The following is a 144179-nucleotide window of genomic DNA, read 5'->3' as shown; positions in this document are numbered from 1 at the left end:
GCTACGGCAGGAAAGCAAAGCGTCTTGTACAAACGACACCAAGACGCTCTGTTTTGGGGAAGTGTTGCCAGCTCTGTCTCCTTTGGCCAAATGCATAGTGATCTGTTGCTGGGGTCGGGTGTGGGGACTCCGGACAGCCCTAGGTGACTCACTTTCGGGCCATTTAGGGCCAGGGGATGCTTTGAGTTATTCAGAATATCTCTAATTGACCCCGAAGTTCTCTTTTGACCAGATTCAGGAAACCTCCTGCCCCACCAAGGAAACACGAGGGTGGCACAGTGCCGGCAGGAAGTGTGTTCAGTGTTAACTCTTCGAGGGTAAAAGCTGCGAGTAAGCTAGTGTGGGAGAGCCCAATCCTATTTCTCTCTCCCTGTTGGAAGAAATTCTCCTGGGGCTCCTGGGTGGCTCAGTCGGTTGAGCGTCCGACTTCGGCTCAGGTCACGATCTCACGGTTCATGGGTTCGAGCCCCGCATTGGGCTCTGTGCTGACAGCTCGGAGCCTGGAGCCTGCTTTGGATTCTGTGTCTCCCTCTCTCTCTGCTCCTCCCCCATTCACACTCTGTCTTTCAAAAATAAATAAACAATAATAAAAAAAAAAAGAAATGTTAATTGGAAACGCGGCTCTGTTAAAATGTCTGGCCCCTGCCAGAAGGCATTGAGTGTAATGGTCGTGCTGGCGGGGCGGGGCAGGCTTGCCCCAGCTCCTCAGGTTTTTCAGTAGATATTTCTGAAGAGGCCATTTTATCTTGTTGTTTATGTTAATAGCATAAGGGTCTAAAATTCTGAACAGGACATACCTCATGCTTCAAAAATCTATAAGCTTGAGGGGTGCCTGGGTGGCTCAGTTGGTTAAGCGTCTGACTTCGGCTCAGGTCATGACCTCACGGTTCGTGGGTTCGAGCCCCACGTGGGGCTCTGTGCTGACAGCTCAGAGCCTGGAACCTGCTTCAGATTTGTGTCTCCCTCTCTGCTCCTACCCTGCTCACACTCTGTCTCTCTCTTTCTCTCTCTCTCTCTCAAAAATAAATAAACATTAAATTTTTTTTAATCTATAAGCTTGAAAATATCTACCTCAGTAAAACAGTAAAATGAGGGGTTTTGTTTTTCCCATTCTTAGGGACAATTTGGGAACAGTGTGACGGGGAGTCCCAAGGGCTCTTTGGCCCGATTTCAGCTTTTATCTGTGAGTAGGGAGGCCCAGGCAGGCAATGCTGTTTTCCAATCACCTCTGGTTCCTGGGGCCTGGCACTTTAAGTGTACCATTAACTTGTGTGTTTGTTACACAGCTTCCTTGAAGTGGACTTTTGAAGTGACGTAGGTGATCGTCCTGTGATGCTGTTCTCACCTAACTTGAATCGGAGAGGTGCCCCCACAGAGGCTGAGGGTCCCTCTTTGGGCAGTACTTTGAGGAATCTAGGGAACACAGAATGTGAAGAAAGCATATAACCACATGTGAGACTTTTCTAGGGTGAGGTTTGAAAAGTCATTAAAAAAACCCAAAACAACAGCCTCCAGAATTCCACAGGCTAGAGGCTATGGGCCAGATCTGACATTTGCAGCCATGTGGCCTTATGTATGTCCTGAGTCTCTGTTTCTCCTTTGTACGGAGTTGTGTCAATGATCAGATTAGACAGAACTTGCAGCAGTGGGGGACACAGAGGAAGCCTTCAAAGATTCACTATTGAGTGAATAAATGATAAAAAAAAAATGAAAGAAATAAGGAATGAATGCAAGAATGACATGATCCCTGGATCCCTTTCACCAAATGGTATTGAAGAGACTGGAACGAGATTATATTTAGTAACTCATGCATCAGTATTGGCTACATAATCGTGGGGCCCAGTACAAAATGAAAATGTGGAGCCCGTGTTCAAAAATTATTAAGAATTTCCAGATGACCACCGGTGAGCATTGAGCCAAGCACGGGGCCCTTGTGAATGCAGGGGTCCTAATATGCACTGCGCCCTGGGTGATGTGTGGGCCACATGCCCGTGAAGAAGCCAGGCCTGCTTACTTTTCCTGCATTTCTATTCATCGGTTCATCCACTCTGTGGATGCTTCCTACACTCCTTTGTAATCTGTATAAAGACCCCCTCCAAAGCAACAGGTATAATTAAAATATTTGAAATGCCTGGTTCTCTGTTTTCATTTTAGATCTCTTTGCCCCAAAAAAGTTGTTTTTTTTTAAATCTCCATCGATGACATGGTTGGAAGAGAAAAAAAAATCCACAGCGTTATGAATTCCTGTGCTTTTCATCTTCCCCATATTATATAGTTTGGAAATCATTTCTGGTTTTCTTACTAAATAGTGCATTACATGCCTCGCAGAGGAGGTAACGGCAGCCTGTGTTTATGGAAGGTGTATCACGCTTATTATAAGTTTCATTAGTCCACAGCCCCTGAACTAAGAGAGCCAAGGATAGCTAATGACACGAAGTTAAATCGGGACAGACACTAACTCTTGGTTCCCCTAATGATCGTTTTCCCAGTGTGAGTCGCTACCGTTTTAAAAAGAACAAGGGCATTATTTTTTCCTGCTTTTCCAGTAGCCCGATCGGTAGCAAGATTATTTCAGCTGGTGAAGGCTGGTGCTAATGAGGCCAAGGTCATGGGCTTGATCCCTATCTGGGGCAGTTAGTTAACCTCAACGGAGAACCCACACTACACCTTCCACCCTGGGCTGCGGGTTCACAGTTCCCGACACGGGGGACATGTCGGGCGTGTAGATGAAGTAAGGAACTCGTCGTGCCCTTGCAGGGAGAGCAGACGTGTGGTTATATACCGCGGCCCTTTCTCTACCGAGCCTTTGGCAGGCATCACTGACTGATTTGGCAGTCCTTCCTCCTGAGTTCAGACAGACCCTCAGAATCTTTCTCCACACGGCGTTCTAGATCAGGGGTCAGCAAATTATGCCCCGTGGGGCGAAATCCGGCCCATCGTCTATTTTTATATGGACAAAGTTTTATTGGAACACAGCCCCGTTCATTAGGCTGTATATTGTCTACGGCTGCTTTTGTGCTTCAAAGGTAAGGTTGAGTGGTTGTGACAGACTGTGTGGCCCACAGAGCCAAAATGCATACTATCCAGGTGTTCACAGAACGCATTTGCTGACCCCTGGCCTAGGTGATCACTGAATCAAGGAGAGTTGGCACATACCTGTTTGTTATCCCTGGATTTGGGAGTGGTTACTCACATTACAAACTGATTCTTCTTCTTTAGTTTTTTTAATTTTTTTTTTCAACGTTTTTTATTTATTTTTGGGACAGAGAGAGACAGAGCATGAACGGGGGAGGGGCAGAGAGAGAGGGAGACACAGAATCGGAAACAGGCTCCAGGCTCCGAGCCATCAGCCCAGAGCCTGACGCGGGGCTCGAACTCACGGACCGCGAGATCGTGACCTGGCTGAAGTCGGACGCTTAACCGACTGCGCCACCCAGGCGCCCCTCTTTAGTTTTTTTAAGTTTATTTTTATTTTTGAGAGAGAGAGAGCAAGTGGGGGAGGGGCAGAGAGAGAGAGAGAGAGAGAGAGAGAGAGAGAGAGAGAGAGAAAGAATCCAAAGCAGGCTCCACACTATCAGCACAGAGCCTGATGTGGGGTGGAACCATGAACCAGGATATCACGATTGGAGCTGAAATCGAGAGTCAGAGGCTATGGGGCGCCTGGGTGGCTCAGACGGTTAAGCCTCCGACTTTGGCTCTGGTCATGATTTCATGGTTCGGGAGTTCGAGCCTCGGGTCGGGCTCTGTGCTGACAGCTCAGAGCCTGGAGCCCGCTTCAGATTCTGTGTCTCTCTCTCTGCCCCTCCCCGCTCACACTGTTCTCTCTCTCTCTCTCAAAAATAAACATTAAACAAAATGCCATGATTTCTAAAAGATATGAAAGGTCTTTGAATTTTGCTGTGAGTTGTACTCATGGTTCACTCGTTCACTGATAATTGGATTAAGGAAGGGGAAAGTCTATTGAAGACAGTATGGTAGTCTGTGTCCTACTGAAGAAAAATTACTTTCTCCATTCTGTGTGAGAAGGACAGCGACTCTGATTTATAGCATTCTTCTTGTGTTCCTTTCCGATGCTCCTCATGAAGCCTACAGTGCTGGGTGCTGGGCATTCGCCATTCGTGCTGTCTTCACTGTGCCTTCCAGAAGTCTTATCGTTGGATCTAACATCGAGTACCTGTATGATTTCCAGTTCCTTGAAACGGCCTCGGAGGGGTTGGTTTAGTTGCCTAAGACAGAGAGGAGAAATCATGTACAAAATTCAGGGTCGTTTTTTTTTTTCTGAAGAAAAGAGGTCCATCTAATGGGGGGCTCTGCGGTTTGATTTTCAGACAGGTGAGAAGCGGGCCGGGTCGCAAGCAGTAAAACGACAGGGAAAGGACAGGAGGCTGGAAAAGTAAGAAAGTTGCTCTCCTTGTCTGTCTCTGGGTAGCCATTTGTTCTTGACCTTGATGGAAGATTTCATTGCCCCCAAACTCTTTTTAATAGACACGATTTTCTTTGGCTATGAAGAACGCGTTTTCTTTTCTTCTGTTGATAGTATCCTGCATTTCCTTTGAGGAAACAGCCCTTCCTCCATTAAAAGGAGCTGTGTTCTTTCGTCCAAGGGTGGATCCGGTGAAGCAGAACTGGCCAGTCAGGGACTCAAGATCCTCTGGCCATAGTGATTGGTCCAGGAGAGACCCATGATCCACGCTGGCCTGTTCAGAGGGTCTCATAGGACTTGTGAGGGAACTACCAGCAATGGAATCTATTTCCTACTGTCCTTCGCCTGGAGTGATGTAAGTCTGGAGCCTCTGGGGACTGCAGTATGTACCCAAGGATGAAACGAGTGCAGTAGAAGGCTGAGCCGAAAGGGAGAGAGACGCCGTCTCCTGATGACATGACGTGGGTCCCTGACACAGCCAGACTCTTCCTTGGGTTCCCCAGTTATGCAATAAACTGTCTTTTTCCCTTGAGCAAGTGGACTGGGGCTTTCACCCCTGACAATTAATAGCAGCGCTGAGTTCTTAAGCAAAGAGGGCTAACTTGGTAGAAGTCATGGTCCTGGAAAGTCATTCCAGGGCCATTCACCTTCGGCTTGCCCTCTCTGCTGGGTTTCCAGAGACTTTTTGTTAAGTTCATCAGTCCTTCGGTGTCCCTTGTGAAGAGATCAAACTGAAAAAGAGGTGGAAATCTAATACAGTAATCAACACTATATAGTATTTTAACTTGCTGGCAATTTTCTGTGGATCATTAAATTCCCCAAATATGAAACTTCTTCATTGATATGTGGATCATGTAAAATAGCCTTGAATACAATTACTATTTCCATGGTACCCAGGTCCCTGAGGCCCCAAGCAGAATTTGTGCTGGTCATAATAATTTTTCTGTTTCTACCTTTGGCTTAACTCTTTAGCATTGGGTGGTCCACTGCATTTAACTAAATGATTTCTATAAAACTATGTGTGTATGCGCATGCAAACACCCAAATACTTTGTGTTCCCCCCCCCCCTTTTTTTTTTTGGTTCCATTTCAGACTGACTTGGTGGCAGTCAGAAAGGGTTCTGTCACCAAGAGCTGTCAGCACCAGAGTCTGCATGGATACTCCACTAGCTTGCTCAAGGAGGTACCTCATTTACAGAAATCACCTCTGTTTGGGGTCTTGGAGAAACCTGAAAAGACAGATGATAAAGACGAATTGCCTTTTTCTTTTGAGGGAGAGAGCGAGAGAGAGCGAGAGAGAGAGAGAGAGAGAGAGAGAGAGTGCGAGGGGCAGAAAGAGAGAAAGGGAGAGAATCTTAAGCAGACTCCATGCTCAGTGTGGAGCCCAACGCCGGGCTCGATCCCACACCCTGGGATCCGGACCTGAGCAGAAACCAAGAGTCGGACGCTCAACTGACTCCTCCACCCAGGCGCCCCAAGGTGAGTCACTTTTGTACCGATTTAGGAAATTTTGTCCTCTTCCGGCACTCAGTGGGCCATAGGGAAGGTGGGTGGGACCACACCCAGCATCGGTCACATAAGCTGTATTTTTCTAGACCAGGAGTTACAGCGCTCGTAAAAGCAACAGCAGCAGCAACAACAACAACAACAACAACACAACCCTGTCCTCCAGCACAAGCCTGCATCCTCTACCATCGTAAGTCCCCTTCACGCACACCACGGTCACATCCGTATTATGTGATCGGAAGCAGCCATCGGTGGAAGACGGAATAAATCCTCTTACCGGCGCGTCTCTGACAGTGTGATGCTGCGGCTCCTTCCAATCCTCTTACGATTTCCTGGTGTCTCGTGAGACCCTGTCCATAAGCACCATGGCCGCTTTCTGATGGTTTCATCTGCCTAGCATTTGTTTTCTCTTGTTTTGACAACAGCATTTTTGTAGACCTCCTCTTCCCACGCCCAGTCCGCACAGTCACTGGATGACCCAGCCCTGCTCATTAGGGGCGGTCACATGCTCAAGTCCTGGCCAGTCAGCATATTTCATTCCCTTGGCCATGGTGATCCGTTCAAGGAGAGACCCAAGGTCACGTTCCACATCAGTCCATTGGAGTAAGTCCAGATGTCTCCGGAAACACACACTGTGATAGGAACATAAGCGCAGAGTTCCTGTGTGTCATTTTGCCATCATCAGAAGACCTGTGACAACTAAGCCAATGCAAAGGAAAGCCGAACTGACAGATGGAGAAACTAGGTCTTCGTGACATTGTTTGTGCCCCTGGGTCTAGCTGTTCCTGAAGCCAGCCCATCACCATAGATTCCTCAGGTAGGCGAGTCAATAAATAGCTTTTTTTTCGGTTTTTTCTTAAACTAGTCTGAATTGAATTTCTGTCACTTGTGGCAAAAAGAGCCTTGAGTTATACAAACAATCAGAGAACCGAGCTTTATTTGCTAGGGTCTCTCACCTGTGTGCAGCATCAGTAAGTCAGGGAACGAAATACTCAGGATTACGTAGGCAGAAACTAGAGGAAACATGAAAAGCAATTTAACCCAAAAGGAGTGGAATAATTCCATGAAGCTGGCTCCATTTAATAGGTAAGGGAATGCCGGCAGAGTGCTGTGAATTGCTTACTTCCAGAGCCACTAGGATTCTATAGAATAACTGGGGAGCTTGGCATATACCCAGATTCTTCCCAAAGACACCCGAATGCAGGGACTTTCATTGCCAATCTGTGTACGTGGATGCTTCACTGGGGGGCTTTCCGATTCCTTCAGAGTAATTGAATGGTTTTGTTGATTGGAAATACATCTCAATTTGTACTCAACTAGCCTCACACGGGGGGCCAGGGTGGGGCCTCCTCTAAGGTCGGGAGTCCACCTTGCTCCGCTTGGCACCAGCTGTATACTCAAGACCCTTCATCAGTGTTTAAGAGCAAGAGCTTGGGAGCTATAAGAACCAAATTCAAGTCCCCCTTTTGTTACTCATGGGCCATAAAACCCTGGGCACGTTACTTAGAGACTCTGAGCCTCAGTTTCCCTCTCTGCCAAATGCAGACGGTATTAAGCACCTACTTTGTGGATCCTGGTGATAATGAAATGAAATGATTTACCCTTTCGCTCATAAGCATGAGGCGTGGAAAGTTCTCAAGCCGTGACTGGCACGGAAGAATGCTTAATAAACGAACAGAAGAACTTTATCTGATGGATTTGGGGATCTCATTTATATCCTCATTTCGAACATCTTCTCCCATTTTGCCTCAGTCTTTTTAGATAATAATAATTATCAATATGAACCTAATAATATGCATCATTATGGGGACGGCTTGTGTTTATTGAATTCCTGCTCTTTCCCAGACACGGCACAATAATTGTAGCTTCTGTCTTGTCAGGTAAATTCGATCAGTGAGGAGGTGGAGGCTCAGAGAGGCAGAAGGTTCGCTCAAGGTCGTGTAAGCAGCGTCGGCAGCGATGGGGTTCAAACCCCCACCTGTCTGATTTCAGAGCCTGTCATTTCCCACGATGTGAGCTTTGTATTCAAAATGTGACCCATCACCTCGGAGATTATTAGGGACATAAAATCTCTCCATCCCAGACCTACTGAATTAGAATTTGCATTTTAACAAGCCCCCCCCCCCCTTCCCTGCACACATTAATTTTGTGAAGCGCTTTGCTACCTGACCTTTCAATTCTGTGTCAAAATGCCTACAAACTGTGGAGTATTTCAGTTTTCTTTTTCACCATGCCATGGGAGTTTGTTGCCAAGTTCCAGTTATTTTCTAATGGCGACAGGACTGCGCTTAAAAACACATTTAAAGACATGGCTGTGATGGTTCATCCTCTGTGGCCAACAGGTCTTGATCCCCAAAAGGCTTCTCTTCTAATTCTTATCACAAATGAGCTGAGTTACTCTGGCAGAGGTGGGTGGCCATTCCTATCCAGTTGATGGAAATGGATTGAAAAGCGAGATTTTTGACTGTTTTGTGGCCGGTCCCGCTCCAACACATAGACAAGGTTTATGGGTCAGAATTCTTGACAGGTTCAGAATTACTTTAATAATGTGAAAATTGAGGCTATTGATTGAATCTAAATCCCCCACAAATTTAAAAACTTGTTGTTCTTGAAACTCCACGCCAATTGGAAATGCTCAGACAAAGGGGGAAAAAAACCCACCGTGATTTATGAGAACTGTTTCTCTTCCCTTACTCTCCTATTATTTTTTACTGTTCTAAGTCTTAAAGAGCATTCATGGCTTAAAGGCTCCTTGCACAGTCTGTCCCTCGAGCTTCCTAGACGAAAAAAGGAAAAAGATAAATAAAAAGTCACCATGAAGTGTTGCATCTTAACAAGATGCTTCCGTCTGTGAAGGACCAAGAGGAGGCAGGGGGTTAGGAGCGAATATCCAGGGTTTGATGCCTCACTCCCTTCTACCGACTGGGCAAGTGTGGACACATGGTTTATCCTTTCCTTGCCTCTGTCTCTTTAAAATTAAAATAGGAGGGGCGCCTGGGTGGCTCAGTCGGTTGGGCATCCCACTTCAGCTCAGGTCATGATCTCATGGTCCGTGGGTTCGAGCCCCACATAGGGCTCTGTGCTGATAGCTGGGAGCCTGGAGCCTGCTTCGGATTCTGTGTCTCCCTCTCTCTGCCCCTCCCCAGCTGGGCTCTCTCTCTCTCAAAAATAAATAAACATTAAAATGGGGGGGAGGGCACCTGAGTGGCTCAGTCAGTTAAGCATCCGGCTCTTGGTTTCGTCTCAGGTCCTGATTTCACGGTTCGTGGGATTGAGCCTCGTATCGGGCTCTGTGCTGACAGTGTAGAGCTTGCTTGGGATTCCCTCTCTCTTCCCCTCTCTCTGTCCTTCCCTTGCTCTCTCTCAAAATAAATAACTAAACTTAAAAAAAATTTTTTTTAAACGAAAATGAGCATAATAATGGCACCTGTCTCTCAGCGTTGATGGGAACGTCACAAGACTTTATGAAACGTGTAAACATTTAGAGATGCACCAGATAAGTAGGAACTCTCAGGAGTCACCTAACTAACACTGATTCGCTGTGCATCAGGCCTCTGGGTCTGTCTGCTCAACTCTCTACCTGTGTTTATGAGTTCCTAAAGGATGACTCCAAGGGGGCAGAAAACCAGTAGCGGCCCCAGGAGCAGCAGTGTGATTACAGAACGGCTACGGACACGTGAGGCCAGAGTGCCAGGATTCAAATGCTGCCACCGCCACGTACCACGTTTTTCCAACTTTTGGGCCTCAACATCTTCATCTGTGTGGGGGAATAACAGCACTTACAGGATAGGCCTGCTGTAAGGATGGTTTGCAAACACCCGTAAAGCACGTGTGACCCTGCCTTGCACGTAGCACAGACCCATTAAATGCCAGCTAGCGCCCTGATTGCTGTTTTTGGTATTAATTACACCCCTTTGTGAAATTTTGATTGCAGCCAGATTCGTGCTCCTTCACTCCATCAATTCTCATTGAATGCAAAGTTAACACAAGTGCCAAAAAAATTTACTGGCAAGGACATAAAGATGATAAATGAAAACAAGGCTTAGGGAACATATCGCATTTTAATATTTTTGTGGATTAGTTTTTAGTTAACGTTGGGGTGGAAAGTGGTGCAGATAGCAATGAAAGAAGAAGCAGAAAATAATAAATGTCCACCAATCAAAAAGAATGCAGTAAAGGGTTCCACAAGGGTGGTGATGCTGTTCACATGCCTTCGTTCTGGCATCTTCTATTAGCTACTTAAACCGTATCAACTGGTAAATGGGAAGATGTCACTTACAAACACAAAACAAATGGAGAAAAAAACACCCCAGTAGCTACAAAATTAAGTCATCTGAAGCCAGTTAACCAGTGTCTTAAACTCTAAAATTTTCGGAAAGAGTTGAACTCAAGACGTATCGCATAGTGTGACATACTGGCAGGCAGTGCTAAGTGCTGTAACTAAATACAAAACAGGGCAGAGGAATAGGAAATGGCCAGGGGAAAAAGCAGTTTGGATAGAGTGGTCAGGAATGGCCTCTATGAAGAAATCATAGAGAAGTGGATGAAGAGGGAAGTGTATAGACCACCGCGGGGGGGGGAATAGCCTTCTGGGCATGAGAACAAGTGCAAAGGCCCTGAGGTAGGATGAAGCTTGGAGCGTCTAGCAGACATTCAAGAGGTCAGGTTAGCAGCAGCAGAGAGAGCGAAGGAGTGAGTGTGGACAGTGGAAAGAGCATGAGTTTGGCAGTGGGACAAGCCTTCTTGGATGCTCGGTAAGTGGGGCAAGTTACAGAATTCCTCAAAACCTCTGTCTTTTCATCAGCCAAATGGGGACAATGTCACCAGCATAATTCTCACAATCAGTCAGCAAGACCATTTGTGGAACATGCCTGGTAAAGTTCCTGCGGGTAGCCGGTGCCTAAAAAAAATGATAGCGGAGAAACAAAACAAAATTGATAAACCACAGATTTAGCATTTAGGTATTTAGGTCGAATGGCCAAATCAATTTCATCATTCAGTCCCTTTGTGTCTGTTCCATATTTAACCGTGTGCAGAGTGCATGTCGCAAACGTAGGCTCGTGGACGCTGTTGTCCTCCAGAAGCGTTCTGTCCAGTGGGGGTGATGGAGGGGCGGGGGGGGGGGGCTTGCCCAGGAAATCGCGATGGAGTCCCACAGGGAAATCTTGCAGATACTGCTGTCGTCAAAGGCAGCTGAAGTTAGGTCCTCACGGGATTTGCATTGGTGGTTTGTTTGATGATTTGATAAATGGCACTTTCCTTTTCCTACCAGCAGAGTGGGGGAGGAGCATCTACCAGGCCTTCCGGTTCCCAGGTTCATCCTGGAATCGGGCAAAAAAGGCAGAGGCATTGTACTAGTCCCCAGTAAATAAACAACGGGATGAGTGAGTGATACCCGGGGAGGGGGCCAGCAAAAGAGGTTCTGCACAGCGGTATTTGGTGTTCAGGAATTTCATCCGGTGACCGGCTGCTGCTCTTGAAACACAGCACATGCTATTGAGGGTAGGAAATACATCCAATTCTTGAAACTAGCGTTGCCCGGGAACACGCCAGAGATGAGAAATGTGCTTTGAAAAGACACACGCTCAGAAGGTTGACGCACCGAAACCGTGTCACTGCCAAGTGTCTTCCGATGTACAGCTGTCTCAGGACTAAGATGGAACTGTGGGGGCAATGTGGCTGCTTGTGAGCAAACATTCCAAAAGTCACACTTGAAAGAAAGTTGTGCCCGTCAGGACAGTCTTGAGAAAATGGAGTATCTACCCTCTGCCTCCCCCGTGGAGCGGGGACTGCGTTCGGAAAATAGATGGGCTCTCGGCTCACGGCGAATTAAACTGTCAGGTGTAAGTGCATTTTCTGAGAGGATAAGGCTGTAAGTTTTCTAAATCATTAAGGATACTTTTAAAATAGCAAGAATCACTAATTTAGAAGCTGAATATTGTCAATGGTGGAGTATTTTTTTTTTTTTCTTTGAAAGTGGATTCGATGTTTGGAAAGATCCGGAAGCCATTTAGGGGTCTGCTGACCTGCATGCCTGGTGGACACGCCCTCTCCCATGTGCAGACGGGGCTGTAGCCCTCCCAGCTGAGTTGCACCTTATCTCCGAAAAGGGGGAGCCCTATCCACCTGGTGGTTAAAGCTCAAAGCTGGAAACAGGTGGATAGAGGTTTTAAGGCTTATGTAACCGGAAGACATTTCATCTCAAAAACTGAGCACAGGTATCTTACTTTTGCAAATATTAACAACAATATGGCCATAGGAACTTTCTGCTAGGACCCTCGCTGAAGCCTTGGGTGGGGTCCTAAGGAACCTGAAGTTTAAGCTCCCTTAAGACAGATCCACCTGTGCCGGGAGTTATCCTGGATTCTCTCTTTTCTACTCCCCACATTCAACATCTCATTCTGCCTTTTTTATTTCAAAAATACCTCTCAAATGCATATACTTCTCTCTATAGCTCCTAGTGGGATTCCCCTCGTTCAAGTTCAGATGGTTTCTTGCCTGGCTGTCTGTAAGAGGTTCCTTCTTGGTGTCCACACACACACTGGCACATTGTTTATTGGTCCACAGAGCAGCCTGAGTGCCTGTTGGAAAATGTAAATCCAGGTTTGTCACTCCCCAGCTTAAAACACTGAAGTCATTTCCCCTTTGCATTTAAGAGATTCCCGGGGCGCCTGGGTGGCTCAGTCGGTTAAGTGTCTGACTTTGGCTCAGGTCAAGATCGGATGGTTCGTGAGTTTTGAGCCCCATGCTGGGCTGTGTGCCGACAGCTCAGAGCCTGGAGCCTGCTTCAGATTCTGTGTCTCCCTCTTTCTCTGCCCCTCCCCTGCTCACACTCTGTCTCCCTCTCTCTCAAAAATAAATAAACATTAAAAACAAAAAAAAAGAGATTCCCATTCACTGTGATCTAATAGGAGCTTCCTCTATAATTATTCTCTACTACTGTGTCCTATTCATTTTCTTTTTTTTTTTTTTTTAATGTTTAATTTTGAGAGTGAGTGAGCAGGGGAGAGGGGCAGAGAGAGACGGAGACAGAGGATCCGAAGCAGGCTCTGCGCTCTCAGCACAGAGCCTGATGTGGGGCTCGAACTCACGAACTTTGAGATCATGACCTGAACGGAAGTCAGACGCTTAACCGACTGAGCCACCCGGGTGCTCCTTATATTCATTTTCTTTATAGCATTTGTCACCATGTAGAATTACAGTACTTCCCCCCACCCCCGCCTCTTAGCTGTGGTTTTTCTTTCCATGGTTTCGGCTATGTGCAGTCAACCGCCATCTGGAAGCAGATGACCCTCCTTCTGATGACGTGTCAGATACATCAGTGGTGGCCTAACGCTCTGTCACAACACCTACATCGTTCACCTCCCTTCACCTCATCACGTAGGCTCCGTATCATCTCCCGGCATCAGAGGAGTGAGTGCAGGGCAATAAAATATTTTGAGAGAAAGAGATCACATTCACATGACTTGTATTACAGTAGATTGTTGTAATTGTTCTAGTTTATTATTCGTTATTTTTGTTCATCCCTTACTGTGCCTAATTTATGAATTAAACTTTGCCATATGTATGTACAGGAAAAGACATAGCATGTGTAGGGTTTGGTATTATCTGCAGTTTTAGGCATCCAGTGGGGGTCTTGGAACATCTCCCCTGTGGATAAGAGAGGACTGCTATATATATTTATTTTATTCACTTGATTCTTATTTAGTGTTTGTCTCTCTACTATTCTGTAAGCGCCAAGATGCTGGGACCTTATCCGTTTTATTTGAATAAATACTCAGTGGAGCTTAGCTCTCCACACCTAGGAAGTGTTCAGTTAAATATTGAGTAAAGAAGGGATTTAACAAACTGCATGTGGCCATATTGGTCAAAAACAGGGGGTCCCTATAACACAATGAGAGGTTTGTCTGGGTGAAAGTTTGAACTGAAGGCAACCCCCCGAGTAAAGTTTCAAGAATGATCTGACAAATGGTTCTGCCATTTGCAGGAAGGGCACAGCCTACCCATGTGACTGCGTGGAAGAAGAAAATAATCCAACAGACAATGCTAGTGGGGAGACCCATTTCCATGTCTCTGTGGAAATCCCAACATTCATCGTTTGATTAATTAAAAAAAATTTTTTTAACATTTATTTATTATTGAGAGACAGAGAGAGCATGAGCAGGGGAGGGGCAGAGAGAGAAGGAGACACAGAATCGGAAGCAGGCTCCAGGCTCCCAGCTGTCAGCACAGAGCCCGATGAACCATGAGATCATGACCTGAGCCAAAGTTAGACGCTCAACCGACCGAGCCACCCAGGCGCCCCTGTTTGATAAATTTTTAAAATGTTTTTTCACTTTTTGAGAGAGAGAGAGAGCGCAAACGGGGAAGGGGCAGAGAGAGAGGGAGACACAGAATCTGAGCTGTCAACACAGAGCCCGGTGCAGGGCTCGAACTCACAAACTGCACTATCGTGGCCTGAGCCGAAGTCGGACGCTTAACCGACTGAGCCACCCAGGTGCCCCTCGATACTCATCGTTTGAAAAGGGATGTAAAACGGGAAACCTGAGATGGGACACGTGTGGTGGAACAGAAGAGGGTCTATGAGGCCTGGTGAACAGCAGCTGCCATGAGGGTAAAACGCTGGCTGTGTGGTGGGCACTGTATTAGGTGCCCTTTCTGATCTTTCCACCACCCCTGGGAAATAAGTAGTTGAGGCTCAGAGACCTTTAGGACTTGGTCTCAAGACCCAGCGCTTGGAAGGGGTGAAGCCAGAATGAGACCGGAAGTCACCAAGGAGACTTCACTTCCTATAAAGACATTTGCACCAGTTAGGTTTCAGAATCTGAACAAATAAAAAGCATGGATTAGGTCAGTTCCTTTCGCTTTTTTGAAAAGTTCAGACAACTCTCTCTCTTCCTGGGGAGGATGTTACATGTGACCGATGAGCCTAATTCCTGAAGTCTGAAATTTTCCTGTTACCTTCTTGGCAACTTCTTCCTAAACAAAAATATCAGGCTCACCAAAATACTGCTGCTCTCTTATTTCCAGTGCTGTTAACAAGAAAAATTGCTGCTATTCTGAGTTTTCTTGTAATATTGTCAAGAACTGCTGCCTTCCTCTTCAATATATAATTTTCTCATTATAAACATCCTTTGCGTTTTCTTTTTCAGATGTTCTTTCTTCTGCTCTTGGAATGACACATCATCGATGCCAACGTAATGATGGCATAAGCAGGTTGTGTCATTGCTTCCAAAAAAGGACAAAAGAAGGCTAAAACTAAAGCAGATATCTCCAGTTCTACATTGGCCCCATTAACTTTGTCAGAGAACAGGGTCATCTTAAGGTTCTCCCAAGTGACCACGTCTGTGTTCATGCCATTGGTCTCAACGATTCTTGGGCTCTGATGCATCTCTTTTAATGTTCTCTTAGATACCTGGTAGCATTATGATTTGGATATAGCTTGATTTCTTATTTGGCCATTTGAACGTAAAAACTCAAATGGCCACAAGAAAAAAAAGATAACAAATGAAAGATCTCTGATTATTCTGAAACTTCCCATTGCTAGAGTTCCCTTATCAAAAGAGAGTGAGTGTATTACTTTTATTTGACTGGAATGAGTCTCATAATCAAGGAAGCCTCACCTCAGTAGGCTGATTGTAGAAAAGGCATGTCAGGTCAGTTAGCACCTCAAGAGGTTCTCTCAAGTCTTGTTTCTGTGTTTGATTTACTGAGGGCTGTGGCTAAATACTGTGTTTCAGGCCATGGGTTGTGTCTAAGGACATACCGTGAGTTCTGTAGTAAGGCTGACCACAACCTTCTTAGTCATACTAAGAATCGCGTTTGTTCTTATTAAACATTGGTTGAGTCTGTTTATGTGGGTCTATTTCTGGGTAGTCTGTTCTGTTGCATTGATCTATGTATCTGTTCTTCCACCAATACCACACTGTCTTGATTACTGTAGCTTTATAGTAAGTCTTGAAACTGGGTAGAGTTTCTTCCAAGTTTGTTCTTCATCTTCAGTAGTGTGATGGTCTTACTTTGATCTTTCCATATAAACTTTAGAATCACTTTGTTTTTATTTATAGAATAGCTTGCTGTGATATTGATTAGAATTACACTGAGTCTATAGATCAGATTGTAGAGAATTAACATCTTAAGAATACTGAATCTTCCAATCCATGAATATGGAATATGTCTCCATTTATGTAGCTTTTCCTTGATTTCTTTCATCAGAGTTTTTGTTCTTTACATATGGATCCTGCTTATATATGGTTACGTTTATCCTCAAGTATTTCACTTATTTTGGGTACTTTTGTAAATGATATTGTTTCATAGTTTTAAATTCCAGTTGCTGTTATATAAGACTGAAAGTGGCCATTGTCTATTAATCTTGTATCCTGAAATCTTTCTTTTTCTATACTTGCTTATTAGTTTCAGTGTCGTTTTTTTGTTTGTTTTGTCAATCCTTTCAGATTTTCTACATAGATACTCCTGTCATTTATGAATAAAGACAGTTTTATTTCTTTCTTTCCATCTATATACCGTTTATTTCCTTTTCTTGTCTTATTGCAAGGACTTGTAGTATGGTGTTGAATGGGAGTAGCAAGAGAGGACAAATTGCTTTATTCTCAGTCTTAGGGGGGAATATCTACTTTTTCATCATTAAGTATGATGTTAGCAGTATATATATATACACTATAGTTATGCTTTAATTTGATTGAGAAATTGAGAAATTTCCTCTCTACCCTTTCTTTGCTGAGAGTTTTTATCGTGAATGGGTGTTGGACTTTGTCAAGTGCTTTATCTATATCAGTTGATATGATTATGTGAGTTTTCTTCTTTAGCTTACTGATGTAGTGAATTACACTGATGGATTTTCAAATATTAACCAGACTTCTGTATCTGGAATAAATCTCACTCAGTTGTGGCATTCTTTTTATATTTGCATTTGATTTGCTAATATTTGTTGAGGATTTTTGCATCTTTGTGCACGAGAGATGTTGGTCTGTAGTTTTCCTTTCCTATAATTTCTTCACCTAGTTTTTGTATTAGGGAAATTCTGTTTTCATGGAATGAGTTAGTGTTCTTTCTGCTTCTCTTTTCTTGAGTAGATTGTGGAAGCTTGGTGTCATTTCTTTCTTCAGTCTTTGGTACAATTCACCAGTGAAACCATCTGGGCTTGGTGCTTTCTTTCTTGGAAGGCTATTAGTTTTTGATTCAGTTAATAGATGTAGGTGTATCCAGTTTATGAATGTCTCCTTCTGAAGTTTACAGTTTCTACCTTTCAAGGATTTGGTCCATTTTATCTCTGTTAGCAAATTGGTGGGCAACTAGTTGTTCATAATAGGAAATCATATTTTTACTATATTTAACTTTATGTTGATGTTCAAACACATTTTCTAGTATACATGCATACCTTTTGTTTTTAAATTTTTAGTTCAATTCGTCATCATGAAAAGGAAGAGAACTTGAAGAATAAATGCTGATCCAGTAGTGGAGGTGAAAGAAACTACTGAGCAAAGAATTCAAAGTCCAAAGTGATGTGAGCTTGCTAAAGGGGCTCTCTATGAGGGTAAAATGCTGTAGTTGGAAATTAGTCTGTTTTTGCCCATAACCTTCTCTGACTCTGTTCTCAATTAGGATAGAAGAGTTTCCCTTCATTTAGAATTTTTTTAACTGTTTTTTTTTTTAATTTATTTTTGAGACAGAGAGGATGAGCAGGGGAGGGGCAGAGAGAGAGGGAGACACAGAATCTGAAGCAGGATCCAGGCTCCAAGCCATCAGCACAGAGCCCAACATGGGCTTGAACACAGGAACTGTGAGATCATGACCTGAGCTGAAGTCCGACGCTTAACTGACTGAGCCACCAAGTGCCCCGAAGAGTTTCCCTTCATTTAGAATATTTTTTAAAGTGCCTGTGCCCTGTTAGTAACCTAGTTGTTCTACAAGCTGGAAATTTAGATTAGGTTAGCTACTGTTCTGTACTAATACAGAATACCAATGAAATATGCAAATAAAGCCAAGTGCAAAAGCAGTGCATTTATTTTCAAATCCATCCAGCTTTTGTTTTTGACATCTTTGTAGCTGCACTTTGAACTCTGTCTTCCCATCTTACATAACCATTTGTGAAGTTTTTATTTTGGCATGAAATAATTGATAGAATTATCTACTCACCAAGAAATAGCTTAGGCCAGAGAGAATTTGGCTTATAGTGTCAAGGCATTTATTCCCCAGTTCTGAGCACACTGTCATCTCCCCTTCATCCAGGCCCATCCCCACTCATGGGTCTACAAAGAAAGTGTTAATTTAGGCATGAGGGAGTTTATAAATAATATCAAGAAGAAATAATAGCTAGTATCTCTTGAATATGCTCCACACGTTGTGATGTTCACTTTATGTGTTGCCTCATTTAGTACTTACAACATTGAGGTAGGGTTTATATTATTATCTATTTTATACCTGAGAAAATAAGGAGCAGGCAGGGTAATTAAATTATTTACAGTCACACAGTTAGCAAGTGGTTAAATAGGAGATAGGCTTTATAGCTGTGATAGGTGATAAGAATGACTCTACAAAAATTCTCCTTTCTGTATTCCTGCCCCTTGAATTTTGACTTTCCAGTCTAAATAAGGGCTTGCTTTGCCCCTTGTTTTGGCTAGTGGAATGTGATGGACGTGACTCTATGACAGTTCAAGCTTAGGTTTCAGGAGGGATTAAATACTTCCAACCCAGTCTCTTGGATCCATGCCTCTGCCATGAGAATAAGCCCAGGCTAGCCTCCTAGAAGATAAATATCAATATAGAAGAGTCCAGTGGTTCCAGTGGAGGTCATCCTTGACTAGAAATGTGTGAGAGAGCCCAACCAAGCAGCACCACCCACTTGATGTTCAGCTGACCTTAGCAGTATGAGTAAGCATGGCAGAGACCAAACTTCTCAGCTGACCCTTAGATGCATGAGCAATAATAAATGCTTGTTCTGTTAAGCTGAGGTTTGGAGTGGTTTGTTACACAGCAGTAGCTAACGGATACAACAATACCAATACCAATAATAATAGTGTTATCAATTAATGGGGACTAAAGGTAAAACAGATCTTGTTTTTTAAGATAATTTCATAAATCATCACAGGTAATGGTGTTATAGTGACCATATCTCTGATTTGTGCTCTGAAAAAATTTTTGACAGTACACAAATCTTGTATTTTTTTAAAGTTTATTTTGTTTATTTTGAGAGAGAGAGAGAGAGCAGAGGAGGGGGAGAGAGGGAAAGAGAGAGAATCCCAAGCAGGCTCTGAATTGTCAGTACAGAGCCTGATGTGGGGCTCAAACTCACGAACCACGAGACCATGACCTGAGCTGAAATCAAGAGTTGGGCATGTAACCAACTGCACCACCCATGTGCCCCTCACATCTTGTATTATATGGTCTTTAGGAAATAAACTGTATGTATGTTATTAGAGCCATGTTTTTGATGAAATAAAGCCCTTAAGTTACTTGAGTTAGTTTTGAGGTTGTCTTAATATTTAGTCAGACTCTTGGTTTCATGTGCCCTTTTCAGTTCCTATCTCATGTTATACCGAACTAACACTAAAAGGACCCTTTAAGAGAACAGTGAATGTACTGTGCTCATATTTGAACTGCATTCCCAAACCGTGAAGTTTGAATTCCTACTATTTCATCCAAATTACTTCCAGCCAATAGGTATAAAATTCTACAGACACTCATAGAATGTTCAGTGGCAAGGAATAGAAACCCAGTGAGGTTAGTTTGTGAAAAAATGAGTATTTTAAAGGCAGGGGATACTTGCGGAAGCCAATTCTAGTCAAGGACTCAGAAAACAGGCAGTGTGTCTGTCTCTCTGATTCTCTCTCTCACTTGAGGATGTGGGCTTCTACCTTTGCTGTGCTCTGCCCAGTTCTTCTGTCTGTGCCAACTTCCTTTAGGCATTTCAAACAGATCCTGTAGTGGCTGAGGTGGTTTGTCACCAAGGTCCCCCTTTCAAGACTGAACCATTTTCTTCTTTAGTCACTGGAAGTGTTGGTGGTGGATGGCTCTCAGTTGAGTTGCTCTCTGGGTTTCCTTTAGCTGAAGAGAGCTTCTTTGTTCCGGGGGGGGGGAAGCCTGTATCCAATGACTGTTGTCAAGGAGGGATAAAGGCTTGGCTCCCTTTTCTCAGGACGGGAAACTGAATGGGCATCATAATTTCAGAGCTTCCAGCTGTGAGTAGGGCCCAGAGCAGAAAAAGGCCCTGCAGAGATCCAGACTTCAGTGTAGTTGTCCCACTGTTTGGGTCAGATGATCTGACAGCCCATATGGCAATGGAAGTATTTGCTGTGAGGAAGGATGCAAAATGGAGTTTATGGAAAACTCCAGTAGGAAAATAATAATGCAGGGCCCTAGGTTTCTGGAGGACAGCCAGGCTATCTTCAGCAGAGCATTATTAACCATTTAAAAAATAGCTCCTGGCATGCTACTGACCTTGGTAGAGATGAGGTTCCTGATCCTGGGATATGAAGGGACCATGTGGCCAAGGCTACCCATAATGATCTAAGATCTATAAGGCTCAGCAGAAATGCACTGTAAGATTATGCATCGAATATCTGGGATTGGGGAGGAGCAAGGCCAGAGGCAAAGCAATTAAACTCCATGAGTAGGTGGCCCAGTCCCCCGTGTCATTCGCCAGGGTTATACCGTTGCTCATCCATCAGCTCACACCTGTGGCTACTTGGAGGTTCTCCTATGACCAGCTGATAAAGAACAAAAGGGAACAGATTTGTTTCATGGATGAGTTGGCCCATTTTTGGGGAGCAAGCTGTTGCATGCTTTGGGATGTTCCAGAAAACAGTAGTGAAGAGAAATCCTCCTAATGGCAGAGCTTTGGACAGTGCACTCCATTATGCACTTTGTGTTGAAAGGATATAATAGAGACTCTTGGACTGTGAAGATTGGTTTGGATGGTTTGGATGGTTGGTTGGGGGACTGGAAGGAGAAAGATTAGAACAATGGGATTGAGATGATTTGGGAAAATGGCATGTGGATCAATTATGGGAGTAGGTGCAAAGTATAAAAATCCTTGTATTGCATGTTAATGCCCATCAAGGAGCAGCCACCAGGGAGGAGCACTAAATAATCAAGGAGACAGAATGACTCGGCTAGTTGATGTCAGCCAGTATCTGTCACTGGCCTTCCGTGCTGGCACAAGTGTGTGATGAAGAAGCTATGGTGGCGGGGATGGAAAGTATGCATGGGCCCAACAACCAGGACTCTTTGATCGACAAGGCTGAACCAGCTCTTGCTACCACTGGATGTCATATCTTCCAGCATCAGTGCACGCTGAGCCCCTGATAGAGTACCATACCATGAGGAGTCCAATCAGCCACGTGGTGGTAAAATGATTACATTAGTCCCCTTACTACACGGAAGGCACAACATTTCATCTCGACTGGCTTCAATATCTACTTCAGGATAGCTTTCTTGTCTTTGCTCACAGGGTCTCTGCCAGAAGCATGTCCCGAGGCTTTACAGTATTTGATCCATGAGCACAGAATCTTGCATGACGTGGTGGTGGACCGCTTTCCAGTAATAGAGGTGTGACTGTGGACACATTGCTTTCTGCAGCCACCAAAGCTGCCAGACTGATCGAGGAAAGAATGGACTTTTGAAGATGCAACTGAAGGATCTGCTCGGGATGATAACCTGAGAGGATGGGATGCCATCATCCAGGGTCCAACATACACCCTAAATCAGATCTACTATTTGATGTTGTGTCCCCAGTGGGCAGAAAACATAGGTTTTGAAAGCCAAGGGTAGAAGGATGGGTGACCCCATTTGCCGCGATTCCCGGTGACACACGTAGGAGATCCCACCTCCATCCCAGCTCTTCTGGGTTCTTCCTGAGACAGCGCCATATTGGATTTTGTATCCTAGGCACCTTGTTTTCCTCATCCCACCCCCAGCCCTCATTTAGGTAATCACCCAGGTCATATTTTTACTGTTAGTGAAAAGTAACAGTATGTTACTATGAAAACATACTCTGTTTTCAAGTTCTAATTCCCAAGACAGTAGACCTGAGCTGTCGTGGAACCTGGATTCGTGGAACCTGGTTCCAGTCTCAGCTTTCCCCCATGCAGACCATCCCATCTTGGACTTGTTACTTAGCCCTCTGGACTGTAGCTCACATTCTCGAAAATGACAGTAATTATCATTCTAATCTTATAGGTTTACTAAGAGGGGAGCGGGTTACATGAGGTCATGTAGGTAGCAAGCTTATCACCGTGCCAGGCACAGTAATACTCAGAAACTGGCAGGTATAATTTCTGATTTTACCACTACAACAATTATTATTACTACTACTGGTACAAGTACTGTTACTTCTCAGGGTGACTGGGACGATTTGATAAGATTATGTAGGCCTGGTATTCAGTGCATGCTTGGTAAATGGTAGTTACTAAATAAAACATAAAGGCCACCAGAAAGGGCAGCACATTAGGCTTATTGACCACACTATTTTACAACGTTGCTGCGTACAAGACCTCCACACCCAGATCCACTGCTGTTCCTCTGTCACTATTGTCATGATAGTTGACATTCTTTGACATATATAATGTGTGTCAAGCTTCACGTGTGTGTTCCCTCATTAAATCCTCTGCCAATTCTAAAGGTAGGTACTCTGATTTATCTCCGTTTTGCAGATGAGGAAACTGAGGTCAAGGTTAACACAAAAGCGGTCTTCCTCCTTGCCTATGCACTTGACCATTGTGTTATGCTGTCTGTGATGTCCCCATTATCATTTATTAGGCATTTGCCTCAGACAAAGAGAACAGAGGACCCCTTAGCGTCGCTAAGGCAATCTGGAAAAAGGATGGATTTTAAACTAGTTCTAGAGGATGACTATGATTTATCTAAATTCTGAATCTTAACAACAGGCAATTAGCTTAGCATTGCATACAAGACCCTTGCCAAGTTTAAATTCATTATAACCTTTTCAGCCTCAATGTAGACCCCCCATCATTCTACCCTTTATACAATTTATTTAACAGCTCGGCCAAACGAACCCTTGTGCACTTTTGGGTGGTGTATTTTGTTCTGAAAGAAAAGTGTGCGATACTAAAGCCATGAAAGTTATTACCCCAAAGTAATAAGAAGTAAAAGGTAATTATAAATTGATATTAAATCTCTCTGATCCATATTTTATTAGTTGTCAGGTCGCATAAATCAGAGGGGAAGTGATTACCAGGAGTGTCTCTGCCATTTTGAGGCCCAACATTTTAACTTACAGTCTGAAAAGCTTTCCAGTCCTGGAAAAATATAAACGGTCACCCCTGTGAATTGTTTCAGGGGTCAAAGATGGGTTGTATAGATAGTATGTGCCTTAATGAAGTGGCAGAAATGTGCTCTGATAGAGTTTTAGAGCATATTCGGGTTTTGAGCCGTGAATTCAACATTTAGGCCGTTTTTTGAGATACTTTAGGGAAAGTCATTCTGGTGACAAAATGGTGTTAAGTAATGTCTAGAACTTTCTACCAAGTGCCACGTGTCTATAATTCCAACACAGTGCGGAAGCTTCAAGGGACCCACAGACTTTGTAGGTGAAGGAATCAAGGCTTAGAAATGTGCATTGATTTTCTGAAGTCACGTAGTCACAGAATCTTATTTTTTAAAAATTTTTAATATAATTTATTGTCAAATTGGCTTACATACAACACCCAGTGCTCATCCTAACAAGTGCCCTCCTTAATGCCCATCACCCACTTTCCCCTTCCCCCCCCCACCCCCCCCCCCCCACCCATCAACCCTCAGTTTGTTCTCTGTATTTAAGAGTCTCTTATGGTTTGCCTCCTTCCCTCTCTGTTTGTAACTATTTTTTCCCCCTTCCCTTCCCACTTGGTCTTCTGTTAAGTTTCTCAAGATCCACATATGAGTGAAAACATATGATATGTGTCTTTCTCTGATTGACTTATTTCACTCAGCATAATACCCTCCAGTTCCATCCACGTTGCTGCAAATGGCATGATTTCACTCTTTCTCACTGCCAAGTAGTATTCCATTGTATATATAAACCGAATCTTCTTTATCCATTCATCAGTTGATGGACATTTAGACTCTTTCCATAATATAGCTATTGTTGAAAGTGCTGCTGTAAACATTGGGGTACAAGTGCCCCTATGCATCAGCACTCCTGTATCCCTTGGGTAAATTCCTAGCAGTGCTATTGCTGGGTCAGAGGGTAGATCTATTTTTAATTTTCTGAGGAACCTCCACACTGTTTTCCAGAGTGGCCGCACCAGTTTGCCTTCCCACCAGCAGTGCAAGAGGGTTCCCGTTTCCCCACATCCTCGCCAGCATCTATAGTTTCTTGATGTGTTCATTTTAGCCACTCCGAGCAGTGTGAGGTGGTATCTCAGTGTGGTTTTGATTTGTATTTCCAGGATGATGAGTGACGTTGAGCATCTTTTCATGTGTCTGTTGGCCATCTGGATATCTTCTTTGAAAAAGTGTCTATTCATATCTTCTGCCCATTTCTTTACTGTATTATTTGTTTTTCGAGTGTGGAGTTTGGTGAGTTCTTTATAGATTTTAGATACTAGCCCTTTATCTGATATGTCATTTGCAAATATATTTTCCCATTCCATTGGTTGCCTTTCAGTTTTGTTGATTGTTTCCTTTGCAGTGCAGAATTTTTATCTTGATAAAGTCCCAATAGTTCATTTTTGCTTTTAATTCCCTTTCCAGTTGCTGTGACCGAGGTCAAAGAGGTTGTTGCCTGCTTTCTCTTCAGGGGTTTTGATGGCTTCCTGTCTCACATTTAGGTCTTTCATCCATTTTGAGTTTATTTTTGTGTCTGGTGTAAGAAAGTGGTCCAGTTTCATTCTTCTGCATGTTGCTGTCCAGTTCTCCCATCACCATTTGCTAAAGAGACTGTCCTTTTTCCATTGGATACTCTTTCCTGCTTTGTTAAAGATTAGTTGGTCATACATTTGTGGGTCCAATTCTGGGTTCTGTATTCAATTCTATTGGTCTATGTGTCTGTTTTTGTGCCAATACCGTACTGTCTTGATGATTACAGCTTTGTAGTAGAGGCTAAAGTCCATAATTGTGATGCCTCCCACTTTGGTTTCCTTTTTCAACATTACTTTGGCTACTGGGGGTCTTTTGTGGTTCCATACAAATTTTAGGATTGTTTGTTCTAGCTTTGAGAAGAATGCTGGTGAAATTTTGATTGGGATTGCATTGAATGTGTAGATTGCTTTAGGTAATACTGACATTTTAACAATATTTATTCTTCCAGTCCATGAGCATGGAATGTTTTTCCATTTCTTTGTGACTTCTTCAATTTAACTTCATAAGCTTTCTATAGTTTTCAGAATACAGATCCTTTACATCTTTGGTTAGGTTTATTGCCAGTGTTTTGTGGTTCTTGGTGCAATTGTAAATGGGATCAGTTTCTTTAATTCTCTTTCCGTTGCTTCATTATTGTCGTATAAAAATGCAACCTATTGTTGTACATTGATTTTGTACCCTGCGACTTTGCTGAATTCATGTATCAGTTCTGGCAGGCTTTTGGTGGAGTCTTTCGGGTTTTCCATGTAGAGTATCATGTCATCACAGAATCTTATTGATTGACTGATTGATTGATTCAGTTATTCGTTCATTAACTCACAGGTACTATTGTCTACTCTGTACCAGGCACTTGTAGTAGACCTCAGGGATCAATATGGAATAAGATGGACCAGACCCTTGACTTCATGGAAATTGTTGAATAGCAGGGGAAATTGAAGATAAACAAATAATCATGCTAACAACATATGGAATTTCTAGGGCACCTGGATGGCTCAGTCAGTTAAGCGTCTGGCTTCAGCTCAGGTCATGATCTCATTGTTTGTGGGTTCAAGCTCTGTGTCAAGCTTTGCACTTATAGCTCAGAGCCTGGAGCCTGCTTCGGATTCTGCGTCTCCCTCCCTCTCTGCCCTTCCCCCATGTGTGCTCTGTCTCTCCCTCTCTCAAAAAATGAATAAACATTAAAAAAAAAAAAATATATATATATATATATATATATATATACATATATATACATACACATATAAACGTATGGAATTTCCGTGGTAAATCCTATGGATAAAAAGCACAGAGTTAACAACGTATACCTTCCTAAAATTGGAGGGTGAGGAAAGGCAATTTGAACTGAATTCTAGAGCTGCAGTGTCCGGCCACTAGCCAGACACATGTGGCCATTTACATTTAAATTAATTAAAATGAAATAAAATTTAAAATTCAGTTCCTCCATTGCATTACACATATTTCAAGAGCTAATGGCTACCGGTTGCTGTCAGCTGCCATATTGGACATTGCAGATCTAGAACATTCCCATTATCACAGAACATTTTGTTGGACAGCGGTGCTTCGAAATGAATGTGATTTAGACAAGTGAACTTTCGTGTGTGGTTCCAGAGGTGAGGAGTGTGGTCCACCTGGGGACCTGAAGGAAGGCTGTGGTATTTCAGCACAAGGATGGAAGGCGGGTGATGGAATCTGCAAAACTTTGCCATAGTGGGGTCGAGGCTTGATCTTTCTTATTCTAAACATGGGAATATTTGGTTTTTTAAACAATCACTTTGTGTGCAGCAAAGAGAATGGATTGGAGGGAGCAAGAGTGTGCAGCAGGAATGGTACCTGATAGCTGAGAGTAAATTATAGGGTGAATGTTGACTGTCATTGAATGAAAAGCTGATCTAAAATGAATTATGTCATACCCAAACCATTCACAGTGCTGTTTTAATCAGCACTATCAATCAGATTTAATTATGATCAGTATTAATTACAACAATTAGGTAATTATGATCAGAATAATCAGTCGAATTCAATTACTGAATCCCAGAACTCACTGTTTTCTCTCAGTACTTTGTCCAGAAACATTAGGAGCAACCAACCAATGCCATTATACTCCTTAGTTTTCCGGGAATGTTAGAAAGTGCCAGGGGTGCCTAGGTGACTCAGTCAGGTTGAGTGGCTGACTCTTGATTTCTGCTCAAGTCATGATCCCAGTGTCGTGGGTTTGAGCCCCTTGTTGGGCTTTGTGCTGAGTGTGGAGCCTGCTTGAGATTCTCTCCCTTTGCCCCCTTCCCCACTTGCATGCATGGTCTCTCTCTTTAAAAAAAAAAAAAAAGTGTCATATACAGAATCACTTAGCCCCTTGCTTCCTCTGTGGGAGATGATTGAGCATATTCAGGGCAGATATTTTGCATGTCTCTATAAACAGTTCATGCCACGGTCTGTCTTTCTCTCCTTGCTATTGGAGATAGAGTATTTAGATCTAATCATAATAGAAAGCCAATTCCAGAAACCCTGACACCAACTCAGAAAACTCATCTTTTTTTTTTTAACTAACTTATTTTTAATTTATTTTAATTTATTTTTGAGAGAGTGCATGAGTGAGTGGTGGCGGGGGGGGGGGGGTGTGGGGAGAGAGAGAGACAGAGAGAGAGAGACAGAGAGAGAGAGAGACAGTCCCACAAGGTGCAGAGAGAGAATTCAGAGCCTGGAGTGGGGCTCTAGCTCACCCGATGTGGGGCTTGAACCCACGAACCATGAGATCGTGACCTGAGCTGAAGTTGGATGCCGAGCCAAGTGCGCCACCCAGGCAGCCCAGGAAACTCATCTTTAAAATTCCATTCCTCTAGAACAACTCCTGGTGTGAAAAGCTCTTCTAGTCCGTGTTCTCCTGAGAAACCAAATCAATAGGAATAATGTTTTACCAGCTATCTGGGCATCCCAAAGCCCAGTCAAGTTGACACATGAAGTTAACCCCACAGTGCTCTAAAATGGAAGAGATGGGGATTTCACTTCCCGCGAGTCAAACACGATGCTCCTCCTTGTGATCGGGAGGAAAAGCAGATGGGAGCAGGATGGCCTCAGAGCTCTCCGCCAGCTGGAACACCCAAGGGGTGGCTCTGACCTGAGCGAGCGTGTGCTGAGCTCAATGAACAGGTGCATGCAGGCTGCTCTTGGTCTTTGGAGGAGGAGAGATGAAGGAATCAAGAAAATCACAGGGAATGATGTGGTTCCAGCCAGATGTGGGTGGATGCGCCCCCAACGCCTGCATGGCCTCAAAGCATGTTTTGGGGATTAAGTGAACACTGCCCCAGTCTGAATCCTCTTCATTGCTGGATTCAGTTCTGAATCGTTGATCGCAAGCTCTTTTCCATTCTCCGCGGGACTCAATGCGCCATCCGTTCTCCCTAAGCATCTCTGACCTCGGGTTGGAGTTCTGCCCTGTGGTCCTTCTGCTATGACCTGGATTGCCTTTGCCAAGGTCGAGTCTGCTGTCTAACTCCAGTGGGCTTCTTCTTGTCTTGATGTGGCTTCTGGAATCTTTTACTCTCGGCTCCTAAGTCCATCTGCAAAGATAACTTATGCTCCTTGTTTATTCCTGTGCCCGCTATTCCCTGCCTTCATCTTGAGGGCAGAGGTCTGGACAGTCTTTACGTTGGGACTTAACAGATGTGTTTTGGGCAAGTAGAGGTCAGGCTGTGGGTCCTTTATTGTCAGGCACACTGTGCTATACAACACGGCAGGCTGAAACTGAGCCGTAATCCCTTAAGGGTTTTATGGCACAGGTGCCAGTTTTCAGAATCGATTAATTCACCCATTCACTTAACAAAAACTTACTGAATTCCAACTGTGCACTAGGCACCACGTGGGGTGTAGGAATTAATGATTCGGAACAAGACAGAGGTGACAGGTCTTGTAGAGTTTATAAACTATCAGAAAAGAAAACATACTGACTAATGGGAATTGTGACAATCAGCAAGAAAACCCACCCGGGTGGTTATAGGAGGTGAGGGTGTCCGAGACGGGAGTGGGGCTCCACGAGGGGGTAGCATTTAGGCAGCCTTGAGAAAAGGCAGGAGTGACTCAGTAAAAGGGCAGAGGCACGGGGAGAATCGTCTCAGGCAGAGGGACCTGCGCGCATGTAGGAGACAGGAGGGGTCAAAGTAGGCTGTGAAGGGCCACGCTCAACTTCCGTGGCTGCCCTTGGAGGGTGGAGAGCAGAGTCGAGAGAATGTGCCGAGGCAGGTGGGGGTCAGCGGACGTGGTGGGAGAGGTGAGGACTTGGGTTTTATCTGCAGGTAATGGGAAACTGATGGAACATTTTTGTCAGGGGAAAGATACGGTCAGAGTTGAGTTTTTAAAATCCCTCTGGCCTCAGTGAGAATGGAAGATGAGAATCTCCCTGGGATCAGGGTGCCCAGTTGGAAAGCCCTTCATGCCTCAGGTAGGAGATGGTGGTGGCAAACGTCAAGTAATGATGGGGACAGTGCAGTGGGAGTGGAGGCCCATCTTCCAGAAGAAGTTCTAGGGGACCGTTAGAGAAGTGCCCATTCCCACTTCCGAGCACCTGATCTCGGTTCCTGCTGACTCTTCATCTAAGAATTATAGAACAATAATAACCGACGCCTTATTTATTCTCAAGAAAGTTACAATTTCAGAACTTTCTGACTGGAAGAGACCTAGGGAAAAGGGGGCTGCAAGCACTTGAGAAGGAGGGGGCATTACGCAAGGTAGTGAAGCGCGTACTGAAAACCGGGGAAGGGAACGAGGAGGGGCGTCTGCAAGAGTGAGGGACGCTTCGTGACCCTTTTCTCGTCCACGTTTCATCCGTCGAGCAGGACCCCCTCGACACCTGACCGAAGCAAAATGACTTCTGTCGATCCCCTTTGTGAAGGTGTCGTCAACCATTCCCTTTTGAAAAAAAAGTTGCATAAATCTGCAGTCCAGGGGCCGAGTGTATGCGGGCTTTTTCTAGAATATACGTGGTACGTGTGTGTCGCCGCGTGTGCACGCATGCGCACACGCACGCTCACACACGCAGACTCAAGAGTTCGTACAGAACTTGAGAATAACTCCTGTGTGTGGTGTGTGTGTGTGTGTGTGTGTGTTCTGTCTGGCATGATGGTGTTTCCATAGCAATGTGAACTGAGAGTTGTCGAGAGGCTGTTCTGATGGAGCTTTGGCAAACCACGTAAAATCATTAATTGCTCTTTTTTGGCAGCAGCTTGTTATTAAGGAAGCTCCAGAGAGACTGGACATCTTTAGGTCCCACGTCCATCTGTGAGGGAAACAACACTCATCTTTTCCTTCGCTGTGTGGCGTCCACGGAATGCTATATGCCTGTCCGTGGCAGGCCACGGGACGACTGGAGGCACACACGGCAGGTATTGGCTTCTTTAGTCCGAGATCTGAGAAGCAAAGGTTCTTGCTGGACCTGTTACTGATTACGTTTCATCATGTTAATTGTCCTTCTTAAGGACATTCCCCTCTTCCCCCCACCGGCTCACTGGGGCTGAAGTCCTCACTTTATGACCCTCAAAAGCTCCCCTGGAACCACACACTCCTGTCTTGTCACTGCATCCAGACTGGCTTCTTTAGTAACACTTTTCTTATAAACTTAATCACACCAGCTTCTTGGTTGGAGCTAAGAATACGAAAACGCTAGTAGGCAGATGTTCATTTCATGGTAATTTATTTGCCCCTCTATCCTTTTGCTGTTTCCTATTGAAAGCAAACTACAACCCTGTTACTCCAGGGATTTGGGTTGCCGGGAGCAGAAACCCAACTTGACCCACTTGAAATATTAATGGGATGTGGAGCAAGTGGCATCTGTTCCCTGTCACCAGGGGGAGAAGCGCCCTGCACCTTACGATCAGAGTGGCTAAGGAAAACCAGAGTGCAGTCAAGGACTGGATGGAGCACGCTTTCCTTGCATAGAGAAGAGACAGCAAGATCAGCTTCAGGCAGGTCCCTGCCAGAGGGCGACACAGGGCTTTTGGCCTGTGCACAGCCCTCTTGTGTTCAGCAGAAGGACCCTGTCCTCTCCCTGCAGGGGACAGAGCAGTGGGGTGGGCCACACGCCATGTGACGCACACCAGCAGAACAAAGGATGCTCACTGAGTCTGAAACAGGAAGGTATTCCTGCTCAAGGAGATGAGCCCAGCACGGGCTGTGAGGACTCTTGTGTCTTGGGAAGGAGGTGTTTTGGACCCTTGGCTGGTCCTTGTGAGGTTGAGAGGTCCAAAGGCTGCACTAATGAGACCGTGCCTTTTGCAACGGTCTCCCTTTGGCCACGTCCTCGTGTATGAGTGGTATGGAGGGGCTCAGTGGGCAGAGACGTCATAAGAACGTTATCTCCATCTCTCTGTTTCTTGTCCAAGCTTCCTCATCTTGGCATCATGCTCTAACCCTGCTGTGAAAGAAAGCTGCCACTAGTTGGCCATGACTCCTGGCCGCCCAGGTGCCCAACTCTGGAGGCAAAGGCAGGGTCCCTTCTCTTCTCCTTCCACATATAAAATGCTCACGGGGTAACTCTGCTTGGTTGTGCTTGGGTGACGTGGTCATCTCTGGGTCAGGCACGCTGGCCAAGAGCATGGGGTAGGATGATGGGCTAGGCCAGGGTCACAGATCCATTCCCGGGAACATTCCTGGCAACGATCAGCATTGCCCCTGTCAATTGCAGCATTGACGTGGAGCGGGAGCAGATTTCCCATGGAAGGACATCTGCTTGCATGTAAAAATAAGATGCCCACCATGCTGAGTGACCTCAATTGAATCCAGGTTACCTCCCCCATCTTCAGAATTGAAAGATATCTGCACCAGGTGAATTTAACATTAAACATTAAAATCATTACACATTAATCACTAATTGTCACATTAAAATTGCCAAGGAAGTTTTAAAATATAGATTTCCAGGACCCCATCCTTAGAGTATTTGATACAGTGGGTCTAGACTTACCCTTTGAATCTGTAACATTTTTTAAAAGATTTTATTTTTAAGTAATCTCTACACCCAACATGGGGCTCGAACTCATGACCCCGAGATCAAGAGTCACGTGCTCTACTGACTGAGCCAGGCAGACAGGTGCCCCTGAATCTATAACATCTTTAATGCTTTCTTGATTATCCTGATAAAGATCCTACTTTGGGGAAAGTTAGTGAGTATAACCACAGCACAATGACAAAGTGTGGAATCCTAAAAGAAAGCATAAATTTAGCCAAGAGTGCTTACAGAATCCAATATATAATTTCACTGTAATTCTTCAGAAACCATAGTCCATTTTTAGCCCTTGTCTGATTCTTCCTGTGCTCATGGAAGGTGCAGGAGGGGAGTCAGGCTTGTGGGTATTTTTGGCCACCAGCATCTGAACCCATATGCCTGGGGAATTGCACATCTTACGAATCTTGGCAAAAGGAAGGATTACCCGCCCCCCCCCCCCCATTTTTGGAGCTGAAAATGCCTGGAACATACATGTCTGCCTCCCTTGCAGCTATGCTTAGATGTAGGTCCCACCATTGCACCACCCTAAGACCTCAGCTTGTGGGGTTGGGACAGTAAACAGGCCTTGTTGTTAAGCTGAGACCAAGGCACCAAGTTATGGAAGCAGGGATGTCAGGAGATAACATGGGTACCTCTCTGAGACAGAAGGCATTATCTGAGGCTGCACATTTTCCAAGGTTCAAACATTTTGATTGGCTGGTGGCTTTGACTGTGATGGTGTGAGCCATTGTGGTACTTTGACATTAGCGTATGCTGTTTGCATTCTCACCATCCTAGTCCTGGACAATGTTCTGCGACTTAACTGAGATCCTGTAAAATATAGAGCTCAGAGGGGAAATAGGGAGCCTCTCCATTACGGGTATTCTGAATGCTTTATAGAAGCAAAAAGTTCAAAGTGAAAGTAAAGAAGTTACAAACTGGCAATCCCAGAGCTCTGTGTATAGCCCACAGCCATGCTTTGGGTAACTGACAAACATTTTTGAACCGGTTGCTCACATCCAAAAGTGAGGGTTTCACCAGGATATCTGAATTTATCTTTCTGTTGAAAAAGCATTACTAGGTTCACCTTGTATAGGGTTTACTAGTGGCTGCCTGCTGGAGATGAGGCACGGGTGCCCCAGCCTTTTCCGGTTATCTCCTGCTGGGGTCACCCATGTACGGTCCCTGGTTAGCTTCAGTATCCAGCGTCTAGCTTTTCAAACAACCAACGCTGACTCGTTGACCAATTTCAGTAGGAAGGGAATTTAGTCAAATACATTGAGTGGTTCTTTCAGTAGAGGATTGGAGAGGCGGGTTGGAGGCGACACGGGCAGGAATGACAACTTGGCCTGGCTCCTGCTGCAGAACTGTGAACACCCAGACAGGGTGGAGACCCCTGACCGTAGAGCCCCTAGCCTGCTCCACGTCACCGCCTGCCCTGGATGGTGATGCTGATGACCGTCCCAGAACCACTGCCTCTGCTGCCACTTTCCCCGGAAGGGGTGCCATGAGGTCCCTGCTCCCTCCCACAGACTTCGAATTCAATGTCTGGGGGTATGTGTGTCTGATTTGCAGTGTGTGGGTCACAACTTGCACCCTCACTGCAGGGGAAGCTGGAAAATGAGGACCTGGCATTTTCAGGTTCTGCGCTGGGCGAGGGGCTCTGCTTCGTCAAGAGGGAAGAGTCTCTAGACGTGGGGAGGGGGTTTCTGACACCGAACAACCCAGAAGAACAGTGCGTATGCACCGCAGCCCCAGAAAGCAGGTCTGCGACCCTTGCCTTGTACACACCAAGCCCTAATTGAATGTTGGTTGAAGGGAGTATAAGACTAGGAACTTCAGGGGGGAAAATTATAGAAAGATGGTTATAGAAAAGCAGAGGAAGTGTGGAAAGGCAAAGGAGGAGAGAATAAGACACAGCCACAAAAGGGGAGAAATTTAAAGTGACTCATGCCTTAGAAAGCTTTGCTCTAAAGCACAGCCCATCTATTTCCTCACTCATTTGGCTTTTCTTATCCAGTTTTGCTTTATAAAGACTCTACAAAGCCCATGTAAAGCTCTGTGAGATTCATTTTGGGTGTGTGTGTGGTCAGGAAATATTGGACCCAGCTCAGTCAATCGCCAAAACACCAGCTGCCTAAGTGATGAGTTGGTCTATCCAAGAGGTGGTTATTTAGCCAACAGACAGATGGCCAAGAAAGTCAAGTTACTTGGGGTACTGTTTGTCATGTGGGACGCTCGCAGCCAGCTAAAATAGGCAGAAGCCAGCGGATTCAGAAGCCATGGCCCATGCCTTGGGCGTGTTCCTGGAACCCTGCAGGTACCCAATTAGCAGGCAAAGGACAGAGCAGGGGAGAGTTTGCTTCACTGCGCCCACGACCTAGCAAAGGAGGCATCCTCACAACCCCTGTCGTGGGTAAGAAAGAGGCTGAGCTGGGAGTGCGGCCAGAAGGAAGGGACTCCTAGTCCAGCTGGGGGAGTGGGAATCAAGGAACAGCCGTGGGAACAGGTGTCCAGGAAAGGAAGGGCAACTTCATCACACTTTCTCCAGACACCTATTCCATTCCAAGTATGGAAGGAGGTCTCCCTTACACATCACTGATAATTAGTGAGAATCAGAGGGGAAACAGAAGTTGTTTTTGCAGCCCTCTAGGGTTATAATTGGCAGTCCACTCAGGGAAGGTAGCTGAAGTTACAATCTTTATCCGGGAACTGCAGCAAACATCTAACACACCTGTGCCGTGTGCCAGGGACTGTTCTGGGGGCATCGATGACGAGAAAAGGCAGCCCACCTCTGCTCTCGTGGCGCCTCTGGTGTAGTAGGGGAAGTATATGATACTCGGAGCCCCATAACAAGACCAGTGAATGTAAAACTGTCGTTCCAGTAAGTACTCTAAATGGAAAGTACGGAAAGCTATGAGAAGGTCATAAGATGATCTAATCAATTATATTCAGTACATATTTAGTGTGTGTGTGTGTGTGTGTACATATACATACATACCACCCCCCACCTTGGGTTTATGGTCAGCAGCTTTTATTAAACATTCTGTGATTTACAGCCTATCTTCTTCCTCTGCTGTAAGTTTCACTCCCACATGCCCTCTACTGATATTAATAATTCTAGGAACACAAGCAATTTCTCTTCTGAATTTGGTGTCATGCAACTGACAAAAAAAATGGTTCTGAACCTACTGGAATCCCCTTGCATTTTTAAAAAATGTTGATTTATTTTTAAGGGAGAGAGAGGGAGAAAGTGCAAGCAGGGGAGGGGCAGAGGATCCGAAGCAGGCTCTGTGCTGAGAGCAGAGAGCCTGATGCCGGGGCTCAAACTCACAAACCATGAGATCACGACCTGAGCCGAAGTGGGCTGCTTACCAACTGAGCCACCCAGGCACTCCATCCCCCCCTTGCATTTTTGATTCCACCTCTCTCCTGTGATGTAGGGGAAGGAGCTTTGGGCGTGAAGGCAGGTGTCCTGTGATCAAATCCAGCCCGATTATTTACTCTTGCAAAGCACCTGCTGGCAAGACCCTCTATTTCTCCATCTGTGAACTGGGGGTAATTAGATCTATCTTTCAGTTAATTGGGAGACATTATCAGCAATTGAAGTTTCTCCAAACAATAGGAAAAAAAACCAGTGGAGTCGCATTATATTCGAGTAGATTCTAAAGTTAGTGCACAAGAGAGAGACTGCTTGGAGTCCAGCTTCCCCTTGAGAACCCTCGGAATTCTCCCCGTGGTGTCTGCGCACCAGCTCCGAGGGAGCGGACACTCCAGCTTTTCCTTCAAAGTGGAAACGGGTTGCTGTTCCTTCAGCTGAGCATCGGATAACGGGGTTGGCTGGCTTTTCGTGGCCATATTGTGGGAAAATACTTCTCCATAGACCCTAGAATCACTCTCTGTGGTGCAAGGTGTTCATATCAGAGGCGGCCGCCTCCAGAGATGCGTGTCTCGCCTCATACTCGCACCGGGAGGTGCTTATGGTGAAGACAGTCACCTTTTGGAGTGAAACTCTTGCTCTTACCCCCTTAAGAGAAACTCACACTCTTAAACTCAGGACAGATCAAGTCCAACTTGACCCTCCAACTGCTAGATAAATACTTGGACTGCCAGCTCCATAGGATCCCTCTGTCTGGCTCTAAGGACACCAGGGTATTTGACAACTGCAGTGTCTTTCTGATTCCTTCCTCGCTGTGATGACCGTTTCAGGCCAGCTGTTCTTGACTTCCTGTACAGTTTTCCCTTTGGAGCATCTGTTTCTGCTAAATGCTTCTCGCAGATACTTCGAGTTTTGAGACCCAATAATTAAGAGAGCGAGGCAGAAAGAAATAAAAGGAAAATTGAGCTCTTTGTCCCTGGCAGGGAACTCACAAACCTGCCTAGTGCCTTAATGTCACATAAGAGCTTCAGGCATGCATTGTGGTCTCATAGCTGTAGCACTCGGGCACTTATCCTATGGCAGGGCCTGCTCTGAACATGTGGCTGTGATTCCTCTCTCTGCACAGGGTGTCTGAACCTTGAGTCTCTGTCACATGTTGGGCATGCTGTATTCTTCCCCCTTATAATGTCTGTGGGGTTGGCTTCTGGCCAGTGCTCGCCAGCCACTGATGGGCCTTGGTCCAGAGTGCTGCCGTGTACCTCTCCCCTTTAGTCATTAATAGAGTCCGTAAATTCACGGTAATAATCACCACATGTAATTAAATGCCTCCTGGGTTCCTGATACTGTGCTAGGTGCCCTGCGTACATTTCCCCGTTCAGTCCCCGTGGGGGGCTATGGGCTAGGCATTATTTTTATGATTGCCATTTTCCCGGCTAAAGGAAGGTTTCTAACTTTCCCCATGGACACGAAGCTAATAGGAGACAAAGATGATTCTAAATACCCTGTTTTCAAGCAAAAGGCTGATCAGCCTGGCTGCAGATGGACCCTGGGTGGTTGTACCCCACCCGCAGCATCTACAAAGTCAAATCACCATCTGCTTCACAGCCACCCGGGTGCTAGTTAATGAACGTATTCCCCAGTTCATGGGCAAAACCATCCTCTCGGCACAGGGACAGAGAGTCTGCCTTGATGATAAGCCTTCCAGCAGATTCTTACAACTGGGGCCCATTGGTTTGGACTGTACATTCAGACCCTCCTTATGTATGCAGCAGAAACCGACAGTGGCCACGTACAAATGATGCGTTGAGCTGGGGCTCTCCCTACATGTTACATAAAGAGCCCGGTTGACTCTCAAATGTGATCAGAGCTTTACTAGTTGCAGTGTAGTTTTAGTTCTTAAACATATGCTGCGAGGCCTTCTATGTATGGGCATCTGCCTAGACATTGAGTGAATGATTCCTTAGAGTTGGATCAATATAACAAAATAAAGAAAATTGCAGTTCAACCAGTGCTGCATGTGAGAAAGAATGTCAGTTCCTTTTCTCTCCAAACTTTAATTAAATTTTAAAAAGTAAAAAAAAAAAATATTTTAAACGTGAACCACAATATCCTGTATGTTTGCCGTGGCCATTCCAGTAATAAACGTCTGAGCCCCGTGGATAGGGGGTTTCTTTCCTTTGTCATTCCTCCAATGCTGACAGTTGGCTGTCTAACTTTTCACGGTTTTTTTTTTTTTTTCTCTCTGCTTATTCAAACATATCTGTATGTGTAGGGACTTCCAGACCGTTAACGTGGAATCGCACAATGCAGGTGAATCCGTATCTTTTCCTTCCCATGCCACCACCTGCTACTTGCACCACTCTTGTAGGAATCGCCCCTTGACCCCTGCTCTGGCAACATACCTGCTTGCTGGGAATCAGTTGTGTGCACTCAAATTCTGCTTCCCGGGCCAAGGGGTGGGCATTTGGTATCAGACGGGGCAGTGGGTCTCTTCCCGGGGATCCTGGCGTGTCCTCTGGGTGGATGGATCTGCTGTGTGTAAAGTTGGGAGTGTCCGTTGCCGTTGTGCGTCAGGTAGGCTCCAGAGGAAGCTAGATGGCAGTGAACGAAAGAGCAACACAAATGTGCGGAGGCGGGGGAGGGAAAGATAAGATGGAGAGATGGAGAGGAAGTGGGGAGAGAGAGGAGGAGGAGGAGGAGGTGAGGGGGAGAGGGAGGTGGACGGGGAGGGGATGGAGGAGAGGGAGAGGGAGAGGAAGGGAGAGAGAGAGGCAGGCAATGTTTTGGGCAATCTACGAGGCTTCATTTCATTCTCAAGGCTCACTTCTACCCTTGGACTCCGACATAGGGTCCTTCCGATAAATCCCTTTTGTGCTTCATTGGCCTTCCATTCTTGCTAGTTACAGGTAGACTAAACATTTCAAGCCTGCCCCCCCCCCCCAAATTTTGGAAAGAATTTTACTTTTCCTATCATACTTGTATCACAGAGAATAAGTGGCATCTTATTTCTTCTATGAGAAATGAGTGCAACGATATGTTGCTGTTTTCAATAAACTTTTTAATTTTTTTCCCCATTTACGGGCTCTCTGCTAAAGCCTGGGCTCCTGAGGAGTTGACCATGCATGGAAAACACAACAAATAAATCAGCAACTTCAGAAAACTGTGAAAGATACAATGAATGACAGGAGTGTGGGGTATCATGGGAAGGCCAAAGAGAGGCATTGGAATCTGTCTGCACCTGTAACCCAGAAGCCTACTGGCTTGCTGCCACCTTAGACACGGACCTTGTCCAACGTGGCACTTGGAAGGGACTGTAGAGGTGAAGTGTCTCAAGCAATTTTTAAATCATAACATCGGTTAGAAATGGGTTTTAAGTCATCCATCTACTTTTCCCCAGAATACCCTCTTCATGCAAAGCAAGTCGGTAGTCTCCGTGTCTCCAGAGGGGGTCCTGGGGATTTACTCGGCACGGCTCTGAAACTTTCAGGGGTCACATAGTATAGGTTGTTCACAGAGCCTTTTTATCCACAAGCTCCTTATCCTCCCTTGAAGAGGAGTGTTTGCATGGGCTGGTCAGTATCACCGAAGAGGGCAAAGGGTAATTCAGTGTCCCAGTGGACTGTAGTCTGGTGATGTGAGTTTCTCCCACTGCACTCGCTCGCTCGCTCGCTCCCTCCCTCCCTCCCTCCCTCCCTGCCTCCCGCTCTCTCAACTTTCCACCTTTGGCATGACTGACCTGGGGTGCTGATGCACAGACTCTTCTTGCATTCAACCACGGGGTTATTTTTCAGGTGAGGTCCTTTGAGGTCAATACCATGTGTCCGTCGTTGCCTTCTTCAAGACATTTTCTTCGGAAACAAAATCGCTCATGATCCTTATTATCCTGGGCTTGTTTGGAACTTGGTTCCTCTAAGGGATGGTCACACAATGAGTCATGGAATTTACTGACATCAGGAGTAGTCTTTCAGAGGCAAGACCATCTTGCCTATTCATATTCTATTCTATTCTATTCATATTCTAACATACTTTACTCATATACTTCAAGTTTAGCCCAACTGCAGAGACATGAAATCATTAAAGGTCTAAGAACAAAATTCCCGGGCATCAATTATAATCTGGGAATCTCAGAGCAGGGAAACATTTGAGTCAGAACGAGGTTTTCTAATACTTTCAAATGAAAAAAAAAAAAAAAGGAAAAGAAAGAAACAGATCTGTGCAGTGGCTGAACTTGGACTTGATCCTGCTTCTTTTCTCCTGGGGATGCTGGGGCTGGAGGCGAGGGTGGGGAGCAGGTGATGCTTCCCTTCCCCAAATGTGAGGACAACCATTTCCCATGGGCAGGGGATTGGATTGTTCATGTCTTCTGGCAGGCGATGTGTGTCCATATGTGGTCTGATTTCTGGGATTTTGTTCTAATGAGGCTTCGGGCCAGCAAGGAACAGGAGTAGGTTACTAAAATGAGCTCGCATGAGATGGGTTTTACTGCGAGGACACAGGAGGTTTTCCAGGAACGCAAAGTTAGACGAGAGTGTTGCTGGACTTCTTGTGAGCAGGAATCAGGACTGGAGATTCACTATTCATTCCCCTCCCCCCCGCCCCCCCCCCCCCCCCCGCCCCATCTCTCAGAAGTGCATGGTCTCCAGAACTGGCTTCTGTCTAGAAGTGTGGTCAGTCCTGTTTCTTCCAACACGCTCCTCTGTGTCAACCTGAATGTGGCTCTTCCGTGGCCGGTTCAGGAGATTACAGACCTCTCCTCTGCAGGACCCAGTGCTTACTGGAAGCCATCTCAGCATCTCATTCAGGTCCCAAAAAGAGAAAGTTTGGTAGCCCCAACTCATGTGCTCAGTCAGGATGTACAAGTCATGGGCTTCTGGTATACAATGGATCCATAGCAGTAGAACCCACAGGCTACCCCTGTTCAGTCCGCTGTGGTGGGAAGGGAGACGGGACCTATGATTCACAATGTCATTTCACTTCTCTTAGTAGGAGTCAACGGAAAATGCAGTGTTCCTCATCTTTACAACGTCCTGAATAGTGGGATGTCTTTTATAGGGAACCAAGATTTTCATCTCCAGTTACCTAGGAGGCTTTGAATTTGAATTTTACCGAGAGAGATTCCTTTATACCAGTTTATACTATTAGGTGAATGAAGAAGAATTGCATTCTATTTGGAAGCATCTAGTCATTCGTAGTCAACTGAGTCCCTGCTATGGTCAATCTGCTAGATCTGGTGGCTGTGAATAAATACTCCCGGCGAGGAAAAGAGGTAGGAGGGAAAAAGTTTCTTTCCATCTGAGTTCTTGCAGGAGGGAAGATGCCCAGAGAAGCAAAAGACGCAGAGAGGATATTGGGGTTGGTGGGGAACATAGCTTATTGAGGATTTAACAATTCTGTCGCCAACGGACCTTTTCTTCTCAAACCCTTTCCAGCCTGGAATTGAACAACCCAAGTCCCAGTTCCTAAGCAGATATCCTGGAAAAGGAAGGCACGGTGCCTATCCCTACAGGAGAGAAAGAGGAGCCAGAAATTGGATCCTGCCTCTGCTCTCAAAAGACAGCATCAAATGAGAGGAAATTGCGGCTGCTACCCCAGCCCACTGTGCTGAGAGCCTGCAGAGATTCACCCGGTGTAGCAAGGGTTTATGTGGAAAGCCATGCCAGGCTTCGGGTGGACATCAGTGCTTGGGGAAGTGGTGACATTCTTCAGAAGGCCATTTAGGTTGGAGCTTAGATTAATACTAACAAACAGCACAGGACCTTACCTAGTGGAGTCCTGCCCTCTCAGATAGGGTAAGCGACTTGGCCAAGTCCTCACAGCCAGACCAAGACAAGCCCTTCCTTCCCAGTGGTGGCTGCGGAAAGACAAATCTTGCCAATCAGAGGCCAAGACGGCAGTGGGGTGGCCCAGGAGGGAGGGCGGCGCATCAGGAGGGGAGAAAGGTGCTGTGTTCTCAGCAGTGCAGTTGGCCTTTTTGTGGGGATCCGGTTTCGGAGGACTTACTCTTCCCTTGTTAACTCACTCACACTCTTTCTCTGGCCTGGCCTGGGGTGGATTCGCGGGGCGGGCGGGAAGGCGCGCGCCCCTACAGCTTCTAAGGCTCCTCTTCCCGGAGCCGAAGGCATCCAGCACCTCCTCCTGGCGCCCCCAGTCTTCCCCCACCCCCTCCCCCGCCCCCCCGGCTTGGGTCCGCCCCGAGGCTCCCCAGGGCTCGCCCGGCGCCAGGGCGCATTGGGGCCGGCTCTGGGCCAGCCGCGGTCGGGACGCCGGCGGGTCCCCGGGTCCCCGGCAGCGCGCCGCCGCGCACCCGGCTCCGCACCCCGGGCTGGCAGCCCCGCGCTCGGCTCGGAGAGCGCTCGGCGGCGGAGTGCCGCGCCGGGGAGGGGCGAGGAGAGCCGCAGCCCCCTCCGCCCGCCCAGACCGAGGAGGGGCGAGCAGGCGCGGAGCCGGGCGAGCGCGGGGCTGTGCGCGCCTCTCTCCGGGCACACACTCTCCGCGCCGCGCGCTCCCCCGGCTGGGCGGCCTCGGACCTTGGCAGACAGCGGCGGCGTGCGCCGTGCTTGCTCCGGGGTGCGTTCAGCGCCGGGCGAGAGCCGTTCGCTGGGGTCACCCGCCCCCTTCTCCCCCTTTCCCGGGAGCCCGCGGGGTGAGCTGGAGGCCGACCCGGCCGGACGCCGCGCTCCTATAAATAGCGCGCGTGTGCCCGCCTGGCGCCCTCCCGGCTGCGCGAGGACAGACAAAGTTGTGCGCAGGGACTCCGGGCGCGCGGCAGCGGCTGGGAGAGGACCCCGCCGCCGAGCCGCCCTGCGCCCTGGAGCTGATCCCGCGAATTTGTGCTCTCCGTGCCCGCGACCCCGCTGGCTGCCGCCTACCTGCCGACGTCCGAGAGGCGCCGAGGTGCGGGGAATTTTTGACCAGGCGAAAGTGGGAGTCGCTAGGGTCCTGGTCATGATCGCAGCCTCGCGTTCTTCTCAGTCCGGGAAACACCTTCTGCCTGTGTAATTCGTCCGTGCCGCAAGCCCGACGCGTCCAGGACCGACATCCGCATCGCTCGGCGCCCACCAACCCCCGAGGCTTTTGTTTTGTTTTGTGTTGTTTTGGAGCCTCCTTTGTTTTTCCTGCTCCGTCGTCCACCTGGGGGTGCTTGGGCTTGGGGTGAGAATTCATTACCGTTTTCCTCCTTGAGGTGTGAGTGTGGGGGGTTGGTGACTTTTAGATGTCCAGGAGCCAGGGTGGGTGCGGGGGCCCCAGGTAGGGCTGATTCTTGGGCGGAGGAGGGTGGGGTAGGGGGTTCTGCATGAGCTCCTTAAAGGACAAAGGTAACAGAGCCAGCGAGAGAGCGCGAGCGGAGACTTTGACTCCAGACCACAGAATTGGGGGAAGTGTGCGCGCCGCCGCCGCCGCCGCCGCCGCCGTCCCTGCAGCGCTGTGGGTCCAGCCGCGGGCGTCTTCCCGAGCGCCGGGGTCCCGGGGTAGGAGGCGAAGCGCGCGAGCGGAGGCGCCGGCGGGCTGCGGCCGGCTCACGCGGCTCACCATGGGCTCCGGGCGCCGGGCGCTGTCCGTGGTACCGGCCGTGCTGCTCGCCCTCACCCTGCCGGGGCTGCCCGTCTGGGCGCAGAACGACACGGAGCCTATCGTGCTGGAGGGCAAGTGTCTGGTGGTGTGCGACTCGAACCCGGCCACGGACTCCAAGGGCTCCTCTTCCTCGCCTCTGGGGATCTCGGTCCGGGCGGCCAACTCCAAGGTCGCCTTCTCGGCGGTGCGGAGCACCAACCATGAGCCGTCCGAGATGAGCAACAAGACGCGCATCATTTACTTCGATCAGGTCAGACCCCGAGGGAGGCCGGGTGCCGGGTGTGTGTTTGCATGGTGGCGGAGGACGGGGCGGGGCGGGGCGGGGGGCGAGCTCCCGGCAGCCCGGACCGGGGGCTGCCTGCTCAGGCTCAAGTTGATCTGACTGGGATGTGGGAGATCATTTCGGCACTCGGCTCTCCGGATGCGCCTGGGTCTGAAACTTCTGTCTCTCCCACCGCCGCCCCCGCCCGCATTCCCTCCTGGCCTCTGGAGGAGGCGGCTGGGACAGCGGGAGAGAGGCTGGGAGCGCTGAGCCCAGCAAGGAGAGACAGAGCTCAGGACGAGTTTTCACAGCAACAGGTCCATAGGAGCCGGCGGGAGCCTGGTCCCCGGACCTCGCAATCTCTTGGCCAGAGCCTGCCGCCCCCCCCACCCCCACCCCCCGACCCCCGCTCAGACTCCTCTGCAGGTGCCGCGGAGGCGGTTCCCGCGGTACCCTCGCGGTCTCCGGATGAATGATTGGTTTCCCCGCAGCTGAAGAAGCTTCTCCCCAAAGAGAGCTTCGCGGGTCCACATTCTCTGCAGGGATCTCGCACGTGGCCGGAGAGGGTGGGCAGCGCTGGCGTGGGTCAGATCTCGCCCACCTTTCTGCGGGCAGGATCCCCCCCCCCCCCCCCCACACACACACACAGACGTTGCAGGCGCCTCTGCAGCCGAAAGCCTTCCTGTGGTACTTGGAGAAAAGTTGTGGAGGGAAGGAGAGGAAGGAAGGGCGGCTGCGGGGAGCTCCCATTGGGAAGCGCTGGGAAACCGCTGCTCCTGCCTCTGCTCCTGTCCTTTCTGAGAATTGCAAATTCGCAGGGAAAGACAGACTGTGGGGTTGAGGGCAGGAGGTGGGGAGGAACTGATGAAATCTGTGGCTTCTGTTTAGCCACCGGGAGCTCTGGGGTTTGGCTGATGAGAACCCCCCCCTCCCCCCACACCGGGCATCAGCCTAGGTTCCCTAAGGAATCCTAAAACTGAAAACTGACTCCGGGTTGTAATTTCAACCCTAACAGCACCCAGAGTCTTTTTAGTTCCAGAGGCACTTGTGTAGTTCACAGTTGTATGCGAAGTCAGATGTGTAGGAGCACAGGTTAAATGCTGCTGCAACATGCGTCTGGGAAGGGATGAGGTGACATTTCCATTCCTTACTTAATTGTTCCTAAGTAATGCACTCTCCAGCTGGCCAGACAGAGAATGCTTCTCTGGGGCTTACTCTCAGATAGCTGTAATTTTTAAAGAATTAAGCAGTCCCTTAGGGGTTTTGGTGCAGTATTTTCCATCTTGATGGAAATAAAGTCTAGCACAGCCCTGGGTTATATTTCAATGCATTTAATTAAATGTTGGACGATTGCGGACAGGACACCGTATAATACGCTGAACGGTGCATTCTTTTCCGTGACCTTTCCATCAATTAGAAGAGGAGAATGGTTTGTTCTTCTTTTTGGAGAGCCATGCATCGTAGAGACCACAAGACATTTAGTTATGGATCTCTATGTGCCTGGATGCTCTAATTACAACGTAGAGTCAACATCCAGCCTCATGTGTAGTCAACACTAATCAGCCATTTCCATTACTGCTGATGAATTATGCTCCTTGTATCTGATTCAGGAAGTCCCCACTAAGTACCTCAAATTATTTTCAATGTGCTTGAAAAAAATCTTTGCAACATCTCTGTTGGGGAGTGTGGCACAGTGGCGATTGGTTATTGGAAGCTCATTGATCGTCAGGTCAGAGGAAGAAATCTGATGGTTACTTGGAAGAAAGTGAAATCTCAGAATAAAATTACACACATACATGTGTTTTAAGCCAAGGGTTGAGCCTGGCGCGTCTGCTTGACCTGTTACTATATTCTGGTGCATTGCTTAGAGGGGATGGTATATTTTTCGGGAGTTATGCAGAAGGCTTAATATTGGCAGGAATATAGCATTGCTGGTGGCCACTGATACAGTAGAAGTGTCTCTTTATAGGGACATCTGATTTGGGGGGATGCCAGTTATAGATTTATTTCTTGGAGAGAATTAGATTAAACCCCAGTTATTTTACAACTTCCCAGCCCCAAACATTCCCACTCGCTTTCCCATAGGAAGGGACTTCCTTATGTGACCTTTGCAAATTTGGTGTACAGAGGTCACTTCTTGAGATTCAGAGTTAATTTCATAACCAGTAGAAACAGGCTGCATGTCTTGGAATACAAAGTGCATTGTTGCTTTCTTAGGAAACAGCGCCTTCTGTTACTTTTCATTTTTGACCCTTGAAGTTTAAGCAGAGACCGGGTGATTGATAAGAGGATAATGGATAACACTGGCAGGAACAGAAGAAGGCCACCTATTTCACAGCCTGTCTTTATTCATGCCCCACTTTTTGGCAGCCTGCAAAGGCTGAGTCATTGCCAAAATATTGTAATTAAGGCCTAGATGGCACAGCAATGAAAAAATGGCCATGGATCTTGGGAGAGGTTTGGCAGAGGCTCAGGGGAGGGCCAGGCATTCAGATCAGTCTGTGCACTATTCAGTATCATGGATTCTGTCACATGGTGGAGGGAGTGCCCAGGCCTCTGTGTGATGTGCCCAGGAATGACTGCAGAGAGCCCATGGATGCCGATTGGCTGTCTTGAAAACGTCATCTCTGGACATTGCAAAGGCTTGTAGAGGATGGGAATATAAATACAGGGCAGATGCCTTTTCTCTGACTCTCAAGGTAAAGCTAATATTTATAAGCCCTCACATGTTATCTAGATGTTTCCAGAGCCATCAGGCCTCGCTGGAAATTGAGGCATGAATGCAAAGCAGTTACTTTATTTTTTTTTTTTTCCTCTACCATTTAAAAGACAGAAGAACTTTCCATTACACAAGTCTATTTTCCAAGTCACTAAAGAGGAAAGAAGTAGAACACGGTGTTTTATTCTGTATGGTTTCTTAAGCTACTTGTGAAAGAAATAAAGAAGGAGAGCGAGAGAGAGAGGAAGAGGGAGAGAGAAAGGGAGGGAGGAAGGAAGGAAGGAAGGAAGCTTGTCTTAGTTACGGAAGAGAATACTGTAATAATTTAACTGTTCTTTATTATTTTTTATTTGTAGATCCTAGTAAATGTGGGTAACTTTTTCACCCTGGAGTCTGTCTTTGTAGCACCAAGAAAAGGAATTTACAGTTTCAGCTTTCACGTAATTAAAGTCTACCAGAGCCAAACAATCCAGGTATGTGTTTTGACCTGTTCCCTCTCTTCCCCCAAGCAACAGTGTTTATTGGCAGTGGTTATGTATTTAAGCGTTTATCTCAAGATGTGTTTTCATTGTAAAAATAAACAACCATCTTTATAGTTTATTTTCAAAACAGTTAATTTCCAGTTTTCTTCTTTATAGCATCCATTAAGGCTATGACAAGAAACATATAGAAAAATAAACAATTGAATTTATTACCGTCCTAACAACCAACCACTTAAAAAACGTGGCTTGGTAAAAACTCAGTGACACAAATCACTTTATAAGATCCCGACTTCAGTTAACCCATATGCAAAAATTAATCTGAAGAAAGTTGTAAGTCTAGCGGGGCTTTACAAGTATATATTACATGAAACAAACTCGCTTTTATTGTTAAACTGCATGAGATACAGTTAACCATTGAAAACAAATCTGTGAAGCAGCAAACTACTCAATATACTTTTTACAAAGGGTGTTCTCTGGGTATGTTTTAAAGAGTTTATCCTCAGTTACTCTGATGCTAGGAAATTGTTACACATTTCACTTCCACAGTGAGCAACATATTTTGTGTTGTGCTTTCTCAGGATATAGGCTTGACCTTACACTCAAAGCCTAGCCTATGATACCCAAATATACTAACACCCAATGACACCGATGCATGTCTGTGGAATTCTAGTATTCTTTTTATCATACACTCAATGTTTGTGTTGTATACCGTCGCCAGGTGAATGATAGATTACAAATTCTTCTCCCACTTTTACATATCCTAGTGAATGGATACATTTATCATCCACAGATTTCATTAAAGTGCTTTTTTTTTATTTTAACACAAAAGGAACGAATATTTAGTAAACAAATTTACTAGCGTGGAAAAGCTTTTCCCAAGCCCCAATATTTAGAAATGCATGTAATATTTAAAACAGCATAATAAAAATTGTAGTGGGGAGAAAAGTGAACACATTTTGAGTTTATTATTTGATAATAATGATGAATTTATGAATTATTGATTCTTTGCTAATTACCCATCATTAAAATCTTCAGTGGTAGTGGTGATCACTATCGTTTTTACGTTTATTTATTTATTTTGAGAGAGAGAGTGAGAGCGAGCAGGAGAGGGGCAGAGAGAGGGAGGGAGAGAATCCCAAGCAGGCTCGCTGTTGTCAGCACAGAGCCCAACGTGGGCTTGAACTCAAGAACTGTGAGATCATGACCTGAGCCGAAATCAAGAGTCAGACGCTTAGCCGGCTGAGCCCCTCGGGCTCCCCGATCATGATTTTTTAATACACATTATCAGGGCAAACAGAAAAAGAACCCCCCCCCCCCCACACACACACACACACATTCCATAATTTTAAATGAACTGTGGCTGGTGGAATCTTGCTGTATCTGGGTTCATCAGAGCCAAGGACACTGGGCTTCTTTTTACTAATATACTGGGAAGCCTCAGGCTTGCTTCGTTACCGGAAGGTTCTTATCGAATATGACAAGTAAATAAGACCACAAGCTTAAGTTATGTGTTGAAGGGAGGCCAGTTTCCGCGAGGCTAGGCCGCTCTCCATGGGTGGTATCCTTTTGGAGGCATCTCAGGAAATTTCTATGGGAGAAGTTAAAAGTTATTTTAATTAAAAAAAAAATCAGCTCAGTGGACCTACTAAGTGCATAGCCGCCACAGCCAGGATGAATTTACTGAACATCAGCTGTTTTACCAGGTCTTTCATCTTAGGTATTTTTCATTAGCCCCCAGCAGATGTTTTCAGTGATTTGGTTTTTTTTTCTTCTCGTAGGTTAACCTGATGTTAAATGGAAAGCCGGTAATATCTGCCTTTGCTGGGGACAAAGATGTTACCCGCGAAGCTGCCACTAATGGGGTGCTCCTCTACCTGGATAAGGAGGATAAAGTTTACCTAAAACTGGAGAAAGGTAACTTGGTTGGAGGCTGGCAGTATTCCACGTTCTCTGGCTTTCTGGTGTTTCCCCTATAGGATTTGATCTCTCCGCGATGTTGATCCAGGGGAGGGGAGGCCCACCCCTGAGTTGTTGGAAGATCATTTCCTCATCATCGGATTGACGTCTTTTATTGGTTTCTCATGGGTGAATATGGATTCTCTTTAAGGATCCTAGGCCTGTCCGAACTGATACACAGTCTCGCAGATGATTTGTGTGTGTGTGTGTGTGTTTCAGTATACTTGGATGGGGACTCACAGCAGACAATACCTATCTGTGCTCAAGTGTTAACAGTTTAAAAGCTGTCTGCAAGGTTCATTCTGAATTTAATTTCCTGGAATCACTGAATTCGTTGCAGATGTGGCGTTTTCTTTCTTTGTTTCTAAAAGACTGGCGAGTGGGTCTTAAGAATGAGAAAACTCTCAAGTTCTGAGCGCAATCAACGGTTAGTATGATACTGCCAAAGAATTGTATGCTGTGTTGATATATTGATTACACTTGTTTTTATTCCTTTGGAACTCGTCTCTTTTGTTCTCTTAAGGTAACTGGGAATTGCTTTTTTCAGTGACTGGCTTTGTGTCTTCTCTACCAATAGGGTAACGAATGGCTTGCCCGCAAATTTACCCTGTGAGATCACCAACATGACTTCCCTTAACGAAAAAGAATGCTTCATAGTTGTATTTTAATTATATATGTGAAAGAGTCATATTTTCCAAATTATATTTTCTAATAGGAAGAATAGATCCTAAATCTGACAAGGAAAAAAGTTGCTTCCCTGAGTTCTAAGTGCTCAGCCCCCAGAACCTCCACCAGATCGCCCTCCTCCCTGGGAAATCTTATACTTTCTTGCTCAGCTTGAATTACCATGATTGATAATAACCACTTTATTAAAAACCTGAGGGATTTTTTCCCCTTAGACCTGACCACTTTATTAACTGGAGATGGGATGCCCCTGTTTTTAATTATACCTATTTTTCAAGCCTTCTGTTGTGTTTGGAAGTATCATCTGGTTTTGCCTTAATTCCTTAAATTGTATATATTTATCTGTTTAGCTAATATTACATCCAAATATCCCATATCTAAACTTAGTGCAATATCTTATTTTGTCTTTTGTACAGGTCATATGAACTCACAAAATTACTTATGTCTCTGTCATAGAATAAAGGTCAATATACGTTAGCCGAATTGTTTTGTCCTTTTGGCTCGGGAAATATGTATTCTATTCTTCCTCTTTCTCATCAACCCTTCTTTGCTTCCCCCCTATCATTTCTTTTTCTGGGAGTGCTTTTTTTTTTTTTTTTTAACGTTTATTTATTATTGAGAGACAGAGAGACACAAAGCATGAGGAGGGGAGGGGCAGAGAGAGGGAGACACAGAATCCGAAGCAGGCTCCAGGCTCCGAGCTGTCTGCACAGAGCCCGACGCGGGGCTCGAACTCACGGACCATGAGATCATGACCTGAGCCAAAGTCGGACGCTTAACTGACTGAGCCACCCAGGCGCCCTTTTCTGGGAGTTTTTAAGAAAAGCTTTCTGAATCTGGGGGGAGTGTCCTCTGAATTGGCATAGGAAATCTTTCCCGGGTTTAATCCATTCAAATCCAGGAGTTGTCAGCCTGCCAAAAGAGAATCGATGGACTTAGTAAACTCTTCTTTCGGAATGGACTTACCATTAGGTAGTCAAGTTGAGAAAATTTGCTAAAATCTCGTCAGAGTGCTCAGTGAGTGAGTGCGTGGTGAGGAGGCTGAAGACCACTCAACGGGAAGACTTGGGGGAAAGTTCCGCCCCTTTCACAACACTAAGAGACAGATGGAATATTACGGTGTCTTTTGCGGAGGGACTATTATTATAGATGTCTCATCTGGAGATCTGGCTCCATTTCCTGGTCTTTTCTCAATTAAAGCAATTAAAAGGGCCCCTTTTGTAGACGGTGGCAGCGAGGAAGGTGTTCGAGGACCCTGTGAGAGAAAACACACGGGCAGGTTTTCCAGCATAATTGTGATTAATCACCAAGTCAAAATATTCATTCATCCCAGGGAGACTCTCCTCCTTCCTCAAGAAGAATTAACTGGAGATGTTGGCATTGGATCCTCAGTGTTTTGCTTGGCAAGTTACTCTTCAGCTGGCTTCCAGTCAGAAGCTTTCCTCCTTTGTGACTGTGCTGTGTAAGAACACAATACTGCACAGGGGACTTCCATCTGGGGACGTGTGGCATCCTCTGAAATACACCTGCTCTAACGTAACCTTTCCCCTGGCTCTCTGTATTCAGGGTTTGCGTCTATACCTTGCAACGGACTGGTTTATACTTGAATAAATATGCTATTAGTCATTGTTTTGGCAAAATGGCTCAAGGGTATTTGCATTAGTAATAGACGCCTATGATGGACCAGAGAAAAGGTGATGCTTAAACAAAATAGACCAACGTATAAGTGTCTTTATAAACATGCTTGTGGCCATCCTTTGGGGCTTGCTCTGATTTTTCTAGAGTTTTCTGAACAGAAAAGAACATCGGCAAAGGGCTTGACTGTAATTCCTAAGCACCAGTGTAGATATTTTGGAATGCAAAATCCATTCAAAACCTCCCAGAAAAAATTAATATAAAAAGGCACACAGGGGCACCCGGGTGGCTCAGTTGGTTAAGCATCCCACTTCAGCTGAGGTCATGATCTTGCGGTTCATGGGTTCGAGCCTCGCATTGGGCTGTGTGCTAACAGCTCAGAGCCTGGAGTCTGCTTCGGATTTTGCGCTCTCTCTCTCTCTCTCTCTCTCTCTCTCTCTCTCTCTCTCCACCCCTCCCCCGCTTTTCACAGTCTTTCTCTCTCTCAAAAATAAGTAAACATTAAAAAAATTAAAAAAAAAAGGCACTGAAGCTGTGGCCATCAAGTGTGGGAAGGCACCTGTAACAGGCAGGAGCCCCAGTGGGGAGGTCAGACGTCTGATTAATGTGGTCAGAATGAAAGCCTTAGGTTCTTATTCCAAAGTGGGTCTAGCTAATTAGAGCTACCCAGACATCATGGCTGGAAAGGTAAGATTGAAGTGAGGGAACAGAAGGGACAGAATGATTTAGTCCGGGGAGCGTAGATTTTGGACAGACATTGGATGGAATTCTACAACTTTCACTTACCAGCTGTGTGACCTTGGGCCAGTTTCCTCACCTCTCTGAGCTTTCGTTATTTCATTTGTAAACAACACATTGTTGTGGGAATTTACTGAGACTTGTGCAGTGCCTGGTGCTCTGTAAGGAAGCTCAAGTAAGGGCTGACTGTTACTACTAACGCTTTAAGCCCTAACACAGCCAAGAAGCAAGTAGGCCAGAGGCGGACGTTACTGTTGGCATGGTGAAGGGTCAAAGATTGAGCACGAGTGGGATGGGTCGAAGGCATCAGAAGTACTTCCAGAAATGGCACCGGATGCTTCCCTGCATATCCTATGACTTGAAAACAGTTTTCAGAAATTGCTCGGTCCACAAAAATGCTAATTGAACACAGGATTTGCATTGGCCCTGTCCACATTCATCAATGCCAGCACCGTTCCTCCCGATCTCCTTTGACTGTTCCTTGATCTATTGATCGACAAACGCAAGCAATTGTCTGCAGCCAGCGTTTTCTCCCTAACAGAATCCCAAGAAAACAAAACTGGAGGAAATAAAGAGCTAGTGTGTAGGATCTCACTGATTCCAGCTTCTTTTCGGGTACTCCCCGTGACCACAGATTCTGTTGGGACATGATTATGTAATTAAAATCTTTCTTTCTTCCTTTCTTTCTCTGTTTTTGAAGTAAGTCTGTTTTCCCCTTTCCTTTTGGTTTCTGGAAATCAAAATAGCTGCGTTTCTTCTTTTGGCCTCTCCCTTTTAGCAAGTTCCTGCTTTGTATCTTGAAATAAATCTCTTCAACTAATGTTGAGATTATCCTTCTTTTTTTTATTTAAAAAAATTACTTTAATGTGTATTTACTTTTGAGAGAGAGAAAGAGACAGTGCGAGCGGGGCAGGGGCAGAGACAGAGAGTGGGAGACACAGAATCGGAAGCAGGCTCCAGGCTCTGAGCTGTCAGCTCAGAGCCCGACGTGGGGCTCGAACTTACAAATCGCGAGATCATAACCTGAGCCAGAGTCGGACGCTTAACCGACTGAGGCACCCAGGTGCCCCGAAGTTATCCTTCTAATGCGTCACACGCTTTGGTGGGTGCTGGATTTGTAGAAGTGATGACACCTGCCCTTTTCAGAGCTCCCTAAACATCAAGACGCAGAATCCCCACAAGGAGCCACAGTGCTATAAACATGTGGTTCCATCTCACCTTCTGACTGAGGGCACTTGGCTTTGTCAACCCACATTTGTTAAACAACCCACTTTGTTAAACCACCTGTCCCCAGAACAATGGTAATCCACTGGTTATAGCAAGGTCCTCAAGTTGGCTGACCTAATGACCATGGCAAAGTGATGAGCAGAAGAGAAAGGTGACAGCATCTGATAACAGTTCACGTTCAGAGAGATGGAGCTTAAGTGGAATTCTTGGGCTAAGTGGTTTTCTTTGGTCGGGGTGGGGGCGCGGGATTTAAGAAGTTGCTTTCTAAAATAGGTTTCTTGGGGGCACTTGGGTGGCTCAGTCGGTTAAGCGTCTGACTTCAGCTCAGGTCACGATCTCGTGGCTTGTGGGTTCGAGCCCCACGTCAGGCTCTGTGCTGCCCGTGCCGAGTCTGGAACCTGCTTTGGATTCTGTGTCTCCCTCCCTCTCTGCCCCTCCCCCACTCACACTCTGTGTGTGTCTCCCTCTCTATATATCTCAAAGGTAAATAAACATTAAAAAAAAAGAAAAAAAAATCTAAAAAACATTAAAAAAATTAAATAGGTTTCACTGTCCTGTCTATTGCAGGCCTACCTTTAATATGGGTTTCACATGCCTTAGAATAAAAAAGATGTGTTTTTTTTTTTTGCCCCTCCCCACCCCAACCTCTCCACAGACAACTCCTTTGTGAATTTGATCTTGAAGTTCTTTTAAGTCAGCTTTTCAAACTAATGTACATAAGAATCATCTGGGAATCTTGATAGAAATGTCGATTCCGACACAGTGGGTCTGGGGTGGGGCCTGAAACTGCCTTTCCAGCAAGCTCTCAGATGATGCTGATGGTCCCGGCTCGGGTACCAGATGCCGAATGGCGAGACCTTCCACGGCTGTTTCTTAAAGCCTTGTTACTCAAAGTGTGGTCTGTGGCCCAGTGGCATCCACATCACCTGGGGGCTTGTTAGAAGCCCCAGGTGGGGTTTAGACTCACCCCAGACCTCCTGAGTCGGAATGTGCATTTTTTTTTTTTTAATTTTTTTTTTTCAACATTTTTTATTTATTTTTGGGACAGAGAGAGACAGAGCATGAACGGGGGAGGGGCAGAGAGAGAGGGAGACACAGAATCGGAAACAGGCTCCAGGCTCCGAGCCATCAGCCCAGAGCCCGACGCGGGGCTCGAACTCACAGACCGCGAGATTGTGACCTGGCTGAAGTCGGACGCTTAACCGACTGCGCCACCCAGGCGCCCCAGAATGTGCATTTTTAAAAAGGTCCTTCTTGCCCTGCCCCGTGGCTTTTAGGCACAGTAGAGTTTATGAAGCTCGATCTTGGAGGAAACCCCAGGGCCACCTGCACCAGACTCTCGTGGGCTGGGCCTCAGGCAGCTGCAGCTGAACGAAGTCCTCAGGTGATTCCCTAACCTCGGTGCGTCCTGGGTGCAGGGTAGTTCCTTGCAGTGACCCGGAAGTACAAACGCTCCTGTCATCCTCCTTCTTACAACGCAGTGAGCTGAAGGCAGCTCGCCAGACGCTTTCATGCGGGTGAATATGGGACTCTTGTTCTGGGGTGGGGCAAAGCCTCCCGGGATTGCTGCCCGTTCGTGCAGAGGAAGGACCTACAGGAAGCTTTACCTGGAGCCAAGATGTGGGAGACCCTCGCGCGCAAACGAAGGTAAGTCGCCCACAGAAAGTGGCTGTCTTGTGAAGACGGAAAATCCTTAGTGACATTCCTCATTTTGTGAGCATTTGTCCTGAAATAAAGATGTAGTTACATTGTGCTTTTCGTTGTAATTGAAGTGAGCCTTCTCCAGGGATTGCAATGCCTTTATCTGAGTACAGTTGGCATTTGACTTCAGAGGACACTGCTCAGTTGAGTAAAGGATGTGTGTGTGTGTGTGTGTGTGTGTGTGTGTGTGTGTGTGTCAGAGAGAGAGAGAGGGAGAATGTGCTCAGAAGGCTCAACGACAACAGTAATTTCTAGTAGGCCATTCAGTACACTTAAAATGCATCCAAGGGCAGAAGTCTCCCTTAACAATTTTTAGGACCAATTGGTGGTATTTACGATGAGAAACACATTATATGAACTAAGGAAGTCTTTATTTCCCCCTGGGGTTTCCTGGAGAACATAAAGTTTGACCCTCTGACTTTCCAGGAAACCCGAGAGGGCATCGGTGTGCCTGTTCCTGGGGAAGGTTGAGGGACTCCCAAAGAAGGGCCCTGTGCTGGCAGATTAGAGGTGATAGAGGAACGCCCCACTGCTGTCATGTTGTGGTTTGTTTTGTTTCGTCGTGGTGTAGTCTGTAGCCCACTGCTTTGACCGGGCAGTTATCCCATTTGGCCAAGAACGATGGCCAGTCTGCACAATTCAGCGTTCAGGATGGGGCTGGGGGGCTTTGAGCATTTTCTGTGTTTACACAAATGGACCCAGCTCCCTTTGTAAGCTGTTTTCCTTCCAAGCTCCTTAGCTATTTAGAAATAAACAGTCACGAGTGTTTCTTCTCAAATAGCTTGGCTTTTCCTTTGAGTGTTAGCGATGTTAACATCACAGTGGAAAAAGTGTCATGTCTCCCCCCACGTAAAAAAAAAAAAAAAAGGAACAACGACTGGCATAAGAAGCATTCCATCAAAGAACTAATACACTGGGATAAAAACCAATTCAATAAAAAGCTAGGAAAAAAGAATGCTAAAAGTTCATTGATATCTAACATGAATGACAGCTGAGTGAGAAGGAGTAAAGTTGGTTCCGGTTTCTGTTCAAGTTTTGTTTTGTTTCTTTTTCTTTTTTTTAATTTTTTAAACGTTTATTTATTTTTGAGACAGAGACAGAGCATGAACGGGGGAGGGGCAGAGAGAGAGGGAGACACAGAATCGGAAACAGGCTTCAGGCTCCGAGCCGTCAGCCCAGAGCCCGACGCGGGGCTCGAACTCACGGACCGCGAGATCGTGACCTGAGCCGAAGTCGGACGCTCAACCGACTGAGCCACCCGGGCGCCCCTGTTTTGTTTCTTTTTCTTGCTTTTTCTCTCCGAGTGCTGAGGTCAGTTCTCGGCAGGTAAAAGGATGCTGTCTCACCGGCAAAGATACCCGCTTCTCTTCATTAGGGTGACATTGTGATCCGCGGGCTCCGAAAGCGTACTAGATTCTGCCCTTCCATTTCTTGGCCAGCCTGATTGGAAGGAAAAAGTGCTGTCGAAGGAGTCTGGTAACTTCTCTCCAGGGAGAGGAACGCCCCACATTTCAGTAATTCAGGGAAGCTGTTTCTGAGCTTGGAAGGAAGCCACACATCCATCTCCCTGCCTGAGGACAGAGTCTCAGGATGGGAGGCTTCAAGATTTAGCCGCAGCACCAGAAGCGCCTGGGGTTTGTCTCTGGGGATGTAGGACTTTGCCCGTGTCCCCTCTCCCAAGAAGACAAGACAATATTTTACAAGCATCTGTACAGGGAACTGTGGAGCCCAAAAGCCATTTAAAAAGTCCTGTTTTGCAAGATTTTCTTTTCTTTGGCTGACTTGGTTGTTAAAGATTAAAGGCAAAAATATCAGGTCCTCCTTTACTGTCAGAGATTGGCACAATGTCATGAGTTGAAGTTGGCAAGAATCACAAAGTCATCCGTGACTTTCTGAGAGTGAGAGGCCCCGTCTGTTAGAAAGGAAATAAGGCAAGAACCTTCTCTCAGAGTTTGGACACCTCCATTTAAAAAAAAAAAAAATTTTTTTTAACATTTATTCATTTTTGAGAGTGAGAGAGAGTGTGAGAAGGGGAGGGGCAGAGCGAGTGGGGGAGGGGCAGTGAGAGAGGGAGACACAGAATCCAAAGCAGGTTCCAGGCTCTGAACTGTCAGCACAGAGGCCAACGTGGGGCTCGAACTCCCAGGCCAAGAGATCGTGACCTAAGCTGAAGTCGGATGCTTAGCTGACTGAGCCACCCAACTGCCCCTCCATTTTTTTTTAAGTTGATTAAACAATCACATACGTATTGGGTGCCTACTGTGTGCCCCACATTCTGTAAACTTAGAATCTGCTCTTTCATCGTTCCTACAAGTTCCAAACCTCTTTATAAATGCTTCTTCACTTTCCGGGTGGAAATCCTGCAATCTGGAAATCAGAACGTGATGCTAGGCTCCATAAACACTAACGATGTGTGTTTTGAAATGATCTGGGTGACCTCATTACTGCTTTCACCATAATGTACTTTCAGAGTCAAACCTTGCTTAAAATGAAGAATGATACAGAGGTGCCCTGTACAGCTGTGGGAGTTGTACACTGCACTATCTCAGGAGTGTGCCACTTCTATCCTGTTATTCTAACAAAATAAGCACATTACAACAATCTTCTGACACACGAAAATACCTTTAACGAGGAGGTCCTTTACCGAATTTGCATGAAAGTACCTGGTTAGTGGTAGCCTGGAGAGAAGGAAGCGGCTTTCTTTCCTAAATCTGTCCATCGTATCTTATTTCTAAAGACTGTCTTTGGTTCTGAGAAGTCAGGGCATCAGGCCTACAAACCACAGCGTCTGGGTTAGATGACCCGGTACCCGTCCCTGCTTACCTGTCAGTTTGGAACTCAGGTCTCTGGTCTGCTGCAGCCCATGGGAAATCCCCACTGACACCCAGAACCAGCCTTCCTCTCGTGAGCCAATAAGCACAGCTTCCTTGAAAGTGTCGCAGGTTAAATACGAATCTGTAAATTTAGGTTTGCAAGGAAAACAAAAATCTTTGAAAATCTTCTATAACTCAACTTTATTTCTGCCTCCAAGAACTCCCGTCCCCCCAATTTTGAGTGGGTAGTAGAAAATTTCTCATTTTTTTCTTGCTCAGCTCATTGGCCGTGGATTTGGGTAATAGTCCAGGGCCTTATGGATTGTGGGTGGGGAGAGGCCTACTTGGCCCGAGGGCCGTGTTGATTTGGCTGAGGTGGCCCAGAGTCTCATGGTCTATTTGTTTTTTTGTTTTTTTTTAAATTAAAATTCTTAAAAGAATGTTTATTTTTTGAGAGAGAGAGAGAGAGAGAGAGAGTGTGCATGGGGGAGGGGCAGAGACAAAGGGAGACACAGAATCGGACATAGGCTTCAGGCTCTGAGCTGTCAGCACAGAGCCCGACGTGGGGCTCGAACTCATGGATCGTGAAATCATGACCTGAGCTGAAGTCGGAGGCTTAACCGACAGAGCCACCCAGGCGCCCCAGTCTATTTGTTTTCTGCCACCTTCTTCTCTTAAGGAGGCGAGGAAACAGTGAACAACCTGCTTGACAGGTGCAGGAGGGAAAGAAGAGAAGAGGAGGGAAGGAGTGTGTTCACATTGTCAAAAATCTTCTCCCGCCGCTGGCATGTGCCCAGCCCGTGGAGCGAGCCTGGGTGTGCAGGCGGTCTGGGCACAATTCACATGACTGTGCGCCCATCTCTCCGACTTCCTGACCCGGTTCTGAGCTTTGGGACTCCCGCTGTGCTTCCTACTATGTGCACACGCGTCTCTTCCTCCTGCCAGAGTCTGGGCTCACAGAACAGAAATGATGAAGTGTTAGTCCCTGTGGAGAGCCCTGCTTTCCGAAATAGTTCCCGGGGTGCAACTAAAAGGCTTTCCAGGGGAACGTAACTTCTAGAAGAGTCTGGCTCATGCTGGGTTAGAGGGAATCCGCTTCCTTACCTCCCTTGGTAGGTGTCTGGTCTTCTGTCATTTCTGTTACTCATGAAGCTGAAGAGTGCCAGGAAGGTTTTCTGGGACCTGCCTCCAGCCCATCCACGAGGAATTATTTTTCCCTGTGGCTTTGCAGGCTCTTGGAAAGAGGGATGCAGTGACCTTGGGCATGTGACCGGTCCTGTCTGCCTTGCCTACATAAGAGGGTTAGAATGCCCTTCAGGTGTTTTGAACCTTGTTGCAAGAGCCCCTTGGGATTCTTTTTAAAAATATTGTGATGTCTTCCCCTATCCTCAAAATTCCTGATTCATTAAGCCTTAGTGAGGAGGGCTCTGGAAATCTGCATTTTTGACCAACGCCACAGGGGATTCTGCTGCTACAAACCACAAAGCACCACGCTAATGTGAAGATTGTTCTTAAGACTGTAATTTAGAAGGTCTGACAGATCATTGCTCATTGTCTTAAAAAATTTTTTTTTAATGTTTACTTATCTTTGAGAGAGAGACAGAGCACAGAGCGTGAGCAAGGGAGGGGCAGAGAGAGAGGGAGACACAGAACTGGAAGCAGGCTCCAGGCTCGGAGCTGTCAGCACAGAGCCCGACGCGGGGCTCGAACTCACAAACCGTGAGATCGTGACCTGAGCTGAAGCCAGATGCTTAACTGACTGAGCCCCTCAGGCGCCCCAGTCATTGTCTTTTATTTTATTATTATTATTATTTTTAATATATGAAATTTATCGTCAAATTAGTTTCCATACAACACCCAGTGCTCATCCCAAAAGATGCCCTCTTCAATGCCCATCACCCACCCTCCCCTCCCTCCCACCCCCCATCAACCCTCAGTTTGTTTTCAGTTTTTAAGAGTCTCTTATGCTTTGGCTCTCTCCCACTCTAACCTCTTTTTTTTTTTCCTTCCCCTGCCCCATGTGTTTCTGTTAAGTTTCTCAGGATCCACATAAGCATTGTCTTTTAGATGCAGCCACTAAGTTTGCCCCAAATGGGGGAGTCTCAAAGTGAGAAGTTGCTTTTTAAATTCCCAACCTAAAGAGTCTGCTCTCCGTCATTTTCATGGCAGCTTCATTTTCCCTCGTGTTCCTTGAATTATCCAATTAATGCCTGTTTGCTTAACAAATTTTCAGACGATGCTGCAGGTGATGGGTAAAAACAGAAAGGTCAGGGCACCTGGATGGCTCAGTCGGTTGAGCATCCGCCTCTTGATCTCGGTTCGGGTCTTGACATTAGTGTCGTGAGTTCGAGCTCCGTGTTGGGCTCCATGCTGGGCGTGGAGCCTCCTGAAAAAACAAAAAAACCAAAACCAGCCAAACAAACCCCTAAAAACCCCAGCAAACTATTCTAGGGCTTCCTGCTGACCCCACTAGCGTCTCTGATTTATTGGAGTCTGTGGGATAGGGGTTGGAGCCCACAAATCTGTCCCGTTTTTCGGTTTGTCCAGGTGACTCCAGTGACCCGTTAGATTTTAGAGATGCCCTGGAGTGACTTTTCGAATATTGCTACTTTCACCCATGTTTTTATTTAAAATTCATAAAAATAGGGGCGCCCGGGTGGCTCACTCGGTTAAGCATCCAACCTCCGCTCAGGTCACGTTCTCACGGTCCGTGGGTTCGAGCCCCGTGTCGGGCTCTGTGCTGACGGCTCGGAGCCCGGAGCCTGCTTCGGATTCCGTGTCTCCCTCTCTCTCTGCCCCTCCCCCCCTTATGCGCGCTCTCTCTCTCTCTCTCTCTCAAAAATATTAAATTAAAAAAAATAAAAATCATAAAAATATGTGCTCCACATTTTGGGTCAGAATCGTTACAAACTTGCCCAAGCCTCTTGGTGCTGGTGGAGTGTGATGTGTGGACAGCAGGGTGCAAGGCTGGGGCTGCAGTCTGGGGACAGCAGCCCAATGCCTTTCTCCCCAGGCCTCTCAGGGCGAGCGGTAGGAGGGGAGGGGAAGCTCGGTAGCAGTTCTCCGCCTTCAGCCGTGGGGAACAGGCTGAAGGGAGGTCCCGAGAGAGCACCCAACCTCCTGGCTCCCCAGGCACCGGAGATCCTGCTGAATGTGTACAAGCCCAAGAATGTCGCTCTGGGCTGCCGGGGACTAATGCTGGTGGTGCCCGCAGCATTTTACTAATTGTGAGGTTACGCATTCAGGGGCTTCCCCTGGGGGGGGTACCTGGAGCACTTGCAGATGTGCAGAGTCCCCCTCTGGCCTCCTCCCGCTGCCTGTGCGAAGCCACGAGCTCTGCGAGGCAGTTGCTGAAGAATCGAGGCGCTGGGAGAACCCAGACAAGCACCGAGAACAAGCAAGCCCATCGCCTCCTGCAGCACTAGCTCTGCACGGAGGGAACACCTGCTTGTGGTAGCGAATTTCAGGTGGTTCAGAGGAACAACAAGAATTCTAGACCTAATCTTACTGCCCAGAGATGATCACTGTTAACATCGCAGACGTTTGTGCATGCATTCATTTAAAAAAAAAAAAAAAAAATAGGGCCGTACCATTCAGCTCTGCAACTTTCTTGTTCTCTTAATATATGTATCATTAATATCTTTTCTTTTTAGTATCACCTCGAATCTTTTTTGTTCTGTTGAAGCAATAAACATTTTAACAAGTTGTACATACAGTGCTGAATTCTTTTTCCTGAGTCATTTGAGAGTATGCCCCCTTATCCCCAAACACGTTAGTGTTTATTTCTTACAAATGAGGAAATTCTTCTGTGTGGCTATCATAGAACCGTAAAAGTCAGGAAATTAATACCGATGCGTTCCTGCCATCCTGAGATCCTGTTCAAGTGTCACCAGCGGTCCCCATAATGTCCTCTATAGCGAGAGGTTCCAGCTCAAAAGCCTGTGTTGCATTCTGTCACCATGTCCCGTCAGACGCCGTTGGTCCCGAATGTCTCTTGAGTCTGTGGCTGGCTCTTTGCAGCCTGCACACTTTTGAGGTCGACAGGCCAATGCTTTATTTTGTCGCGTGTCCCTCACTTTGGGTTTGTCTGATGCCTCCTCACGATTGGATTCAGGTTACACAAGCGTTTCTGCCCTGCATCACACGATTTAATTTCTTCTTCTCATTGATGATGTCGTTCTGATTGTCACATTACGGTCTGTCTGCCAGACTTGTCCACTGTGGTTGCTTTTTTCCGCTTTGGAAGTAAGAGGGATTTGATGGGGAGGAGCTTTGAGACCATGTAAGTATCCCACTTAGCACCGAACTGTTAGTCTCTACTTGTGTGGACTCCTGGTTTCAATCATCTTCAGTTTGGTCAGAGGGAACTCCTTCAGTTTGGTTTCAGATTCTTTTCTTTTTTTTTTATTTTTTTATTTTTTTATTTATTTTTATTTTTCATTTTTGGGACAGAGAGAGACAGAGCATGAACGGGGGAGGGGCAGAGAGAGAGGGAGACACAGAATCGGAAACAGGCTCCAGGCTCCGAGCCATCAGCCCAGAGCCTGACGCGGGGCTCGAACTCACGGACCGCGAGATCGTGACCTGGCTGAAGTCGGCCGCTTAACCGACTGCGCCACCCAGGCGCCCCAAGATTCTTTTCTTTTAGAACATGTTTCTATCATTCTTTGAGCACGTTCTTGCACAAAAAGATGTTGCAGACTCTTGTACTTTTTCTTCCCCAGCACTTTCTCCAAGGCTCTGGTTCCTTTTAGTGGATATTGGTACTTGGAAGCCAAGATCTGGGAGCTGGGTGTGCTTACCGCTGGTGCCTGTGTTCCCACACATTCTCAATGGACAAGCTAGGGAATATGTGTGACACACACAAACACAAATCTATCTGTCCATCCATCATCTGTCCATCTGTCAAAGATGTGAGTGTATCCCAAGAATCTCTGATTCCTGTCCAACACACGGATTTCATTCAGAAATTGGAGGTTCCACATTTGAACATCACTTCTCTGAAAGCGAAGAACCCGGCTCAGGTGGTTCTTAATTTACTTGCTGATCCATCCCTCTGAATGTAACCGATCTCCATTTTCTACCATTGTCCCTTCCCCTGCGTGGATGCTGTCGTTTCCTCCCTGGGGGATCCAGCATCTCATGCCTCCCCTCCTGGCACCAGCGTGGAAACCTTCCTCACCCCACCTGCACACCTGCCATAAGGTTGTTTCCCCTGTGTGAATTCTCTCCTCATCCACGTGGGCGTACAACATCCCAAAGCAGGTCACCCGTCCATGTGGATGTCTTTTCCACTCTGCTTGGGGATCAGTAATGCCCTGGCCCATCACACACACACACACACACAAGCACGCCTACAACCTGTCTTGTATATTTGTTTTGTAACACTGTTGCCATATGGTTTATTTGTGTGCTTTTTCTTTGCCTGTCTCCCTGTTTTGAATGTAACTACCATGATTGAGTGACTTTGTTTCTTTTGTCACTTCAAGTCTTGGCGTAGTAGGGACTCTCTATCACTGATTGACGGTATGCTAGAGGTATTTGTCCACTTTCATGGGGTCATGTTCTAATTGTCAGGTGGCCTTTGAGAATGAGGTTGGCCATTTAGCATTTGCGGTAGATTTCTTCCCTGTGGCAATCATTCTTGCCGCACAAAATATTTCTGGTTCTCCCCGCTTCCGGGCACATGGGGAGACCACATGGTAAGTATATGGCCAGGCGACATGCCAGTGAAACGAGAGCAGAGTGATGGCGTCACTTCCATGACGACACTTTCAAAGCCCATGTGCGATGTGCTTTGTTCCTGTCTCTTTCCTCTGGTGACCGTGAGAAGAACATGTGGAACTGTCTTCCTCAGTCCAGGACTTCAGTCGTGATCAACACAGTCCCCCCTACTGACCTGTGTTGGGCATGGAGATTGAGCAGCAGAAAACACCTGATGTGTACTCGTTCGAGATTCCTGTTTTGTTGCTGTTGTGTGCCCTAGACGATCCCAGCGAAGCAGTGTTTAAACAACAACAAGAAGAAAAACCCACGACACTTTCCTTCATAATAACACGTTCCACTTGCAAGAAATAGTTCGCAAGTGAGCAGAGCAGAATCTGGATTATGACCTTTGGAGGAGAGGGGAGCAAAGGAGCAAGCGTGAACTGACCCCCAGTTTTCTGTAGCCATGGAACAAGCATGTCAACCGGCAGTGCCACCGAAGTGTCCCGAACATGCGCCAGAGACGCGTTCAGAACAGGCAGGCGATGGGCTGGATGACCAAGCCTCTCCTTTCCTCCCCGAATTTCTGTGATTATCAAAATGGCAGAGTGCAGCCGGCTCGCTAAAATCCCTCTTGGAAGGCTGACCCGCAGCTCCCCACACATCTCTGTGTCCATGCTGTGTCCAAGTGAGGACTTCCTAGGTCATCCTTCACCTGCCGTGGGTCACAGGCCACGTGGCCACACCTCATGCAAGTGGCCTGTTGGGCCAACTCCCTGGCTTTGAATCTTCTCAGGTTTCTTTGATTGATTCGCTTATTTATGTATCTGACGTTTCCAGGGCCTGGACGGGGCGGGGGCGGGGGGAGTATGGATGAATGCGACGAGGCCTGTGTGATGGTAGAAATGCTCCGTTCAGGTGTGAGGGCGGCAAGACAGAAAATACTGTAGAGAGGTCAACATGGAAAGGAAGGGAGAGGAAGCAGGACCGAGCAGAGGGAGAAGTCAAACTGAGGTGCGGACCAACAAAGCTTTGGGCAGGCCAGGGGGCAGTGTCGGAGCAAACACTGCCCATCAGAGTCCCGCACTGGGCCAAACGGCCAGGCCCTCCACACACCCACGCGTCCTTGCTCGGAGGGGAGGATGCGTGTGGCCTCAGCAAGGCTACTCTCTGCAGTTGACGCAGGGCCTGAAGGGGTTGAGAGCGGAAGTCTGTTGCCTGTGCCTCTCCTGAAGCAAACCCTTCCCCGCTGGAGGGGTCTGAATGCTGCTTTCTGAAGAGCTCAGGCAGACCTCCTCTCTCATGATGAGAAACTGAAATATTTAGGGGCTAGCTTTGTACGGCTGCTTTGGAGCTGGTGGGTATAGTGACTGACAAATGAATTTCCCAAATGGGGTTTTCCCACTAGACGTGGCCGCTCAGAACATTAGTTGTGCAGAACTCTTGGAGGATGAAGGCTTCCGCTTATTTGTAGGAAGTGGCGAAGTGATCCAGGCAGCTCGGCCACTTGGAGGTGAGGGTCCATCTGGCAGGGGGAGCCGTGGCCATTGTCATGGCTGCAGCTCCACAGCTACGAAAGGCTAGTGGCTTAAATAAAATCCAGAAAAATCAGGATGTACCTAAGGCAGTCATAGGAAGATAATCCAGAGATTGTCATCTTGGTTGCTTAGGGTTTCTTTTTCTTTTTGTTTAGCGTTTATTCATTTTTAAGAGACAGCATGAACAAAGGAGGGGCAGAGAGAGAGGGAGACACGGAATCCGAAGCAGCCTCCGGGCTCCGAGCCGTCGGCACAGCGCCCGACGCGAGGCCCGAACCCGTGAACCGGGAGATGATGATCTGATCTGAAGTTGGACGCTTAATCGACTGAGCCACCCGGGTGTTTAGGGTTTCTTAGAGTTTCAGTAAGGTAGTCTAGGCCTGTGAGCAGTTACCTGTGATTTGTCTCATGGGACTCAACATCCACCTTTCAGTGGTTCAGACTCTCCACTAGTGGCTTAGAACGACGCACATACTTTATCTGACAGTTTCTGCGGGTCAGGAGGGTGAACACAGCTTCACTAGGTGCCTCTGGCTCAGAGTAGCTCAGCTGGCTGCCCGCGGGTGTCACCTGAGTCCATGGTCACATCTGAAGGCTCCACTGTGGAAGAACCCATGTCTGAACTCATTCATGTGCTTGTTGGAAGGATTCCTTTCCTCGAGGACTGGCGGGCTACAAGCCTCAGTTCCTTGCAGGCGGTTGGCGGAAGGCTGCCTTCCATTCTCTGTTGTGTGGGCCTGTCGACGAGGCAGCGTCATCAAAGTGTGCAATCTGAGATGGGAGCAGAGAGACTGTCCAGAAGAGGAGAGTCACAGGTTTTGAAATCTGATCTCAGGAGTGACATCCCATCATTTTTGCCATTCATCAAAGGCAAGTGATTGATCTGGCCCTCCCTCAAAAGATGGGATGACATGAGAGAATGCCAGCAGGTGGGGGGTTATTGGGAGATACTAATAAAGAAAAATAATTGATTCATAAAGAAAATAAATAACAATCAGCAGAGATTTTAGGAAACTGTCTGCATCCCAGGTACACCAGCAAAAGGGAATTCTGATGGATTCCAGGGTAGTAGTAACTGGCATAATAAAGCTGATCTGAGATTCCAGGTCAACAAAGGGAATCCGAAGCATCCTTACACTTTGCGGGCATTGAGTTTGAGCATTAAAACTTAAAACTTAAAATGAAATTTCGTTTACGAAATCATCACCCAGGAACAGAATTCTGGATGGTCAGAAGAAATATGTTGATAAGCCACTGGCATGAGGGGTTAGACTCACAGGGTAGTCAATGATTCATAGCCTCTGGGTCCAGGTTACTTTGGATGAAAGCAGAAATGCAAGTTTGGGTGCAGAGTGGAATTGTTCAGGATAAGAACATTGCGGGGGGGGGGGGTCAGCGTGATTGCTTTCTGGAGGGGACAGCCATCTCAGGAGGGCTGTGCTGTGCAAAAGGGGTCTGGGGAGGAGATTTATTTCCAATATCTGTTCCTTTTATAAAATCATCAAGAGTCTCCACTGATCGCTACAGCTTTGCGGAAGGAATCTTATGGGGGATGTAAAGAGGAGGACAAGGAGGTTGCTTCTGAGGAACGTTAGATACTCGTAAGACGGAAAGTAGAGGAAATTGAGTGTTTTGCTGCTTCTTTACTCATCTACCCTTTAACCCAACAAATAAAATATTCACCAAACCACTGAGTCCTGGGGATAGAGAGATGAACAAAGACCAATGCCGCTGTTGCCCAGGGTTGATAAAAGCGTGAATAGATTTGAGGTGAAGCAAATGGCTGCAGATATTCTAAGTCATGACCAGGGGCAAGACGCGTGCGCATGTTTGCGTACATGTGTGTGTGCAGATGAGTAACCGGGAGAATTATTTGGGCTGGAAAATGGCTTATCAGGCACCTGAAGTGGCCTTTTCTGAAATCGTCGTTTGGGGGCCCACAATGAAATCATACGAGGTGTCAGGGCTGTGGAAGTCGACTCTGATCTGCCCCATTCCCTGCCAGCATTTGTGGGTGTTCGTTCCCAAGCCATGGTTGGTAGGGGAGGTAATGAGATTCCTCAGTTCACTTCTGCTGCCTGGAGTGTTTGTACAACCGAGCATTGACTTTTTGCCCCTCCTCTCCAGAAGACCAAAGTCATGCATTTTTAATTGGAGTTTTTCAGCCAAACAGTAAACTGGCGGCTGCCCAACTTGTGGGTGAAAATGTCGAGAGAGAAACCCTCACCTTCTGTCCTGTTGGCAGCAAATGAAAACAAACCACTTTTCTCTCTTTCCCAGCTGCTTTCTCTCCTCCACAGGAAAACTCTATTTAAAGCGCTGACTCTTTCCCAGTTTTAAGCCAAGGGATAGAAATCTACTGGCTTAGCCTTTGTTTTTCTGTGGCCAATTTTGGCTGGCAATGCTTAGAGTACTTACCGTCCGCTCCCCGCCCCTCCGGCCCCACCCCGTTTCCCACCTCCTGTCCCTGGCAGATTCAGCTTACAAGTGTGGGGGTGGGGGTGGGGTGTGTGTGTGTGTGTGTGTGTGTGTGTGTGTGTGTTGTGTGTGGGGGGTTGTTAAGCCTCCCCAAAGCAATAAGTCAGCGTCACTGAAAACCACAGTTGCTAACATTTATTTCTAATTCTTCAAAGTCGTCTTTAAAAGAAAATAAAGCCTGCAACCTACACAGTACCCCCATAGGGACAATCTTTCTCTGGCTCAGTTTGGTAATTCAGTTGTGATCGGTAAAGTGGTGCAGCCGTAGCAAAAGTGAGGGCGGGGTGGGAAGCAAAAATGGAGGGAGAAAAAAGCCTGCCAGCAGCTGTCATCTATCTTGTGAAAAGTAAAAAGTGCTTACCCGTGCCCAGATAGTAAATTCTACCTGCTTTATTAAATAAATGTAATATTTCACTCAGGGAAGGAGACCTTTGGAATATCTGGAAAATCTTGCAGGCTGTGAAATGGAATAAAGATTGATTTGTGTGGAGGTTCTCTTGTAGGTATGTTTTTCTTCCCCCCTGACACAAAAAAACGGTAACCGAGACACAAGATTCATTTTAAGAGACCAAGGGAAAGAGTTGGATATTGGGAATTTGGGTGTTTTTATCTTACTTAAAAAAAGAAGGATCATAGGGTTTATCAGAGAGCTAAAAGTTTTTATGGTATGGGTATTACAGAGCTGTTTCAAGAAATGATGCCAAGGTGTGTGAAGGGCCTGGCCTAGGGGTTGTCACATCGTAGGTGTTCAAAATGGTAGCTGTTTTGTGTGATTAAGCGTTTACATCAATGTTTTTGACTTTTATTTTGTTTTGTATACTGCCTGAACAAAAAGGTAACTTAAGACTGCCCTATTAGGACCATTTGAATTCCTGGTGATAGAAATCCTAATCAAACTGGTTTAATTTAAAAAAGAAAAAAAAGGGGGAAAAAAGCTACGTTGGGGCCCTGTGTGGCTCAGCCGGTTGAGCGTCCGACTTTGGCTCAGGTTATGATCTTCAGGTTTGTGAGTCTGAGCCTCACATCAGGCTCTGCACTGAGAGCTTGGAGCCTGCTTTGAATTCTCTGTTTCCCCCCTCCTCTCTCTCTCTCTCTCTCTCTGTCCCTCTTCCACTTGTGCTCTCTCTTTCAAAACTAAGCCAATAAACATTTAAAGAAAAGCCAGCTCAAAAAAACTTTTAAAAATTTAAAAAGCTTAAAAAGAGAAGCTAAAAAGCTTGTGGGGTGATAGCCTCAGGTAAGGCTGGATCCAGGACTCTTTTCTCCACCTCTTGGTTCTAGCTGCATATTCTTGCTTTTAGTGTAAGGCTCCCTTATGGTGGCCCCAGTGTTAGGTTCCATCCTCCACCTGTCTGCCACCTCTGGCTCATCTCCAGCAGGGAAAGAGAGTTTCTCTTTTAAAGAACATCCTTAGGGGGCGCCTGGGTGGCGCAGTCGGTTAAGCGTCCGACTTCAGCCAGGTCACTATCTCGCGGTCCGTGAGTTCGAGCCCCGCGTCAGGCTCTGGGCAGATGGCTCGGAGCCTGGAGCCTGTTTCCGATTCTGTGTCTCCCTTTCTCTCTGCCCCTCCTCCGTTCATGCTCTGTCTCTCTCTGTCCCAAAAATAAATAAAAAATGTTGAAAAAAAAAAAAAAAAAGAACATCCTTAGGCTTTAGGGATTCACTTCATTTGGATTAGCTGAGCTCAGGAATACAGAGTGAGCTAATCATTATGGCCAGTGGGATGGGATTATTCTGACTGGCACGAGCCACCCTTCTCCCAGCTGTGGAGGGGAGGGGTCAGCCCTGCCCGACTCCGTGGGCTGGGAGTGCGGTAGGGGTGGCTCCCCAGGGCGAAGGGGTGTGATTACCCCCAAGAGAGGGACAAAGACAACAGAGGTCAATTTCAGTGGCAGCAGTAAATTCTGGGAATGGAATTTGTTTATTTATTCAGTGACTATCTGAAAGTTCCCATGTCCATACTAGAAATATAACACACTACTTTTGAAGCGGATGTTTTTACTCCCTCAGTTATTTGCTAACTGAATACACGTTTAGAGAGTAGGGGCTCTGCACCCACATGTCCAGTGCTCACCTTTTGGGCTGAGCCCAGGATCAGGCAGGAAGGAAGAGAAGAAGGAGGGGAAAGAATCCCCCAAATTTGGCCCCCGGGGAAGAAAACAGGGATTATGTAACAAATGCCATTTGCATGCTAATTAGAAACCAGACCTGTGCTAAGCGCTTGTGTGTGCTACCTTAATCATCCCGCGGCCCTGGGAAATGGCCACTGTTACGCCCATTTCTCAGATGAGGAGGCTGAGGCTCGTGGAGCGTAAGTGACGCCCAGATCTCCCCAGCTGGCAAGTCATAGAGCCCAGGATACGGCTACTCCTAAAAGCCACTCTGCTATCATTCAAGTGGCTGTTCGTTGTTCTGCTTCAATAATTCTTGCTGAACGAGCAACATTTATGAATTCAACATACATGTGTTACATTGCACCAGATACCAAAATCTGCTGGGCACAGGGACGTGGCGGTGAAAACGAGGGGCATGGTCTTGTCTACTTACTGGCCACTGCTTGTGTGTAAGCACCGAACCAGCCACTCGGGGTCCCCGGAGCAGGGCAGAGCAGTTCAAGATCGAGGGTGGGAGGAGACCCAGCACCCTCCCCTGGAGAAAGATGGCCCCAGGGAATGACGGACTCGTCTTCGTGAAACCTTGGGCCGGCAGTGAGCCAAGGAAAGGAGGTCGTTCTTAGAGACTTCATCTGAGGGAGCGGTTTTTCCCAGCACTGCCTTGGAGCAGGGATCCTGCAAGTGGTTTGCAACGACCCTGGCTCCCTGGAGCCCAGCTCTGGGGGTGTACGGCCCAGGCGGAGTGGAGGACCCTGAACGGTGTGGCTTCTGGAAAGGAGGGGGGTTGCCGGGGTCAGATACTAGGAGTGTGAAGAGGGCCCGAGAAGCCGGAGGATCCTAGGAGTGTGAAGAGGTTACCGAGAAGCCGGAGGTCGTCTGAGAGACGCGGTGACATAGCGTGTTCCCGAGGAAGGATGCTGCCCGCGTCGTCTGGGGCTGTCACGACAAAGTAGCACACGCTGGGTGGCTTAAACCATAGACATTGATGTTCTCACAGTCCGGAGGCTGGATGCTGAAGATGTGGGTGCCTGAGGGCTCTCTCCTTATCTTGCAGATGGCTCCCATCTTGCTGTACCCTTGCAGGGCCTTTTCTCTGCACACGCGCCTCTCCTCCCGGCCATTTCTCTGTGTGTGTGCCCCCCCACACCACACAGCCCCTTCCCAGTCTTATCAGGACACCAGTCTTTTTTGGATTAGAGCCCCACGCTCTGACCTCATTTGATCTTAACTACCACCTTAAAGGCCATGTATCCAAATACAGGCACCCTGGGGATATGAATTTCGGGGGAGGGACCTAATTCAGTCTATAACACAGAGCATGCTGGGTGGAGAACCCCTTGACTGGCTTCAGCGGGGTTAGGTTAAGATGTCACCGTCACATTATGCAGCCTTGATGTTACAGCAGTGAGCAGTCCATCCCTTGCAAAGTGTGGCCCACGGAGTGCCAATCCCAGCAGAACAGACCAAGGCCAATCTGGGGTCCTGGGGCCAGGCGGGTGACACAAATATGGAAGGCAAAGCCTGGACATAAGAAAAATAGGGCTCAGTCAGCCTCTTTCATTTTCTGCCCCCTGCTAGGAGCACGGCTGCAGAGAAAAATCTCTCACTATAATAAAAAGCAGCAGAACACGCACAGTGACAAAGGGAAGTGGACCTTTGACTGTGGTTAGCGATGGGGAGCGTTAGGACCGCGGTGGCCCGGCTACCTGGGCCTTCATGCCATCGAAGGGGGAGGCTGCCTTCCAGGAATGTTGAATTTCTGTTCAGATCCTCTGAGTTTTCTCAAGAAGTGTTAGACATCTGGATTTATTTATTTAACTTTATGTTATTTAAAACGTTTCTTTATTTTTGAGAGAGTGACTGCACAAGCAGGGGAGGGGCAGAGAGAGAGAGGGAGAGAATCCGAAGCAGGCTCCAGGCTCCGAGCCGTCAGCACAGAGCCGGAATATGGGGCTCGAACCCACAAGTAGTGAGGCAACCTGAGCTGAAGTTGGACACTCAACCAACTGAGCCACCCAGGCGCCCCTGGATTTACTGTTTGATGAAGCCTCTTGATTTGTAAATACCGGTATCCTGTTCACAAGTGTTCAAAGCTCCTGTGGACAGATTTAACACATCGCGTGCAGCTGCCATTTTGAGATTTCTGGACCAGAAACTTCTTAGCGTTCCGCAGCCACATAAATTAGGGACACAACATGTTCCTCCCCCCACCCTCGGCGGATTGACAAAATTCGCTCGCCTGTGAAATGACCTGGAAACTCACCTTTAGTCTGATGTAACTGCATCTCCTACTAAACATTTAAACCACGGGCCCCACCGTACGTCTTCAGCGTCCTATGGGACTAGGGTCGTGTGGAGCGGTGCCTATCGGTGGCCCCAGCGTCAGGCGCTAGAGGGTACATTGAAACCTGGCTTCCTCCTCCCGGTGCCTGACGCCCCCCCCCCATCCCGCTAGCGGCCCGGGATTTCCTTTGGTCTTAGTGCTGTGGGCCAGGCGTTGCTGGGATGTGGCACTGTGGCACGCGGGAGGGCAGTGCTGTCTGGGAGTGCCCGGCTGCTGAGAATGCTTTCACGTCTCCTGGTTGCAGGCTGGATGGTCAGCTGGGCCCTGCCCGCCCGCCACGCGGTGGTGAGAAGCTAGCCGCCTGGGCCGGCCGGCCCGCCAGCTCCCATCACTTCTGTCCCTCGCCGGCCTCTTCAGCGTTTCCTGGTGGCGGCTCCCCCCTTGGACAGGTGTGCTGGTTTCCTCCGCATCTTCTCTCGGCCTCTCTCTGCCGGCGCCACCCTTTTCAAGGTCCACATCAAGGATCCCAGCTCTCTGCGAGGGCTGGAGGGAGTGTGCAGCAAGTGGCCAGGTGCCTGGGGCGCGCACGTGAAGGTGCTTTGCCTCCCAGAGCTGCCCCCCTGCCCTCGCCGAGCCCCGAGGGCAAGTCTCACCTTCCGGCTGCACCCAGGTGCCTGACTCGCCTCGCTTCCCCCAGACCCACACAGTGTCTTCCCTTCTCCCATCATTGTTCTGCGTAGCCGATCAGGGAGGGCATCGGTTATCCGCGATTGTCACCTGGGTTTCAAATCCGTAACTACAAATAGCTTTTTCTGTGAGGGCAGGTAGAGCCCGGTCTTAAGAAAACAGCACGGCTTGATCTCTGGCTTCCCTTTCAGGTTTGGTTCTGGGCCGGGGGGGGGGGGGGGGGGGGGGAGGACGGCACCATAGGCTGGAAGAGTTCAATGCGGTTAAAAAGAGGAAACAACAAAAAAGTTTTCCTTAAATCACAACATGTTGTGCATTTATAGCCTCCTGTTCTCGTGCTGTGAGTCGCTGGTGAAATGGTTGAACACGTCGCACGCTCGATTTGAATCCCAGCCCAGCCATTCATTAGCAGCGCGACTCGCATAAATGTGTCAAACTCCTGGCTCTCAGTTTCTCGGTCTGTTAACTGGTTATATATCCACTTCGTGGAGCTGTCGAGGGGATCAGATGGAATTCGGTGGTGTTCATAGAGCATGTCAGATACTACAGTGCCTCGAGGACAAGGCACCAACGAATGGTCGTTCAACACACAGCACGTACTCGCTGTGTGTCCTTCCACGGCGGGCTTTGTTCCGCGCTCTTGCTTCATAGTTGGTGCAAATGTGCACATAGTCCCTGCCTCTAGTCTGATGGGGGAAGAGGGAGGATTAAGCTAACAAGACTCGGGCTGGATACGTGTTCTGTGAGGGGAAATGTGGATGTCCAGGTGGTCTCGGAAGGGTCCCCAATCTGGCCTGGGGGGTTGGGGACAGCTTCCTGGAGGAAGTGGTGTTTAATCTGCTTCCTAAAGGAAGCGTAGGTCAGCCAGCCAGGAGTAGGGACTTGGGAGGGGAGAGGCAGGAGGCGGGGACGGTCCAGGCAGAAGGGACAAGCTAGATCAGAACCTAGGTGGCAAACCGTCTTGGTTTTTGCCACTGGAATCTGTGGGGACAGAGGGACGGTTCGTTTTCATTTTACTTTAAATAAAACTGCTAATCACAGGTGATTTCCAAGTGTATCTTCTATCAGGGCCTTTTCAATAGCACTATTTGACCTGATGTTTTAGAGAAAGGGAATGACATTAGCATATCTAAGAAATTCCTTTGGGAGGGAGTTTGGAAAAGTCATTAATAGAGCAGGGAGGAAGTAAAAGACATTTCTGAGCAATTTCCAATTTCAGATCCCCATTTCTGCTAGCAGTATTTTGACCTTTCTGTTCTATTTATTTAAAAAATTAAATTTTCGGCTGAATTCAGTCCTTCACAACGGGGAACTCTATTATTGCTGACCTGACTCTAAGCAGAATTCAGTCTTTGCTCCTCATTCTTTGGAAGTTCACGTGGTGGAAACGCAGAGCCTACTTCCGTGGCCGCCGTGGCTACTCCTCAGATGCACCCATCGGCCTCCAAACACCCAAAATCCAAACTGGACAGCTGCATTGGTGAGGGGTGGCTCTCCCCACTCTGAAATAACAGTAATGGCTTGAACAAGAACCAGCGTCTATTGAGTCGATAACCCGCTCTCTTGCCTCCAGTTATCTTCCAGTCCATTCTCCCCACAGCAGCTGGGGTCAGCTTTACAAAATCCCACCTTGCTCACATCGTCTCCCTGCTTAAAACTTGTCCAAGCTCCCTGTCGCTTCACTGGATCAAGAATAAATTCCTGGGGCGCCTGGGTGGCGCAGTCGGTTAAGCGTCCGACTTCAGCCAGGTCGCGATCTCGCGGTCTGTGAGTTCGAGCCCCGCGTCAGGCTCTGGGCTGATGGCTCGGAGCCTGGAGCCTGTTTCCGATTCTGTGTCTCCCTCTCTCTCTGCCCCTCCCCCGTTCATGCTCTGTCTCTCTCTGTCCCAAAAAAAAAAAAAAAAAAAAAAAAAAAAACGTTGAAGAATAAATTCCTCAACATGGCACAAGAGCATCTGAAGGCAACTTTCCTGTGTCACCTTCACGCATCCCTGTGTTCCAGCCACGCTTGCTCTCAATTAGTTCCTGAAATGGGACTCACTCCGTTCTGACTCAGGGGCTTTCCACCTGCCATTCTGCTGACCTGGAGCCACCAGATGTCTCAGTTTTCTGGGACCGAAGGGTTTCCCAGGCTCTGGGACCCTCAGTGCTAAAAGCAGGAAAGCCCTGGGGAAAGCAGGACAAGTGCACCATGCTTCCCCCTGCTTTCCCATCCCTCTCCACTCGGTTACCTAACTAGTCCCCTCCTCCAGGAAGCCTTCTCTGATCACTTGCGCTCGATTAGAATACGCAGTCTGCCAGAACGTGAATGCTTCTCTTCAAAGTATTTATTTGACTTTTTCATCTCATGGTCACACAAATACTTGTAAAATTAAGACTGTCTCCCCCAGTAAGGGGATGCTCCAGGAACACTGGGACTGTCTGCATGTGCCACGACACTGAGTGGATAAAGCAGCACACTGCTTGGTACATGTGTGGTGCTTAATAAATACGAGGGCAGTGAATGAGCCCCAGATGTGAGCCAGGGTCACGTCTGTGTATCTCACATAAATTCTCTCACTCGAGCCCCATTTTATCCCTGTGAGGTGGATACAGTAATCATCCCTGTTTTGTAGATGTGGCAAGTGAGGCTTAGCGAGGTTAATGATGTATTTGTGTCCACCCGATTTGGATTTGAACCATGCGCCTCTGACTCCAGGGCCCAGAGAACACTTAACAGAAAGCCCTGTGGTTAACATTGTAATTTAAGTTGTCTGAGAGCTCAGATCACTATGGAGAGAGGCATTATCCATGCATTTTATGTTGCTGCTGTCTACGCGCATGGAATGTGTGTGTGTGTGGGGGGGGGCAGAACACTCCAGCCACAGTCAGTCCCCAGCTTTCGTGTAGGTCTGTCAGTGACCTACCCTTAACTCTGCCTAGGAGGAACGTTTTGGAAATTGCCCCACTGATGGTGGAGAAGGCTGCACGGGCTGGGGCAGACAAGCCAGAGGGCCATCAAAGGTCCAAGGTTAATTTCAGCATCTCAGAGACAGGGGAGTTAGTCTGTGCTGGGCCCTGCTAGGTGACAGCCTGGTCTGGAATTCAGAAGGCGAATTGGCCTTAGGTCGGATGCCCAGGTCAGTGCAGGTGAGAGGAATCCTCCACACCGGTTCGAATATGGGGTGCTGTCAGAAGGGCGTTGTTCATTGGTTTCTTTGTTCACGCAACAGGTACGTACCAAGGACCTACTACGTGCAGGGTGGAAATGGTCAAAACAGACAAAAGTTTGTGCCCTCACGCGGCTTCTGTTCAGGTGGGTTGATACGGACATTAAACAAAAACAATGGTTTCCTGAGGCTAACTGCTATGGAAACAGTGAGGAGGGGAACTGAGTGCCTGTGTGTGTGTGTGTGTGTGGACAGTCGTAGTGAGTGTGGCTGTCTCAGAAGATCAAGCATGAGCGAATGCTTGAAGGGGGTCACAGAGGGAACCGTGGGTTCTGGTAGAAGGGCTCTCCAGACAGAGGGAAGGCCCCGAGGTAGGAACACGCTTAGCATTGAAGACCAGTAATGATATCGGTATGGTCAGAGTGGAGAAGGGCAGGAGATGGGCCAGCAGGATTGGCGGGGGAGGGTGTGGAGGGGACCGGCCACATAACCCCCGCGCAGGCCGTTGTTAGGGATGTGGCTCTAACTCTGAGTAAGGCGGGACCCACTGAAGGATGTGGGGCCCTGCAGACACCTGATCAAGTCCACACTGGAAGGCATCATGGCGAGTCTATGCAAGGGAGCACACCATGCAGCTCTAGAGTGAATACGGTGATTTGTGTATCGTGCTCCGGTTGGCTTCCTGGACTGATTCATCCATTGCTTTGAGCAAATATTTGTGTGACACCCTGTGAATAAGAGCTTGTGCTGCTCGCTGAGGGGGACAAGGTAACCGAAGCCCATGAAAGCCCTGATCTCCTGGGGCTTACAGTCTGGTAGGGGAACCACATGTAAGATAAGTAGGCTATAGAAGCAGATAAACAAGATAATTCCTTTCCTTGGTATATGCCCCCCAAATAGCTGAAAACGGGATTCATACAAAAACTCGTACGTGAATGTTCCTAGCAGCAGTATTCGCAACAGCCAAAAGGTGGGAGCAACCCAGCCCATCAGCTGATGAATGGCTAAATAAAGCATGGTCTGTCCACACCATGGAATACCACGCTACCACGTGGCTGAACGTTGAAAACGTGATGCTGCGTGAAAGAAGCCAGACACAAAAGGGCACATGTTGTATGACCCCATTCGTATCCAGAGTAGGTAAATGCGCAGGCACATAAAGGAGACTGGGGGTTGCCAGGGGGTGGAGGGGAGAATGGGCAGCGTCTGCTTAATGGGTACAGGGCTTCCTTTTGGGGTGATGAAAATGTTTTGGAACTAGACAGAGCTACATTCACAGCACTGAATGCCCTAAATGCCACTTGTACACTTTAAAATGGCAAATTATATGTTATGCGAACTTGACCGCAATTAAAAAAAAAAAAAAATCTAAGTAAATCATTGTGCCGTCAAGTGTAGATGTTCTTTGCCATGAAGGAAATGAAGAAGACAGAAGAAGACAGTGTGGCAAGAAGGATGGGGAAGCAGGGAGCCTACTGAAATTGGGGTGCCCGATTTCAGGGAGATGCCTGGTCAGGGAGAAAAGCAAAGGAAGAACTAAGAGTTAGCTGGTTCCATTTGCAAATGGATATATTCATTTGTATACAAACGGAAATTTCTGGATGAATAGACCAGAAACAACAGGGATTGTTTTGGGAAAAGGAGCTAGGGATCTGATTTGGGGTCAGAGGAGGAGGAGAGTTTACCTTCTTCTTCTATACGTCTCTTTATTTTATTTCAGGAGAATTGTTTAGTATGGAAAAATATTAAACACATGCAAAAAGGACCCTGTAATGAATCCCAATGTAGCCATCGCTCTGCCTCGGCAATATTCGTTCATTACCAATCTTGTCTCATCACTGTTCCCGCTAAATCTCCCCCACCCATAATCTTCTGAAGCCAATTCCATTTTGTTTATACATATTCTAGGATGGCTTTCTGTAAGGTAAGGATTTGTTTGCAAAATGTAATCTTTTCAGTGTGACAATAGTACAGTTAATAATTTTACTTTTTATCATGTATGTATGTCGTTCTACTATTTGATTAAAACTTGTTTTAGCATGATGAGCACTGAGCCATGTATGGAATTGACGAATCACTGTACTGTACACTTGAAACTAAAATAACAGTGTATATTAATTTTGCTGGAATTAAAACACTTTCTTAAAATATTTAATTGTTTTAAAAGGGACACGGAGTGCTTGTTGTTTCTTTGGTTCTTTTTTTCCGAAAGCAATTTACTAAGACATCAAATGCAGTGATCCAGCCGCCCACCTGCATGTATCCCACCGCCCTCAATACTGCGGTTAAGAACACGGGATTTGGTGTTAGATAATGCTGGGTTCAAATACCTCTCCCACTTGGTCTTGATTATCTGACCTTGGGCGAAATCTTTAACTTCTTTGATTTGTACCTTCTTCCTTCCTGTAAAATGAACAGAATGAGCATCTAACTCATGTGAAAATCAAATGGATTTTGCAGGGAAGGATATTAATCTTTATCCTGGTGGTGAGACAAAATACACGCTCTATGGAGGTTTACTTACTTTACTTTATAACTGGTTGTCCTGCAACGTTCTGGTTGCACGTTTTGGATTCCGGAGGCCCTATCTCTATGCACTAGCTGTGTCATTTTTTTAAGGGGTTAAAAGGTACCTATAATATGTTCAACTCAAAATATGGTAGCTATAAGTATTACTGTATACTTAATATATAACAGTGTTGTATCCAGAAAGCACAGATGCCCCCTAGTTCAGGATGAAAGATCATTAAGTTCCCCAAAGATGTTGAGGTTCAATTCCCACAAATAGTACTGTCAGATTGAAAAATCAGGATGCACTTGTTCACTCTTGACTGAAATCTGTGCTTGAACTCATAGTGATATGAGAGAAGAGAGGGTCAGCCCCACTCCCACAGCATCCTAACAGGCTCCCCTTTCCTTCAGGGGGAAGGGTCAGCTCAGGCAGTAAATGGAAGAGCCTCATTCTGTGCCTTTGTTGTGCAAAGGATGGAGTGATGCCATCAGGGCTGAACGTTCTAGAATTCTATTGAACAGTAAACTTGAGGGAAAAGTTTCTTTCTCTTTCTTCAAGCATCATCCCTTTTATGTCCAAGTGTGAGGATTGCTTGGCAATTGGGGGGTAATAACATTACCCATGAGAGGAGTGTCTTTAAGTAAAAAGATGTGTGAAAGCACTCAGCACTGTGCTTAATGTGGACTACTCATGCAGAAAGAATTAGTTGTTGTAATTGTCATTGTCATCGTGGCTTGTGTATAGGTAACTATAACACAAGGCAGAGGACAGCAAGCATATATCATGAAAGTACAAACAAGATGGGATGGGAATTTAGAGAAGAAAAGATTTCCTTCCAAATTGAACATGGACGGCAAAGGCTTTGAGGCAAGGACGTTAAAAATGATTCCAAGAGGATGGGAATTTCAGATGGCCCTTGAATGCTGGGAAGTTTTGGACATGTGATGACAAGAGGAGGGAGGAAGAACCAAGTATGAACAGGGGTTTCATGGGGCCTGTGTCACAAGTTTGGCTTAGCGGGAGCGTGGATTCCACGAAGAGGGAATTGTAAGCATTAAAGTGGGGGTTACTGACCATGGCTGAGCCACGGAGCGCCTTGAATGCAAGGCTGAGAGATACGGGATTTCTGGGTCAGTGGTTCATAAACTTCTTCTGTCCTGACATAGTTGATGGATGATATTCATCTATGCAACTCTTCCCTATGGGAAGAGCCAGGCTTTCGCATGATCTGATGTGACTGCACACCTTTGTCTTCCATTCAAGGGAGCATATCGGAAGGCAAGTGAGTGAGGATGACTCTTCATAGGGATGGACCCATCTGATTTCTTTTGAGCAAATTAATCGTTCCCTAACTTCGGGATTCTAATTACAACTCAGAGGTAGTAGATTATGCACAGTGGTTGAGAAGATGGTCTCAGGGGCCAGAGTGCTTGGGTGTGGTTCCCAACTCCTCTGTTTACCACCTGGTGATGCTCGGTATATCACTTAGTTCCTCTGAACCTCTCTGTCCTTATCTGACAAATGTGGGGGGGACATTACCTTCATCACAAGGTTGCAGAGAGGATTAAATGAAGTATGGCACATGACACGCAGGGCATACAGTGAGTGCTATGAAAGTGTTGGCTATTACATCTTGTGAGTCCCTGACACCTCGCGGGTGCTGGAAACCATTGCTCTCAGCGGAGGGATTTTGAGCAGGACGATGGCAAGATCAAAGGTACAGAATGGGCAAGCAGCACAGAGCAGATCAAGAGTATGGGCTCTGCATCGTTTGCAGATCCTGTTTGGATCTGTTTGGATCCTGTTTGGATCCTGACTTCCACTCACTGGCCTTGCGACCTTGGCTGAGTAGAATAAATTCTCTAGTCCTCAGGTCCCTTCCTTATCTATACAACGAATACAGTGATAATAGCACGCGCTCCATAGTCTGCGTGTGAGGACTAATGAGATGATGCATGTGAAGCGTCTACATGGTCTGTGGTGAGTCTGTTAGCTATCTACTGCTGTGTCACAAATCACCTCAAACATTGTAGCCTAAAACAGCTCACAGTTCTCATCTCACAGTTTCTGTAGGTTCTGCCTAGCTAGGTCCTCTGCAAGGCTGCAGTCAAGGTGTCAGGCAGGACTGCATTTTCATCTGAAGGTTTGACTGGGGAAGGATACACCTACAAATTTAGGTTTCGGGTTGTTAGCAGAATTCAGCTTCTTTCTGGCCATCAGCTGGACACTAACCTCGGCTCCCGGCTAGTTGTTGACCAGAGGCCACCCTTACATAGTGCTTTGACACACGGACACCCCTAGAAATGAATGTACGCTTCATGGACGTCAGCAAGGGAGATGGTCTCTTCCCAGAATGGGCATTGCAGTCTTCAACAATGTAATTTTGTCCGTGTAGTCACACCATCTCGTCACTATTGTCACATTCTCTTGGTGAAAAGCAATTCACAGATCTTGCCTGCATGCTAAGACAGGGATCACATAAGGATGTGGACAGCAGGTCTGGCTTATGGCACCCACCATAGAGTCTTACCACCACATGCGTAATAAATGCCTTGTACGTTCTTACTTTAAGAAATGAATCTGGCAATCAGAAAGCATCTGGAAGATGGGAGTTAACTCATTTTATCTTTGCACCTCAAAGCACAGTGCTTTGCATACGGGGGGTTCTCATTAACTACCATCTGGCTAAATGTCACATGTAAATTTCCCGGAATGCTTTCTTCACCCAACAACTAGGGTTGTATGGTTCTAGATGGGGCCATATCAGTCAGATGGGGCCATATCACGCCGTATTAACAAACAACCCCAAAATCTCAGTGGCTTAAATCATACCAGTTTATTGCTTCTTTTTTAAAAAATTAAAAAATTTCATCTGAGAGAGAAGGAGTGTGAGCAGGGGAGAGGAGCAGAGGGAAAGAGAGAGAGAGAATCTTAAGCAGGTCCCACGCTCAGGGTGGTGTCAGTGCAGAGCTTGGTCCCACCACCCTGGGATCATGACCTGAGCCAAAATCAAGAGTTGGATGCTCAACCGACTGAGCCACCCAGGCACCCCTGTACTGGTCTCTTTCTTATTTATTCTACATATCCATTGATGTGTGACTGGATTATTGTCTTTCCTGGGGACTCCCTTCTGTGCAACAGCCATTATCTGGAATGTTGTTGGTAACTATAGCAAAGCAAAAGGAGAGTTTTGAAGGGTCTTCACCTAGTAAATAAGTAATTGGTTCCAAAGGGCCTCACATTACTTCCATCTCTGTTCTGTGGCCAAAGAGTAATCCCTCGGGCCCACTCATATCAGGAGACAAAACAGTGCAATCATGTCATGCACTTATGAGGCAGAAAGCCAGGGATGTTTGGTAACTATCACTATTGACCACTTCAGATGAATAACGTACAGATAAATCAAAGAACAATGGTTCCATTAGAACTATACATAAGTGGCTTGGATATTCTCCGACATTCCAGATTAATCCCCCCCTTCTCCTTTGGCCCTGTGCCCCAGGATGCTAACCTCCACAGAATCCATCACCTGGACTCCCTTTAAGCTCTGGCTTCTGGGTGGGTACAGCTAAAAGATATGCTTGTAGGAGATTGGGGGGGTCAAAAAGAAAAGAAAAATGGGACTGTTTCTTTGTTTTCTTTGTCTTCCATCTTTTCATCTTTTTCTTCCAGCTTCTGTCAGGTGGCCTTTCCCCCCACAACTAAAGGTTTTGGTGGGTCTGCTGACCGCTTCCTTTATTTGCACCATAAGGTGGTACAGCCCCACCCCCCCGGGCCAGCGCCTGCGTGCGATCACTATCTTTTGTCGTTTCTGAAAACTCTGCCCACGGTTTTGTAAATAGCCTCCCTCCTGTTCTGTCTTCCATTACTCCCTTGAATGGGCTGTTCTCTGCTAGAATCCTGATGACTCAGACTTGTTGCTTTCTGGCAACAGCAGAAAGATAACAGACGCTGTGTTTTCTGTGGTTGGATTTCAGGCATGCGATTTGCTGTAAAGTTATATGGAGCTACCAGCAAACGATCACACGATAGACGTCCCGGAAAACTGGCTGGAAACCACGGCCCACTCAGTCTCACATCTAGTTTTTCTTGCGGGAAGATTGCTGTTGAGCAACCTCTCACCCGGGAGCTTCTCCGATTGTTTTTAGGAGGCACTATTGCCTTGACAGTAAACTCTAAAATGTTAATATTTGGATTATACGTCTAACTTGTCTGAGCTTGGAGTCAAGTGGAGAGAACTGAGAAGGTTAAGCTGCTGTGGTCAATTGCACGAAGGGCTCCAATGCTTCATTTCACCCCATGTATTCATGCATTTTGCAACAACCTCACCATCCTTTTCTCTAAAAGGGATAAAATACATTTCTCTGTCCCTGGGCCTTGGGTTGGTTTGTGTTATCTGCTTTGGCTAATAGTGGTCACGGCGTGATCAAAGTCCTAAGAAATGCTTGACTGGCCATTTTGTGCCTCAGCCCTCAGCACGAACTTGATGTCCCTGGGCTGGACTGCTGGTCCAGGTGGAGGAGGAGGGGCATTAGAAGGGAGCCAAGCTGGTCATCGATTCCAATTCATCGATTCCAGTTTTGTTCTGCTGGTTGTACATGTGTGAGTGAGCTCAGCTGAGGTCAGCATTTGGCAAAGTCACCTTGCAGAGCCCTGACCCACAACCCTGTGAGAATAAATGGTCAGTGGTTTGTTATGCAGAATTGCTGTGGCTGTAGTAAACTGGTCTAAGTGGGAATAAGAGACTAACTGGTATTTCATACTCTATTCTCCTGTTCACTCCACTGATAGGTATTAAATACATGCTCTGTGGAAGGCACGGGGGAGAGAGTCGTGAATTAGTCAAGTCATGGTCCCCAAACCTCCGGTCTGTCCCCTCCGCAGCTGGCTCGCTGCCACTCACATGGAAGAGTTTCACACAGCTGTGGATAAGACCCAGTTTTGTGTTATATGATCTCATTGTTATCCTGCACCATCTCCTGTGGCTCTGTTTAATCAGGGTGGCTTTTTGTTGTTGTTGCTGTTTTGTTTTTTTTTTTGTAGAGAGAGAGCTCTAGTAGGGGGGCTGAGAGAGAGAGAGAGAGACAGAGACAGAGAGAGAGAGAATCTCAAGCAGGTTCCATGCTCAGTGTGGAGCCCCATGTGGGGCTTGATCTCATGACCTTGAGATCAGGACCTGAGCTGAAATCAAGTGTGGGATGCTCAACCAACTGAGCCACCCAGGCTCCCCAGTCAGGGTATGTTTTTATTGCAAGTTCAAGAAACCCAATCAAATTGACTTCAGCAAAAAGAAGGAAAGAAAGAAGGAAAGGAAGGAAAGGAAGGAAGGAAGAAGTGAAGGAATGAAGGAAAGAAAGAGAACAGAAAGAAGGGAAGAAAGAAAGAAAAAGAAAGAAGGGAAGAAGAGAAAGGAAGGAAAGAACAAAAGAAAGAAAAGAAGGAAGAAAGAAAGGAAAGGAAAAAGAAAGAAGAGAAAGAAAAGAAAAGAAAGATGTCTTCTTGACCCACCCAGCTGAGGAGATAAGGGAGCATGACAGGCACAGCTGGATTCAGGTGTCGCAAAGGCTCCATCTATGTCCAGTGTCCCAGCTTCTTTCTTCTAGATGTTTATCAGCCTCAGCCTGGTCCAGATTTCAGAGAGGCCTTGAGTGGAGCAGCTCTGCTCCAGTGGTACCCACAATAGTCTTGTCACTGGACGGACATGTGCCACCTGCTCATTTGGGAACTGACCACAGAAGCTCATGGCAACGCCTAGAATGTGTGTGTCACCCAAGAGCCTGGGCAGGGTGGGCTCAGCCTACCACACCACGTCACCTATGAGGGGGTGGACAGAAGAGGAAGTGCTGCTTTAGCAAAGAGAGAATGGCCACTAGAGATGCAAAACCAACGGAAATCCAGAGAGCAGAACATTGCAGATTAATTGTGTAACAACTTACGTATTTCCTTCATCATAATTGTCCCCTCCCACCCACCCCCTCAATAGACCACAGGCTCCAGGAAGGGCAGAACGTGCACCTGTTTTGCTCACCTCTAGATTTCTGGAGTCCTATACCAGCTGGGACATACTAGGAGACAAATAAACATTTCTTGAATGACTACATGAAGCTTCTAGACTGTTGGGACAAAACTAAGGTAGAACACAGTTAAACTCAGTGAGTTAACTCAGGTTCTGAATGGCAAGCAAGGCAGAAAATTATGTTTATGATGAAAAGGTTAGAGCACTATGCTAGGATGGGGTTTATATATGGCCATTCAAGAATCTTTTAGCTTTGGCAGGAAGTAGAGCTGCAAAACCCCCCCCACCCCCACCCCCCCCCACACCCCCCCCACACACCTCTGTCTTCATCTTGGTATTACAGCTTTTTTTTTTTAAGTTTATTTATTTCTTTTGAGAGACAGAGTGCACATGAGTGGGGAGGGGCAGAGAGAGAGAGAGAGAGAGAGAGAGACAGAGAGAGAGACAGAGAATTCCAAGCAAGCTCCCCACTGTCAGTGAGGAGCCCGATGAGGGGCTTGACCTCACCACGGCTTGAGCCAAAAATAAGAATCGGATGCTTAACCAACTGAGTCACCCAGGCACCCCGGCATGACAGGTCCCAAGGCACGCAAAGTGTATGTCCTGAAACCACTGGGATTCGTGGATCTATGCATACACGCTCAGCTATGCCCAAGAAGACACGAGTGATGTGGAGGCTTTTTATAGAACCACCTGGGGGCAAAAAACAGAGTTAGTTGTTCATCTGTTCCTTTCAGCCTGGTCTTGTTTTTTGTTTTGTTTGTTTTTGAGTTTTTTATTCATTTAAGTAATCTCTACACCCCACGTGGGGTTTGAACTCACAACCCTGGGATCCCGACCGAGCCAGCCAGGCGACTCAGCCTGACCCTCGTTTACTATGCCCATTGTGATGTGCGCATACTATACGTTTTAGGAAGAGGGGGCAGCCATTGTAAACAGCACAAAAGCTGGACGGTCATTGTAGTCCTGGAGACCTGATGGGCTCAAGGGCATGGAGAAGGAAAGGTGGCGAAAAGAGCTGGGATTTGGAGGAAAAGTCTGCTCTTGGCACCGGAAAGATTTTGGTGTGGGAAAATCTGAGTTCTTGTCCAAGGGATGTTGAGAGAGACGTCTCCATCAGAGGACCTGGACCGATCATCCCCCAAATAAAAAAATGACAACAAAGCATTGATACCTTCTCCCCGTCTTTGCTCCTTGTTGTGTTCTTGATAGAATAAACCAGTTTCAAGGCAGAAGACAAACCATTTTTAAATGGATTTACTAGAGATAATTCCTTAAAAAGAAATTGTAGAGACTGATTTGTGCCCTTGAAAATAACATTGTCTTGAAAGTAGATTTTTTCCTGCTTGGAGATGCGGAATACCGTACCATGCCTGTCCCTCACCAGTACCATGTATGTGCTCAACAATAAGCTGTCCAGACTGAACTCTTTACATCAGAAAGTGGGAGGGGGAACATTAAGAGGGCAGGTTCTGGAGTTAGAGTTGAATCCTGGTCTCCCTCTTACTCAATGCATGATCTTGTGCCTCGGTGCTCTTATCTGCAAAACGGGAATAGTAATAATGCATATGTCATAGAATCATCATAAGGATTGAATCAGATAATAAAAATAAAGCACTTATGGGGTTGGAAACATGGAGTGGACCAGTAACAAACCACCAACACCGTAGAAGAGCCCTTGGATCTCATCAGGCCCAGCCTGGATGAGCGAATTTATGTGAAAACGAGAAATGACAGAGCGTTTCGAGGCAGATTCCATGCTTATGATCACTGTTTAAATATGATACTGGGAGACGTGGAAGAAACTGTGACTACTAGAGAAATTGATGAGGAAACATATGAAGAGATATATAAATCAACAAAATGGAATATTCCAATGCTCTCTGTGGAGATGGTCATACTAGCCGCGCCCCATGAAGAGTTGGCTGAAACAAAGAATTTATCGTGGATGGAAGGTAGGAGACTTTGGTTGCCTCTTCAAATGCAGAAGACACAGAAGAGAACCCTGCATACATTTTGACATTAAGAAATGATCCAGGATTCTTCCACTCCTGAAATGAGTTGATTCGCAGATAACTCAACAATTCTTAAGCTAAAGGGCATTTTCATTTTTTTCCAACTGTTTCAACAAATGTGATCATCAAGATGTAAAAAAAAAAAAAAACCACTCACAATAGCACTAGACACACAGAGAACACTATTGCATAATGGCCGTTGTTATCATATCAATACATGTGATAAGAGGAAACGTGTTTAGACTTTTCCATTTTTCACTTTGGATCAGACTTGGCCATCTCTTCAAATGCAAGATGAGATGGGAAAGGGGGTCAAAGTGAGGCAGGAGTGAATGGAAGGCACAGGTGAACATTATGTACATGAGAAATGAGTGAGTTTCTCTCTTTCCGGGTCTCTACCTTTATGGTTTGGCCAGTTACCTCTCTCCCAGTTTAGGGCAGTGGCCACCCGGCCGAGTCTCCCCGCTTCCAGTCTTACCCTCTGCTGACATCTCTTAACTTTCTCTTATAACTTTATTTATCAAACAATGCAACTGACTATGTTGCTCCATTGCATTGAAAACCTTCAAAGTTTCCCCGGTGCCCATTGGTTGAAATTCAAACTCTGTCGCCTGGCATTCAATGATCTTTGCAAGATGCTCCCTGTCAGTCTTTCTGATCCTGTCTCCAGCCATCCTTCTCCATGATTCACATGCCCTTGCCACGCTAGAAATACTAGCCATTTCCTGCAGTGCACAAACTTTCATTCTTCTCTCTCTCTGCTCTTGCTGTTTCTTTTGCTTGGAGTGCCATTTCCAACCAAAACAAACAAAAACCAACACAAAAACCAAACAACGACCCCCAAACCCCTATCCTTGTAAATTATAATTCTTTTGAGATTAGTCTCAGTCATTCTTTTTTTTTTTTTTTTTTTTTTATAATTTTTTTTTCAACGATTTTTATTTATTTTTGGGACAGAGAGAGACAGAGCATGAACGGGGGAGGGGCAGAGAGAGAGGGAGACACAGAATCGGAAACAGGCTCCAGGCTCCGAGCCATCAGCCCAGAGCCTGACGCGGGGCTCGAACTCACGGACCGCGAGATCGTGACCTGGCTGAAGTCGGACGCTCAACCGACTGCGCCACCCAGGCGCCCCTAGTCTCAGTCATTCTATCTTTACTCTGCTCTTACCCAAAAGAACCCTGTTTGGAAAAAATTACATATACCCATATCGAAATAGAGCGAGAGGTGCAAACTGTGATGAGAAATTGGTTCCTATTTAAGCCAGGAAAATAATTCAAACGTATAATGATGACAAAAACAATAGTTTCCCCCGAAATCTTCCTATATGCCAGAAACTGTACCAAGCGTTTCTCATGAATAATCTCACAGCCTCATGAGACAGCTGTGGTTTGGTCTCCTCGTATTAACAGTTAGCCTTCCAGAATTCAACTATGAGCTCTCCTTGGGGGCGGGTGGTGAGAGGAGGGGAGAGAGAGATAGACATAGCAAGAGAGAGAGAGAGAGAAACGATTTAAATCGCGCAGCTGATATAGCCAGAAATTCTAACGAATGCATTTCTGCCTGGAATCAGCATGCAATGGAAGAACTTCATCTCCTTTGCTCCCAGTCTGTTTTATCATTTTCAAGTATCTCATACAACCATTCTAGAACTTAATACTCTATGTATTTCATACAGCCTGGCCACTGAATGCGAGCTGCTACGTTATCCGGGGCTCAACGAAAGAAACAGTAACTTATTCCAAGGCTGGAGGGAAACTCTGCATTGGACTTGATGAGACATGTCCTTTGTATGTGGGGAACCATGTTATTTTCTGTGTGCAAACTGTGGGCAGGGAAAGAGGATACTTTTCACGATTAGGTAGGGGCAAAAGGCATGAAGTTGGACGGTCCCAGTCAGACTGGGGCTTCTCTCTCTGCCCCCCTGCCATGTGAAGACACAATGAGAAGATGATTGTCTACTAACCCAGAAGAGGGTCTTGGCTAAGGGCCGAATCTGCGGGCACATTGCTCAGGGACTTTCTCTCGGGATTATGAGAAATCAGTGTCTCGTTTAAGCCACTTTGTGGGTTTTTTTTGTTGTTGTTATAGCAGCCTGAACGGACTAAAGTACTTGGGAAGCTCTTCCCCAGGGAGGATCAAGTGTGGCAGCATGAAAAGATCAGATCGCCCTCCTCCCTTGCTTACTACCCCCGTGGCTTCCTATGACCCACTGCACACAGCAGAGTGCTGCAGGATCCTTCCCAGAAGTTGCAAGGGCCACCGAGATCTGCCTCTGTTCCAGTGTCTCTCCTCTCCATGCGTATTTCTGGCCCTGCTGGATTTCTCTCTGTTCTTCCAACAGATCAAGGTTTTTCCCACTTAAGCACCTTTGCTCCTCTGTATGTCCGGGATCGCCTCCCTCACCCCACTTTCTCAAGAATGCATCATCAGTGTAGCCTTTCCTGTATCAAGTGGGTGCCCCCCTCCGTGCCTGCCTGCTTTCTGCAACCCACACATGCTGCTTCTCTTCTAGCCTTTAACAGTGTCTATAATTTACAATTTCTGCTTGTTTACACTTCCCCCACGTGCTGGCCTACAGGTGTCATGAGAGCAGTGTTCAGGTTTTTACTCATCGCCTGGCAGAGAACTTTGTTCGTAGTAAATATTCAGAATGTGTTTGTCGAGTGAATGTTCAAGACCAGGTCCGGATTCCTGGTGTGTCGTGTAGAAACAAGACCACACAAGTTAAAAAAAAATTTTTTTTTTTTTTACTTAATATCCGATCATCAAAGAACAAGACGTCTCTTCAAAGCCGGTCTGCAGCAGCCAGCTGGGTCTCATACGTCCTAAAAGGAAAGTACCTGGGTCTTATTTAGAGTTCTTGATGAAGGAGATATGACTGGTCCACTTAGCCCCTCTGCCTCTTTGTTCTACCATGAACCCGTGGGGCATGCTGCCTCAGGACCTTTGCACCTGCTGTTCCTTCTGCCTATAACACTCTTCCCTCAGATATCAGAATGACTTGCTTCCTCATCCATGTCCGATATCGTTTCAAAAGGTTTTCCTGACCACCTGTAACCGCTGTGATGCCAGCTGCTAGCTATGTGCTCCATAAAAGAGGACGCCTGAGGGAGGTTGGACTCCAGCCTGCACTCTGCCTCTCGTGCACTTCTGGTGTCTGGAGGGGGAGGGAGGGACATCTTTTTCTAATTGATTCCCCCAGAGCGGGGCACCTTCGTGTAATTCACAGATGTGTGCTGGCTGCAGCCTGTGGCTTTATCTAAATACTGACATGCCGTCCTTGTTAGTTGCGTATCAGCTTTTCCTGCAGCGCGTAAGCTTCAGGATATCAGCGATTTGTGTCCGTTTTGTCCACTGCTCTACCCTCAGTATTATGAGTTGTATCTGACACATAGTAGGTGCGCCCAAAATATTTGTGGAATGAATAAATGGGCTTCTGTGTTTTAAAAAGCAACAAAATCAAAGCGAAGCTTTAGCTCCTGGGTTTATAGACTTCTTTGTCATTATTTAGTTTAGTTCGTATTTGTAGTTTTGCTCAACTCGAGAGATCAATTCAACCAGGATCCCTGGGAATTATTTGCAGCTTATGGTTTTCATCCCACATCACTTTCGTTTAGAGATATGAAAATTACCTGTGTTTTCTTCAGTTCTTGTGAGGCTTCTCTTTTTCCCTGCATCAGATTTAATGGAAACCTTAGTAATGGGATGAAAATATCGCCAGGTTATATTATGAAGCCATAAGCAACAGAAAAGCCCCACACCCCCACGTAACTAAGTTAAACCTGAAATTCCATCTTAGTGTGTCACATGGAAAATCGCTTCTTCTCTGAGGCTTTCCAGGGGCTCCCTTAAAAAAACAAAAAAAACCCCAAAAAACCAAAAAAAAAAAAAAAAACAACAAACTGTGCCGGTTGAGAATAACTATTTTCCAAGCAGCTTTTTGCTGGTGTCTGGGTTGACGCATTACTTGTAAAAAACCAGTTTCTTTGAATAGATGTTCTTGCAACATACTCAACGTGGCCTCAGCACTTTCTTTCTGTATAATTTATAGCAACTGACACGTGTAAATATCCCCGCGTATGCTGGGGCTGGGGAGCTGGATGGCCCTTTAATTACTGAGATTCCACCTCCCAAAGACTGATAAAACTATTAAGACTGAAATTCAGTGCCGCCCGCAACGATGCTGCTAACGTTGGAAGATAATTCCCCAGTCTGCCAGCCTTCCTGTCACTACTAAATTTCCTCCCAGTGAAAAGAGGTGTAATTCTCAAACCCAGCTGACTGGAGACTTACAATTGCCTTGCAAAACCAGATCTGGAGCCCATGTGGCCTAAATCCCCCTAAACTGATTACCTTGGTTGGAGTCTTTTAAGGTTTTGGCACTAACTTAATCCACTGCTGTGTGCAACCCCAGGAAAGGGAGTGAGAATCCATTCAAATCCTCCCTGTTAAATAAACCCTCCAGCAAATTACTGGCAGCAGAGGCGACTACAGAGCAAAGAACGCCAGCAAAGACCGCATTCAAAGTGTTTGCACCCCATTCCCCTGATAAAATGAGCACTTTTTAGCTTCCCCATCGGGTAACCCAGCTATCATGTTTGGCCATAAAATGCTCACAGCGATTTTTATATGTTTTATTTCAAAACCATGTTTCGCGGCCGGCAGATCTGTAATGCGTTCATATGTGGCTGCCTTATTGGACTCAATCAATGCCATCGATTTCCCTTTAAATGCAAAGATTGCACAGTTCAGCTTTAATTGCAAATTCGGTTGCCAGGGCCATCTCTTGGAAGCTGGTTGTTGTCTCTCTCTCTCTCTCTCTCTTTTTTTTTTTTTTTCTAATAAATCACCTTTCATTGATGAACATAGGCTGGGTTGGGCCTGCCTTTGTTAGCATCTCCCCCGTAACATCGGGCACAGAAATCCGTGAACCTGCCAGGGACAGCGTGCACGCAAGTGGCGGACTGAGGGAGGCGTTTCTGCGAGGCTTTAATATCTAGGTTTGGTGTTTTATTATGTGTTAATAAAGGAGTTGAAGAGAAGGTTCAGCTGAAGTGCCCTGGGGAATAATTTCAATTTTTTAAAAGTGTGTAACCATGTTCGAGGTTGTTATATAAAACCAGCTGTCCTAAGGGAGGGGTGCACCGGGGCCATTAATGTTTCCCTCCCCGCTCAGGGTTGGCCTGGCAGTTTCCCGATGTGCTGCTTTATTTGGGTCTGTTCATTCACTGACTTACTGGCACATGGATCTAAAGCCAGAACCGAGTGAGCTTAAACACTGGCTTTGAGACTTGTCCGCTGTGTGATCTTAGACAAGTCTTTCTTTGCTATTCCTCACTTATTAGTTCGAAATGGCAATAACTACCCGCTGAGGCTTATCAGGCTTAACTAAAATAATGCATGTAAAGGGCTTAGGGCCATGCCTGGCTAATAGGGAGGACATACTAGAGATTAGCTGTAATTATTACACGGTGTCATGGGAGAGGGGACAGGTGACCCGTGGCGGTTCCATCCCCAAGTCGCCATGCTTGGTGGTTCCTGTGTCTCAGGCACGATTCTATGTGTTTTACAAATAAGCACTCATTCACCCCGTTATCATTCCCATGAGGGACGTACAATAATAATTCTTATCATCCCATTTTATAGATGAGGAAACTGAGGCTCTGAATGTAGAGACCCGCCCAAGCTGTCATGCCTGGTGAGAGGGAACCTCGGCGTTCATGCTTTTTACCGTTCTGCTATGAAACGCCCTGCTGGGATCGCCGGTATTTGGGGTGGCAGTTTCCGGGTGTCAGTCATCAGTTAAACATGGTGACTGGGGAGCCTTGCTCCGAGGCATGGGGCCCTTTGGAGGTCCTCACACGGATGTTCGTTCACTCACTGACCTGAGTAGGGTCAGCTGTACGTGGCTGGTGGTCAAAGGCTCGCGCCCAGAGATGAGGGACCCTGGTGGAACGGTGGCCGTGATCTCGCGTCGCCCCCCGCGCCCCTGCCCTGCGTCGTGTGTTTCTCTCCTGGTGCTTCTTTCCCCGTTTCATCTTGCACGGATGCCTTTTCGTTTTCCCTCCTGCTGAGTGTCATGCTCAGAGAAGTGTCCCGAGTCTATTTGCTTCCCTCCCTTTCTTCCTTTCCCTTTTCCCTCCTTCCTTCCAAATGTATTTAGGGAGTTTCTATTTTGTGCCACACAGTTTTCTCAATATTAGGGATGCAGCTCTGAACAAAACAGTCCCTCATTCATCTGACTGTCTGACTCCCTGTGAAGTTGCAAGCTGCGTTCTGAGCCTTCAGCATACCTACTGGGTGAGCCCTGCCCCCAGCCTCCATCTACGAGGCTGCAAATATTATGTGGGTGGACAGTAGGTGGGACTTAACAGGAGTGGTGATAAGTGGGGCAAAGCAAAATAAGGGCCAGTCAGGGGCCAGCGATGGGGATGGCTCCCTTTAGATGGCCTGGTCAGGGACGCCTCTCTAAAGGAAGGGCATTTTAGCAGGACCGTTATGCCATTCCTTGTGGGATATTGCGGGTGGAGGGAACAGCTGATACAGAGACCCAAGGTGTGAGCCCCAAGGACCTTGACGCTTCGCAAAACAGCACGGCAGTCGGTGTGGCTGGAGCCATGGAATTTGTGCCATGAAGGGACCTTGGGGGTTACGCCCTGTCACTGTGAACTGGGGTCTTGGAGGCCGCCCTCTAAACCTCACTCAGGTTGCGGGTGTCTATCTCTTTACCTCTGCACCAGCCCTGGGTACTGCCAGTATTATGCAGCAAAGTTCAAGATTTTAAAATTAGAAAAATTTAATTGTTTGTTAAATTTCCAACTTGATAGGAAAAAAAAGAAGGCACCTGGCGGCTGACTTTGTGATCGCTGTGATGTTGAGCATACGTTGGTGTGTTGGCCGGCCATCTGTATTCCTTTCAAGTCCGATCTCTGTGCCCGTCGGTCTTTCTGCCTGTCTCTGGCTACAGGTGCCCCGAGATGGGCTAGTCACAGGCCTTTGACTCCAGATACACCGTCATCACGGGGCCACACATGTCCTTGTTTTTCCTCCCTCCCTCCTGCCTTGCTCATTTTCTCATTTGTGTAACACAAGCCTCTCTAATCCCCGCGTTGGGTGTCTGTTCTCCTTCCTGGGTACCAAGTGAGGTAGAGTGGTGCTGACCCTCTGCGGTGCATTATAATTGCAGGAACCCTTGCAAAAATTCAATGTCAATTTAATTCTGATCTCTAGGGGGAGAGGGAGGGGCTCAGGTCTTGTTTGTTTGTTTATTTATTCGTTGCTCATTTGATTACACTGTGCAGCCAAGGTTGGGAGGCACAGCATTATGCCAGCTTGATGCCATCCAGGCGTGAAAGTGAATCTTGTCAGCGCCATAGATTAGGTCCTGCCTCCCTGACCAGCAGCTCTGGGCCTCCCTTCAAACTTGCATCCACGCACTGAGAGACATTTGCCTACTCCACCAACAGATACACAGTAAAACCTTGGTTTGCGAGCATAATTCGTTACGGAAACACGCTTGTAATCCAAAGCCTTTGTATCTCAAAACGAATTTCCCCGTAAAGGGATAATGGAAACTCAGATGATTCGTTCCACAGCCCAAAACTATTCATATAAAAATGATTACAATGCTGTAATATAATGCAAAATAATTTAACAAATACAAAATATAAAGAAAAATAAACAAATTAACCTGCGCCTCCCTTTGAAAACCTTCATGGCTGGTGCGAGGGAGACAAGAGAGAGGAGGGTTATTGTGTAGGACGATTTTCACGATCACTAACGGAGTCACTGCTGTCCATTGGCTCGATGGAAACTTTTTCTGCATGGGGGCCACTGTATACACTCACACGGATGTTGACTATAGTACAGTATTATTAATAAACTCTTGTCATGTACTGTATGCAATGTGACTGGCAATAAGGCAGCAGAGGAAAGGGTCTAGGTCTGTAGGCAGCCTGACCTGGCATGAAGCAAAGCATTCCTAGGCTGACTCTTGTCTGGAAAAGCAGAGGACAGTTCACAGGTGCTTGGAAGTGACAAAAAATACCTTAGTGCCAGTTGTGGGCACCTTCCAAAGTTCTGAGAAATCACTGATTTCTGCCAAACACCATGACCTGAGACTGAACATCCGAGCATGGGAGATGGTCACCCACAATCCCGCAGTGAGAGAGGGAGAGTGGGGGGGGGGGGGGAGGGAGGGGGGGAGAGGGAGGAACCATTGGCTCAGTTGTGATCATGTGACATTCGGCATCATGTACTACTCGTATTGCCAGACATCACTCGTTTATCAAGTTGAAATTTATTACGACTGTTCGCTCGTCTTGCAGAAGCCTCACAGAACGAGTTACTTGCAATCCAAGGTTTTACTGTATATTGAATCCAGACGGTGTTCTAGGCACCGGGAAAATGTCCACACACAGGTAGGGCTCTTGCCTCCTGCAGATCTTCTATTTTAGTGAAAAGAGACAGAAAAATCAGCCAGATGAAAAGAGGAACAAGACAATTGGGCCTGATGATCGTTCCCGAGAAGGAAATAGAGTATTTTGATGGAATGCAGTTGGGCAGTGGGGGAGGTCAGAAAGGGTGGTGAGAAAAGGCCTTTCTGGAGGGGCGATGTGTGCAAGCAGGAAAGCGGGAGGCGTGTGCAGTCGCCACGAGGCAGAGCTGGAGTGAGTCGGGGCTGCGCACGAGGAGGCGGCGGTGCCGGAGGCGAGCTCTGGCCCGACCTCACGGTGGCAGGGAGAGGCCTGCACTCAGCCTGGATGCCACCCTGGGGCTCCTGCAGAGCAGTGACGCTAGTGGGACACAGGATCCAGCACCACACTTTGCCTGAGTCCTGAGGAGGGTGGGCTTCTGTAGATGGTGAAAAGGGAGTGGGGTGAGGAGTCTGCTCTGATAAAGAAAATTCTAGGCAGTGGGGCGCCTGAGTGACTCAGTCGGTTAAGCGTCCTACTCTTGATTTCTGCTCAGATCATGATCTCACAGTTTGTGGGATTGAGTCCCATGTTGGGCTCTGCACTGTCAGCGTGGAGCCTGCTTGGAATTCTCTCTCTGCCCCTCCTGTGCTCTCTTTCTCTCAAAATAAATAAACGTTTAAAACTAAAGGAAAATTCTAGGCAGAGGGAATATTATCTGCAAATGTACAGAGCTGGGGGAGGACCTGGAATACTCCAGGAGAGGGGGAAAGATTGGGGTGTTGGGGACCGGCTTTGTTATTTGTGAAAGTAACTCAGCTAGAAAGGGCACCTGAAGAAAGTTTGGGTTTACCAGGGGTCAGTAAACTTCTTTTATAAAGGATCAGACAGCAAATACTTTAGGCTTTGCGGGCCATCTGGTTCCTGCTTCGACTACTCACTTCTGCCATTGTAGCACAAAAGCGGCCATAGCCGATGATAAATGAGTGAGTGGGGTGTGTTCCAATAAATCTTTATGAAAACTGGCAGTGGGCTGGATCTCATCAGTGCACTGTAGTTTGGCAGCCCCTGGCATCCCAGTAGAATATTTAAGCATGGTAATTAATTATGACAATTAGATTGGTCTGAAATAAACAAATACAGGATACAAAAGATTTTGAGTTTTTCTTTATTCTTTACTCTTACTAAAGATGCATTCCTAAACTGAGTGTTGGAACCGATCACGACTTTGAATTAAATAATAATATTTGGCAGGGTTGGCTTTTGACAAAACTGCCAAGAATTGGAAGACTTTCTGTCACTTCTCATTCTCTGCTCCTTCTCTCCTGATTGCTGGGCCTTTAGCAGTCTCAACTTTCTCCCAGTTTGGGGTAGCTGAGTTACGTGAAATGGTGGCCCTATGAGTTTCTACGTGAGAGGGACTTAGGAAACTTGCCTGAAAAAGGACTTGAGGTAACTTGTCCTGAACCTTATCTAGATAGCAAGCATATCATTTTATTTATATTATAAATGTGAGGACAGGCTGACAGAGATGCCCCTGAAAGCCAGCTTCCAACTGATAAAGAAACACGAATGATACAGCAGGTGTTAAGGACTTTACAGTTTACAGATGTTGTTGAAGACACAAGAGTCCTGGGTCAGAGACAAAGGACCATTTACTACTCACAGCAATGGCAGTAGCCAGAGTCTCAGGATTTGTGCTTGCTCTCCGAGTGTAAGGTCCCACAGGGTACCACAAAGAGGGCCAGGTGATGCCTGCACGTGCCACGGATTATGGGCTGGGTTACAAGGGAGAAATCTTAAGTTTAGGAAACCCAAATCTTTGCCCCAGAGAGATCCATTAGCTTTATTATTTTGAACAGCACACGTGCCCATTGCTCTACAAGGAGACACCATCCCTCTCTTCCAAGGCTGTTGGCTGGACACAATCCTTGAAAGGATAGCCTATTACAACAGCAGTCACGAGACATGAATAAATGCAAGAGGCTCATGGGGCGTTGTCTCTCAACAGCAGCCTTCAGATTCTGCATTTTAATTAGGATCAAAGCAGACAGCTAACAGAACTCTCATGGGGCTGTAATGGTGGGATTTTCAGCAGCAGTGAGCAACTAGGCAATGTGCTTCTTTGAAGAACAAGATCATCCCTGGAGCCCTGGCGTAAGCCCGCTTCTTCATGTTCACTTTGTCTGCTTTGACCTATAGCTGACTGTCCAGAGTCTCTGTCTGCTTGCTTTGGTGGTTAGAATTATTTTTATTGTGTTAGGGGCTGTTTCCCCACATCCTAAGTGTGGAGAGAGACCTTTGTTTGAAACACACTTGATAAACGATCCCCAAACATGCCAGAGAGTTCCAACCAAGAATGAATCACTTTGGAAGAATGCTTCTGTAAATGGTTCCAGGAAAATAGCCTTTCTTTTCAGACCTGGATGTTAAGCCATTACAGAGTTATCATGAGTTATTGGAACCTTTGACTGGACATAAGGTAGCTGTGCTGTTGCTAGGTCACCATGATTTCTATGGTCCGGTGACACGGGCTGGAGTGCTTTCTCATGAGCCATTAACAAATCATGATTTCTGGGTGAGTACAAAAGATAAAACTCAATGAAATCAGTTTTTTTTTTTTTTTTTTTTCCTTTTCGAAAGGTGAGATTCTCTTCCAATCAAGGGAATTCTTTTCTTGGCTCCTACATTGGAAGTAGTCTAGGTTTGGAATACTTTAGAAGGAGTAGAATGAACTTAATTATTTTTATATGTTCATTGTCTATGGCCAGGCATAGGTATATTGGAAGGTATGTTGAAGGTACTCAATAAATGGTCAATGCAGTAGATGAGTTCTTTTTGGGCAATAGACAAATAGCTTTTCAGTTCCCACCAAGTGCAAGCCACCATAATTGTGGGATTTGGGGACATCTTTTCTGATGTGCATTATTTGGAGTTACTGATTGGTCTAGTTAGGAGTTTCTAGCGAGCCCTTCTTTACTCTTTCCCTGGCATGTCCTATGCACTTTAATTTCATGGGGTCCTACAGTCCTCATAAGAACCCTGTGAGGGTGGTACTGATATTTTACAGAGGGAAAATCAGAACTAGACGGGTTAACTGCTGATCAAGTTGCCACAACCAGTTGTTTGTGAAGGTTGGATTGAAACCATGCAGGCCACCTCCAGAGCTATGCTGCCTCCCTCACAAGCTTTTACTTTAGTACTAATGCGTGGTGTCGAAGAATGCACCGGACATTCTTTATCTCCTGTGAGAATGGGACAATGGTAAACGAAGTAAATGTCATCGTGCTCGACCCTGATGCTGTTCAAGGTTATCAGAATTGTCCCAGTTAATGGCAGCTGAAGGCATACACTTCCTCCTTGAGAGTCTTGTCTTAAAATATAGTGTACTAATAGAAAATTTGAGATGGAGTCGAGACCAACGGATGGGGACACGACTACCCTTGAAAAGATAGTTTGTTACTCACAGTCCCCAGGAGGAGGGAGCCACACTGGAAAACACTGAGGCTGGTCAGACGCGGAAGGAGAAAGGGGGAAGTGTGGCAAGAGCCTTTCCTGTGGTTTCTGAGGGAACGAACAGGCCAGGCAGGATAAATGTGTTAGGACTGGCTGGTCTGAATGATCTTGGTGGGCCCTGGGGAATGGGGTTGTTTGGTACTGGCCCTGGGATGATCAGGGCAGGTGGATACTGGTCCGGAGTATGAGAGCCTAATGAGCACGGGGGTAAGAGACTCTAGGTTGGTTGGCTTGCATTTGAAAAGCACCCTAGTTGATGGAGGGCGGCTGGAGGCCAAGGCAAGGTAGCTCGGACATATTCTAGAGTTTTCTAGAACAGGGTGTATCCTCACTCTGTTTGCATGAAGGGCGGATGATAGAGCATGAAGTTTACCGAAGCTGAAAATATAGTTAATAGAAACCCTAAGAAGATATGCGCAGTGTAGTAAAAGTGTGGGGTGGGGTGTTGAATGAGACAATATAGAACAGGGTCAAGGGCTTGGCTCTCCTCCTGGCTTATCGGTAGGATTATAGACAAGCCCTTTTATTTTGCCTTACCAAGATTCACGCTATTTGTGAAGTTGGGGCATTTACTCAATTGGTATTTCCCAAGTTGTGAGACATATCACCAATGTTATATTAGGTGACTTGGAGCAGAAAAGAGATGTGGCACCAAATAATACCAAATCACAGACTTGCTTTTCAGATTCTTTCAGTCTTTCCAGTTGCCCCAAGGAGAAAGTCAAATTTGGTGCCGTTCTACTACAACTACTCTTTAACTATTGCTCCTTTCATTTTAGCAAGAAATGGATCCCAGGCTTATACACTTGGAAGGCATTTCAACCTGGTCCTTGGTTGCAAACAACAGAAGCCACTTCCAAAAATAAATTGTGTGGGTCCCAGAAGGTGAGGGCCCAAAGGCCAGAAAAATGCTAATTACCAACAGGATGAATATATGTTTTCATCCAAGGCATAGTTCAGATATATGGAAATCCATATAATCGGAAGACACATCCCCAAACCCAGTGTGTTAGTTTCCCAGGCCTGCCGTAAACTAGGTGGCTTAAAACAGCAGAGATTTATTCTCTTAGAGTTCTGGATGCCAGAAATCTGAAATCAAGGTGACAGCAGGGTCACACTCCCTCCAAAGCCTCTTAGGGAGAACCATTTCTTGCCTCGTCCAGCTTCTAGTGGCTTCTGACGTTCTTTAGCTTTGTCAACACATCAGTCTTTGCCACTACCTTCCCGTTGTCTTCTCTGCGTGTCTCTGGGTGTCCTCTCTCTTATAGAGATGACAAGCATTGGATTTAGAGCCCACCCCAAACCCAGGATTTCCTCTAATGACCTTTAGGCAAATTCACCTGCAAGGTCATGTTCACAAATAACAAAACATTCTGAGGTTCTGAGTGGACATGATTTTTTGGGGGTGACGCTTTCCAACTCACCATATCTGCAACCAAAGGAAGTCTAAGAAATCTGAGAAATTAAGGAAGAAAACACAATGGAAATGTGCTACACGGGCATGTGGGTGATATTTGCACTGAACCTTGCACCCTTGTTTGGATCCCTCAGTGTGAATTCATTATGACTATCCCTTCGTCCTTGATTCCTTCCTTTGAAGTTTCAAGGTCATGAGCGAGAGCATCTGACTGGCTAAGTCTAAGTCACTTGCCTGGGGATGGGGAGAGGACGCTGTGAGCTTCTTCAGCACCCATTTTGGAAGTCAAGGCCCTATAGTTTGGACTTCCCCATAAAGGAAGAACTTTCAGAGGCCATGTATGCAAAAAATGGCAAATGCCCACCATAACGGTTAGCAAGCAGCTAAATCAAATGTCTTCCTTCCCATTAGTTCTATTTTTACAATTGTATTCTATTAATAAAAAATGATGCTATTTTTTTTCACTCACAGTAGTACTGCTTTGTAAATTAAATTTATTTAGGTAAAAAAATCCACTACTGATTTACAAAAAGATGAAAAATTAATAACAGTAAACAGGTGCTCTGTTGCTATGGATAGATATATAGCAGTAGCCAGATATGGTAAGAATCATACAGGTAGGAGGCAGATGCCCCAAACTCAGACTGAACTGGAAGATTTCCTATACATTTCTTGACCCTTTGAATCTTTGCACTCATAGCTATTTGTTTAGAAAGACCTGGGTGTCACAAGCCTTGGGGGCTATATATCTATAACTCAGGGCATCGCAAAGAACCGAGAACAATTTGCAAGCTTCAGAGGCTTCAGCCAAGCACTGCAGTGTCTGTGTGTTTTAGGTGAGTTTTTCAGCCTGTGTTGTTTTAACAAATCCCAGGCACTCTGTTTGGACCTGGCTCCTATATCTCTAATAATATACTGGACATTTTCACCTGTATATCCTGCTGTTACCTCAAATTTAGCAGGTGGAGAAACAAATTCACCACTCTGCTCCCCAAACCTCGTATCTCCTCTTGACTTCCCTGACATACACTCAGCCTGCCAAGCCCGCAGCCTTGGAGAATTTCTGACTCGCCCGTCTCCGTCATCTCCAAAATGCATCCAGTCACTGCATCTTATTGAATTCCCCCCTGGAAGGCATCCTGGATCTTCCCTCTCCTTCCCACTGTTCCCACCATATTCCAGGCCTTCACCTGTTCTTGTCTTGTCCTCTGCCTGGGGTCTCCAGCCCTCCCTTCGCACTACTCCAGTGGGCATCCTCAGTTTGGTTACACCTGTCTCTTGTCTCTTCATCAGTGGTAGTGCGATGAGGTGGCTGGAGGGAAATTCAGTCCCTTCTGTAATTTCCCACAGTCCCGCCAGCCTAAAGAAGCAAGTGGTCTGAGTCACAGCCGTGCGCTTTCCATGCAGATACGGCTGACGTCTGTTCCTCTTGTACACCCTTCCAACCAAATTGCCACTCTTGCACTCTTCCTGTATGGACATTTTGGAGCCGCCTTTGCCCCTTACTGTCTTTTGAGTGCACCAAATGTAGAGCTTTCTCCCTCAATCCAAGCTTTCTCCCTCTCTTCATTTGGAATACACCTTGATTTCTTGATCTGTATTCTTATTAATCACATGAGGGCCTAGTATGGAAAGAATTTTAGCTGTGGACTCAGAAGAGATAGAGGACGTTTGAACTTTGCTCCCTCCCCCATTGGTTCCTGGAATTATTATTAAGAGAAATAGTTGATTGGTGAAACATGTGCATTTCTTATTTGTTTATGTTTTCCCATTCCTTCCAAGTTACTTTGCATCAGGATCCATCTGTTAGGCAAGACCTTGGATCTCGGACCAGTCACAGCCCTAGGTGAACAAGGTGGGGAAGATGGAGAACATGTGTTTGCCTCTAGCTGGGAAGATTCCTGAGGTTTAGTGTAGGGTCCTCGCTGTCTTACCAAGTCCCAACTCGTCACTGCTTATGGAAAGAGGCCAATGATCCAAAACTGGCTAGAGCTGGCAGGGGCAAGATGAGAGAGGAGAACCCTCCAGACAAAAGGCAGAGATGGCAGCCGACTGTCTCTCAGGAGAGGGTTTCCTTCCCTCTCTTCAGCCTCAAGAAAATAGGGGCGCCTGGGCAGTTCAGTTTGGTTGAGTGTCCGACTTCAGCTTAGGTCATGATCTCACAGTTTGTGGGTTCAAGCCCTGCGTTGGGCTCTGTGCTGACAGCTCAGAGCCTGGAACCTGCTTTGGATTCTGTGTGTGTGTGTGTCTCTCTCTCTCTCTCTCTCTGCCCCTCCCCTGCTTGTGCTCTGTTTCTCTCTATCTCAAAAATAAATAAACGCTAAAAAATTAAAAAAAAAAAAAAAAGAAAATAATTCAATTGAGTCAGCCACTGGGTTGGGGAGCAGGGGACCATGCAGGCATGGTGGGTGGGGGGGAGGGACTTGGGAGTTTGGGAGAGCTAAAGAAGTCTTAGACAGCATTCTAGTTCTGCGTTGATTTGGGAAGTTGCCAGAACTCCACGGTACGGGAGATACCGGAGAGAGAATAAAGTGTCTTGCTATTTGGTAGGCGAAGGGGCTCTTTATTTTTTACATTACTCCAGGACCATCAGGCTATAGCTCTAGGCGGTTTTGAGTAGTTCCCACTAATTCTGACCTGTCTTAGGTTGGTATAAATTCAGCCTCCTCCATAAAACTGTTCCTCAGTACCCCAGAGCTCATTATTTCTCACCTCTCCAACTTTTGTGACTTTACCCCTTTTATTTGTAGGTACAGTGTTTGTATGTCCTGCTCTGCCAGAAGTTCGTCTGGCCAACTCCACATGACTAAAAGCGTAAAATTTAAGACTTAAATTGAATATTCAGGCATCTGCTGGCTTATGTTGTTGGCTTCACCTTTTCACTGTGTAGATTCTGTCTCGTCAATAGAATACACCATACTTAAGGGCAGAGATGAGGCTTTTAACTCTATGCCTTTTATAAAGTACTTCCTCCCCCCTGCCCCCCGTCAAAGTGTTGAACACATAGCCCCGGACTCCATAAATGGGTTTCTGAGTCATTTATTCCACAAACTATTATTTGCATCTCAACTCTGGGTCAGGTTGGCAGTGGGTCTACGGCCATAAATAAGCTAGAGAAGATTCCTGCTCTTGTGGGAGCGATGGATAATGCGGAAATAAACACGAGGGTAGTGTAAATAAAGTTTGTGACTGGTGGTACGAAGGAAACAAAGTGGTTTTTCCAACAGGTGGAGCCTAGTTTAAAGGGAGTGGTTGTGGGGCACCTGGGGGGCTCAGTCAGTTGCGTGTCTGACTTCGGCTCAGGTCATGATCTCGCGGTCCGTGGGTTCAAGCCCCGCGTTGGGCTCTGTGCTGACAGCTCGGAGCCTGGAGCCTGCTCCGGATTCTGTGTCTCCCTCTCTCTCTGTTCCTCCCCCCGCTCACGCGCTGTCTCTCTCTCTCAAAAATAAAGATTAACAAAATTAAAAAAATTTTTTTAAAGGGCATTGTGGAAGGCTCTACGTGGGGTTGATGGGGAAGGGCAAAAAAGAACCAGGGATGTAAAAATCCAGGGGAAAGAGATTGTTTCGAGAACCTTATAGATTACAGTGTGCTGACGTCAGGGACCAGGATGTATGTTGCGGTCTGGGATTTATACAGGCTCTCGTCCTGCTGCCTCCAGTGAGAGCTGGGGTTTTAAGGTAGGTGTAGTGGAAAGTCTTCGAGGAGATTAGAAGCAGAGGAGTGATACTGTGTTTTGTTCTGTTTTTTCTTTTCGCTTGAAGATCTAATTGGCTGTCTTAAATGATTCATGAATCAGGTAGCATCCCATCTAGCAAGTAGAGGGAGCCCCTGAGGAGTGGCATCGTATGAAAGAGGGGGGCAAGGATGAATGGGAAGAAAGTGGGGAGGGATGGCCCTAGACCAGGTGAGAGGCAGTGGTGGCTCACTCCCTCCTGGTGATAGTGCAGAAGAAGGAAAGCGGATGGATTTGAGAGACACTTTGGAGGTCAACCCAGTAGGGCCTGTGAATGTGGGCGATACATAGGGGACACCGTGGAGTCAGAGATGACTCTCACCTTTTGGATGTTGGGGCCACTTACTAAGACAAGGGAAACAAGGAGAGATTTAGGAGAGAAAAAAATCACAGTTTACACTCTGAACATGTTAAGTTTGAGATACACACGTATCATCCAAGTAAAGGTGCCAAAGAAGCCATGGGCATATGAACGGAAGACTCAGGAAAGGGGATTTGGACTAAAGAAATACATTTGTGCAGCCAAAACATGGTATCCAAAGCCAGTAGAATGGGCAGAGTCAGGCAAGGGGAGAGAATAAACTGCCATGTGGGTTTGGAGCCCCTTCTACAAACTGGCCCATGTGATTTGGGGCTCCAGAAGCAGGGTTTATGAGAGTAGAAACTCATATACCGCACAGCAGGGGTATGTGCGGGGCAGCTAAGAGCAAGTTGCTTGGGGTGCGCTGGGGGAATCTGCACTTGTTCACGTGGGGTAAGTCCTGCAGAATCGTATTTTGGATTCGGCGCTCTGTCTTATAAGGATATTTCCTCCATTAATGTCACTCTTCAAGGACTTCATGCAGACTATGGATTTAAACTGGGTTAAAGTATTGTATGGAAAACAACAGAACTCATCAGTGTCATTGTGAAAAAATTTTTTTCGAGAGAAAAGAAAGCTGATGATAATTTCCCAACAATATGCAACGATTGTGCCAAACCTGTTTTTCACGTGGTGAGATCATTCCACTGAGTGATGATATTTTGAGGAAAGATAATTGCACTGTGTATATGGGACACAGCCAGCTCAAAGCAACAACAACAACAACAATAATAATAAAATAAAATGAAAATTTTAAAGCGAAAAGAATTCAGTCAATCAGCTTGTTTCTCACCCTTTTGTTTTTGATCTCAGCAAGTGGTTGGATGTGTCTTTTTCCTATTTATTCTTAGTTATTTTAGCGCTGTGTAGATCAAGGAGGTGATCTTTAGCTAGAAACAACCTGAGGTTACTTTCCACCGCCTCAAGTGTTTCCTTGTTGTTAATTTTTAGTTGCCTCAGTAATTCACGGTCAGATTTTCTTTGTTAAGAATTAAAATATAGTAGATAGGACTGGCTTCTTTTTTTTTTTGACCCTTGCACTCAATTTAGTACTTGAAACATTGGTGTTGTGCGTGTTCTTGCAAACCTTTCTTCAAGTGCATTTCCGTGTATATTCTTTGGAAGGAGACAGGCATGTCTTTTGCAAATCTGTGTTGCTTATTCTTTTGTGCATATAATTGTCACTGTTTTTTTCTTGCTCAAAAATATGTCTTCTAGATCTTGCTGTGTCAGGGTGTACTGCATTGCCTGACGTTTTTTAAATTTTGTTTTAAGTTTATTCATTTTTGAGAGAGAGAGAGAGAGAGAGAGACAGAGCACGAGCAAGGGAGGGGCAGAGAGAGAGGGAGAGAGAGAGAGAGAGAGAGAGACAGAATCTGAAGCAGGCTCCAGGCTCTGAGCTGCCAGCACAGAGCCTGATGTGGGGCTCGAACTTACAATCACAACATCACGACCCAAGCCGAAGTCAGATGCTTAACCAACTGAGCCACCCAGGCACCCCTGCATTGCCTAACTTTTTATTTAGTTGCTTGGTAGAATTCTGTAGCGTGGGAGTGTGCTTACTTTGCTGTGTCTGTCTATGGGCAGATCTTTTCATCACTTCTGATTTTTTGCTGATGCCAACAGGCCACCTAGAATATTCTTGACAGACTTCTAGTGTGTGTCACATGAGGTCTTCCAGGAAGAACTTTCCAGTCAACACTTTTTTCATCTCAGGTGTTTGATTCATGCCCACGGATTCCAAGTTAACAAGCATTGCTAGACTCTTCCTTTGTATCGGGGCTTGGTGTTAGATGTGCTTATATCCACCATCATCTTTAAAACTGCAGGAGCTAGTGAGGTGGGGAATGTTGTCATGGTAATACCAGGGATGAGGGACGAGAAATTCCAAAAGGCTAAATAGTTGTCCCAGGCGGGGGGTGGTGGTAAGTAAGCAAGTGGCTGAGCAAATGATTGGGGCATGGCATGAAACTTTGTTGTTCACTTCATCTCTTACAGCTTTGGCTTCCTCATCTGGAAAGTGGAGCTCCAAATACTACCGTGGTCAGAGGATGTGTGTCTTATGGGTTATTGTACAGAGCTGATGACAGGAATGAGCTCTGAAAGGTAAGAAATGGAATGTGTGAAACTTTATACTATGACGGCATAAATGAACAAAGTACCCGTCCTCGAGGAGATTAAATTCTGTACTAGCAATGGCTAGGCTGACATTGCCAGGACAGAATGGCCTCTAGATCACCAGGCATCTGACCAAAGGCCAAGATCCTTTGTTGCTTGTAATCTACTCCCCTCTCCCCAGATTACTGCTACTTTAAACGCCTTTGGGCCTTTCTGTTATTTCAAAGAGGTGATCTAAATTAGGAGCATTTGTTTGATTTTGAACCACATCAGAAACTAGGAAATGGATCCCCTTTCCATGGACCTCTGCTATTTCAATCTGGAAAATAAACATGGCTTTAGAATTGGGCTGAGTATCGGAGCCTTCAGTGGTAAGAAGTAGTTTTATGTGCCGTCTAATCTATCACAAACTATGTTAAAGCTTTGCTTAAAGTACCAGAACTCTGCAGGCTACGAGTTCCAAAAGCCTTGCTTCGACTTTCATGAGCACAGAAGTTAATTTATTGGTTTATGAAACACAGAGTTTCAGTATATTCTAGCTTCAGGTATGGTTGGATCCAGAAACTCTGTCATAAGAACCCAATCTTCCTCCTTTCAGGGCCTCGGTCTGGGTTCCTCTGGTTGGCCTCCTTAATCGGGCGTTCGTCTGGTTGACTTCCTTAACTGGGGTTTCCTCTGGTGGTGGTGATGTGGCTGCTGTCTGTTCTGATCTGATGTCCAATTCTTTTAGTAATTTAGACTGAACATTCCTCTTTTGCTGAAAAGTAAAATAAGGTAACTTAAGTTGGGCCTTATTTGGCTCAATTGGTCTGGATCGGGTGACGTGTGCACCCTCAAACTGACTCATTGTGGCCAAGTTGAGGTCAAATGTCTGTCTTTGAAGCCAGAGATGGGGAGTCAGTCCCCATTCAAATTATTCAGGCTGAGAGAAGAAGAAAAGTGAATTTGGTAAGAGAAAATCAAGGGAAGTAGGAAGGGTGTTGGGTTTGCAAAACTCTCAGATGCCCTCATAGAAATGAGGTATCACATTTAAGTCACACAATAATTCCTAGAGTAGTACTGATCATCTCTTGTTAGATGGAGAGGAGGACGCTTGGACCATTTTATTCTAACTGTTCCCGTTCTAGCGTTCCCGTCCCACCCTCCTTCTTAAACCTTCCCCCATGCACAGAGGGTGATCGTACTAACAACAGCTGCTCCAAGACTCATCAAATCACATTAGCATTGCTCGTGCCTGGTTTCTCTGAATGTCACAGCCAGCGGTGGAGCAAAGGCTGGTCAGCTTACAGTCACATTAAGGGAAATCTTTACTAAACCAATCCATGGAGCCTGCAAAACCATTGGTCTTTCCAACTTCCCATCAAGTGGCCCGTGCTCAAGGGTAAACCAAGGGGTTATAAATCACAGGAAAGGTTCCCCTTGACACATTTCCGCAGCTGGAAGATGAACAAAGTGTTGTTTACTTTGTTTAACACCACAATTAGTGAAAATCAAAATGTCTCCAGATGCACTCACTGTAGTAAATTATTAGGTAATTAACCTTAATGCTCCCTGCTCTGAATCACCAACTTCCTTTTGCACTGGAGCCCTTGAGAATATTTCTCAGGCATCGTAATATATGACTGCACCACAGCTTAATGTTAAGCACAGCAAAGTTTGAATATAGTGGAAGGGATTTAAGATTGGAGCAAATTCCAAAAGCAGTGGGGGAGGGGTGAGGGGTGGGGGGGGTAGGTAGGTAGCTTTGTGTACCGTTGGAGGAAAAATACAAACTTGCAACATAAAGACTGAATGGACAAAATACGGAGGAAAGGTGCTCTTTTTACGTAATCTCAAACTCATCCTTTCTTTCTGCCAGCAAGTTTAAGCCCTTATCACGTCATGCTTGGGCTACTTTAATAGAGGACTTCCAAATGGTCTCTTTCTGTGTCTCTTCTCCAATCCGTTGTACCAGGTTAATCTTCCTGAAGCACAGGATTTATAGTACCACCTGATTCATAAGCCTTTCGTGGCTTCACTTTGCTAATAAACAACATCCAAACACCTTAGTGTAGGTCTTTTTTTTTTTTTTTTTTTTTTTGCTCTTTCTCAATCTAGCTTCCAAATCGTCTCTTTTACTGTGGCTCAACGTGACGCATCTGACCTCTGCCCCGCACACCTGTCCTGCGGGTTCCTGCCTTAGCTTCTGCTTCTTCTTGGGACCGGCACAGTGCGAAATGGTGATGGTCAAGGGCAAAGACGCTGGAGTGAGATTGCGTGGATTTGAAAGCCTACTTTGCTAGTTAACAGATCCTGTCACCTTGTGATCAGTTTCCTCCTCTGCAAAGCGGCGGTGCTAATAGGAATGACTCAAGAGGTCATCGTCAAGATTAAGTGGGATAATGCATGAAAATAAATACCTAGAAAAGGAACTCAGTGCTTTTTAGGTTTTAGCAAATCACCGTTGCTCACATTTTGGTCTCGCCATGTGCATGGTGTTGTTAGAACCACATACCCTCCCCTTGGGTTAATGGCTTCCGGAAGCTTTGCGGGGTTGGGTACTGGGATCCTGGGGGTGTGTGTAGACAGACAGGGGTGGGCAGCGAGGGCGAGTGGGAGCTGGCATGAGTCGGTGGGATAGAAATGAGAGACACTCGGCAGAGCAAGACGCTTGGGAGGAGTGAGTAAGCCGGAGGGAAAGATCAGAGAGGCTCTGGGAAGGCTGAGCACAGATAGGGGCTTTGTATGGGGCAGCTCTGTCTTTGCCTATTGATAGCAGGGCTTCTGATAATGGAGCTGAACCAGAGAGGCCTGTGTGATCATCTCCCATTGACTGCTTTTTAAAGTTTGTTTATTTGTTTGTTTGTTTATTTATTTATTGGGGGGGGGGAGGGAGGCAGAGAATCCCAAGCACTGACCGTGCGGAGCCAGATGTGGGGCTCAGGCTCACGAAACGTGAGATCAAGACCTGAGCTGGAACCAAGAGTTGGACGCTTAACCTACTGAGCCACCCAGGTGCCCGCCATTTACTGCTCTTTCAAAAGGGATTTTAATTGCCTAAGGAAGACAAATGTTCTCTATATAACAAATAAAACATGACATAAAGCTTGTCTCCTTTGACCCACTCTCCCCCTCCTTAAGAGGTAACTGTTGTTAAGAATACACCTCTAGATGTTATCTGTGTACATATACGTTACATAGAAAATTATATAGAATTAAAAATTTTTGTGTTTATATATGTCATCATGCCATTCATGTCCTAGAACTTACGTTCTATTCCCCCACTCAATTATAGACCGAGGAAAAGTAATAATATATGTGTATATGTGAGTTACCTCTTCTGTATGGTCTATTATTATGTAGACCTATTATACATCTCCCATTTCTTTAAACAGCTCCACAGTCTATACTGTGAGCAATGCCACAGTTTCTGTAGTCATTGCCGTACCAATGGGCATTAGAGTTGATCCATGTTCTTTCTGTGTCTTAGCTCTGAAGCCAAAGCTTCCATTTGGATTCCTACTACATTCACTCATTTGTTGTATATGTAGTTTTTGAACACCTGTTAGGTGCCAGGCACTATGATAGCTGTTGGGGGCATACTACCACCCTGCTATCACCAACTCATCACTCTCATGGGCAACGGATTCAGGGAGCAAGCGTCCTGTCTCAGGACAGGACTAGTGGTGTTTCCCCTTCCACTGGGTGGGCTGTGAAGCCATTAAGCATAAGTGGCAAAAAATCATGTAATATAAGACTCGTCCTTGAAAATTTCTTGCATTGTTCGTAAAGTGGAGTTGTTCAAGGTTTCTGTATGCGGTCCTCTATGATAAAAGATGAAGGGAGACATGGCGTTTTTATTCCAGAAGGATTTGAACCCATGATTTTCTCCTTTCCTAATATACCAGTGGCTGAAAAGAGAAGACCTGTTCTCTCAAGATGTATGGTGAGGAAGTTAGGGCTTCTGTGAGTAGATGACTTAGGAGGTCAACAATTTACACTTCGAGAGAACACCAAGATGCAGAAGTGTTAGGGCAAGGGAGGAGGACGTAATCCCCAGACTAAAGGTTCTGAGAGTTGTAAGTGGAGGGCTGGCTAAAAGAGGAAGTTGGAACAACAACAGCATAATGTCTATAAAGTCATAGCAGGTCTCGAAGAGGAGGATTTGTCATTGAGTCATGTTTAAGCAGTGAGTCTCAAGGTTACTACACATGGCTGGTCTCTGTCCCTTAGCCAACTCCCATCTCCTTTTGAGTATTATGTGGTTGTTGAGTACCATGCAGAAGGGCATGGTGTGCAAGCATCTAGGTGGGACAAAATCGATGTGATTGCCATCAGGGCATGGTCAGCCAGGGAAGGCACTTATAAAATTTAAGCTTCTTTTTAAAAAATACACTGAAAAACATGTCTCTGTAATTGGTGTTCGACGTGGACTCTCGTGGTGCGGTGGTGGCCATCTGAGCCGTCAGCACCAAGATGGGGAGGAAGAAGCCAAGGGCAGGCCAAGGGCAGTAACGAGAGCGTTCTCAGGCTGGTGGCCAAAATCTGGTGCGCAGACTGAAACTGGAGTCACGGTCCCGCTGGGAGATGAGAGACTGAGTCAGTAGCAGAAAAGACGCCAAGTTGAAGAAGCCAAGTGAGGAAATAAGAGTCAGAGAGCAGATCATCAAATCACCAGCTCCGGAGTTTGGTGAGAAAGCCTGGCAAGAAGTTGGGAAAGGTGCCGGGGGGTTTGGACAAATTCGTGTGGATGAAGCTCCCCAGTGCAGTGGGGAGAGAAGAGTCAGAGATTTCAAAATAGCTTTTGGGAATCTGAAGTCTCCCTGCCCTCACTGGCCTTAAAAACCCAGATCTCTGCATTAAGCAAACAAAATTACCGCTGTCTTAATTTCGCATCATGTCTCTGTAGACCTGAAGCCACTTTGTAATTTATGTCTTCTCTTCTGAGCCTCCTACGCATAGTCTAGGATTTGGCACACTTTTCTGTAAAGGGCCAGGTAACAAACATCTTAGCCTTTGTGAGCCAGATGGGCTCTCCCTCAGCTATTCAGGTCTGCTCTCAGACGGAGAAAGCTGTCCTGGGCAATACGTAAGGGAATGAACGTGGCTGTGTTACAATAAAGTTTTATTTCAAATATAAAGGAAAATAGTTGGTGGGCCAGATTCAGACCGTGGGCTGTGGTTGTCTGACCCCTGGTCTGATTTGTTAAGTGTAGATAACAATAGTACCGATCTCTGTTGGTTTAAAGGTAGAGTGAGAGCACACAGGTAAAACAACTTAGTCCGTGGCTTGGAGGATAGCTTTGTTTTTTTTCTATTTTCTTAATTTTGATGTTTAATAAATGTAAATCAATTTTGCTCTGATCCCTGAAATTATTCTTTATGAACCTATTTAATATGTCTGCTCACGGAAATGGTGGTTGGGTTTGATTCCTTGTCATGAACTCTGTGTAGGTCACTCATTCTTAAGGATTTCTGAACACGTAGAATCTGCTCCTGCCCACCGAAGCGGTCAAGTGATCTTCATAGAGACTGAACATATCCCTTAAAGCAGACCAATGATTCTCCTTGATAAAAGAAGTGGCAAAGAACTGAGTTTGCTAATTGTTCTTGGCCGAGGACATTACCTGGCATTTGATCTTTACACATCTTTGTGCAGCAAATGGATTTCAAATTCAATTGGGAAGCCCAGTGATCTCATGGAAGCATAATAAAGACATCGCTTGCCCAGAACCCCCGAGGTTAGAGTGTCCTAGAACTGATTAAAAGCTATTGCACTGAGTGTTATTCTTCAAAGCGAATGAATATTCTGATGAGTATGGCTGCTTGAACTGAACTATTTTTAAGTGGTAGCTTGATTTGCTGTTTTGATAAGTCTGATGAAGTGTGTTTGAACACGAGTAGAGATTTAGCAGGGATTCCAACTTGTTTGTACAATCTTCCCCAAATTGTAGGAATTATCCTCTCATTAATACTGTTGTTTGCTGTTTGGGCTAAGGCATGTAATGCTGCTTTGTAATTAGGATAAACTGGAAACAAATGAACAGATTAGTTAATTGTTACAAGAAAACTTGCTCTAGAGTCATTTTACACCACATCAACATGTGGGGAAGCAGTTGAGGGTGACTGGGTGCCCCGCATATATTTAATTACATTTCAGTTTGGTAATTTATTGTGACTACTCTACATTGGCAATATTTGCTGTCTAACGAGAACACAACAGAACGTCATGCCACTGGCCCCGAAGAAGGGGGGCTGAGAATCACACGAAAGGAGATCGTCGTCTGTTGAAAAGAAATCTCGAAATCTTTTTAAGTTCAAAGTGAAAACTTAGGAAAAATCACCACCACCACCCCCCTCTTTGTATTTCTTCTCCGGAATAAAAGATTCAATGCCTAATCGACATGCTGGTCATGAGCTCACGTTTTAGAGAAGCTTTGGAGGGGGTTCAGGCTACACAGGCCCAGAATGTCCCACTTTGGCATGTGGATTTCTCAGAGCTCAAGACAATCAAGGCCAGGCCAACTCAGACTTCCCCCTTACTGCCTAAAAGAATTGACACAGGGGGACCTGTACCAGGAAGAGAGCTATCACCAAAACTAACTTTTTATATCAGGAAGGCTTCTCTGCATGGCCTGGCAAACATTTGTTTACCAAATATCTGCTCTTCTCATCTTCTTGTGAAATGTCTTCCCTTCCCCCTGAGCCTCCAGACCCCTGCCCCCTCCTCCTTAGTTCAGGATAGTGTATAAGCCTCAATTACCTGACCTTCAGGGAACCTCTCATGTCTTCGTGGGGCTTCCCTACATACAAAATTAAATGTGGGGTTTTTTTTTCCTGTTAGTCTATTGTGTGTCAATTTAACTATTAGGCCAGCCACGGAACCGAGAAAGGGAATACTGGGAATTTGCTTTAAAATTCTCTGGCTAAAAGCATAAGAGACTGTTAAAAACTGAGAACAAACTGAGGGTTGATGGGGGGTGGGAGGGAGGGGAGGGTGGGTGATGGGTATTGAGGAGGGTACCTGTTGGGATGAGCACTGGGTGTTGTATGGAAACCAATTTGACAATAAATTTCATATATTGAAAAAAAAATTCTCTGGTTAAAAAAAAAATACATAAATGCAGAGGATGGAGGTTATAGACCGAGTTGGCAAATAGCTATACTTTCTGAAGCTAAGTGATGATTTATGGAAGCTCACTGTGTTATTTCTTCTACTTTTCATACGTTCAAATAGCAAAAAGTTAGGGTTAGAGGTGGTGATGGAGAGATGCTACCACGATCAGATCTGCATGTAGAGAATTTCTCTGGCCCGTGTTGTAAAGCATATGTTGGCTGATTGACAGGAGTCAAATCAAATGCCTAGATTTGACTGAATGACGGGAGTCCTCATTCTAGGACAAGGAATAGATGAGCAGACATGGAAGTTCCTTCATCTAATTAAGAAGCAGGGCCAGAGTAGAGAAGGGGGACAAAGTCTGGTCAGTTGGTTGTTCATCCAGAGAGCATTAGGCATCCAGTCATCTCTTCCTGTTACATCTGGAAGCAACAGCTCAGTTTTCCTTCAGGAATCTCACCCCCTATATATTAGTATGTTCATGACCATATAAATGCATGACTCCCCCTTAGCTCCAGATTTGGCCAATCAGAGTACAGCATTGCCCTGATTACTGCAGAGATTGGTCCAGGGAAGGGACTTACTTCCTTTGAACCAGTGAGATTAAGACGTGAGACTTTTGCTGAAACTCTTGGGGAAGAAGCCTTCATCTTCCAATGGGCTTCTTCCGCTTTGAGGATGTGAGTCTAGTGCTGCTGGCAGCCATTTTCCACCATGTGGAGAGTGCGTGGCTGAGCGAAAAGTGACTGCAGAGGGATGCTGGGTTGAGGGCTGCACGGAGCAAGAAGTTAAACCCTAATGATATTATTTCAGACTCTGGATCTAGGCAGTCCTGGGGTGAAGTTATACTTAAACTTTTTGAACTTATGAATCAATGAATCTCTTCCCCTCTCCCTCCCTTACTGTAGGTCATCTCCTCCTTGCCTCCCCCCTCCTCCTTTCTGTCTCTATCTCTGTTTCTCTGTCTCTCACACTCTCTCTTTCCTTTGGCCAATTGGGTATGTTTCTTTCACTTGCAAATGGGCGAGTTCTCAGTGATACACAATTCTGGAAAGTTTGTAGCTTTGCCATTTTCACGGCTATGTGCCCCCAACCCCATAAGTAGTTCATAACTTGTATTAGGACTTCCTCAATTTCCGCTAGTGGCTAAATTTCTATTAGATGATCAGCCAGTAATCTCCCTCTCCTCACTATAAATCTTAGACAATTTCAAACTCATATGTTCACAAACTGCTTTTTAATGGCAACCCAGCTATTCTATTGAAATCACTGTATATGGTAATTAGTAATCTGCAAGATAATTTTAGTTAATTTTAAATTTGAAATCCATCATGCAAAACGAGTTGGATCGGAGAGGAACTACCAACAAAAGAAATGAATCAGAGTGTGAGAGAAGCTGCCTGCAATCCTGGAAATAAAAATGTGCAAATTTCTCAGGGAATAATCATTGTCTTGATTTTTACTTGTAATTATAATTTAATTATGAACCTACTTTTGCAACATTTTAAAAGTACATAGTTAGCACTTAAGTACTTTCTATATAATTATCTGTTATTGAACCTGATCATTATGTGGCGGTTGCTGCATAAATTACTGTGCTTTGTGTAAAAATATTTTTCACTTCAGTATGACTTGAAATAAATAAGACAGATAATTTGAATGGCATTTAGGGCCCCCCCCCCCAATACTGCATAGCCGCTTGGAACCTGACCATCTTAAAGAATGGAGTGTGGATGAACTCTGCCTTGTTTTGCTAATATTGGTGAAGATTATTTCCAGAAACCCAAAAGATGTTTTCTTTTCTTTTCTTTTCTTTTCTTTTCTTTTCTTTTCTTTTCTTTTCTTTTCTTTTCTTTTCTTTTCTTTCTTTCTTTCTTTCTTTCTTTCTTTCCCTCTTTCCTTCATTTTTCCTTCCTTCCTTCCTTCCTTCCTTCCTTCCTTCCTTCCTTCCTTCCTTCCTTCCCTCCTTCCTTCCTAAGAATTCATTTCTTTCTTTATTGCTCCTCTTGAGACATTTCTAGAGAGATACGAAAATCCTGCTTCAGATAGTGCCCCAGACCCTTCATCATCAGGGAAAGAGAGGCTGTGAATATGTGATTGAGAGTCGACTGTGTCATTGTAAGGCTTGTTCTAGGCTCTGATGGAATTTGGGTGGGGAAAAGAGGAAGTGCTAACATTTGAGCACTGTCCTTACACACTGTTGTCTAGTTCGAACCCCCTGTCAACGCTGAAGGAATGTAATAACAAAGTCTATTGTGGTGTGCTGTTTATTGGTTATGCGCTGTGGTTATTGCTGTTTATTGTTATTGGTTCAGGTCATAACCTCACGGTTTGCAAGTTCAAGCCCAGCATTGAGCTCTGCGTGGTCAGTGCAGAGCCTGCTTGGGATTCTTGCTTTTTCCTCTTTCTCTGCCCCACCCCAGCTTGTGCTTTTTATCTCTCTCACAATGAATAAACTTAAAACAAAGTATATTCTGAAACTGCCCCATTTTGCAGGTAAGGAAATTGAGGCACAGAGAGGTTGGTAGCTTGTACAAAGTTGCCTGGCTGGGTGAAGCCAAACCAGAATCTGGACCTATGCAGTGTGACTTCAGGGACCACACATCTGCCCAGCTATACTTCATTGGCCAAAGGGTCACCACAGGGGCCATGGCAGGGGAGCAGAAGGCACTGAGTGTCATAGAGAGAGAAGTACTCCATCTTGGCACGTGAATGGCTCTTTAGTTACCTATATTCCAAAAGGGACTGTGGTCAGGCAGGGGAGGAGAATGTTAAAGAATATCCAGGCCCTGGGGTCCTGGGTCTCCTGCTCTCCTGGGAAATCAGGCAGGAGGTGGGCTGTGTTTTGTAAACCCGAAATGCTGTAGGAGAACGTGAGGGGCAACGGTGTCGGTGCTGGCCGTGTTTGTATGTATGTTTGTTTGTTGATTGTCTGAATCGACAGTATGCCCAAGTATAGAATACACACTGGGGCTCAATTTGCTTTGATTGTTAAGCTTCATTTATTTGTGTCCACAGATCATTAAGATTAAATGCTGCCACAACATCTAAATATTATCCTGTAAATAGTGATTGTGTCTTGAGTTCTAAAAGAAAGGGATACTATTTTCAATATGTTCAGGCCCATGTAGTCTCTGTAGCTTCTTGGTGCTGGGTTTCAAAGCCATGGAAACAGAGGCACCTGGGTGGCTCAGTTGGCTAAGTGTCCGATGGGCTCAGGTCACGATCTCACGGTTCGTGGTTTGGGGCCCTATGTCAGGCTCTGTGCTGACAGCTCAGAGCCTGGAGCCTGCTTCAGACTCTGTCTGTCTCTTTCTGCCCCTCCCCTGTGCATGCTCTGTCTCTCTCTCTCTCTCTCAAAAACAAAAAAGCAAATACAAACAAATGAAAAACACTGAAAAAGATAACCCCATAAAAGCTATGGAAGCTTAATAGGAACTAAGCACTAACATTTATCAAGTGCCTGCTGTATGCCAGCCTCATGAGGGGTGTTTACCTAAGATGATCTGATTTAGAACAGGTATCCAGGGATTAAATTTTATTTCCATTTTTCATGTGAGAACACTGAGCCTTAACTAACTTGCCCAACTCACTGATGGAGCTGGGATCCTGGGCCAGGATGTCTGCCTCCAGAGCATGCTTCCTAGGCAGTACTGGAGAAGTAGAGGGTGCGAGGGCTTTGATTAGGGTGGCCCCCTGGGTCCCCTCCTCTCTGAGATGTGAGGGCTGCCTCCTTCTTGTCCACTGAGGACCCAGGTGAGGCTACGCCCAAACAAGGGAACACCCGGGCTGTTCAATTCTGGGACAGTTACAAGAGAAGGGTTAAGGTCTGGTGAGCATGGCAGCCTTCTACGTCCAGATAGATCAAAGAGGAGACACGTCGTGAGAGCCAGAAGACTTGGTGGTGATGGGTAGGAGGGGCCAGACGCCAAAGGGGACACAGGACAAAAGCAAGACTATGAGCCATGGGGAAGGAGTCCTAGATCCAGACTAAGGCTGGTGGGGATGAGGTGAGGCCTGTGCTCTTCAACACAAGGGCTCCCAACCCTCTTCCTTCCACAGGTGTGAGTGCTCTGCAGGAGCCAATTCAAAGTGCTCCTCCTCTCTGAAGGCTCTTCTCCCTTTCTTTATTCTCCCTACTGCCTTCTCGCAAAGATTGCAGCTCAGACGCTTATTATAGCCCTCAGCACAACCTGCTGTCTGGGAGGAGAAAAGTCTTCCCTGCTCTCGTGGTTCTTTTGGCTGGTCTAGTGATTAAATTCGCCCAAAGATTCACGGGAGAGAAAGTAACACCAATTTAATTTTGCACGCATGGAAGGCTCATAGATACGGAGCCTAAGAAGTGACCAAAGCAGGCTGTTTTAGACAAAGAAATAAGTTTGTGAAGAACTGACAAGACAGAGACACTTAGGCTTGGGTACTAATTAGTGCAGAAACTGAGCAGGGTTTCTTTAGATAGCCTTCTTGGCCCTGAATTCTCTACCTCTGGCAATAAGGATGTCCCTTTACCCCCTGGTGCAAGGAGGGTACCTCTCACATGGGAGATTTATTTCCTGTTTTTAGGGGGACAGAGAGGAGGGTCAGCGTGCCCTTCTTCCACCAGCTGTTTCTCAAGTAACCTTAATTTAAAATAATCAATGTGCAGGGTATCTGAGTGTCTCAGTTGGATGAGTGTCAAATTCTTTCTTCTTCTTTTTTAAATGTTTATTTATTTTGTGGCAGGGGGAGACAGAGGCTCGAAATTGGGCTCTGTGCTGACAGCAGAGAGCCCGATGCGGGGCTCAAACTCACAAACTGTGAGATCATGACCTGAGCCGAAATCAAGAGTAAGATGCTTAACCAGCTGAGCCTCCCAGGTACCTCGAGCGTGGGATCTTGATCTCGGGGTCATTGGTTCAGGCTCTGGGTTAGGCTCCATGCTCGGTGGGAAGCCTACTTAAAAAAGAAAAAGAATTTAAAATAACCAATATGCTACCTTGTCACAGTTTGTGGTGGCCTGCCCTAAGCCTCTTCACTCCCATAATTGTGTGTGAGCTTCCCCTGGGGAAACGCGAGTGTAGGAAATATGCGTTCTGTTTCTTCTCCATTCACGTCTACACAGCCTGGGCGAGGTGCCTGCATGTGATTGATCTTCAACAGCAGGTCGAATCAATGAGTTTCCATCTTGCCCTGTTTGCTCAGGCATGTTTCCTCCTGCTGGGATGGAATATCTGAGAGCAAAGGCTAGGTTTTGTTTTATTATCATCGTATTTCCAGGATCTAATGCAGAGCGCTAAAACTGGCATATATTAGGTGCTTAATAATACATGTTGAATCAAAGAATCAATTTTTCCTTTACTTCAGACAGAGGTCAGGCTGGGAAGTTTTAATTTGTTTATACCTCGAAGGGGCTCGGTCCACGCGATCACGTCAGGGGACAAACTCACCAATAAGAACCAAAGGGAAATGGATATGACCCAGATGTCCATCGACTGATGAACGGATAAGCAATATGGTCTGTCCAGACAGCAGAGAACAATTCAGCTGCAAAAGGGGGATGAGGTACTGATACCTGCTACCACGTGGGTGAAGCTTGAACACCTTATGCTAAATGAAAGAAGCTGCACACAGAAGACTGCCTATTGTATGTTTCCATTTATGTGAAATGTCCAGAACTGGAAAATCTATAGAGACAGAAAATAGACTTGTGGCTTCCAAGGGCTGGAGGGAGAGGAGCACGGGGATATGATTGCTAACGCGTATGAGGTTTCTTTGTGGGCTGATAAAAATGTTCCGGAATTAGATCGTGGTGATAGATGCACGGCCTTGTGGATGTACTAAAAACTGCTCAGCTGTATATTTTAAAAGGATGACTTTTATGATATGTGAATTACATCTCAATAAAGCTATTACTTAGGAAAAAATAAAAGGAGAACCAAAGGGAAGATCACGGTTGATCTGAGCCTGTGACATTTTCTCTTTGTTTCCCGCATCCCGGGACTCTTCATTCTCGGTCCTAGAGAGACCCATGCAAGTGCTCTGTGAACGCATGCGTGCCCTGGACACAAGCTGCCCTGTAGTTGCAGAACTGACAGTGAGAACAGTTGCTATGACTGAGGGAAAGGGCCGATGAGGAATGGGGCAGGTTAGAGGAAGACGGCTCTTGATTACGTCTTGGAGAATGATTCTAGAACTTAAAAAAAATAGAACTTGATTACAGGGTTGCTTTTGTTTATTTTTGGTATTTGTTTATTTTGGGGAGAGCACAAGTGGGGGAGGGTCCAACAGAGGGGGACAGAAGATCCGAAGCAGGCTCTGTGCTGACAGCGAGAGGATGTGGGGCTCGAACTCACAAACCCTGAGATCGTGCCCTGAGCTGAGGTCCAGCGCTCAACCCACTGAGCCACTCAGGTGCCCCTACTCTTTGTTTATTTTTGAAAACATGGTGTTAAGCAAAACGCATCCTGTTAATTCCACCATATTCTGTCTTTCTGTGTTCCGTCCAGTTTTAACTCAGAAGTCTTCAACCAGGGCAGTTTTGCCCACCAGAGGATATTGAGCAATGTCTGGAGACATTTTAGGTTCTCACCCCCGTGGGGAGGTGCTATAATAGGTGGGAACCAGGAAAAAGAATCCGTTGTCCACAAGATGAGTGCATGCATTGAGAATTTGAGCCAAACTGCCTCTCAAATTGGAAAAGATTTAAGACTGGCAGGATACAGGACAGTTAGTTCCCTACAACGACAGCATTCTGGCTCAAAATGTCAACGTGCCAAGCTTGAGAAGCCCTACTGTAAACCCACTACCAACTTCCTGGCCCAAACTAATCGCATCTCCAGCCAAGCCACTTCAGTAGTCCCCGAGCAGTCTCTCTGCTTTCACAAATCTGATCATCTGCTGTAACAACTCACTACAAACGTTGTGGCTTTAAAAAACGGAAACGTATGATTTGCTAGTTATCCGCCCGCAATCCAGAGCATTCAGAAGACAACAACATACGATGCCAGGAAACACAGATTGTTTATGGCCAGTAGACTCACCTCCTCATTCTCAGATACCGGTAAAGTAGACGTAAGCCATGTTCAAGTGGTTCTCCCACACCACCATTTAAATGGTGATAGTTACCGGTGAAATCTACTAATGCTACATTGGACATATTGGATGTCTTTGCATTTATTTTCAGTGGTGTAGGTTTTAAATCCGTAAGTCCTAACATAAACTATCGTTTCCAACTTTGCAGCCAAGCCAGGTTTTGCAGGTTTCACAGGGATCTGTCTCCACTGGAGGTACGAGCACAAGCTGAGATTTTCTCTCTCTCCCCTCCCATTATTCTAAGAAGGAGAAAAGTTTTAGGCAAAGATAAATGGAAATTATCCAGTAACTTCAAATATATTACTCCCCAGATCTCTTGTCTGGGTAAATCAGAGATACTCACAGCTATAGATAATGAGGTAATTAAAAACTAGTAAATATAAATGTGAGGTGCCTTCTAGCATTAGGCCCAGGAAATGTATCTGGTTCTGGAACACCGACTGTATTTTGAAATGTCATATCAATTATAGGAGACACTTTTACAGATCTCCCTGAGAAATATTTACATAAAACTATATTTTTATATACTATGTAAAGTACCAAAGTATAGGTTTAATCAAAACTGTAAATAAGACTAAAGGTATGCTGTAAGTGTGAAATATGCAAACATAAAAAATGTTAGCAAAAATTTAAATCAGTTTTACTTTGAATTATATCGGCGTCCCTATTACTTGCAAATCCCTGAGCCCCCACCCCCACTTCCCCTCCTTCAACTTAATACTCTTTCATGGAGAGAAGACATTTGGGGGGTACAAAAATCACAGTGGTTTTATGTTTCTGTCTTTGTTGAGAAACGGATGTAAATTCAGAGAGAGTTATTCCTACCTACATTCCGAATTAGGTTTTTTAGTCCTCCCTGCTTCCGGGAGACCGTGGGGTAACGGTGGGAAGCTAGGCTTTGGTGCTGGGCTGGGACTTGGGTGGAATCCTGCCTCTGATCCCAGCTTTGTGCCCTGGACAGGGGATTTCATCTGCCCGGGTCTGAGTTTCCTTATTGGTAAAATGGGAGTAATGGTACCCACCCGCTGGGGGTGGTAAAGGAGGGGACGAGAGGATGCGGGGCAGTCCTGTGGCACATATTATGCAGCAGTTACTTCTCCCAGAGTCCTGCAATACCCGTCTTGCCTCTCCACGGTTCTTGGTACGGCTGCAGTACTGCCTCTTTCCCGACATTATGGCTGCATCGAACGGGTTGCGTGTGAGGGACATCCAATAACAAGCGTCACCATTGTGTCCTAGTGATTTCACTGGGACGGCCAGTTGTTTCTGAGTCAGAAGGAGCTCTTTGCGGAGTGCTTCGTTGCTGTATTCTCTTCGGCTCGGAATGTTTCATAGAGCTTCATTTCCCTGGGTTCTCCCTTTGAGTGATGTTTTTGCCCTGACTCACCAAATCATGCCACTCCAGTTGGCAGAGGTCAGATGAAACGTGGGAAGGAGAAGGGAGGCCAGAACATTGGGTTTATGGAAAACACTGTGGTTGAGTGACCGACTTCAGGTTTGGGTGGGACTGTCCTGGTTTTAGCTGCACAGCCTGTGACCCTGGGAATCCATCAGTCCTGGGTAAACCAGGGCAGGTCACCCTACGCTATACTAGGCAATTCTAATTCTGAGACAGGCAGTCAGAGACTGATTCTGGTTACACAGGGAATGGGGAGTGACTGTTAAACCGGCACACGGTTTCTTTTCAGGGTGACGGAAATGCCCTAAAAGGAGGTCGTGGTGATGGCTGACAACTCTAAGTGTACTAAAATTCACCAACTTGGACTCGTGAAACAGGTGACTTTTGTGCTATGTAAATTATATCACCATAGACCTTTTTAAAACCCAGTGTGAAATTATATTTCATAATAAAGCATTTGATTATTTTGATGGAAAAATATACTTTCTCCATATGATGAATGCGTGCATGAAAAATTTGAGCGGAGGGGCGCCAGGCTGGCTCAGTGGGTTAAGCTTCCAACTTTGGCTCAGGTCATGATCTCACGGTTTGTGGGTTCGAGCCCCGCTTCGGGCTCTGTGCTGACAGCTCAGAGCCCGGAGCCTGCTTCGGATTCTGTGTCTCCCTCTGTCTCTGCCCCTCCCCTGCTTGTGCTCTCTCCCCCTCTTTCTCAAAAATCAATAAATAAACATAAAAAAAAAAGAATCTGAACTAGATCGCCCATCAAATTGGAAAGGATTTAAGATGGGCAAAACAAGATTTGACAAGGATATGGGGGAAATAGTCTCATGTTCAACTGGTTAAAAGTAGGAGTTAGTCAAATGTTTGAATAGAAGGGTTTAGTAGTATGGATCACTTTGTAAAGGTACATCCTCTTGGACTCACCAACTTCATTTCCAGAAATTAATCCCAAACAGATCATTGTCAAGGATGCAAAGATAGATGTGTAAGGATGTTCATCACAGATGGTTTATAATAGAAACAATGGCTTATAATTAGAAACAATCTAAATCTCCATTAGCGACGCACTGTTTAGATGAGTCATGGCAAATCCATGAGATGAAACGCTTTATTATGCCGACGTGGAAATGATACTATAAATCCACCCACTCATCTAGGGTGACTGACTGTCCCAATTTACCTGGGATAGTCCCTGTTTTTGTACCGAAAGCCCTGTCGCGTCCAGGGAAACCTCTCAGTCCCAGGTGAATACAGATGGCTGGTTGTTAACAAATCCATATCGAAAACCAGCTAACAAGACGGTCACCAAAAAGTTAATTAACAAGAGTTGCCCGGGGATGGTAGATTTCAAGTCAGCTCAACTTTCTTTGTTACGGATTTTGTTAGGATTTTCGAAGTATTATTTGCATTTTATTAAATAATTTTACATTTGAGAAAAAACATTTTCATTAAAAAGGAATCTCTGCTGACACATTCACGAAAATGTAGGCATGTTAAACACATCATTCATTTCTCATATGTGATTTGGTTGCCATCTGTGGGAGATGGGTCTGTTTGCCTGTCTATTCGAGTAGTGGGAGGGGACACACGCACACGTCCGCTCTAACACATGAATTCTGGAGGCCATGTCCCCTTGTTTTCTAGCATGGTGCTTGGCACACAAGCTGAATACATACATACGCGCTTGTTAAAATGTGACAAAAATAATCCATCACAACTGGAATGAAATGTCAAAGGAATACCTTTAAAATATTTGGTCAAATCGGTGAGCGGCCCATTATCTCCAAATGATGCCCATTGATTTGGCTGCTTTAATTTTCCCCCATGATGAATTGGCTAACAGTTTGATTGGATTGACTGATTTCTCCCGTAAGGGGTTTCTTCACATTTACTTACCCCCTTATTATAACACAATCATGCTCATTATCTAAAACTCAGAAACTGTCGTCAAGCAAAAAATTAAAGAATAAAAAGCCTCTCTAGAGATAGCCGCCGTTAATTCCCTTGTCACACCCCACTTCCCAGTGCTTTTCTACACATGCAAGGAGTACGTATATACGCATATATTTATATTGTGCAAAACGTCTAACAAAAGTGAAATCATTACATATTGTCATCTTTTTTATTCAGCCACTGTGGCAGCTTCTGTGCACATCAACCTACATACAGCTTTCACATTATTTTCAAAATGGCTCCAAGGTATACCATTGCATAGGCAGCTCACACTTGAACTAGGTTGGTTTACTTTATAACTGTTACATTCTTGCTGAACATTGTCCAGTTGGGAGCTCCTTCAGAAGCCTTTTGTTTGGTTTCACATGTAACATGTTCAGCTGAGTGCCTGGCGTACAGTAGGTGCTCAATAGATGCACATCCCTGTTTTTAGGAGACAGTAGTTTTCAGGAGTTGAAAATATTATGGTAGGTAAAAGTTGTATGATGATAATTTTCTGTGAGCCACAGTCCGAGGTCCCCAGGTGAACTGCACCTGTTCAAAAAGAGTTCTCTTGGTCCAAGTAGGGAACTAAAACACTTCCCCTCACGGCTGTCAGCCAGACCATCAGCAAAACCCATGGTCACCACTTGAAGAATTTTCTAGAACCTATCCTGGAGTCTCTCTTCTCCCTGAATCTGAGCCACCCATGTCACTGGCCAGTCCTGCCCACTACAAAGGACTTGGTCTTTGTCTCTTTTGTATCTCTCATACTAAGTGCTCAGCAAAAATAAAGATGTTTACCTCTATGCAAGTTAATATTATATTAGCTGCTTTCTAACATAATATTAACCTGCTATAGTGGCAAAAATCTGTTTGTGGTTTCTCTGTTTACTCAACGTATATTAAATGTATTGCTATAAAGTGTGCCAAAGAGAAAAGGAATTTCAGAAAATAATTTACACATATTTCCAATTTTCTATACAATCTCTATAGATACAGTTTAATAGAATTAGATCATAGATATTTATTTGTGCATAATTTTCAAATGTAGTTAAAACTCATCACTATATTCGCTTGACATGTTTTGTTTTGAGGCAACTTTTTCACAGTTTGCTGAGTTTCTGTATTTCTATTGTGCAATTTTGTAACCTGTTCCTGGATATTAAGGAATTGGGGATCTATAGTTTTGAGAATGGTCTTATCAGAAACGCCGAATGAGTATTCCTCGACTCATTTATTCATTTATATGCCGTGCCTTTAGTCATTGAGCACCTACGGTGAGCAGAGTAGTGTTCTAGGCCACAGCACTACAACAGTGATGCATATTTTGTTTTATGTAGCATATAGTCTGCTATAACAGAGTTTATTTTATTTTATTTTTTTAATGTTTAATGTTTTATTTTTGAAAGAGAGAGAGAGAGACAGAGCACGAGCAGGGAAAGGGCAGAGGGAAAGGGAGACACAGAATCTGAAGCAGGCCCCAGGACCTGAGCTGTCAGCACAGAGCCCGACGTGGGCTCATGAGATCATGAGATCATGATCTAAGCCGAAGTCCAACGCCCAACTGACTGAGCCACCCAGACCCTGACGGGACAGATTTTAAGTATTACTCTTCTTTAAAACATTAACGGATTTTGTAAGGCAGTTTTAGGGTTACAAAAAAAATTGAGCAGAAAGTGAGTTCCATATATTGCCTCTCCCTGCCTCAGTTTCCCTTTTATTATTAGCCTCTTGCATTAATGTGGTGCATTTGTTAAAACCAGTGAGCCAATATCGATCCATCACTATTAACTCAAGCCCATAGCTTACACTAGGGTTCACTTTGTACATTCTATTTTGACAAATGTATAATGACATCTATCCACCATTACAGTATCACAGAATACTTTCACTGCCCTGAGCTGTGCTCATTATCCCTCTCTTTTTCCCTTCTCCTCTAACCACTGGCAACCAACGATCTTTGCACTGGCTCTACAGTTTTGCTTTTCTCAAATGCCATAGACTTGGAATCATATAGCACTCTGACTTCCTTACCTAGAAATATGCATTTAAGCTTCCTCCATGTGTTTCCATGGCTTTACCTCATTCCCTTTTTTGTGTCTGAATAATACTGCATTGTGCAGCTCTATCACGGTTTGTGCCTCCATTCGCCTACTGAAGGACTTCTTGGTTGCTTCCAAGTTTTGACCATGATGGATAAAGTTGCAGTAAACATTTATGTGCAGAATTTTGTAGGGAGATAGCTTTTCAGCTCATCTGGGTAAGTACCAAGGAACACAACTGCCGCACCCCGTGATGAGACTGTGGTGAGCTCCGTATCAAACTGCCAACTGTCTTCCAAAGCGACTGCCATTTTGCATTCCCACCAGCCCACCAAGAGTTCCTGTTTGCTCAGCCTCACCAGCCTTTAGTGGTGTCACTGCTTTGGATTTTGGCTGTTCTAATAGGTGTGTGGTGGTATCTCGTTGATTTCATATGCAATTCCCTGATGGCATCTGCTGTGGAGTGGTTTTTCATATGTGTATTTGCCATCTGTAGATCTTCTTTGATGAGGTGAATCTTCCATGCTTTGCACGCACGTGGCTGAAAGAAAAGATTTCACTGGGTTTGGAGAAAAGAATTCATTCAAAAACAACTGGTGCACGCTCCCCCTCTCTGTCTGTGGTGGACACGTGGGTTTGTCTGCCTGGAAGCTAGATCTCCTTCTCCTGGTAACCGCCTCTCTGTCTTTCTCTGCCACCGACGCGTTCTTGGTGGTACTGTCGCTTAACATGCATGTTACCCAAACCCAGCCAATCAGTGTCTCTCCGGAATTTGAATCTTAAGCAAGTGAAGGCAAGGACCGGGACAGAAGTTGAGTTTGGCATCCTCCAGATGAGTGGCCATTGGTTCCTGCTCTCAGAGTCCCAAGGTTTCTCTGTTTTCCCTCCTGTCTGAGGTCTGGTTGTTAAGCTTTTGCTTTCGTTTAGCTCCTGCTTTATCCTCCTAATAGAATCTTTCTCTTGCTTGTCACCCACAGTGGATTTACGAGGATTACATCCCAAGAATCCACACTGTAGACTTGTGAGCATATTTTAAGATGAAGGCCATGTCTTATTGTTCCCGTTTTCCCAATGCCGAGCACAGTGTCTGAAATCTGGCAAGCTCTCATTGAACATTTTCTGGGCTCTAGGCACTTTATAAACTTTGTTTTACTAAATACTCCAAAGCAACCCTTTGAGGCTGGCATTATTACCCTCACTTTCTATGAAACAAAGAACCAGAGGATAAGTATCCTGCCCTAAAGTTGTGATAGTAAGTGGTGCAGTCCAGTTTGTTTGAGACCGGAATCTTCCATGAAGCCACATAACACCTATAACATGAAATCAATGAAAGCTATTTAACGTTTATTCCAAATTCAGTCCATTAGTATGGCCATCTTTTGGGAATATTTGTTAAAAGTGTAGGTTCGAGGATTTCACTTCAGATCTAACCAACAAAATCCTATGGGGGAGGAGCCCCAGGAGTCTATTTTTGATGTTGTGCCTGGTTGATTCTGGTGTAGTCCATAGGTGAGAACCATAGTGGTTGTATGTTTGTGGGTAGGGAAAGCTTGCAGTGACCTAGGATATGGTTTTTATAATTGACCTTGTGCATGGCAACCTCATCTGGAAAGTGGATGCACACAGTTAATTTTCACTTGGAGGGTGCATTTTCTCCCTGTGGCTCTCAGAGTGTTTTGTGTTGGGACCACCATTTCCTGAAGGGTCCCCAAGACGTCCCAATACTGCCTGCCCTGTGTCACCTTCTAGATTACCCCTTCACCCCCTCCCCATCCAATGAACCCAAAGTTATTCTTCCTCTTGCATTAGGAACAGCACCTTCTAGATTATGAGCTTCTCAAAGGCAAAGATTTGTCCTATATATTTATCCACAGCAGTTAGCATAGAGCTGGTTATTATCATCAGGGAAACAGCAATTCATAGCTTCCTTTAGTTTGGTGAATATTTCTCCAGAAACCATAAAACTCTAGACTCCTAGATAGGGCAGGCAGAGATCCCCTGGGGACTCTCTTTGACGGAGAGGCAATGTAGTAGGGCAAGATACTCAGAGATTTGCTCAAACATGCAAAAATGGGTTCAAATCCTGGCTCTGCATCTTGCTTATTGAATGCCCTTGAACAGATCTCTAAACCTCTCTAACCCTTTTTTTTTTTTCCTTATCTCTTAAATTGAGAACATAATACCTGGCTTCTGGGGGTGTTTTGCAGATTCCATGATATAGCCATACATACAAAGCTCTCAGAAAGTACCTGCCACAGTTCTTAACGGCTAAATTATTTTCCTTATCATCCTTCTTACATTCCATTTTGTCTGGGAAACTAAAAACTTATTTGAAGACATCAAAATCGTTATCATCGATGCGTGTTTTAATACACATAAACCCATCAGCAGGTGATATGACACGTAAGAATGAAATTTGCTTTACTTTTGCTTATTTCTTTTATTTTTTTCAATAGCCCGACTCACCTGGGTAGAGACAGGCATGATAAAAAAGTTTTTAAATACCTTGTGTCTGTGAAACTCTCCCAGTCTTCACACAAAGGAAACCTGTATTAATAAAATATGACTCTCGTGCCTTAGAAATCTACATCAAAAAAAGGCTCTGTGATTATATATAAATAGTCTCCGCCTAGCTGTTCTTTTGGCCCAAAGCAAACATGGAGCTCAATTACAGAATCGGGGTGCTAAGGCATTGAAATTACATGTTTGGTGCCTGCCACTCACAGGGCAAAATTATCAACTGTTCAAAGCTTCCCCATGGTTCGCACGTTTTCTATTGTCTTAGAGGTTGGCCTGCTCTCAGTTTAGGGCTCTGTGACTGCCATGCCTCATCCAAGAGCTCGTATTTCCAGACGAGTCAGCAATCCTTTCTTAAGAGCTTTATTTATTTTTATTAAGCTTTCCAAATGTAAACAACAGTCACAGTTGGAGGAGAAAAGTGCTCTTAACAGTAATTTCATGCGTCCACCCCTCCTATGTCCTTCCGTCTATCCTTCCATCCAGCCAGCAATATTTATTGTGTGTCAACCATGTGATTCTTCCATTCATTAAGCCAGTGTTTATTAAGCGCCTATTAGGATGTTGTATTTGCCAGGTGCTGGCGATATAATGGTGAGATTGTTCCTAATCTCATAGGGCTCATGTTTGAGCAGGAGAAAGACACTGACAAAGTGGTCATATATGTGAATATACATATTAATGTGATAATGACAAATTTGATGAATGCAGTGAAGGAAAGGCCGTGGAGTCACGAGAGCTTATAATGGTAACGGTGAAAGGTAATGTAATCAGCAGGGTCATAGACATTCTTCCCAAGGGAATGGAGATTGCGCTGAGGTCTAAAGAATAAGTAAGAGTTAATTAGGAAAGAAGGGAGGTGTGTGTGTTCAGGGAAAAGGGGACAGCGTGCTCTGCCCTGTGATGGGGGAGCAATGGTGGGGAGGTGACACTGAACACTTTGAGTGTGACTGGAGCAGAGAGAAGGTAGGAGAGGGTGGGGAGGGCAAGTGGAGAGCTAGGCAGAGGCCAGACCCTGTAGAGCTTTGCAGATCACTTTCAGGACTTTGGCTATGACTCTCAGAGCATTCAAAATGCACCAAAGGGTTTTCAGTGGGGGCGTCTGTCAGCTGTGGGGGAGCACAGGGTAAAGGGGCAGTATGGAGAGGGTATGGAGACTTCAGTCCAGAGGCTTTATCAGCAACCCAAATGAGAGATGCTGCGGGCTTGCGGTGAACATTGTGTTAAAACTGTGAAGATTGATGGAGAAATGTTTTATTCTAGGATCCTATAAGGTAGCTGGGGACAGAACAGACAAACTGGCATGTAAACAACAGAAGATGGTTTCAACAGAATGTAGAAGACTTTTGAAATAGGAGTTAGGAGCAGATCAGGATGGCTTGTTGAGGTTGGGACTTCATTTGGGCCATGAAAGAGGTAAGAAAGGAGAAATGCACAGGACATTTCAGGTTGGTGGGAGAAAGTAAACAAAGTCACCAGGAAGGGAATTTGCATAGTATAGAGGAAGCAGAGGCGGCAAAATAACAACAAAAAAATGCTGAGAGTACACAGCAGCTGTGATAGTCTTTCCAGACAAAGTGATTAGTCATGACTCTTGATTTCATGGCAGAAAACCAGCTCAAACTGGCCCAATGCAAAAAGTAAATTTACTTGCTGATGTAAATGAAAATTACACGTGTGAATAGCTTCAGGTAAAGCCGGATCCAGGTGCCCAAATAATAGTGCCAAGACCTTTTCTCCTTCTAGCTCTTGACTCTGCCTTTTTTTTTTTTTTTAATTGGTTTCATTCCCAAAAAGGCTTCTTCCTGGAGGAAGGGTGATACCAGCTGATCTAGACTTACCTGCCAATTAGAAACCTAGATCGTAGAACAAACAGTTTTAGCAAAGGTTGGAGATATCTGTCTTATTGGCCTAACTGATGTCACATACTCATCCTTGAACCAATCACTGAGGCCAGGACATCCAATGCTCTGATTGTGGATTTTATATATGTATTTTTTTCTTTTTCCTTTTTTTTTTTTTTTTTAACTGGGGATGGGTCCACTGTCCCCTCCCCCAAGCCAAACGATTGAGAGAAAGGAGGAAATTTTCTCCACTGGAAAGGAGAATGCTGTTATGAGAAGAAGACAAAACATACACCTAAAAGCTGAATTACCAAAAAAAAATAATACACATGTTTGCTATATCACGTGCTAAAATGAGTAATTTGGTGAGCCTGGGAGGAGTCCCTTCATTTTAAGAGATGCCCTCTTGATTCAAAAGAAACGAGTTGTGATGTCACCTTGGGACATATGCCAGTTTCATTTTAAAGACACGAAGGGACTCTTCTGTTTGGAACAACCCATCTGCATTTTTATCCTTGAGATTGGTGGTGTTTCCTAAAAGCTAGAGAATCTTCAAATGTTTGACTCTTCCTAAGATTGGAGTGAAGAGAGCTATGCTCTCTATTTCTAAGTTGACATTCATTTGTTCTGGTGTTCTATAAAAACAGCATGAAAATTGTCATAGAATTGGGAATTGAGTCATACCTGGAAGGTAGATGAGAACTCGAGTCATTCTTTCCTATTTTTCTAGTGGAGGGAGATTGATATGGGTTTTTGATCATAATTCAAGTAAGACATGTCCTTGACAATGTTTCAAGAGAGGTATCTAATTTAGAGCCCTTAGTCTCCCATAAATTATTTTTTTTCGTGTTCTTCTCTGAATTCCTTCATCTTTTAGAGGATTTTTTTTTTAATTTAATTTTATGTTCGTTTCATTTTATCTTGATTAAGCTTTGAAAGGCCTTCCTGAGGATCTTATTTTGGCTGATAATTAATTTTAAGGTATTCTTTCCTGGTTCGTAATAGCTTTTGTTATTGTATAATTAAAAATGAAATTAGAATATCTCTGCCCCCTCACTTTTGTGAAGCCTGTAATCCAACTCCAGGTGACAACTGGGATGTCACAATCAAGTGCAGAGCATGGAGACTTCACTATCTGTTGCAACTAAATTCAAACCCCAGTAAGAGGAAACGAATATTAAATCATGTCACAAGAATGATGAAATTTGATTATATGTAAATTCCCCTCCCCATTCAACACCTTTAGTCTTTTCAGGATTCCTGGACAAATGGGTGTCAGGATTAAATTTTCTTTACCAGGGTGCCTGGGTGGCTCAGTGGGTTGAGTGTCCCAACTCTTGATTTCGGCTCAGGTCATGATCTTATGGTCACGAGATTGAGCCCCGGGTTGGGCCCTGTGCTGAGTGTGGATCCTGCTTGGGATTCTCTCTCTCTCCCTCTGTCCCTCCCCTCCACTTGGGCGCTCTGTTTCTCTCTAAAATAAAAAATACAAAAATAAGTTGTCTTTACCAGGCACAGCACTCACTCCCTTCTTGTGGCCTGCGGGTCCCCACAGAAGTGAAACAGGCAGGTCCCCAGCCTCAAGCAAGGGATGGCATAAAAGAAAACTATGAAATCCCAGGGCCTTCTTCTGGGCCCCGCTCTCCACTTTACAGAGGGCTGTGGAAGGCAGAATTCCAAAGATGCTTCCGGAGTCGATGTCCAGGTTCTCTGGTCAAATATGAATCTAGATGCTGCTGTGAAGAGATTTTGCAGATGGAATTAAGGTCCCAAGTCAGCTGCCCTGCAGATAATGAGATTGTTTGGGTAGGTCTGGCCAATCAGGTGTGTTCTCTAAAATTAGAGTGTTTTCACTGGCTGATGGCGGAAGTCAGAGATACTCAGGAGTCTCCAAGAGGACTCAAGGCACCACCACAACCCTGTTTTGGAGATGGAGGGACCACATGTAATGACCAGAAAGCACCAGCTGGAAGCTGAGAACAGCTCCTGGCCAACACTTAGCCCTTGCTAACTGTTTGATGGAATCTCAGGTCCTTAAACCACAAGGAACTGAGCTCCACCAACCACCTGAATGAGCCAAAAGCGCATTCTCCCCCAGAGCCTCCAGCTGGGAGCACAACCCAGGCAGTCAATACCTGGAACTCAGCCTGGCAAGACCCTAAGCAGAGAACCCAGTGGAATTTGCCCAGACTTCTGACTCATGCACCTACAAACCCACAAGATAATAAGTGGGTGTTGTTTTAATCAGCTGAGTTTGTGGCAATTTGTTATACAGGATAGAAAACAAATTCAGGAGTTTAAAAGACAGATACATCAGACCACACAGAAGTAATTGGACACCAAGACTCAGACATAGATCTCTGATTTTGAGATCAGTCTTAAATGTACACAAAACCGGAATGCAATTGACATCACATATGTCTGGGTACTTGTGCCGCAATAGTTTTTAAAATGTATTTTTTTCAATGAGGAGGTGAAAGAAAAATCAAAACCTAATAGTACTCTGTTCAAGTAGGCTATCTGTCTCACCTATCTCTAAATATTTTAGTGACACTATATCTACGAGCTCAGTGGCTGAGTTGCGGGGAAAAGAAAATGAAAACTCTTGGATGTGAGTTCTACGACGGTGGGATGTATCCATGTAATCCCTCTTATATCCTCAGTGAAAAGTGTTCACCGAATGAATGAGCAAAAGGGTGGGGGTGGGGGGCGCATGTCAATGTCTGGAGCCACTTTTGGTTGCCACAACGGAGGTGGCTGCTCCTCGTGTCTGGCAGGTAGAGGCCAGGGATGCTGCTGAACACCCCACAACGCACAGTACACCCACCCTCTCAACACACACAGCCAAGGATTATCTGGTGGAAAAAGTCAGTAGTGCTGAAGGGAAGAGCTTCTAAGTTAGAGGATCTTTACTTCTGAGTGGGATGGACTTTTCTCCTACTTCCCTATCATGATCCTTCTCGTTTCCATGGCTACCAAGTTCTTGATGACAGTTTTCTAAAATATTTAATCATCTGCCTCCAATTTCAATCTTCGGAATCCATCTGAATGTTTGGGCCTTTTAACTCTTTCACTCCCAACCTGGCTCTGGATGTTGCTGACAGCCGGCAGGAATGAGCACTGACCCCATGCCAGGACCTGGACGGAACGACCCACGTCACTGCCTCATTGTGTTGTCATGGCGATTCTGCAACACAAATTCTGTCATCCTGTTCCGTAGATGGGGGAACTTGAAGGCCCAGTAGAGGTGATATGCCTGAGATCATAAAGCTGTGAACGTTCCCGCTGTGTCCTGCCTCCAAACCCCACAGCCTACTCTCAGTGCTTTATGCCTTGTTTGCCTGTTATGACCATTCTTGTTTCAATTTTTTGTCTTGGAAAATGCCAGGGTTTTTTTTTTTTTTTTTTTTTTTGCCAGTTCTGACCTTCGTCAATACTACCTGTCTTCTCATACTCATGACTTTTATTCCATTATTTCCAACATGCTGTCTTGCTCTGAAGTGTCTGATTATTTTCCACCTCCTTGCCCAATATACCGCAGGGCTGGCCAGGCAAAGTAAAATGGAAAACTGGAGAAATGCATCACTTCATAGCATGACCAGAACCATCTTTTTCAAACATACATTTCACCAAGGCTCGCCATCTTGGATAAAACTCTTCAGTGACTCCTCATTTCTTAGGGGATCTGACATCTTAAATGTGACCCACAAAGCCCTGCATGATCTTGTCCACAGTCTTCTCTCTTGCGGTGTAGGCTGGGCTGAAGAAATAAATCGATTCAAAAATATATAATGGTTCAAACACAAAAGAAGTGTGTTTCTCACTTACACAGAAGCCCAAGCAAACATTACTGGGTGGTTCATGGTTTTCCTAGAGGACCCAAGGTAGGCTCCTTGTTCCTGTGGGGGTTCTTCATCATCTTCATCCCTCAGGTCAGTTGAGAGAAAAAATGTGGAAGAAGGACAGTAGCTCCTTTAGGGTTAGGGGTACTTCATTGCCTTCACATCCCATTGGCCACACCCAACTGCAAGGGAGGCTGGAGAATCTAGTCTGGCTGTGTGCCTCCAGAACAGGAAGATGTGGACTTCGGTGTGTCTTACTAGATCAATCCATCATGACTTTATCTTCTCTCTATGTGCTATGGCCATGCTGCCCCACCGTATCTTTAAAGGCACCGTTATTTCTCCACAGGGCCTTTGCATGGACTTCCTGTGGACAGAGAGATGGAACCCTCTCCTGACCTAGTCACCACTTCTTTTCAGCCTTCAGCCCGTGTGTGATTTCCCCAGGGGAGACTTCCCTGACAATCCCCCCAGATACACTGCCATTGACAAGACTCTTCTTTGTTATATACATTTACAGAACCGTGTTCATTTCCTTTACACGACTTATTTCCATTAAAAAAAAAAAATGCCCTCACGTGTGCCATAGTTTTCATAAATTCTACTTACCCCGTAGACCACAAGTTCCAAAACACCGATGGGGAAATGCCTGCTTTGCTCATATCAAATTCCTAGTACCCACCTCGATTCCTGTAGCCACTCAATTATTTGTCAAATAGAAAAAAAATGCGTTAGCATCCCATCAACGGATTCACACGATGCTTCACCCGTCACGTTCTTACCCTGAGAGTGCTGTTATGAATGAAGTCACTGAGTTATTCAGGAACCAATTGGGAAGTAGAGTCCTAACACCTAAACCAAATTTCTTTTTTGTAGGTCTCTCTCATTTTGCTCCTTTGCTCCCGTTCTATGTATTTATTCATCAAACATACCTCGAGTCTACATCAGCCATTGTATTGGGTCCTGGGCATGTGCAAATAAAGGAGCCATATTTTCTGTCCTCACGGAATTCTAGATAGCAAAGGAAATTGACACATATTCAAAAAACTAGACAATGGTATTATTCTCGTTGTAATAGAGGCATGAATGAGAGGTGATGTTTTGAGCCAGGATGGCAGAAAATGATTGTGTCCCTAGAACAAATGCTTTACATTATCTTTGCCGACAGGCTCTAAGTGCAAAAAAATGATGTTAGTTATCTTATGTTAGCTTAGAGCTCTGTATTTTGTACTGTGCTTTTAGATATGTTACTTCATTTCATACTCCAGGGCCCGGTAGGCCAAGTATTATTGGAGACATTTCACTGATGAATGAAAAGAAATGTGGGGAAGTTATGAGTTTTGCTAAGAACTTACAGTTGCTGAATCATGGGGAGTTTAGGAGGAGTGGTTCCTGAGGAAGGGCCAGGATGGCCTGGCTGGCAGGGGAAACTTTGTGTTCAGAGCAATGGCTACTTATCAACTGGCCTAGATATATCCCGCCCCCCCACCCCCCACTCCTTTGAAAGTTTATTTGTTTATTTTGAAAGAGCAAGAGAGTGTGAGCTGAGGACGGGCAGAGAGAGGGGGGAGAGAGAATGTCAAGCAGGCTCTGTGCTGTCAGCACAGAGCCTGATACAGGGCTCCGTTTCACAAACCGTGAGGTCATGACGAGCCGAAATCAAGAGTTGATGCTCAACTGACTGAGCCACCCAGGCGCCCCTAGATATATATATTTCAACACTTAAATAACTGTTGTGGCCATCCTGGCAAGGATACCAGCTGCCCAACTTTCAAACCAGGTGATGTTACTAAACTCTGCTGCCTCATTCCATAAATTGTATTTTCTTTTTTAAAAATACCTTTCTATGTTCAAAAATTGTATATACATATGGTGAAAAAAAACCCAACAGTGTGAAAGAATATAAAAGGGAAGTGAATTTTTCTCTATTTCCCCAGAAAGCCAGTCCCTCAGTCCCCTCCCTAGAGACAATCACAGCTTCTTCTGTATCATTTGCAAAACATTGCATGAAACAAATAAATTGTTAAATACAAATGGGACCGTACTATTCTCATGAGTCTGCCACTTGCCTTTTCTCCTTAATTGATGTTTGCGATTTTCTGTACCACAGTACATAGCTTTCCTCATTCTTTCCCACAGCTACGGAGTGTTATTGTGCAGGGATAATTTACTTATTTAATCATATATGTATATTATATAATAAATATGTGATGTGGCACATATACATAACATCTCTATACAACATAATATATTTTGTATACTTAAACAATTCCAGAATATCTTTTCAGAAATAAATGCACACGTAATCTATATATTTGTATCCATAGATCCATAAACAAATATAGATGATTTATTGATTTATAAATAAATCCATAAAATACAGATAATTTATTTACCTACAAATCCATTAAGTCAGGAATAGGAAAACTATGGCCCCAGAGCCAAATTCAGTCTCCTACCTAGTTTTGTGAATAAAGTTTTATTCGCACACAGACACATCTATTTGTTCACGTGATGGCAGAGTGGAGTAGTTGTGACAGAGCCTATGTTGCATGAAAAGCCTAAAATATTTACTCCCGGACCTTTTTCAGCAACTTTTTTGACAACCCTTATATGGCGTATGGTTTATTCATTTAATTATTTAACCTTTGTCTGCGTGGATTAAATAAGTAAACTTTACATGGATTGTTTTTGTTTTAACTGTTTTCTTACCAGGAGGCATTTAGATCGTTCACAGTCTTTTATAATCAGTGCCACAAATAAGCATCCTTGTACATAAGTGTTTTGGCCAAAAAAGGGGCTGTGTCTATAGGATAAATACGCAGCAGAAGGATTTCTGGAACCATCAGTAAATGCATTCGATATTTTTATCAATGTTGCCAAAAGTTTCCCTCCAGAGAGATTGCCCTGATCTTCACTCAGGCAATAGGCTTTGAAAATGTCTGTTAATTTGGTATGCTCCCCAGGCAGCATGTATTGATCGTTTCTATTATCTTTAAAGTTACGAATGTGGGTATCTTTATATGTGTTCAAAAGTCATATTGTCCCCCACATAAACAACAGTTTACGGCTTTGTCTCCCTTTTGTACATTGGGCTGATGAATTAAGTTATGTTCTTTTTATAGTAGGGAAACTAATATTTTGTCATATGGATTTTAAACACTTCTACTCTGTTGGTCATTTGCTTTTTGATAATACAGGAAAGAAATTAAATAGTCACATCTAAACCCACTTATTAGGGAGAGTGTCCTTATTTCAAGACTAGAAAGATCTTGCTTAGAAACTAAAATTCATTTCTTAAACTCCTGTGTTTTCTTCTAGCGCTTTTAAGATTTTATTTCTTACTGTTCATATCCCTGAGATGACTTTTGATAAAAGAAATGATGTCGAGATTCAGTTTTATTTTATTTTATATTTAGAAAACTTTGCAAGAATCCTAAATCTGTTCATCGAATAATTCATCTTCCCCCACTGATTTAAAATGCAAACTTTATGGTAAACTAAATCTCCATCTGTATTTGTTTCTTTTTTTTCATTCAATTTTGTTCCATTAATCTTTCTCTCCATTCTTGTGTCAGGCATTGTGTTAAGCAATTTGCATTCATTATCTCATTAAACTACTCTAACTTTATAATGTTTCATCTTTTGAGTCTTATACTGCCAACCAACTTTCTCTGCGTTTCAGGGCTTTTCTGGTTATTTTCGTATCATTATTTTTCCCTGAGACCTTGTTCCCTTCCTTAAAAAACCTCAAACATCCAGTGAAATAGACTTCTTGGGATTCTAATAGAGACCACATTACTTTCATACTTTAATTTAGGGAGATTTCACTTTTTAAAATAAGATTGAACTATTTTAGAAAAGAGTAGCAAATATCTTTCTATTTATTAGTACCTTCTATATTAGTTAATACCTTCTATATTCTATAAAGATCCTATATATTTCTTATTAAATTTAATTGCTGGTATTTAAAAATCTTTTCTTTCTTTTTTTTTTTTTTGCTTTTAAAATGAAGTCTATTTTTCCTTTATACTTTCTAGATGTTTTTATTATATCTACATTACGTATCTCTATTAAGTGTCCACTGTTCCTAAAACAATAAATATGGAACTCACATATCTTTTTTTTAACGTCTATTTATTTATTTTGAAAGAGAGAGCAGGTAGGGGAGGGGCAGAGAGAGAGGGATTGAGAGAGAATCCCAAGCAGGCTCTGTGCTGTCAGCACAGAGCCCCATGTGGGGCTCAGTCTCAGACCATGAGATCATGACCTGAGCCAAAACCAAGAGTTGGTTGCTTAACCACTGAGGCACCCAGGTGCTCCTCAAATATCTTTTTATAATGTTTAGAATATCATAGGTTTTGTGGCCACCGACCACCTAATGGGGTAATGAAATAGGTTATGATCTCACTTGAGCATAGTGAGACATTCTTTCAATAGGTAATTTTGTCTTTGTAGTTAAAATTACATTTAAAACTTCGGCATTAATATTTATATGTCAGATCAATTGGTTGTTTTATTGTGCTTTGTCAAAGGTAGATATCAATGATGTCAAGGCCTCACAAAATGATTTGAATGTGTAGTTTTTTCCCCTTCTGTACATTCTAGAACAATTTAAATAGGTTTAGAGTTATCTGTTCATTGAGGTGTATTGAATTCATTTGTGAAACTCTCTGGCCTGTGTGGCCCCATTTGGTGGGGGGAATGGGGACATCTTGGGTTGTATTCCTTAGAAGCAGAGCCTGAGACAAGGATTCTCATGAAAGGCTTTTTGAGGGAGTGCTCAAAGGAGAAGGGGAACAAGGGAAGCAGGATGGAGCAGGGGAAGGATTTCCCCTGCTGGTCACAACTGGACTGGAGCCTCGACCTGATCCCAGCTTGGAGGATGAACCACATCACAGGCTTAGTCTTCTTGAGACTAGGTGGCTGGACATTCAAACCCCCATGTCACTCAAGCATTGGCTGCTCTCTGCTGCTTTAAGCAGCATCTACTCTTTCAGGGACTGGGACATGGGTATAAAAATAACCTCCTTGGAAAGGCAGGAGGCTCCCCCTGGGCAGGGAGCAATTCTCCGGAAAAGGGAATAACTATAATTTAGCAGCCAACACTCTAAGCCTCTGGAGGTTAGGTGTCCAGGCCCAGTGGAGGGACTCCGGATCAGTGACACCAACTGCAGGGGTAAAAACCCTTTGACACCTGGACTACTGAGATTCACTGTCTTCCTGAAGACAGTTTTTCCCATGACAGAATTTGGAGCATATTCGATTAAATCCCTCCCAACAAATTCTTATTCTCTATACTGCTGATTACCATCAATTATTCTACTTTATTTAAAAAGTGACATTAAAACATAGGAATATGTTTTAAATGTTTATCTATTTATTTTGAGAGAGGGAGAGAGAGCAAGAGAACTGGGAGGGGCAGAGAGGGGGGGCGGAGAGAGAATCTCAAGCAGGCTTCAAGCTGACAGCGCAGAGCCCGGTGTGGCGTCTGATCCCACGAACCGTGAGATCATGACCTGAGCCGAAATCAAAAGTTGGGTGCTCAACCGACTGAGCCACCTGGGCACCCCAAAATCATAGGAATATTTTTTATGAGAAAGGAGGCTCAAAAAAAAGGGTTCAGAGTAAAATGTTAAAATCTCTCTTTACCTCCTTGTTCTCCACCATCCTGTGTCTCTCTCTTCTCCAAATCCCACCATCTTGGAAATAATCACCGTGGCCAAATGCATATATTTGCTAGGCATTTGCACAAATACTTATTTTTAGGAAGGCTGGGAAGTCCATTTAAAGAGATAACAGATGGGCGCCTGGGTGGCGCAGTCGGTTAAGCGTCCGACTTCAGCCAGGTCACGATCTCGCGTTCCGTGAGTTCGAGCCCCGCGTCAGGCTCTGGGCTGATGGCTCAGAGCCTGGAGCCTGTTTCTGATTCTGTGTCTCCCTCTCTCTCTGCCCCTCCCCCGCTCATGCTCTGTCTCTCTCTGTCCCAAAAATAAATAAATAAAAAACATTGAAAAAAAAATAGTTTAAAAAAAAAAAAATAAAGAGATAACAGAGGTGGCACAATCATCGTCACATTCGTCAACGTGGACTTTGATGATCGCCTCCAGGGTCGAAGGATAACCTTTGTGGCTGAGGTTCATGGTCTAAGAAGGGGGAGAATAAGCGTTCGGATGTTTGAAAAGAAAATGTGAATTGACACCAGGTTCTGTGAAGCTTAGGACACTGAGTGTGGGTGTGGAAATGATGGGATGATGTTGTACAGCAAATCTCCCACGTCTCAGTGGCTAGAATGGTCTCTTGTAAACTTTAGAAAAGTCATGTTTCTGGGTTCTATTCTTTGTGGTTCTCACTGTACTTTACACTTGACCCTTGAACAATGCAAGGGTTGGGGCACCAACCCCCCATGCCGTTGAAAACCCCAGTAAAACTTTTGACTCCCCCAAAACTTTACTACTAATAGCCTAGTGTTGACTGGAAGCCTTACCGATAACATAAATAGTCAATTGACACATATTTTGTATGCTATGTGTATTATATATTTCTTATGATAAAGCAAGCTAGAGAAAAGAAAATGTTACTAAGAAAATAAAGAGAAAAAACATTTCAGTACTACACTGTATCTATGCAAAAAAATCCACATATAAGTGGATCTGTGTAGTTCAAACCCATGTTGTTTAAGGGTCAACTGTATTAATCTGGGGAGTATTTTCTCTTTGGCTTAAAAATTAGAGGACCTTGGGGCACCTAGGTGGCTCAGTTGGTTAAGTGTCCGATCGGCTCAGGTCGTGATCTTGCAGTCTGTGAGTTTGAGCCCCGCGTCAGGCTCTGTGCTGACAGCTCAGAGCCTGGGGCCTGCTTCGGATTCTGTGTCTCCCTCTTTCTCTGCCCCTCTCCCACTTGTGCTCTGTCTCTCTTTCAAAAGTAAATAAACATTAAAAAAAATTTTTTTTTCTTTAACATTTATTTATTTTTGAGACAGAGAGAGACAGAGCATGAACGGGGGGGGGAGGGGGGCAGAGAGAGAGGGAGACACAGACTCGGAAGCAGGCTCCAGGCTCTGAGCCATCAGCCCAGAGCCCGACGCGGGGCTTGAACTCACGGACCGCAAGATCGTGACCTGAGCCGAAGTCGGACGCCCAACCGACTGAGCCACCCAGGCGCCCCTAAAAAAATTTTTAAAAAATTAGATGACTGCTTTCTTTGCATATTCTTGGTGTCACCTTATAGGTAGGTTGCTTAATATCTTTTAAGCCCAGCTTCTTCACCCGTCATTTGGGAATAATAGGCACCTTACAGAGTTTCTGCAGTATAAAAGAGATGATAACTCACTTAATGAGTTATTAGAATTAAGTGAGTTATTATTGATTTATGACATGTGTATTTTCCTACCCTCCCAACTGCTTAAGGATAGTATTATACTTCACCCAAGATTTATGTCTTGTATGTTAAGGGAGGCTACCTAGTTTAGATGAACAAATACTAACTCACCCTGCCCAAGAATAAGAGAAAAAAGGTACTATCTGCTGTAACTCAAGTGCCCCACGCAGTATCGTGCTGGCAGATCATCCACATTTTAGTGAAGCCACTTCTTCTTGTAAAGGAATAACCCAGAATGGTCCGGCGAGTGTCTTGAGCTGTTCCTGCCTTTTGGATAGGCAAAAGATCAGTATAAATGGAGAAATTGCATGCCAAATGGCAAATAAAATCTCCACAAATTGGAGGCCAGCCGGTTCCTTGATTAAAAAAACAAAGAAGCAAATAAAACCTTTAAAGAAGTTAAAAGGCATTGAAGTGGTTTCCTCTTTGTCCACGGAATCCTCTCTCTTTGTTGGGGGGAGTTAGGTGGGGAGCCGGGAGCTCAGGGGTTAATTTTCTTTGCAGCCTGTCCTCTCCATGGGCTCCTTGGAGTCAGGTGGCATGTTTGCAGGAGAAGGAACCATTTGTGGAACAAGTGCCCCTGGCACCCAGTTCCAGCTTCTGCTCATAAGCAATTCCATCTCTGATCCTTTTGAGGATGAGGCCTTTGAAGTGAGGGTTTTCTCAAGACTGTTAATTGTGTGTGCCCTCCTTGGGGAGATGCCAGCAGACAGGATTCTCCTGCTGCTTCTCAGGGTAGGAGGAAACCCTAAAGGAGGTGGAGAATGAGGGGAAACCTGTTTGGGTTTGGGGGTAAGTGAAATACGTTCCCTCCTCCTGGTTGCTGTGAAGGGAAAGTCCACAGAAGTGCCTTTGGTACCTCCTGGCGGCTGTGTCATTTGGAGAGACCACAAAATGCTCCCGAGGAGTGTGCCAGTTGCCACTCACAAAAGCTTTGCATAGAGCTGGTGGTCTTGACTTGAATTACAATCGTGCCTCTGGTCTGTGTCTGGCTCCTAAACCTCCCAGTGGGTCTTTTGATGTGTGTGCTTTTTCCCAGCTTGGAGATTTGCTGGCAAACTGCGTGGTTGGCGGAAGGGAGGCACAGCGCCGGCCCTCTGCAGAGCTGGCAGGGAATAGGGTAATGTACCCAGCCCCTGCAGGGCCCAAAGTCACTTGAAAGAGACAGTGATGGTCTCTGGATGAAGTTGGCAAGAACAGAGAGAGGACGTAGGGCCTCAGTCTTGGCCATGTTGCTTGGTTTCCACTGATGATCCCAACGAACATTTAATCAGATTTCATTCTTAGAGATGAGTATGTCTTTCCAGCCCACGCGGAGGGAGGAATGGAAAGACACGGGGAGGGGCCACGAGGACAGAAGAAGAACAGAGGATGTACACTTCCAGACTGCGACTGTCTGAATGTCTGCCTCCCCCAGTTCTTATGTTGAAATCCTAACCCCCAGTCTGAGGGTATTTGCGGGTGGAGCCTCTGGGAGGTGCTTAGGTCATGAGAGCGGAGCCCTCGTGCACAGGCTTGGAGCTCCCTGGGTCCTTCCACCACACCAGGACACCGTGAGAAGGCACTGGCTGTGAGCTGAGAAGAGGACCTTCACTGGACCCTGGCTGGTACCCTGATGGGGGACTCCAGCCTTCACAACCGTGAGAAATAAATTTCTGTTATGTACAAGCCACCCAGTCTGGGATATTTCGTTCAAGCTGCCCAAGACACAGACTTTCAGCAGTCCTATTTTCAAATCTCCTGCTTACCGCAGGAATTCCCAGTTTGTAACCCTAAGAGTACAGTACCCGTGGCTTGAGTACTTTTAGTGATCCCAAGCTTAGTCTTTGCGACGCCACGTCCAGTTGTGAGCCAGTCACCGGTTGTGTTCAGCAACATTCACTGAGCTTCTCTTTCTTGCAAATACTCTTTTCCCCTGTAGGGGTTTCCCCTGACTTGCAGCCAGGACCATAATCTTCTGGAGAAGAAACTGCACGCCAATGAGTACTTCCCTCATGGGTCTGGCGCTACGCCTCCCCTCTACTGGGGTTTATGAATGCCTCAATACATGAGTGTTTCTTAAAAGAGAAAGCCGCATTATTTTTTTCTTAATTCTGTGTGACTAGCATTAAGGCTGGATGTATTCACTGATCGATATAGTAGAGGTAGCTAATGGTTACAAACTCTTATTGTTGTGCTAAGCACTCTGTATAGGTTACCTAAATTACCCTCAAAACGACTCTAAGTGGTAAATAGTCTGCTCATTCCCAATTTACACATGAAGACACTGAGGCCAATAAAGATTAAGAAATGTGTTCAAGAACACATATGTAAGTAAATAGGGATCTCATGTGACCCTGGACCCTTCTACTTTGAGTCATTGCAACAAAATTTAGTTGTTCAGAATCTGCTTAAAAAAATACAGCGTGTCCAGGATTCTCTCAGAACTTAACCCCATAGTAGCAATTCTTATATTTGGGGTTGGCTGTACAATTTCAATTATTTTTAACTTCTTTTTTTTTTAAGTTTATGATTTTGAGAGAGAGGGAGTGTGCACACGAGCAAATGGGGGGGGGGTGGCAAATGGAGGGAGAGAAAGAGAGAGAGAGGGCGGGCCAGGGAGGTGCAGAGTGAGGGAGAGAAAGAGAATCCCAAGCAGACCCCCTACTGTCAGCACAGAATCCAATGTGGGGCTTGAACTCACGAACCGTGAGATCATGACCTGAGCCAAAACCAAGAGTCAGAAGCTCAACTGACTGAGCCACTAGGCACCCTGATCGTGATGCTTTTGAAATGTGCTGATAAGCTATTTGTAGAATGTCCCTCAACTTGGGACATTCTGACATTTCCTCATGATGGCTCAGGTTATGCGTGTTTGGAAAAACAACATAAATCATCTTATGGCTCAAGAGCTTTGAATCAGGAGGTCCATGGCATCACTTCTTCCCATTACTGGTCATGTGGACTTTGATTACTCAGTTAAGATAGTTTCCTGTAGGTTTCTCCACTGTTGTTACTAATTTTCTTTTGCAAATGCTCATCTTGTGGTGAGATCCTATGAAGTCTCTTGTAAGTATCCTGCTCCTAATCATTCTTTGTCCACTAATTATTATTATTATTATTATCATTTTATTGACCTATAATCCACACACCATGAAACTCACCCTTTGACATGGACGGTTCAGTGGTTTTTCTGGTATTTACAAGGTTGTGCAATCATCACCACCAACTGATTCCAGAACATTTCATCACCCCAGAAAGATGCCTCACACCATCAGCAGCCACTCTAGTACATGGGTCTTGCACATGAAAAGATTTGTAAGGGACCTATTCTTTGTTTCTCAGACTGAATAGAAATTGTTGCTAATCTGAAAATACTCTTCGATAACTGAGAAGCAGAGTGCCTTTTGCATTTCCAGATGATCTTTTATTTTTTATTTGTGCATGACATTAAGGTAGTGTCTCTCTTACTTCTCTACTTTCAGCAAACTATACCTTACTCTACACCATCCAGATGACCCACCAAATTTGTTTCTATGTCATAGATTTCTTTGCAGTTGCATGAATAAACCTTCAATTGTTGCAAAGGTGTGTTGTACCTAGTGAATAAAATTCCGTATGCTTTGATGGCTCATGGACCACACTACTTTTTTTGCTCTGTTGAAATCTACAGATGTACAGGAACGCACCAGTGATGCATTATATTCAACCATGCTCCCTGCCTCCCCTGTTGGTCTATAAGGATGCTTAAGATTTCTTCCCGAGAATCATTGCTAAGCTGAATTTCTACATCTTATACTGGTATAGATAATTTTTGAACACTATTCAAGGAATTTACATTTATTTCTAGTAAGCTTGACCCTTTTTGGTGTGGCCAATATTTCCAAATCTTAGAGAGATATTTAGCTCGAGTTCTTAGCTTGGTGCATTCTGTAAGTTAGGTGACCGGAGTGATGCTTGGATAAGTGACTACGTATTAAGCGTTTATGGTATGCTGAGAGTCATGTTAGCTTTTCTTCGTAAGTTATTCCATTAATATACAGTTTCTTATCCCTGTTATCTTTTACAGTATTATATAACAATGACTGGATGAATTTGCATAAGATTTGGAGGTCAGAATGGCTAGAA

General features: G+C 45.5%; 1 protein-coding gene across 2 annotated transcripts; it reads left to right on the top strand.

Annotated features, from left to right (window-relative positions):
* The first annotated feature begins 42373 nt into the window (after window positions 1–42373).
* Window positions 42374–104947, top strand: CBLN4 (cerebellin 4 precursor). Of its 2 annotated transcripts, XM_058686018.1 has the most exons (4): window positions 42374–42915; window positions 46003–46119; window positions 47907–48042; window positions 104827–104947. In XM_058686018.1, exons 1-4 carry the CDS (start codon window positions 42388–42390, stop codon window positions 104910–104912), a joined length of 867 nt encoding a protein of 288 aa, XP_058542001.1. In that variant the 5' UTR covers window positions 42374–42387; the 3' UTR covers window positions 104913–104947. The 2 variants fall into 2 exon arrangements, with proteins under 2 accessions (XP_058542001.1, XP_058542002.1); XM_058686019.1 differs by lacking the exon at window positions 104827–104947 and having other exon boundaries at window positions 47907–49245.
* The last annotated feature ends 39232 nt before the right edge of the window (window positions 104948–144179 follow it).

Source organism: Neofelis nebulosa, chromosome 9, assembly GCF_028018385.1.
Source record: "Neofelis nebulosa isolate mNeoNeb1 chromosome 9, mNeoNeb1.pri, whole genome shotgun sequence".
Lineage (NCBI taxonomy): Eukaryota > Metazoa > Chordata > Mammalia > Carnivora > Felidae > Neofelis > Neofelis nebulosa.
The sequence above is the reverse complement of the archived record's forward strand: the minus strand, read 5'-3'. Positions and strand labels throughout refer to the sequence as shown.

Coding starts and splice junctions, on each gene's coding strand:
- CBLN4 (XM_058686018.1), top strand. CDS start 42,388: ATGAGCTCCTTAAAGGACAAAGGTAACAGAGCCAGCGAGAGAGCGCGA. Junction 42,916..46,002: donor GCATCATTTACTTCGATCAG/GTCAGACCCCGA, acceptor TTTTATTTGTAG/ATCCTAGTAAATGTGGGTAA. Junction 46,120..47,906: donor ACCAGAGCCAAACAATCCAG/GTATGTGTTTTG, acceptor TTCTTCTCGTAG/GTTAACCTGATGTTAAATGG.